Source organism: Schistocerca piceifrons, chromosome 8, assembly GCF_021461385.2.
Source record: "Schistocerca piceifrons isolate TAMUIC-IGC-003096 chromosome 8, iqSchPice1.1, whole genome shotgun sequence".
Taxonomy (NCBI): domain Eukaryota; kingdom Metazoa; phylum Arthropoda; class Insecta; order Orthoptera; family Acrididae; genus Schistocerca; species Schistocerca piceifrons.
Window position 1 is genome coordinate 207,839,473 of NC_060145.1, and position 144,179 is coordinate 207,983,651.

General features: G+C 41.4%; 1 protein-coding gene across 1 annotated transcript; it reads left to right on the forward strand.

Moving 5' to 3' along the window:
- Positions 1–17,863: 17,863 nt before the first annotated feature.
- Positions 17,864–74,867, forward strand: LOC124711927 (rhomboid-related protein 2-like). Its single transcript, XM_047242183.1, has 8 exons — positions 17,864–18,089; positions 18,235–18,309; positions 18,398–18,586; positions 23,945–24,124; positions 42,350–42,486; positions 54,329–54,542; positions 54,667–54,780; positions 74,073–74,867. Exons 2-8 carry the CDS (start codon positions 18,244–18,246, stop codon positions 74,271–74,273), a joined length of 1,101 nt encoding a protein of 366 aa, XP_047098139.1. The 5' UTR covers positions 17,864–18,089; positions 18,235–18,243; the 3' UTR covers positions 74,274–74,867.
- Positions 74,868–144,179: the final 69,312 nt, after the last annotated feature.

The following is a 144,179-nucleotide window of genomic DNA, read 5'->3' on the forward strand; positions in this document are numbered from 1 at the left end:
TTGCCACCAAATCATAACGCTGTTTACCGGTCATTTCTTAGCTTAGGCGTGTTTGAGGTAGATCTCGCAAAAAACTGACTGTATCTGATTTTTAATAAAAGACTAAAACATTATTTCTGTTTAAAAGAAGTAGATCAGCTTTTAGGGCAAAATGTCTGGCTAAATATAACGCCGAGCCAGGCTTCCGTATTTTTGGACGTGGTGACCCTACCTCGAACATCAGTTGTATTTCAGAGTGGTACCATTCCTCGTTTGGAAGCAATTTACGAAGTTCAGTAGCAGTGAATTACAATGCTCCATTCGCTTTAATTATTGATGAGCTATAAACTTCGGTTTCTGTTGTTTGAAAAACTGATACCACCCGAAAATTACTATGCAGGGAAATTATCAACTTGTGACCTTGCGCTGTCGCTGTTGCCGTACCTGTCTCCTTCACCTTCAGAATCTTCGCTGGCGACAGTGAGATCCAACTTCTGCTGCACCCGCAGCCTCATATCGATCGTGATCTCCTACTCCTTCACCTTCATTAGATTTTTTCAATATATGTCCGAAATAGACGTATATTATTGAAGGCAATAGCAATAAAAAAAACGAAAATCGGCGGTTTCAGAAACCGGTTGCCGTGCTGGTTGAAAAGTCAGGTTAAAATGGAGACGAAAAGAACCGAAGTAACCGAAAACTGGTTGTTTCAGCGATAACCGCCGTCCCTGACCCACTCCCCATGAGCATCAGCCAGCCATGTGGGTATGAACCAGGCGCCCGCTGCAGAGCCCTATACGTACCAACGTTCGCTGAGCGGTCGGCGAGAAGGCGCTATCGGTAGCCCCTTGGTTCATCTGGGTGATCAGTTACTCAACAGTTGCACTCCTATTTGCCCACACACATCTCCACAGCCGTCGTTCACCCCTGTCATCTATGGCCCGTAGTGCACTTTAACTGCCTTGGCGCCGGTTTTGTACAGCTCCATTTTCCCATGAACGGTATACCGAACATTAACCACGGTGGTACGCGAGTAGTTTACAAAGCTCGCCGTTTCGCAAATGCTTCTACCCTTGGCCCGAAAACCGATGATCATACGCTTTTTGGTAGATCGCTGCGTATATATATATATATAACTGCAGCGCCAAAGAAACTGCTATTCAAAACTGCGTATTCAAATACAGAGATATGTACACAGGCAGAATACGGCGCTACGGTCGGCAACGCCTGTATGAGTCAACAAGTGTCTGGCGCAGTTGTTAGATCGGTTACAGCTGGTGTAACGGCAGGTTATCAAGATTTAAGTGAGTCTGAATGTGGTATTACAGTCGGGGCACGAGTGATGGGATACATCTCCGAGGTAGCGATGAAGTGGGGATTTTCCCGTACGACCATTTCGCGAGTGTACAATGAACATCCAGAATCCGGTAAAGCATCAAATGTCTGAGATCGCTTCGGCCGGAAAAAAATATCTCAAGAATGGGGCCAACGACGTCTGAAGAGAATCATTCAAAGTGACAGGTATGAATCCTTCCACAAATTGCTGCAGATTCCAATGCTGGGCCATCAACAAGGGCCAGTGTGCGAAACATTCAACGAAACATCATCGATATGGGCCTTCGGAGTCGAAGGCCCACTTGTGTACCCTTGATGACTGCACAACGCAAAGCTTTATGCCTCCCCTAGGCCCATCAACACCGACATTGGTCTGTTGACTGGAAACAAGTTGCCTGGTCCGACGAGTCTCATTTCAAATTGTATCGAGCGGATGGATGTGTACAGGTATGGAGACAACCTGATGAATCGATGGACCCTGCATGTCAGCAGGGGACTGTTCAAGCTGATCTGTAATGGTGTGGAGCGTGTGCAGTTGGAGTGATATAGGACCCCTGATACGTTTAAATACGACAGTGACAGGTGGCACGTACGAAAGCATCCTGTCTGATCACGTGTATCCATTCATGTCTAGTGTGCATTCCGACGGACTTGGGCAATTCCAGCAGGACAATGCGACATCCCACACATCCAGAACTGCTACAGAGTGGCTTCAGGAATCTTCTTCTGAGTTTAAACACTTCCGCTCGCCACCAAATTACTCAGACATGAACATTATTGAGTATATCTGGCATGCCTTGCAACGTGCTGCTCAGAAGAAATCTCCACCCCCTCGTACTCTTACTTATTTATGGTCAGCCCTGCAGGATTCATGGTGTCAGTTCCCACCAGCACTGCTTCAGACATTAGTAGAGTCCATACCACGTCATGTTGCAGTACTTTTATGTGCTTGTGAGGCCCTACACGGTATTAAGCTGGTGTACCAGTTTCTTTGGCTCTTCAGTGCGTATATATATATATATATATATATATATATATATATATATATATATATATATATATATATATATATAGGACGAATCACCTAAAACTTGCACCGCAAATATCGCGGAAATGGAAAGTGCTATTGATGTGCAGTTTCCACAGAATGGATTGGTAGTTATGGGCTCATATTCTTAGGCAATCAACAGAATGCCACAACAATAAAAAAGTTTATTTTTTGGCAAATGTGTGCAAATATACACTTTTTAAATGCAACAGTGCCTATTGACATTAATAAACCATAAGTAGTGTAAATTAGAGTGTCAGTGGTGTGTTTTGCAGGATTGTAGTGTGAGTCGTGTATGAGGTATCGTATTTTGTTAAGTTCACCCAATGACACTTGTACGATACTTGTGGCAGCACACACTAAAGAACAACACAAATGTATACACTTCTTATGTGGATTATGACCAGTAATGAGTCAATTAGCCTTAAGAGGTTGTGTCCAAAATGATCACTGACAGAGACGGTTCACACATCCAATTTGTTATGGAATGACTGCTGCACACATGCTAGCATTTCAGTGGGGATGTCTGACAGGCTGCAGTAATACGTCATTGTATATCATCGGGTGTAGTTGGTATGTCATTGTAGGTAGAGTCTTCCAGTTTTCCCCCATAGAAATAAGTGAAGAGACGTCAAATTCGGGGAACAGGCTGGCCAAAGTGCAGGTCCTCTGTATCTAATCCAACGATTTGGACACAATTGGTGAAGACATGCTGTAGTACTTCAAGCACTATGGTCTGGACAGCCATCAAGTTGGCACCATAGGTTCCTTCTAGTGTGCAGAGGAACTTCTAGCATCTGTGGGAGATGGTCTATTAGGAGGTTGCGATACTTCATGCACGTTCAGTGTTCAATCTTCGAAACACCGGCCTATGAACTGATGGTTCACTATCCCACACCACAGCTTTACACTCGATAGACAATGACGTTCCATCTCATGAAGTCATTGGGGATTGTCAACAGACCAATAGTGCTTGTTTTGGCAGTTTACCTGGCCATGATTAATAAATATGGCTCCATCACTATATGAGATACATGATACATCTGGAGTATCCTGTCTTAATGCCCATGAGCAGAAGTTAACACAATTCTCATAAGCGTTTCCATACGGTTCTAGATGGAGGGAGATTTGGTAGGGATGGAATCTACGTTGACGGAGAATGAGTGGGACACTTGCCTGTCTCATGCCACTTCCTCGTGTGGTAGCACGGCAGCTAATGTGCAGATCAATTGCAACAACAGCAAGAACATTAATTTCCCCCACTGTTGCGTCGTCTAGTTGTTCCACTACCACTTCCATGTAATTGGTTGAAGAGGTTGATAAATAACTGCCGAGATGTTTGACGTCTACTGTGACATTTTGCCGCACAGATCGTACGAGAACGAACTGCATTCTTCCTACACTTAAACATACACCACGAGCATGTCCACTTTTTCTGCATTGGTAAATCACATTTCCAATCACGACCTACTGCTTGGACTGTCGCACACTAACTAAATAACAAGTCACAATGCACTCAAGGAAGCACTGTAAGCAAACATAACAAATGAGTGTAGGTGTGAGAACTTTTCAAAATATGATATCTCTTAAATGATTCGGACTAGAATTCTGCAGCAAACACCACTGCCATTCTAAATTACCCTTTTTTTAGTTTGTTGACATCAGTAGGTATAGTTCCACTTAAAAAGTGTTCGTTTGCACAAAAAATACGCTTTTTAAGTATCACTACAACTGGTTTATAGGCTAGCAATAAGAGCTCCTGACCACCAATCCATCCTGTGAAAACCGCACTTCAGCAGCACTTTCCATTTCCACAATATTTGCAGAGAAAGGTTTGGATGATTCACCAATTCACCCTGTATATATATATATATATATATATATATATATATATATATATATATATATATATATATATATTGCACCCTCTACTGCTAGTGCTGCCACCTGGCGTCTGTGAGGGGTTATTGCATGTTGACGTCGAAAATAGGCAGTCGTCACATTATGGGATTGCATCGTGTGTTACATATATATTTTGGTATTATATACAAGTATATTATAAAAATATAACCTGCTGTAGGTCTGAATGTTCATTAGAGTATTGTGTAAAATTCTATTAAATCAGTCAAGTACGTTTCGAAATTTTTGGTAACAATAGTTCCGCTTTGCGTGTTACATATTTATTTAAAAATAAGTGCATAAAAACATGCATTTATTCACATGAAAAATTGTAACAAAATTTCAAAGCAATCTACCGAGTACTTGCATTTCTGCGAGCACAAACATACGCAGTCCCAACTTCTATATACTCAATATAAAGAAAGATCATGGTCGGGCGGACACGCATCTCACCTGTTATTTCCGGCTCGACGTTTGCAACTCGTGGAATCTCAGAGTAACTGTTTTTGTTATACTGTCAACTTTTTTTCTTTACATTCTCCACCTCAAGTTGTGCAGCGGACTGTTTGAGAACCGACCAATTAATGACTGGCGGTTCCACGCAGCCAACGGCTCATCAACCCTTTCGGTCATGGCTTCCTCATATAAGGACATACTAAATAAATGCTTAGTGTATTGAAATTCGTTAAATTATGATTGTTGTCCTCATATTGTCACACGCAGAGTGTTTATTTGAGAACAGTGTCGACATCTCCTGTTAATCTGTGGTACCACAAAACAAAACTGAATGTGCTCAGTCACATGGGCACTTCCCAGTAATCTTTGTATCTCCAGTCAGCCGGTTAATACCTTCTAAGTTTAGGTAAAAATATTTATATGTGCCTAGAAAGGTGTATTCTTGAACGAGAAAACTAAAGGTGTCTTTCAGAACGAAAGATAAGTGACATATTTATAACTTTATACTTGTCTCCAAATGAGGACATTGTGACTGAAAGGTTGTAATAGCATAGAAATTTAGGACATTATTTCACTGTCTTTTTAGTCATCTTACGGTGATTTCGCAACGCCCCGAGTCCAAGATAGACGAAGGCCACTTACAGAAGAAGTTTTAGAGCTCCTTAATTCATCTGAAACTGACGATCTATTCGATGATGCTGGCGGTAATTTTGAACAAGAGGAAAATGAAGGAGATAATGTTAGACGTTTTATATCATACGGTATATTGTAAGCTGAGTAGCCTAGACGCAAAGCCCTCTAACTAGATGATAAGTAACACTGAGATAATCACGAAACACTCGTCCCATTCAAACGACTATGCATTGTCAGCAAGAATTTTATTGTTGTGTACGAATTTCTTTCAGCGCAGCCAACCTTAGGCTGAATAAGAAAAATATCAAGTATAATCGTAACAGACTGAAAGGTAACTTTGAATGTCCAGACTGGTAAGTCTATTGTCTGTTCACGTGCTTTGCATCCGGATATGGCAGGGCGACATCACGCCTACTGGGCATAGCGGGCTTTGCTCCCGAAGACAGCTGTCAGCTGCTTTTGAAACAGAACACGTTTTTTGACGGTTTATAGCCGGTTTTGCAACCTGAAACATATTCCATCACTTTCGCGCTGAAAAAATTTATACGGCCGTGTGCCCACCTCAAAATAGACGTAAAACGAATTTAGCGTCTTTCTCATCTGCGTTACCCAGATGTAGGTTTTTTATGAATTTTTCTTTTCGTAATAGTATTTTTTACTATAGGTTCTGGAGAAATTGGTGTAATCGACAGGCCAGAAGTTATTCAAGTTTACACTCAGCATATGGGAGGGGTCGACAAGATGGATCTTCCAATCACAATTTATCGCACAGTCATCAGATCGCGAAAGTGGAAGATTTGCATGTTTGCTCATGCAATTGATATTGCATGTGTAAATGCTTGGATTAAGTACAAGATAAACGCATCAGAATCAGGTGTTCCTAAAAATAAGACACTTGATTTGCTTCACTTTAGGTCATGTCTGGCCAAAGTACTGACAAAAATAGATAAGCCAACTGCCAGGAAAAGGGGGCGTCCCACTTGTGAGAGTCCAATGCCATCTCCAAGAGCCAGTGTGGAAGTTCGTCCAGAAACATATGTTCATTTGGACAACGTTGGGCATCTTTCAGTGGTCAGTGGCAAAAAATCATTTGACAGGTGCAGGAAACCGGGCTGCAGAGGCAAAACCACATTTCATTGTGTAACATGTAACATTCACTTATGTCTGGATAGAAAAAAATTGTTTCTTTGATTATCATTCTTCACAATTGTAAAACCATAGTTTATGCATATAATCATTAAATGAGTTTTGTGTAATTTATGCATTTTGGTGAAATAAAATAAAATAACATATTTTGACTTTTCGACTTATAGTGCACCCACTTGAACGCAATGTACTCACTTGGGGACGCGTTGTATCCCCCTTGGGAGGCACCTCGGAATATTTTATACAACTGAAAAATCATAATGTAATTCAAAGCATTGGATAGCAAAGCCACGATTTGTTTCAGCAAAAAAAAAAAAAAAAAAAATAATTCGTGACCGAAAGGGTTGATGAGTCATGGTTCTATTCAGCCAGTTATGAGATAAGCTTATAGTAGAGCAAATGGGGGATTCCAGTTTGGAATAAATGGAAGGGACTTAACAGTTCCGGCATTCAACTTACAACCAAGGGAAACCTCCTGGAATCCTTTGTCGAAACTGGAGCATTGATACCATTATAATTTATTTCTTTCGTTGTGTTGTGTATGCATAAACTGTATTTATGTTGTATGTGTGTGTATACGTTGCTGAACCGTATGATGTGTGAGTTATACACTGATGGAAAAAATTGTAACACCAAGAGAGAGGTGTGCGACATAAACGAAAGTTGGTAAGCATGTTTCTACATCTGAAAGATGATGCCTATTCAAATTTCTCGCCAGTCGCATAACAGTGGCGCCACATTAAGGATGCAAATCAGGTTTTTTTCAGTATATGTTGTAACGGTCGTCAGCGTTAGTTACCTTTGAGATTGGTCGTGGTGAGTTGATGTCAGTCAAGAAATGCCTTTAAGGCGACAAAGATGCCATTATCAACACCTCACTGAGTTTGGACGAGGTCGTGAATAGGGCTATGAGAAGTTGGATGTTCATTCTGCGCTATTGTAGAAAGACTTGGCAGGTATGTAGCCACTGTAAAAGGTTGCCAGCAGCAGTGGTCATGAGAATGTTCGGCTGCTAGCAGATCAGGCCCTAGACAGCCATGTGGCACTACTGAGAGGGAAGACCATCGTGTTCGGAATATGGCTCTGGCACATCGTACTGCATCTGCAGCAGCAATGTGAACAGCATTTGGCACCACAGTGACACAAAGAAGTATCACGAATCGGTTACTTCAAGGTTCAAGGACAGCTCCAAGCCACATGCCCTGTACTGTGCATTCTACTGACTACAAACCACCGCCATTTGCGACTTCAGTGGTGTCAAGCGAGAACTCATTGGGGGGGGGGGGGGGGGGGTAGGGTGGAGGTCTGTTGTATTTCCTGACAAAAGCTGGTTCTGCCTCGATAGCACTCATGGCCATGTGTTGGTTAGAAGGAGGCCAGTTGAGGGCCTGTCTGCATGCTTGACATACTGGACCTACACCTGGAGCTGTCGCCTGGGGTACAATTTCGTACGACAGCAGGTGCACTCTTGTGGTTATCCTATGCATTCTGACTGCAAATTTATACGTCATTCTGGTGATTCGACCTGCTGTACCGCCGTTCATGAACAGCATACCAGGTGGTTTTTCAACAAGATAACGCTCGCCCACATACTGCTCTTGTAACCCAACATGTCCTACTGAATATCGACATTTTGCCTTTGGCCTTGTCAATCACAAAATCTGTCTTCAATCAAGAACATATGGAACATCATTGGACAACAACTCCAATGTCACCCACAGTCAGCCTTAACTGTCCCTGTATTGACTGACCAAGAGCAACAGGCATGAAAGTCCATCCCACAAACTGACATATGGCACCTGTAAAAAACAATGCTTGCAAGTATGCATGCTCGGATTAAAAATTCTGACGGTTACTCAAGATATTAACCCTCCGCTACACGCGCGATTTTTCTACCTCTGCTACACGCGCGCGGACTGAGAGTCCGCATTGCGTTTTATACCATTTTCCTGAACAATTCTGACATTACAGTTGGCAAATATAATATATTCGAGTCTGGATGACATAAATAAAACAATTAATTCGTAAACACAATGTATTTTAGCATCAGTAGTGTACATAAAATATTTTAACTCATAATTTACCCGTAAACCAAACAGAAAAATGGTGGATTCCAAAGGACGATGTTTTGCTACTGTCATAAATGGAGGAATTTCACGTTTATTTTTTCGAATTGTTCCAACCATTGTCAGCTTGTCATTTTCCAACAAGTCAGCCGCAAGTGGAATTGATGTGAACCAATTATCGCATGTTATATTTCTGCCAAATTTGGATATGCATTTCACCATTCTTTTGACAATAGCATGAGGTATGTTATCACAGAGATAAGGCTCATCCACTTGTTTTCCACAGTATATTTCTATATGGCTGGTATAGAACATCCTTGCATCTGTAAGTGCAAACATTTTTATACCATATTCTGCCGGTTTTGATGAAATTTATTGTATAAATCCACATCTGCCTCTGAATGCATCCAACATTTCATCTACTGTAACTAGTTCTGATAAACTATAATGTTTCTTGCAGTTTTCATTGAACTGATCTATCAAGAATCGGACAGCAGCTAATTTGTCTGTCTCCTTCCGATGAGCTCTGTTTCTGATGTTATCAAATCTCAGACATGTCAGCATGAGACGAAAACGATTTATACCCATTGAGAGTCTGATGTACTCCACTCCAGTACCATCTGCAGCCCAGAGATCTAGTAAATTTGTGTGTGATGTTCGTAGCACACCCGCCAAGAAAAGGAGTCCTAAACAAGCTTTGATTTATGTAATGTTTCTGTCTGCAGCATCTCTTTCTCTGGAATATTTAGAACGGATGGTAGCAATGTAAATATTAGTGCAGCGAACAATTTCTTCTAAAATGTCATATGTGAAGAAAAGTTGTAAACAATCAATTGGACCCTTGGCATTTTTTGCTTCGCCTATGACTCCAGGTAAATGCTTGACAATATTATATTGAGATCTTCTTACTCTTCTGTTTTGGATTAGAGGTCATGGCTCCATTGCATACCGTCTTTCCCAAAATACAAGTCAATTTTTTTCGATAGAATCACTTTCGTCCAGCGACTGTTCACTATCTGAATAGTGATCACTTTCGAATATTGACTCCAGATCACTACTACATTCTTCATTACCAAGCTCTTCGTCCAACCACTGCAAACCTCATCGTCATCCACCGTTCTTCTGAAAAAAAAGTGTATAACTTGTTTCACTAATCGGTGTTGGTCAATGAAAAGGCTCATAATTGTATGACAGTTTGGATAATAAATAAATAAATAAAGTTTCTAAATCTGTCTATGTTTTGTAATATTGTAAAGGATGAAACCTCCTTACTTGCAATACATCGTAAAAGAACTGATGATAGAACCGCGCCACACGAATGCACACACGCGGACTAACACTCCGCACCTCACGAGACTGCTGCTTCTGGCAACAATGACTAACTTCAATTGTTGCCAATAATTCTTTACGGAAGGAGGGTAAGGTAGAAAAAGCCGCTAATGGAAATCTTGAATTTATAAGTGATTGTTGATGAGAAGATAAAACTGCGGACTCAACAGTCCGCGGTGCGTGTAACGGAGGGTTAATGTGCCAGCATGTCACATTTGCATGGCTTATCTCTCTGTTACGCTAACCTATGGTTTTACACTATTAACGAGAGGGACTTGCCAGATCCAGCATTCGCCTTGTATCCTAGGGAAACGTCCCAAAATCCTTTGTCGAAATCAGGGGATTGGAACCATATGCGAGGGTTGGAACTTTAATAGTGGCAACTATTTATTTACAGCTCGTACAAAACAGATACGTGTTTCAAAGTTTTACTGACCTCCAAAGTAATCACCAGCATTGTTATAACCCATGGCCAGCGATGTGGAAGTCGTAGGGCACTCTTAGCAGTGCCAGTTGTGTTGACGGTTCTAGCAGCGCAGTCTGTTGCCTGACGAATATGTAGTAGTTCTGAAGCGAATGACGTGAAGTGTTCCCTTCAGATTAGAAATCGAGTTGAACTCGCCAGAGCTTAAGTCAGGGGACTGCAGTAGGTGGTATAGCACTTAGCAGTCCCATCAGTCAATGAATCAGTAACAGCTTGCACTGTATGTGCATGAGCATTGTCCTGCAAAATAATGGTCAGGTCCTGCAGAAAGTGTCATCACTTCTGTCTCTATGCTGTTCATTTTTGGAACACAACCTAAGGCCAGCTTAGAGACAGAAGTATTGACATTATCTGAAGGACCTGACCACCATTTTGCACGACAGTGCTCAAGCACGTACAGTGCAGGCTGTTACTGATTTGTCTGACTAATGTGGCTGCTAAGTGCTATACCACCTACTGCAACTCGACTTCTAAACTGAAGGGAACGCTTCATGGCATTCGCATCAGAACTGCTACAAATTCATCGGACAACAGATCACGCCGCTCGGGCTGTCAACACAATTGGCACTGCTAAGAGTATCCTACGACTTCCACATCTCTGGCAACAGGTTATACACAAAGCTGGTGACTACTTTGAAGGTCAGTGAACTTTGAAACACGTATCTATTTTGTACGAGCTGTAAATAAATAGTTGCCACTGTTAAAGTTCCAACCCTCGTATGTTACCTAGACAAATGTACTCCTGAAATTTCATTGCTCTACATTATTTATTTTTTGGTGTCACGATTTTTGTCCTTCAATATATGTATGCGCCCATAAAAGTCCGCTTCTTGCATCACACACTGGTTATGCATAAGATTTTCTGACGCTGAACAAATAGGATTAATTGAGATTAATTATGACTAATTAAGATTAATCATAAGATATTTTGTAAAGAGCATGGCATTATTTGTTTTACTAATTACGCTGATCGCCGAATTGTGCTCGAAAACAATTCGCATCTGGTGTCCTCATGCTTGCTTTGGTACACTGCTTTCAGAAGCAAATCTCGTGGTCGTGTTCTCGCTTCCCGAGCACAGGGTTCTGGGTTCGATTCCCGGCGGGGACAGGGATTTTCACCTGCCTCGAGGTGACTGGGTGTTTGTGTTGTCCTCATCATTTCATCATCATTCATGAAAGTGGTGAGATTGGACTGAGCAAAGGTTGGGAATTTGTATGGGTGCTGATAACCGAGCAGTTGAGCGTCCCACAAACCACACATCATCACATCCAGCAGCAAAACATAAAATAAAAGCTGTTTCTTCTTTACAGGTAAGGCCTATAGTAAAATTCCAACCACATTTTGTTTTAATCACTGCTTCAATTCATTATTAGAATTTTTAGATCTTTTCGAAAAACTTACAAGAAATAAGGGCAACATCAGCTAATCCAGTTAGACTAAGTTCTATTATTATTTGTAATATTATTATTAAATTTTCTATGCTTTATGTAATTTTAATTATGTGTATGCTCAATAGTTATAAAGAAACGATACATCCCATAAGCTGTAGATTTTTTGAACCAATAAAGAAATTAAACACATTGTGGAGAGTAGTGGTGTAGCAGTATACATCTCTCTTGTACACTGAGGTGAAGAAAGCTTTGGGATACCTCAGAATATCATATCGGACATGCTTTTGACTGATGTAGTGCAGCAGTGCGACGTAGCATGGACCCAATAGGTCGTTGGAAGTCCCCTGTAGATATAATGACCCATGCTGCCTCTATAGCTGTCTATAATTGTGAAAGTAATGCCGGTGCAGGATTTTGTGCACGAACTAGCTCCTCGGTTATGTCCCATAACTGTGCAGTGGGATTCATGTTAGGCAGCGATCTCGGTGGCCAAGTAATTCTCTCGTATTATCCAGAATGTTCTTCAAACTGGCCGTGAACAATAATGGCCCAGCGACATGGCGCATTGTCATCCATAAAAATTCCATTGTTGTTTGGGAATATGAAGTCCATGAATGGTTGAAAATGGTCTCCAATACGACGAAAGTAAATATTTCCAGTCAATGATCGGTTCAGTTGGCCCAGAGAACCCAGTCAATTCCACGTAAACAGGGCGTTAGCATTATGGAGACGCCACCAGCTCGCAAAGTGCCTTGTTGACAACTTGGGTCAACGGCTTCATGGGTCTGCATCACACTAGAACCTTACCATTAGCTCTTACCAACTGAAATCAGGACTCAACTGATCAGGTCACGGTTTTCCAGTCGTCTTAGTTCCAATCGATATGATCAAAAGTCCAGGAAGAGGCACTGCAGGTGATGTAGCGCTGTTAGCAAAAACACTCGTGTCGATTTTCTGCTGCCATAGCCCATTAACGCCAAATTTCGCTGCTCTGTGCTAATGGATACGTTCGTCATACGTCCCACATTGATTTCTGCAGTTATTTCACGAACTGTTGCTTGTCTATTACCACTGACAACTCTATGCAAATGTCGCTGCTCTCAGTCGGGTTCAAACATGCATCTAATGTGGCACCACTGCATGTGGCCTTTTGTGGTGGCATCTTGAGCTACCATTCACACAGGACAACACAAATTCTATGTTGACAGCTTTCAATATGGCGTCAATTTTATCATTTGGTGGCATGATTGTTATAGTTCAGGTTACGGCATTGGAGCTGTGACAAGAGTTAAATACAAGGAAGACAAAACCCAAATGTAGTATCTGAAAACAGATTTTACACGAGGATAAATCAGAGGCTACAAGCACATTTATAAAAAAAAGTAAAACATGGAGACAAAAATGCCATCTGCAATTGCAAACTACCAACAGATGGCATGTAAATATCATCTACAGACATGTCACTCTTCCAAGACTTTAGACTCTCATTGTATTCGCTGATTAGAGGCATTTTGAATAAATAATTTTTAGTTTAACAGCACCCACATCACACTCAGGAGCTCTTTCCTGCATATAATACACAATTTATACAATGTTTGGTCTCACAAATCATGAAGTTTATACAACTTGCCTTTCTGATTATGGGTATTAAGTTGATTAATTTATTCATCCAAAAATCTTTCAAGGGTGTATGATAAGTCATTGATTTGCAAATATTGCACCTCCCTCCACCCCCCCCCCCCCCCCCACCACCACCCACCTACCCACACTGCTGGAGAAAACCAACGTAAGTTGCTATTCTTGTGATTCTAGAAGCTGCAAAAGTGTACATGCCAATCATTGTTTTCACTTTTTTCAGTAATAAAATGAAAACACATCGAAATCGAGTGGAGTACAGCAGCAATTACTACTCCATGATAACTGCGACAGAATGCCTGTGTTTTGAAATACTGCCACCATGGAACAGTGGTAGAAGGAAAGTGGCATAACCAAATAGAGTCTGTGGAGGATACAGTGGCTAATATTTAGTGACCAAATTTCGTCCAAAGCACTGGGTGAGTTCCAGGGCCGGCGCAAGAAGGCACGTGCGAAGCGTGTGGCCGCACGGGGCGGCGATTCTGCCGCTCCCCCCCCCCCCCCCCCTTTTTTTAGGACAAACTCAACATCCATGCCCAAGAGGGGACTCGAAACCAAACCTCGGAGGGAGCGGCTTCGGGAACTGTGGCATGGCGCCTCGACTACCTACCGACCGCCCCTGTTGAACAAGGGCAGCGCCGTCGTGTTTACGCCGGAGGAACGGAGAGGGGAAGCAGTCTGGCGTAAACGCCAGTACTCTTATGAGTGGAGCGCTGCCAACCTGTTACGCGCCGTGCGTTTACTCACAACTAATTTTGCTGAAGACGAAATCTAATTTGGAAATTCGAATGCACTGTTCGATACTGCGGTTACATGTTAAGCCTGAAGCAATTTTGCTAAGCCCTTCATTGGCAGTTTCCGAGTGTTTTATTCTTCCCGCATTATGGAAAAAAATGGTTGAACATTACTACGGTCAAACATGTCCAACACCTACAATGGCTAGAAGTATTCCGAATGGGTAAATACGCTGCGAGTAATTACAAGGGATAAAGACGTTGCTAATAAGCCTGGCAAAAGTTGGGTTTCGATTTATTTTTGAAAAATTTGCTATCTGTTCCTGAGTGATAGTCGGACGTTTTGGTTTTTGAGCCATGAAACACCTGTCTCCGCTTGCATGAACAACAATTAAACTCTGAAAGGCACTTTTGTTTGACAAAAAAACTCGCACACTATCACTTTGTCAACATTTATTTACTGTATAATGCGTGTGAAGCCATGTTTCATCTTAGTCTTAGTAAACTACTGGTCGCTTTGATTCTGATGAAAACCTGAGAAAGTATGGTCTTTTAGCAACAATGTCCTCTCGTCCGCACAAAAAAACGTTAATTTTGACACCTTCTAAAATGAAAATCCATTGACAGAGCATTGCTTCTAAGGGTTTCCTTGCTATCTTTGAATCTCTTTTCTGTTTGACAAAAGTTGTGCAGGTTTCGCAAATTTCGTATTTCTTTCTATTGTTCGTAATGCCATAGAAATTGCTGCCTGATAATACATTTATCCATATCATCGGTCACATACTTATTGTGAACTTCTTGCTTCTTCTTCCTGGGCGCTAGTTTAACCGTAGCCTCGCTGTACCTCGTCAAGTGACCTAGTTCTTGGCACTGCCGCGTCACCACTTCGCCTTTCCAGGCAATAGGTATTGTTGCGTTCTCTACAACGAAAACTACAGAATTCGTTTCGGTAGTTGGCCGAGGGAGTCAAGATTGATCAGAAGCACTTGCATTGCGTTTCGTAAGAAAAATTGCGACTGATTGCCGACATTTCCTACAGATTTGTTTAAATAAAAATCCACAAACGTTTTGTAAAAAGAATAAATAAATAAAAGTATAAATAAAGACGGGGGGGGGGGGCAATTTTGCAACTCGCACGGGGCGGCACTTAGGCTTGCGCCGGCCCTGGTGAGTTCATTGATTTGTTCTGAAGAAGAGGCCGCAGTGTTTGCCACCTTTCGGCAGGACCGTGATGACGGAATCGAGGTGCACACCCTACTATCAAACGCTTTTACGGGAACTATTTGCTGCAAAAATTTTGTTTTTGTGTTTCTGATAGCTTTATACATCAGGTTCATGATGTGGCCATCATTTCGTTAATGGCCATAGTTATAGTGATGTATTCACATGGAAGTAAGAGCCTGCGAGAAATTCGAAAAAGTTTGCAATGAAAAATAGGGGTCGCTATGATTTTGTGTTTGGTGCATAATACATAATATATTGCTGCATATGTAATTTAGCTAACATACTTGATTTTTCTTTAGACTTGGGTGGAGGTCTCAACCTGTCACCAATCTCAAGAAAATTGATCTAATGTAGCACACTCATTTGCGATCGAGCCACGTCAGCAATAAAACCAGTGTGAAATATCCACAACATTCCTCATATTTCATAAACAATTTGAGATATCGAAAAGAGATTTTGGCAAATGATAGCACACAAAGAAGCGAGTATTTTGCCGAATGTTTAGTATGCAAAGCTTCATTATCTGGCATGTTATTCCACTAATTAAAGACTTTTTTAATGAAAGATTTAATTTTTAAAGGGGCACCGAAAGCAGGTGAAACGAGAAATACTTTGGATTTGGGAACAACGTTTATTTTATGTGCCTTTTCTTAAGCTACTGACCTAACTTTTCCTCAGTTCCTCACTTAGTACACTGAATAAACTGCTGTTTCAGAATTCTCTCATAACTGTGTCTGCACAGACACTTCTGTGAAATCTACAAATGATTGACAAACCAGGCGAAAATAATCGCTGAATTTCCAACGAAATTCTTCTTAGATACTAATCAAAGTAGAGGTCATCATGCAAGTGTGGCCGTGGAAGGGCTGAATTACATATTTACAAAAAAATGTGAGCTTTACTTTAGAACGGCATTTCCCCTACAACGCCTGCCCGTACCTGTCACCACTGCCGCTCACCCCACATGTGCCCTGCCGACTGCGCATCTACTAGCCACGGTATTTTGCGCGGGCTCTACAATGTTGCTGAACTGTTTGTGGCATGACAAAAGTCGTGTCTCGTAAGTTAAGCCACTGAAAACTGGGAGTTCACATATGCAACTGCTCTACAACTGCGGTATGCCTCTATTGTGGCGACACTTTTATTGCGTGTGTGAACCCGGCTAGAAGGGCGTCGGCCACTACATTGTCTGTGGTGAAAGGTAATGCATGAATTTTGGCATTCTCGGCACACGCTTGACTTTGTGGACCTCGGAATATTGAATTCTCCAAAGATTTCTGAAATGGAACGTCGCGTGCGCCTAGCTCCAGCTACCGTTCCACGTGCCAGGTCTGTTAATTCCCGCCATGCAGATATAATCGCGGAGGAAACTTTTTCCGTGAACCACTTGAGTACAAACGACAGCTTCGCCAGTGCACTACCCTTTCATGCCTCGTGTACGCGATATTACCGCCTTTTGTATATGTGCATATCGCTATCCCATGACTTTTGTCATCTTATTGTAAATAACGTGTACAAGCTATCAGGTGCAACGACTTTGCATCCTGTATAATTCTGTGAACGGATTGTTGTAAGCTAATGCAAGCGTTGACCCTGGTTCTCGTCACTGTGTACAGTTGCTATTGACTTAAATTGTTGCTATAAAATCTGATTTCTTTACGTCAATAAAAAACTTGTTCTTTTGATGATTAATTTCTTATGTCAAAGTACTCAACTTACAATCCTGTACCTAAGAGGTGGAATACTAGAATCGAACTGTGACCAATAATATCCACACGACATTTCTCTCAAAATAGCAGTTTGCCAAATGGGACTAAAGCTCAGAATTTTGTAGTCAGTATATTGGCCTAACTCAAATAATAGCTAGTATAGACTTATACAAGAATAGTTATATACATAACAGGTGCAACAACTGCTCACTTGCAGTATTATAAATCTGATGCAAATGACGAGAACCTTAATAGGCTTTCCCCTCTTTACGGAATATACAAACACTGCGCACGGAAATTAGAAGACAAAATTGATTTTTTCACATAAATGAAGTAATTTAACTGCTGGATACTTCTGCAAACGCTTTCGTTTATTGATATTATTTTTACTGTAGTTCGTTTGTTTATTGTGTACTACTTCACTTAGCATTGCAAAAATCCCTTGCCTTTAGCCGCTTTATGAACATAACGACGATACTCACGAAAAAGCGTGTAAGGCAAGTTTTACTGTGTGCAAGATCACCTACTAAAAGAAAAACCTACACACGCAAGTTGATATTCGTTGCGATGGCTGTTGGGAGCGACCGTAAAGGCATTTCCCATTAGCAGTCGCTCCCTTCAACCACTGCGACAGCCGCCGAATGTCAGCTTTGCGACATACAGTTCTCAAATCCTTGATTTCAAATAGGACGCGTGCGCAGCGCTGTCTGTAGGCGTATGTCAGTTTGTTTACTCAGCTGTTGGCGTCCTATACAGTGAAGAGAAGACTGAGAGTGAGCAGTGAATGAAGAAGTGAGTCATCGGCTGAGTAGCGGTATTTCAGGGAATCGTGGTTACATTTTGTGACTGAGTAACGTGTAGTGGTCGCAGTAGTCAGTCATTATTTTCTTGGCTTTCAAGAGCAATCAGACCTACCGAGTAAGCGAATAATTTATCGTGCTTTGTTTCCTCCAAACGAAGGACTTTAAAGTAAAGTACGGGACTCGAACGATTCCCCAAAGCATCATACTTCTTGTGCAGGTGAGTGGCAACAATCTCTCGTTACTGTCGGTTGTCTCGATATACACAGAAATACTTCGTACATCCGCAGTGCAGAGCTAGTGTCAACACAACAGGTAGCTTACACGGTAGCTTTCAGAAATAATGGATACATTTTCTCTTTCAGTAAGCTGAAATGGCAGCTCTGCAAGGACATGAACATAGACAGCATCCAGAACAGACAGTAGTTCCACTGTACCCGGTAAATATCCTTGTTAGTGTGTTCATGAGACGGCTTACTGCCGACGATTCACAAGGAAATGCTCACGCCCACAACGTTTCATTTCCAGCACTGGCGGGCAGTCTTCAACAAGTACGATCTGGATAACGATGGACGAATATCATTTTCAGAACTCAAGAATATCATCAATAGTGAATCATACGAGAAAGATATACCAGACTCTGCAGTCAGGGAAATCATGAGACGAGCGGATCAGGACCAGAGTGGATATCTGGAATGGAATGAATTTGAGAAGCTGGTAACACTGCTTACATTTGTTTCATATTGTGTTGTGTGTACGAAAGTGACTTTTTGTGGCAATTTAATTGACTAGAATTGAAAGACGAAAACTCGAAATTATTAAGTAACCGTTGTACAGGTGACAATATATTCAAAAACATTATTGAGGGCATTGGTATATGATGGATGGTAGGAAGAAATGGAGAAACTTGTGAATGTGCCATTCCCTCCTTTAGTTTATATACAGTTTACTGCTGTATATATCTGAGGAAAGGTTTTTGTTTTCATAAGTTCAGGAATCTGAATATATTTTCATTTTTTTGATAAAAATGCCTATTTCTCTTAACACCAGACTGTTTTGTGTGGGGTGTGCACTGTAGTGGTGCTTTTTTACATTCATGTTTTCCTCTTTCTTCATCTGGCTTTTCCATCACTTTTCCAAGCATAGTGTGGCTACAGTGTCTGGCTATACTTGAGGATGTAGTGTTTTCTCATGTCTTCATAGGTATTATTGCAAGAAAATGATTTACAGTTCCACTACATAAGAATTGTGAGGACAATAAGTTGTATTACGGCAATATATACATAGTGGTAGTGATAATCAGGCGTGATTGTTAATATTAGTTTATTTATTCAAGGATCATTTTACAGTGCTATAGGTTCTGTCAGATTAATACAATAAAATGTACAAGTCATATTTAGAGACATATGAATATTCAGACATCTTCAGTGAGTAGAGGGCATATGTTCAACTAGGACCTTTTTGAAGGATCCATCCTGTCATTTGCCTGATGTGATTTAGGAAAACCTAAATCACAATGGCTGGTCACAGCATAAGCCTCTAGTCTTCCGAATCTAAGGTTGATGTCTGAACGAATGCACTACCTCATTTGGTTATGCCTAAAAAAGATTTTTCATGTTTGTACATATGTGTAAAAGGTTTCTTAATGACAGGAAGTAATTATACACTGTTCGTTTAGTCTCTGCACAATTTTGGCTGTACACAACCAACACATTAGCAGATGACTTAATGACCATGCATGCCATTCCTCTCTTACATTTCAATATCTTCCCCTGCATCTCTGAAAAACTGACTGATAATCCTTTCATGACGAGTGAGATATTGAACTCGGAAAAATGGCAGGACATTACTGTAATCACCTAGTGATTACCTTTTTTTATATTGTTTTTAATAATCGCAGTTGTAAGCAATCTTTAACTATATTGTATGCAATATTTAAGAGGTACACATTGACTATCAGTACCTTTTAAATAAATGTCTTTTAGTTATCTCTTTCATCTTATTTGGCAAATTATTATAAAATTTTAGTAATTGTAGAAATTGCTGTTTAGAGTTTTTAGTTTGTTTTTCTGTACTAAGTGTAAGACCTAACTGGCTCTTTGCCTGTAAGCATGTGTAGAGCTCTTGAGCCCTACTTCTTTCTAATTTGGTAAGACTTTTATTTTAAATGAAGGTTGTTTTGAATAAATGATCTGTAGTACAGCCCAAGGTGTTACATGCGAGTTCGTAAAGCCAATGAATGTGTAAAGACAATCTGCAGTGTAGTGTGTGCTGATATGAAACTTCCTGGCAGATTAAAGCTGTGTGCCAGACTGAGACTCGAACTCGGGGCCTCTCTTTCTATCTAAGCAGATTTCCATTCCACAATTATGTGTCCTTAGAAAATTCATATTTTCCCATTGTGTTAAGATACTGCTCAAGTTTTTAACATCTCTATAAGATAACACAGTCACTGTAGGGCTTATATACTGCTGAGAAACAGCGTTGTTGATAGTATTAATAGTTAAAGCTGTTGTTTTCTTTATTACTACCTCGTACAGAGCTCCTGTTAGTGTGGCAAGGCTGTGTATTACAACAATGTTAGCTGTGTGTGCAGCAAGGATATACCTTAGTTAAGGTTGTAGTCCATACTTTACGGTGGATAATGACATTTCATCTGTACTCATTACAACCTTTAACTGTACTTGCCCGAACCTTCTGGGTGCTGAACAACTAGTTACAAATGTTCTTCTGAACCTGTGAACAACAGAAGGATGAACTTTTAACTGCTTGCCCAATCTACCAAGTTTCTCGGCCATGTCATACCGCTGTTATATTAGCAGTTTTGTATGTTGGACCATAACTTGCATTCTTCTCTCAAGCATGTAGTTTTCTGCTATTTACGTTGACACAACCAGAATGTGGCTGTGTGTGTTATTGAGAGGAAAGAACATTATAATTTAATTTAATGTGCCATTGACAGTGGTGTCATGAGCGGCGGAACACAAATTCAGATAAGAAAAAGGTAGAGAAAAAATTAGTGGTCCTCTTTATTCAGGTGTCACCTTAGCATTTGCAATAATTGATTTAGGGAAACCACAGAGAACCTAACTCTGAATTATCTGAACAGGATTTGAGCTCCTGAACATCTGTAGTCTTACATGTTGTACCACATCACTCAGCTGACTGTTTAAATTGTGATAGTGCAAAATTATTGTATTAATAACCTATACATTTAAATCTGTTCTTCACAAGCCAACTACCAGTGTGTGTGTGTGTGTGTGTGTGTGTGTGTGTGTGTGTGTGTGTGTGTGTGTGTGTGTGTGCGCGCGCCACTGCTGCCCCCCCCCCCCCCCCCCCCCCCCCATTCCCCCCTTCCTGGTCCATTCATGAATGTTGCATGTGAAGGACAACTGTGAGATGCCTCTGTATGAGCTCAAATTTTTGTAATTTTCACCTTCTTGTTATTTTTAAGGAGCATGTAGAAGGAACTAACATGATGCCTAACTATCCTAGGGACGTATGTTCTCAGAATTTTAACAGTGAACCACATTGTGTTACACGATGCTTCTTTTTGCAGCATATGCCCCTGCACTTGGATGAACATCTCCATTACATTTTCAGACTTTCTACCTGAACCTGTGGTGAAAAGTGCTGCTTGTAATTGGACTGTATCTACCACTCAACTTTTTTGTCAGTTGCTTTTGGTTTCCAAAGTTATTGCTACTTTTGTTTTGTGAATACTAATTTACAGAACTCAGTTTATAAGTGTACTGAATAATCCCTGTGATTTTTCTGCTTTTGGCTTCAATACTGTTCGCCCGATGGTTCAAAGTAACTGGTGCTGCTACAAAGCAGTATCATATATCTGCAGCTACTACAGATAAATGACACATTGTAATATTTATTTGTAGATATACATAGCGGTGGAAGCAGCCTGTATAAACAGGTTTATGTGTAAACTCTACAGTTACCTATTCTGTACATAATCACTGTAATGTGCATGGCAGCAATAACTTTTTTGCTAAAAGTTTAGAATAGGGCCAGTGACATATTTACGTGTTTCGTGCAGGAATGTTGTTTGCTGTCAAGTTTGATGGGAACAATATAGGTGTCAGCTGTTCATGTTAACCAGCCAATGAGAGAGCAGTCAGCAGACAACGTGTATTGAAGTAATACATTTGGAAGAAAGGCTGCAACATTCCTATAAATGAGGATTGTAAATATAATTGTTCCTTGTTTGATTCACAGCTATTTAAACTGCGCTAATATCTGCAAACGTAGGACAGTGTCACAATCCATTGTATATTCAAAAACACAGTGAAATATTTCTCTGCTCTATGTTGCTACCCAGTCGATCTGCGTGAACACACTAAGTAAGTGGATCAGTGTTTTTTAATTAAATCATGGGAGGAGGTCAGTGGATCAGTGTTTATTAATACATTGCGTGTGTGACTGCATTGTGCATAAACATTGATCCACCTGTCTTCTCCCACAATTTAATTAAAAAACATTGACCCACTTACGCAGTGTGCCCATGCAGATCGATTGCGTATTCATTTCACCACCACATTTGATACATTTTCGTGTTTCTGCAATTATTCCATGAGACATGGAGCAACGTCAGTCCACTTTATAGCACTTGCTGCAATAATCACAAAATATTTCTCTTGAGACTCACTAGTACACTGGAAAACAGAAAAGACAGTGGTTTCAATTTCGGCACTAGAAATATGTTGCCTCTCTTCTTGCCTATCATTGATTATGTCAAAGAATCATCCCATTGGCTACACAAAACTGACACATTGCCAATGTGAGAGCAATAGATAAGCACAGCAATGACTGCCGCTGGCCCTGATCTAGACTTCAGCCAACTAAATTTATCTTATTTGATTTTTTCTTCATTGTAACTACAGATGGGACACAGGTAGAATTATTGAACATATTCCTTTTTGCTTGATACTATTAGTGTAAGATCTTCATGGACTATAGGGCTGTTACATGCGGGGCTGTGATATGTTCACATTCCTTCCTGGAAAGAAGTTTGTATTATTTCCCAAGTGAGTTTTCATAAGAATATTTTTTTAATGATTTATTAAATTTATTGTATTGATCCACCTTAAGTAGTTTAATCATCCTCTGATATTGCTGCATGTATCACATGCTTAGCTGGGCACTACTTTAGACAACTGTTTTTGACTTGGTTTCACAGTCCTGTTGAGTTTTTTGAAGACAATATTTTTGCTATTTATTATGATTTCCACATTTACAGTTTGAACTTAGTCATTTTCAAGTGGTTAAGGCATTGAAAATAAATGCAGCTCTCCCCCAACCTCTCCACATTCGGTCATTGGTTAATAGAGGAGTGTGCGTGTGTGTTCTTTATTTTTTTTCATTTTATTTTTTTTTTTTTTTAAAAGAAAGAAAAAACCACTTATCTTCAGGAGGTGAAGTTCCTAATACCACTGACAGGTGTCAAAATCCAAGAAACTATCCTAGCTGTCAGAGCTGTTAATTTCTTCTTCGGGGAAGAAATAAAAGGTCAGGAAAGACTAGAAAGGAAAAACATATCACTTGGCTCCCAGGTTAAGAAAGATAAATGTGCTCAAAACAGTAGTTACTAAGGTATGTGGCTTTGGGAAAGAGGGAAACACAGCAAGAGGAAAACAGGTAGTTCTAGATGCTAGCATAGTGTCTTGTGATTTTGTATATGCGTATTAGCAGTACTAAGAATTTTGCCTCCTCCTTGCCAGCAATTTCATCTTAGAATTCTGTAGTTTTCTCCAGTGAACTTCTCCATTGGTGCAATTAAAATTACTGTGAAGAAAATGCATAAAACTAATGTAACAAAATGGGAAGCAAGATGATTTCGCTAATGAAGTGTAAATACTAAGAAAACTTTATTCTTATGGTTTATTGTGAGGGGTTATACTATTAGTGAACTTGTCTAATTTTGTATGCTTATTGTGCTATAATAATTTTAACTTAGGTGGATTTCCTGTGCATGCTGTTAGCTAGGCCTTATGTGCAAAATAGGTTGAGTTTTCTGGTACCATAAATTTGCAATGTCTGCAGCAGCATTATTTTTGTTTATAGGTGCACATGAAAGAGTTTCACAGCCTATTTGGTGTAGCCATTAACAAGTACATACATGCAACAGTGGTGCCACGATCCAGGCTATCTCAGGTGGATCAGGTGGATGGGACAGGGGAGTATGAGGAGCAGTACAGCTGCTGGCCCCCTGCTGTCTGCATGATCATCATCAGCATTGTAGAGGTTTGCAACAGTATATTTCCAAACTAGAACGTGTTATTGAAGAATGTTTGCTGACAATGAAAGTGAAGTAATTTGACACAGCATGCAGTGTTAAGCATTCAGGTTTGTGTACGAATATGTATAGGATGATTAAGATGGTTGTGAACTGTATGAACCAGACATTATAGATATTATAGATAGCTACTCACCATATAGTGGAGATGTTGAGTCACAGACAGGCACAAGAAAAAGACTGGTAAACAAGTGAGCTTGTGGCCAAAAGTAATTCTTCTAAACACACACACACACACACACACACACACACACACGCCACCAATGCCTCTGGCTGCTGAGGACGGACTGGGAGCAACTGCACAAGATAGCAATCTGGGCAATGCGGGTAAGGAGGAGGTAGAGCGAGGAATGGGAGGAACACACACACACACACACACACACACACACACACACACACACACACACACACACACACACACACGTGCGACCAATGCCTCTGGCTGCTGAGGACGGACTGTGAGCAACTGCACAAGATAGCAATCTGGGCAATGCGTGTAAGGAGGGGGTAGAGCGAGGAATGGGAGGAAGAGCGAATAGCACAGTGGGGCTGGGGGTTGTAAAGTGTTGCTTCTGGGAACATACAGAGACGTATTGAGGATAGGGTAGGGTAGTTGAGTGCAGTCAGGAGGTTTGATGTTGGATGGGAAGGGGTGGGGAGGGTGAGGAAAGGGAACAGAAAAGAAGTAAGTCTGTGGTTGCATTTCTGGACTAGAAGGCTGTGTAGTGCTGGAATGGGAGCAGGGAAGGGGATAGGTGAGTGAACGGCAGAGACTAACAAAGGTTGAGGTCAGGGTGTTTACAGGAACACAAGATATATTGCAGGGAGAGTTCCCACCTGTACAATTCAGAAAAGCTGGTGTTGGTAGGAAGGATCCAGATGTTGCAGGCTGTGAAGGAGTCATTGAAATGGAAAACATTGTATTGGGCAACGTCCCCAGCAGCTGGATGGTCCAGCTGTCTCTTGGCCACAGTTTGTTGGTGGTCATTCATGTGGACAGGTGGACTGTTTGATGTCATGCCCACATAGAATGCAGCACAATGACTGCAGTATAGTTTGTAGATTATAAGACTGCTTTCACAGGTGACAGGATGGGTGATGTTTGTGACCAGACTGGAGTAGGTGGTAGTGGAGGGAGAATGTATGGGACCGGTCTTTCATCTAGGTCTTTTACAGGGATATGAACCATGAGGCAGGGGGATTGGAAGCAAGGATTGAGTAGGTACAGACAAGAATCATAATATTACTTGCAGACAAAGGCTCCACCACTGCAGTTTTGAAGACAGGGATTACCTGGTGGAAGAATTCCACCAGCTCTCAGATATGTCCACCTACAAACTACACCATAGTGACCCCATTCCAGGAATCCAACAAGATGTCCAGTCTCTTCTCAAATCATTAGGCCCAGCTCAGAATCTCTCCCTGATCCTGGCTGTCTCCTCACCTGTAACACTCTCCGCACTCCTATCTTCTACATTGTTCCTAAATTCCATAAACCCAACCGCCCACTATACCCCCTTGTGGGTTGTTACTGGCCCCCACGGTGAGAATCTCTGCTTTCATAGGCCAACACCTTCAGGCTTTTCTTTTGCTTTACTACTTGGTGCCCCACTTCTCTTTATACCAATTTCCCTAATGCCCATGGCCTTGTTGCTATTGAACACTACTTTTACCAATGTCTGATGGATTCTGAGCCTACAACTTCCTTCCTGGTCACCATGACCAACTATGTCCTCACTAAAATGCCACTCTTTTATGTGTGAGAAGAGGGAAGCATTTTTAAATACCACTGATGCTGAGTGTGAATAAAATATACAGTTTTTAGTTCTATCTAATTAGACAGTGGTAATAGTAAATTCTCCATCACACCATCGGAGCAACTTAATAGTTTGAGCCTCCACCATTAACAAGTACGAACTTGAGTGAAAACTAGAAAATTTCAAGCACAGTTAAGAAAACTACACATAATACAGTAAAACTTCATTTATATGTTTTTCTCACTTATAATTTTTTTTCCCCTTCCCCTTTCATGTCCCGGCAAAATATCCACACTGTGCACAAGTTATGATGCAGTATTTCAGAGTGGGTTGCCAGGAAGTGGATTGGTAAGGCTGATATTAGACTATAATAAAATTTGATAGTGTAATAAGGAATTCTGTCAAAGTTAGGCATTGATCAAATTTTTTTGATCAAATCTAGCACCTCGCCTTAGACTTGATCAAAGAAAGCGTTCGTCTTATGTTTACTGCGTGGATAAATAAACTGCTTGGAGTGCTAGCATTGCTGCAGCTGTCTGACACATAATGTTTATCAATATGACTCCCAGATTTACATGGTGCATCACATATATAACAAAATTGATAGAAATATTCGAGGTAGATGAAGCACTGTGTAGCTTACATCATCTCGAATACAAAAAAAGAATTTACTTTCCATTTATTTCATGTGCTACTGGAGCCAAAGAACACTTCAAGAAATTATTAATTAATTTGTTTCTTCCGGTAGGCTGCCTTGCAGCTTCATGGCACAGTGTTTCAGACAAACCATTTGGATCTGTTTCCGAAAAGCCGTATTTGGAAGTGAAGTCCATGATCATGGTGGAAATGATCATACTGATGATATTTCACCTAATGATGATGAATGGAATCGACTTGAAGAGCAGGCATCATTTGAGGATTACGTGAATGTTGATAAAAATCTCGTCACTACAGAACCCATGACTATCGCTGAGATAGTTCAATGTGCATTGTGAGACATGGACGAGGAAGAAACTGACATTGAGGATGATACAGAAGAGCCTCAGAATTCCTCCATGGTGTTTAACGATGGAGTAAATGCAATAGAAATAATAAAACAATTTGTGATGTGCCACATTGTTTCTGACAAAATAATGATGAGTTATCCCATTTTGAGGATACAGTATACGCTATTGCTGCATCAAAGAAGAAATAAGCAAGAATTATGAACCTTTTTGCAAAATGATGTTTTCTTCTGTGTAGAGGTTTACATTTTTCTTTATATCTTTGTTAAATATGGTACCCACCATATAGCGAAGATGCTGAATCGCGACTCAGCATCTCCGCTATATGGTGAGTAGCAGCTTTCCTTCTCTGGTATTGTTATATTCCATCCTGGATTTTCCATTGTTTGATTAAACAAATGAATACATTGTTAAATGTAAGATTTACAAGATAACAATTAGGGAAAAGTCATTAGATGATTTTCGTTAGTTGCACCAAAAAGTGGGCCACATATTGCCCTACATGTTCTGATATGCAGTTTGGAAGAGTGTACTTAATTTCATATACACTTTCAGTGAGTGTTACAGTACAGAAATTTAAATTGCATTTTAGTTAATTATGAGCAAATTACTTTGAATAAGATATTGTTACATTAGATTAGATTCATACTAGTTCCATGGATCATGAATACGATATTTCGTAATGATGTGGAACGAGTCGAATTTTCCAATACATGACATAATTAGGTTAATTTAACAAAATACTTAAGTTAATATAACAACTTTATTTTTTTGTGTTTTTTGTTTTTCTTTATTTTTTATTTTTATTTTTTAAATTTTTTATTTTTTTAATATTTTTTTTCCTTAATTTATATCTAAAAATTCCTCTATGGAGTAGGAGGAGTTGTCATTCAGAAATTCTTTTAATTTCTTCTTAAATACTTGTTGGTTATCTGTCAGACTTTTGATACTACACTCCTGGAAATTGAAATAAGAACACCGTGAATTCATTGTCCCAGGAAGGGGAAACTTTATTGACACATTCCTGGGGTCAGATACATCACATGATCACACTGACAGAACCACAGCCACATAGACACAGGCAACAGAGCATGCACAATGTCGGCACTAGTACAGTGTATATCCACCTTTCGCAGCAATGCAGGCTGCTATTCTCCCATGGAGACGATCGTAGAGATGCTGGATGTAGTCCTGTGGAACGGCTTGCCATGCCATTTCCACCTGGCGCCTCAGTTGGACCAGCGTTCGTGCTGGACGTGCAGACCGCGTGAGACGACGCTTCATCCAGTCCCAAACATGCTCAATGGGGGACAGATCCGGAGATCTTGCTGGCCAGGGTAGTTGACTTACACCTTCTAGAGCACGTTGGGTGGCACGGGATACATGCGGACGTGCATTGTCCTGTTGGAACAGCAAGTTCCCTTGCCGGTCTAGGAATGGTAGAACGATGGGTTCGATGACGGTTTGGATGTACCGTGCACTATTCAGTGTCCCCTCGACGATCGCCAGTGGTGTACGGCCAGTGTAGGAAATCGCTACCCACACCATGATGCCGGGTGTTGGCCCTGTGTGCCTCGGTCGTATGCAGTTCTGATTGTGGCGCTCACCTGCACGGCACCAAACACGCATACGACCATAATTGGCACCAAGGCAGAAGTGACTCTCATCGCTGAAGACGACACGTCTCCATTCGTCCCTCCATTCATGCCTGTCGCGACACCACTGGAGGCGGGTTGCACGATGTTGGGGCGTGAGCGGAAGACGGCCTAACGGCGTGCGGGACTGTAGCCCAGCTTCATGGAGACGGTTGTGAATGGTCCTCGCCGATACCCCAGGAGCAACAGTGTCCCTAATTTGCTGGGAAGTGGCAGTGCGGTCCCCTACGGCACTGCGTAGGATCCTACGGTCTTGGCGTGCATCCGTGCGTCGCTGCGGTCCGGTCCCAGGTCGATGGGCACGTGCACCTTCCGCCGACCACTGGCGACAACATCGATGTACTGTGGAGACCTCACGCCCCACGTGTTGAGCAATTCGGCGGTACGTCCACCCGGCCTCCCGCATGCCCACTATACGCCCTCGCTCAAAGTCCGTCAACTGCACATACGGTTCACGTCCACGCTGTCGCGGCATGCTACCAGTGTTAAAGTCTGCGATGGAGCTCCGTATGCCACGGCAAACTGGCTGACACTAACGGCAGCGGTGCACAAATGCTGCGCAGCTAGCGCCATTCGACGGCAAACACCGCAGTTCCTGGTGTGTCCGCTGTGCCGTGCGTGTGATCATTGCTTGTACAGCCCTCTCGCAGTGTCCGGAGCAAGTATGGTGGGTCTGACACACCGGTGTCAATGTGTTCTTTTTTCCATTTCCAGGAGTGTATTTGGTAAGTGACCAAAGACTTTAGTGCCAGTATAATTCACCCCTTTCTGTGCCAAAGTTAGATTTAATCTTGAATAGTGAAGATCGTCCTTTCTCCTAGTATTGTAGTTATGCACACTGCTATTACTTTTGAATTGAGTTTGGTTGTTAATAACAAATTTCATAAGAGAGTATATATACTGAGAAGCTACTGTGAATATCCCTAGATCCTTAAATAAATGTCTGCAGGATGATCTTGGGTGGACTCCAGCTATTATTCTGATTACACGCTTTTGTGCAATAAATACTTTATTCCTCAGTGATGAATTACCCCAAAATATGATGCCATATGAAAGCAATGAGTGAAAATAGGTGTAGTAAGCTAATTTACTAAGATGTTTATCACCAAAATTTGCAATGACCCTTATTGCATAAGTAGCTGAACTCAAACGTTTCAGCAGATCATCAATGTGTTTCTTCCAATTTAATCTCTCATCAATGGACATACCTAAAAATTTGGAATATTCTACCTTAGCTATATGCTTCTGATTAAGGTCTATATTTATTAATGGCATCATACCATTCACTGTACGGAACTGTATGTACTGTGTCTTATCAAAATTCAGTGAGAGTCCGTTTACAAGGAACCACTTAGTAATTTTCTGAAAGACCGTACTGACAATTTCATCAGTTAATTCTTGTTTCTCAGGTGTGATTACTATACTTGTATCATCAGCAAAGAGAACTAACTTTGCCTCTTCATGAATATAGAATGGCAAGTCATTAATATATAGTAAGAACAACAAAGGACCCAAGATTGACCCTTGTGGAACCCCATTCTTGATAGTTCCCCAGTTTGAGGAATGTGCTGATTTTTGCATGTTACGAGAACTACTTATTTCAACTTTCTGCACTCTTCCAGTTAGGTACGAATTAAACCATTTGTGCACTGTCCCGCTCATGCCACAATACTTGAGCCTGTCTAGCAGAATTTCATGATTTACACAATCAAAAGCCTTTGAGAGATCACAAAAAATCCCAATGGGTGGTGCTCGGTTATTCAGATCATTCAAAATTTGACTGGTGAAAGCATATATGGCATTTTCTGTTGAAAAACCTTTCTGGAAACCAAACTGACATTTTGTTAGTACTTCATTTTTACAGATATGTGAAGCTACTCTTGAATACATTACTTTCTCAAAAATTTTGGATAAAGCTGTTAGAAGGGAGATTGGACGGTAATTGTTGACATCAGATCTATCCCCCTTTTTATGCAAAGGTATAACAATAGCATATTTCAGTCTATCAGGGAAAATGCCCTGTTCCAGAGAGCTATTACACAGGTGACTGAGAATCTTACTTATCTGTTGAGAACAAGCTTTTAGTATTTTGCTGGAAATGCCATCAATTCCATGTGAGTTTTTGCTTTTAAGCAAGTTTATTATTTTCCTAATTTCAGAGGGAGATGTGGGTGAGATTTCAATTGTATCAAATTGCATAGGTATGGCCTCTTCCATTAACAGCCTAGCATCTTCTAATGAACACCTGGATCCTACTATATCCACAACATTTAGAAAATGATTATTAAAAATATTTTCAACTTCTGGCTTTTTGTTCGTAAAGCATTCATTCAATTTGATGGTAATACTGTCTTCCTCTGCTCTTGGTTGACCTGTTTCTCTTTTAATAATATTACAAATTGTTTTAATTTTATTATCAGAGTTGCTGATTTCAGACATGATACACATACTCCTGGATTTTTTAATAACTTTTCTTAATATAACACAGTAGTTTTTATAATTTTTGATAGTTTCTGGGTCACTACTCTTTCTTGCTGTCAGATACATTTCCCTTTTCCGGTTACAAGATATTTTTATACCCTTAGTAAGCCATGGTTTGTTACAAGGTTTCTTACGAGTATATTTAACTATTTTCTTGGGGAAGCAGTTTTCAAATGCATTTACAAAAATGTCATGAAATAAATTATATTTTAAATTGGCATCAGGTTCACGGTACACCTCATCCCAGTCTAACTGCTGTAGGCTTTCCCTGAAATTTGCAATTGTTAAATCGTTGACTGAACATACTACTTTGGAAGACTGTTTAGTATTGCTGAATGGAGCTATGTCATATATTGTAACTAGCTGTGCACCATGATCAGAAAGACCATTCTCAACAGGCTGAGCATTTATCTGGTTAAACTTATCTTGGTCTATAAAGAAGTTATCTATCAGTGAGCTGCTATCCTTTACCACCCGAGTAGGAAAATCAATAACGAGTGTCAAATTGAAAGAACCGAGTAATACTTCAAGGTCATTTTTCCTATTACCGTCTTTCAGAGAATCTACATTGAAGTCCCCACAAATAATAATTTGCTTCCCCCGTCTGACAGATAGCACAACAAGGAGTCCAAATTTTTCAGAAATAGATGAAAATTTCCTGATGGGGACCTATATACAGTTACAATTATAAATGTGCCTTTATTTAATTTAAGCTCACAGGCACATGCTTCTATATGTTTCTCTACACAAAACTTTTTTGTTTCTATACTTTTTGCACAATGATAACTTTTGACATATATGGCAACTCCTCCTTTCTCCATATTTTCTCTCATTACATGTGCAGAGAGCTTATAACCACTTACATTTACCTTATCCATATCAGTAACAATGTGATGCTCAGACAGGCATAGTATATCTATTTCATTCTCAGCTTCTAAATCTTCTAAACAAACCAGAAGCTCATCTACTTTATTCTTTAAACTCCCAATATTTTGATGAAATATACTTACATTATTTTTAATTATACTTTTATGAGAACCTTTCCTTATTCTAACATTTGCAGTACTCTCCTGTCTGAGTTTCTCATTGTGCTTAGGCCTAGTTCCTATACCAGTGGTCACATGGTGTTCAGAGAGGCAGATTATGTCAACTGGGTTGGGTGACTTTAATTCATCAGTGCAATTACCTAGGACTGAGATACAACTTGGTGGAGATAAAATTTCTGGTGATTGGTGAAAATTTATAATTGGTAGCTGTGATTGGTCATCCAATGTGCTAGAATTGTGCTGTTCAATTTCTTTCCTAAACTGAAGATTTGTTTCAATCCTGACCTCTCGTAGAACTTGACATCTTTCTGTCTTACCTATCCTAAAAAAGGTGCTGCTCCAACACCTGTAACCACTGGTATTTTACCATTCATGGCAGTGCCTCCCCCCCCTGGTGTCTGTGATAGCTCTCAAGGAGAGCTATCATTTTAAATAATCATAATGAATAAATATAGTAGCTTTTCAGAAATAGGAAAGGAGAAAATAGTCTAGAATTTGTGGTGCTACATGACTCCACAGTTCATATAACAAAATTTCGAAGCTGAATTACTAAGAAATGGCTTACTCCCCTTAGTTGCTAATATAAATCAGGTAACAAACAGTAAACTCATTTGTAAAGGGCAGTTTACTACTACTAATATAAATCAGGTAATGTATTAATGTGAAATTTAATCTGAAATAGTAAACTCAATTGTACTAATTTTTTAAAGGGCAGTTTACTACTGGAACTAGGTATAGACATAACAGTATAAAGTCCAGAAAGTTAGAAGTTCAATCTAAAATGAGCTCTTCAGAGAATGTTGACATGAGGAAGGAATTTCAGATACGAATGGGAAGGTAGTCCCATTTCACCACCAATATCACCTTACCTTTGAAGGCATCACCTACAAAGAAATACGGGGTACAGCAATGGGTACCCGCATGGTACTATCCTCTGCCAACATGTTCATTGGCCGTCTAGAGAAATCCTTCCTAACCACCTCAACCTTTGTTATTCATTGTCCTTCACCCACCTATCCCCTTCCCTGCTCCCACTCCAGCCCTATACAGTGTCCTGTTCCTCAAATACACACATAATCTCTGAACTTCTCTTCTTTTCTACTCCCTTCTCCCATCCTCCCCACCCTCTCCCACCCAAAATCTAACCTTCTGACTGCACCTAGTTGCCCTATCCTGTCTGCACTATGTCTCTTGCTCCAACAAGCAGCACTCTACTGTCCCTACCCCCAGTGCCCTACCCTGTCCCCACTATGTCTCTGTATGTTCCCGCAAGTAGCACTTTACTGTCCTCCACCCCTACCCTACCATCCCTCCCCCTCTCCATCCCAGCGTCTTCCTTATCCCAACCACTGAGATTGCTTCTCTGATCTTGTGCAGCTGCTTGCTTGCAATCTGGCCTTGGCGGCCAGGGACAGGTGTGTGTGTGTGTGTGTGTGTGTGTGTGTGTGTGTGTGTGTGTACGTACTTGTTTAGCTGTATTTTTGTTGTTCCTGTCTATGGCTCAAATCCACTATATGTTGAGTAACAATCTATCCTATTCATAATGTTGCACCACATATTAGAGTTTCTTCCTGTTCCATTCACATATGGAACACAAGAAGAAAGATTGCTTATAAATGCCTCTCCACTCACTCTAATCAGTCAGTTGTGTATGCCTGGTCCCTATGGGAACGATCGTAGGAGCTTCGGGATCTTCCTCATTCAATTACTGGTTCTCAAAACTTTGTAAGTAGCTCTTGCAAGACAGTTGATAGTTATCTTCAAGCATTTGCCAGTCCTTGCTTTTCAGCATTTTGTGGAAGCTTTTCCATGAGGCAAAAAGCCTGTTACTGCTTGGTCTGGCCTTGGTGGTTATGTTTATATCTACTGTTAGTCGCATTTGACATGGGTCTGTCACACTTGAGAGTTTTGCAGATAGTCTTCTTTGTAGACTCACTGACTGACTATTTTATGACTTTCCTACCACGGAACTTAAGTCTGACACTTATTTCACCTATGACTGATCATATAGGATCATTCCATTCCATATCCAAACAAACTGTTTCAACCAGTTATTTTTACGAGTTGACTAATTCCAGTTTTGAGTAATTGATATTGTATTCATAGGGTAGCATGTTTGAGTGTTTTGTAACATTTTGAACATTTAGAGCAAGTTGCCAACTATAGCACTTTGAAACCTTACGAAGTTCTGATAGAATATTTGCATAGTTTTCTTTTTTCTCTCTTCAGATAGTACTTCATTATAGATAACTTCAGCACATGCAAAAAAAGGCTGAGCTTAGTATTAATATTGTATGCCAGCCCATTAATTTACAGAGCATTGATTGTACACACTAGGATCAGCTACAATTTGATTTTGATTTACTTTATTAAAATAGCTGTGTTCCCATATTTGGATTGGTATGTTCATCTTCTGATGGCTTACATGCTTTTATCAAAACATGTAGAAGGTGGTTTAAAGATTAACTGTCATGAAAAGATGACCAGGAACATACTTCTTAATTGTTCTAACATCATTGGTTATAATTAACATCATTTACAAATTTAATGTTAGCAGTACTCATCAACACTGTAAAATTCCTTTTCACCAGATAGTCTTTTAGGTTCTTTGAAAAATTAGTGTCATGTATGTTGGCATGCAGTTTTTCAGGCAAACTTCTTAGTAATTTGATACCTGAGACTGGGGTCCTTTTTCAAGCATTGTCAGTCGGTGGGGTATGCTTTGTATGTCATTCTTCCTCCATGTGTTGTGGGTGTGTACACTAGCATTTGTAGTCCACTCTGCACTCTCTTTTGTGACATATAGTGTAGTTTTATATATGTACAAGGAGGTAAAAGTTGAGATGCCTAATCTTTTGAAGCAGTTTCTGCATGTTCAGAAGTCTTTCTTCTTAATATGATTCTGACTGTTTTTTTTTTAATTTTTTATTTTTTTATTTTTTTTTAAATGTGAACGTCCTTTTTATTTCTTGAATGTTTGAGTTTCTTCACACTATCACTCCATTCTGCAGGTATGGTTTGAAGAGTCCAAGGTGTACTGTGCACAGAAGTTGTTTGTCTGCATACTGTGCTAGCTGCCTCATTATAAATATGGTGGAGCAGAGTGAAGCAAAGCAAAGCTGAAATCCTTAACTCTGTTTTCAAATGGTCCTTTAGAAAGGAAAATACAGGAGAACTATCCCTGTTTATACCTCGTATCTTTGAAAAGATGAACAGTATAAGAATTAGTATCTGTCGTGTTGAGAAAGCTGATGTCATTAAAATTGAAAAAAGCTCCAGCACCCGATGGGATCCGTATCAGATTATATACTGAATTTGCGGCTGAGCTTGCCCCTCTTCTATCTATAATTTACCGTAGATCCCTTGAACAGAAAACCATACCCAGTTCTCAGAAAAAAGCACAGTTCACACCTATCTACAAGAACGGTAGTAGAAGTGATCCACAAAACAACTGCCCAGTATCCTTGATGTCAATTTGTTGTAGAATCTTAGTGCATATTCTGAGTTCAAACATAATAAGGTATCTGGGACAGAATGACTACCACAAAGCCAACCAGTATGGATTTCAAAAACATCAGTTATGTAATATTCAACATGCCCACTCAGTGCCACACCTACGCTTAGTGTCAAAAGTACATCATATGGAGTATCAAGTGAAATTTGTGACTGGACTGAGAACCTTTTGGTAGGCAGGATGTAGCCTGTTATCTTGAATAGAGTGTCGTCATCAGATGTAGGAGCAGCTACGGGAGTACCCCAGCGAAGTGTGTGTTCACTTCACAAAATGATAAAAGACATAGTATCCTATGACTATGATATCAATGTCACTGTTGGAATCGGCCAACTTGTACAAATACCTGGGTGTAACACTTTGTAGGGGCATGAAATGGAATGAACACACAGGCCCAGTCATGGGTAAAGCGGGTGATAGAATTCAGTTTATTGGTTGAATACTGGAGAAGTGCAATCCGTCTGGGAAGGAGATTGTGTAAAAATCACTTGTGTGACCGGTTTTAGAATACTGCGCAAGTGTGTGAGGAGCATATTGAATGTATACATAGAAGAGCAGCATGAATGGTCACAGGTTTGTTTGATTTGTTGGAGAATGTCATAGAGGTATGGAAGAAACTGAACTGGGAAACCATTGAAGACAGACATAAACTATTCTGAGAAAGTCTGTTAACAAAGTTTCAAGAACCGGCTTTAAATGATGACTCTGGGAATATACTACAGACCCTTACGTATAGCTCACATAGGTTCAAATGGCTGCTCTGAGCACTATGCGACTTAACTTCTGAGGTCATCAGTCGCCTGCTCACATAGGGATCATGGGGATAAGATTAGAATAATTACTGCATGCCAGAGGCATTCAGTCAGTCATTCTTCTCCTGCTCCATATGTGAATGGAACAGAAAGAAACCCTAATAACTAGTTCAATGAGAAATACCCTTTGCCAACTCCTCACAGTGGTTTGCAGAGTGTAGATGTAGATGCAGAAATGAAAACCAATAGGTTTCACTCGCTACGAGACTGTACATGATGGTGCAATGTGGTAATAAAATAGAAATATACAGTGTTTTAGAAAAAGAGCCCTTGTATTACTAGTAAGTCAAATTCAGACTGGTATTTCAGATTAAATATGGGGCATTAAACAGAGAAAAAGTGGCGTACAGAGATTTTCTATGTTAGTAATGTTTTTATTTGAACAGTGCTGTTGACAGTTTATACCAAATGTATTATATATTTAGTGCCAAAGAGTTAATTGAGTAGACAGAAAAGTTGCTCTGCAGGTTAGCCAACCAAGGGGCTAACAATTGTTTTGAGGGTGTGTGCATGCGAGGATGGGACCATGATCACTTTCAGTACTTCTTTCTTTTCTGTGCTGCTATCTTTACCTCAGACCATATGTTTTCTCAGACTTGGTCTGGATGATAGATTCCTTCACAGCCAGGCTTGTCTACCAGGACACCAATTATGGATTCAGTCACTTTATTTATTTTTCTCAAAACTTCACAACATTTGTTTTGTTTAACTCTTGTTTGGTCCCCACAAAGTTGAGCCCTCCATCTTTTCAAAAAAATTTCAGGCATGTGGGCTGCGTGGGGCAGGCTGCCCAACGCCCTGTGTGGTAGTCAGTCCATGTGGTAGGGTGTAAAGTACTTTCATGGTGGTAACCCCTCTCTACATAGGGATCTCAGTGTTGATGTCAAAGCTGTTACCTCTCCACGCCTGCCAAGGATTAGGTATCTGTCTTTTCTGGGGCACTGTAATTTTGAAGCAGTGGCACCAAGCCAGATGGTCTCTGCTGTGGCTCAGTGGTGCCAATGGGGAGAGTCCTTGGCCAGAGTAGGTGGAATCGTGGTGGTTATCTCTGTCAGTAAAAAAATCCAAGTCACCAGTCAGTGACCATGATGGCAAGCATTGTTTCTTACCCCCAATGCAATGCTTTAAATGCCAATACTTTGGGTATATTTTCCTCATTGTATGAATAACCCACTTTGTGGTGGCTGTTTGGTTACGTCGTGAAAACTCATCATGTGAGCAATGATAATTCAGTGTCAGTTGTGGATTCTGGTGACAGCCCCACTCCCTCCCACATATTTCCAATCCCTGAAATGTGCTACCTTAGTATGGAATGGAAAGCCCACAAACTTAGTGTTTCTGATCACCTTTCACATTTTGAAGCCCAGGAAAACTAAGATCAGTTTTATACTTTCCCAGTGGGTCTGAATTTTGTCACTACCTTGGACAAGGCATTAACAGTTCCTCTTGTACTTAAATACTGCTTCTCTCCATTCATTAAGTGTTGCTCTCTGTTAGGTGTGTAACTAAATTGTGTGCTTCCTCAGCACTGTACCTGGGGACCTCGACTCCCCGCATCCTGGCCAGAGAAGAACATCAACCTCTAGCATCAAATGGTGACAGGGATCCCTTCTGAGTAGCACAGTTACTGATGTGGAAATGGCCATCTTCATTGATATCTTCATCAACAAGTCTCTGCCCCCTGCCTTTTTCATCTTTGGGATTTCAGTGCGCTGACCACCTGTGGTGAAGTACCCTGTTGTTTTGTAGGGACCTTATGTGTGCCTAACTTCTTTCTGATCCTGATCTTCGTAGATACCCCAATTCCCTTTAGTACAGCCCGTTGCAGCTTTTCAGCTGTTGATCTTTTCCTTGAATCCTGTGGCCTCACTGCAATGAGTGCTAAACAGTAGTTTTTGTAACTGTGCAACATCTTAAGCCACATCCTTTGCAGACTGCCCTCGTCACTCTTAAGTGGGCCACTGGACAGGCTCACTGCCCAGCAAATGCAGTAAGAAGTGTTGCAGTGAGTGTTGCGTCCCCTCGTGTTTACCGTGCACCTCTTCATCCCAGGTGTGGGGCCAGCTCTGGGATCTACTGGGCTGCCTAAGATAAATAACTGTTCTGAGCCTCCTCCTTCATTGTGTTATTTCTGCTGATGCATGGATTCTTGCTGAACACCTTGTGGCCCACTTCCTAGTGCATCACTTGCTACTATTCTTCTGGCCTTCTCACTTCAGTCAGTGTGCATGCTATTCAGTGAACATCTTGAAGTTACTACATTGGGCGCTGTGGTGCTAATAGTGTGCAGTATACCCACACTGGATGCACTATAGAAACAACGTACAAATGGGGGGTAACACTGTCCTTTATCGCTTTTTTTCTGTCTAGATTTGTGAGAATATATTTAGGTGTGATAAAGGAATTACTGTAGATTTGTTTCATTATGAGAAGGTATGTAATTGTATCAGTTTACTATAGGAAACCATCACAAGGCCTGCATAAACCTGATATTAGTTTGTGTTTCACACTCCATTTTTAATTTTGTACTCTAATTATTTATTTCTTACGGTCTTGCCATACATTATGTTAACGCAGTAACATCATGTTATAGGTTTCAGTTTACCAATAGCAGTGGCATGTTGCTGTTTGTCTCTTTGCACGAGCCTAAGTGTTAAATTGAAAAGAGCTTCATTTTAAAAATTTCGCAGCCAAACATGTCTCAAGAACAATATCTTAAAGCAGTATCAAGAACAGATTTCACACCCAATGTAAACTCTAAATTGTATGTTGTGTGTAGGCTTTGTTTTCGAGAGTCCAACTGTCAGTCCGGATTAAAAAAATAAGAAATTGCAGGACGTGTAGTTCCCTCTGTTTCCCAGTTTTATTCAACTGACAAAGTTGAACAAGTAAAACAAGAGTGTAGACCTGTTACAAACATTCAGTGAATGTGAAATAAAAAATTAAAATGTAAAAATACTGAGCAAACCTATGATATAAAAGCCAATACTTCAAGTGTCTCCTTGCATGACTATCATGACAGCAATAATTGTCTTTCTGATTGTTCGTCTGCTCCAAGAAAATGCTTTTTATTCTTGGATCTAATATTTTAAGCTGCAATCAGGATGCAGTAGTTGTGTCTGGGGTGCTTCCCACTGCATGCTGAGTTAAGGTGGCCCTATACCCTACCTCGTCTGCCAGCCGCCTTAGTCATCCCCCTTCCACTCTGTTTTTAATTACATGTAGACTTGTTTATTTTTCTACTGTACCCTTTTTTACAATAAGAGTACCCCTTCATATGGCACTCTGATGAATGCAAGACCTGAGCGATTTCATTTACTTCATACTAGTTGATGGGAAAAGAACAGTTGAACAGGCATTTATGCTTGCTTTGAGAGAGTGAGAATTCTATTCCCATCTTTAGAGCAGTGTGACAGTACCAGACTGAGGGCAGAATTGTAGGGGGAGGAATGCCTCCTGTTTCATACTGAGCCATACTGCATAACATTATTGGAGAACCGCAGCTGTTATTTCACACTATACCATATTATTCAGCATGAACACTTAGCATCCCTGCGGCAGGTCTGAATCTTTGACGACACCTACTTTGACGACCAACCCATATCCTTAGTACCAAGAAATCCTCATATCAGTCACAGCATTCCATGTGAGAACTATGTAGCCCAACATTAATGCTTTTGGATGAACTGTAACTGTTCCAATATGTTAGATTTTGGGCAATCTTTCACCAACACGCTTTTCACTCCATGAATGTTCTTAAGAAGGCAACATTTTCTTTATCACTTGTGAAAATTATTATCACAAACACTGGACTTTAGAATAATAGTGTATTGCAACATTACAGATAGCGCTGAAAATCATATAAATTTAAATACTGCTACCTACATCATCATTAAAGTGTATCACAGATTTGACATATTTATTAGTGACAGGTTTTAAAGAAATATCAGTCTTTGGAGTAACGTGCCAACAAATACAGTGAACTTCCTGTAGATAGTGTGTGAACATAGTGGAAATTTCTGTAGTATCTTGCTGTTTACGATGTAAAACTTTGAGGGCAATTGATGGATGTAACTAAAAGTAAATATTGATAACTGCTGTGACCTATGATGGGGTTTTAAGATGGTGGGGCAGCTGCAACAACAGCTGATTCCCAGTAACCAATAATGTAACAATAACATGATATGCATTCAATAATGGGTACAAATAAGTCTATGTTCGTAATGTAAATCAGTAGTTTTCAGAGCATTGCAAATAAAATTATCATGTCTTGGTGATGTGTTACATATTTGTTTGTCACATCAGCCAAGATTTAGTACTTCATACTAAATCATTAATAATTATTTCAGCTGAGTGAACGTCGATACACAGCACACATAGAAAGTCATGTAATGGTCATCCAGAAAATGTGAGCAGTTTTCAGTTGTATAGATGATATCAGTTTGTTTGTCATTGTCTACCCCCTCTTACATTGGCTATCTCCAACTTAAAATGATTATATATTGCCAACATTTGCTTTGTACTGCACATGAGTACCATATGTACCACAGATGTATTCAGCTACTTACTGCACCCAGTTGTTTTCATACTACAGGTGTTGAAGTTAATTCGAAAACCAAATGTGTTGAATTTTGCAATGAGGGAGTTGGCAAGTGTGTGTGTGTGTGTGTGTGTGTGTGTGTGTGTGTGTGTGTGTGTTTTAGAGAGAGAGAGAGAAAGAGAGAGAGAGAAATTTCTGTAAACTGATAAAATGATTATAAACTTTTTGGATGGCTAAAAATAATTTAAATTGATGACTACAATAATTAAACATAATGAACACCTACAGCTTGTATAGGGCATACATTCAACAAGCTTGTGTGTGTGTGTGTGTGTGTGTGTGTGGGGGGGGGGGGGGGGGCAGGAGGACTGGACTGGAAAATAGGGAAGAGGAGCTGGCAGAAGTGAAGCTGTGATGGTGGGTCATGAGTTATGCTTTGATAGCTTGGTGGGTGTGAGGATTGCATATAAAAGGCATTCTTTCAGACTCGAGTGCCAGGCTTTTGCACAGTTTCAGTCTGTCAGGAAGTTGTAATACTAGGCTAATACTAACATCCATCATACAATCAGTTAAGCTGTTTCAGATTAGTGAAATTTTTCTATAAAAGTAAATATTTTGTGATGGTGTAAAATTGTGCGAAGCAAATGCCTGTGTGAAAGTGGGAACTATGCCCATCACATGTGGGATAGTGCATTAAATCTGTCTTGTTTTTAAGGACACACACGCACGGCATGCACGCGCATCCCATTTCGCCAAGTCATGTTGGGTGTGGTGTCCACTGCTTATGGCCTAGTGGCTAGCGTTGCTGCCTCTGGGTTCGATTTCCAGCCAGGTTGGGGATTTTCTCTGCTGAGGGAACGGAGTGTTTATATTGTCCTCATCATTTCATCATAATCATGTGTGACAGTGGCTAGATTGGGCTGTGTAAAATATTGGACTGTATAAAAACTGGGACTTTGTGCAGGCACTGATGACCTCGCAGTTGAGTGCCCCACAAACCAAACATCAATTCTATGTTAGGTGTGGCATTGGCATCTTAGTTGAAATGTATGTCCTGTGGTAATTCTCATTTGGTCATAGAAATTGCTCTTTCTTGTTGTTGTTTGTTTCATAGTATTCAGTATATAGCAGTCTTTTTGTTGATGCCCAAAGATTTCAGTTGTTTGAGAAATACAAATGATGGAGGTGTATATGCCTAGGGAAAAGAACAATTTGTGGGAGATCAAATAAAATAAGTAGATACTCTTTTTTCTCTTCTTTCTTTTTTTCTTTATCCCTTTACCCTAAGAAAAGGCAAACATTAGTAGGAGAGATGTTGAATATGAAGACTTTCCTACACAGTAATTTTATGTTTTATCTGTCTTCAGGTGATTACATTCCTGTTTGATGTTGTTACTATGGGAACAACAGCAGCAGACGGTCCTGCTGCAGTGGCACTTATGTATGATCCACATAAACGATACGAAGCCTGGCGCTACCTGACTTACATGTTTGTTCATGTTCGGTAAGTATTCCCAGAAGTAATAGTTATCTTAGTACTTCTTTTTCAGTTCCATTTTTAACATTTAGTGCTATTTAGTTATTTGCTGGATTCAATACTTGTATTGCTATGCTTTTCAGAATATAGGGTCATTACAAATGATTTAAGTAGTTTTGTGTATGTATCCTAATTGTGTTTTTGGACAATACATTAAGCTTTGCAGTCATCCAGAGAAACTCTGTTTCTTTTCACAAATGCTCATTTCTGTCCCTTAAGTGCCAATTTTGCAAATATGACACTCAACCAATGACCCTCCCCTCTCCCATGTCTTGCCTGCACGCACACACAGTCACGTGGGACTAAGTTTAGTTAATGTGAAGAATGTGACAATAATTGTTGAACTCTTACTTCCAGCATAAGACTGATGCAACAGTATTTTAGTGCAGAGTTTCAGATCTCATGAATGTAGGCAGAAGAGGGATAGAATCCATCCTGTTGATGGACGAAGTTGGTAATGTCTGCCCGCCTCTATCTCCAGCAGTAGTCAATTGTAGCAGCTTGCCTGGGTACCCATGTCATGGAATCTTTTCCATTAATAAAATGGCACTGCAAACTTTAAGCTGTGATGCTTGTAGATAGAAGTTTGTGCAGATAAAAGAAATGGAATTTACATCTCCAAGTCACTTCTCCACATCCACAACTCTTTTATTTGCATTGAAAGATATTAAAGTCACCAGCAAAGTCTAAATATTTCACATTTATTTTGCATTCAGAATCTCTAGTGTTTATTCTTTTGATTCCGTCTTTGTAGGAGTTTGGTAGATGTGTTGTCTGGTCTTTCTGTCCACTTTGAGCTCTTTTGGAGTGTCAGAACACTGTCTGTTGAGTGATAGATCATCTTAAAGATCACAAGGGTGACAATTGTGCGAGGACATTGGAAGATCTTAAATATTCTCTTCAGATCCCACATCTGTTGTGTGTTCAGTTGGACCTTTCCTGAGACCTGCTCCTAACTTTCACATCTCAGTGGCAGTGCTACCTTCAGCACAACTGTTTTTGTTTTTAAATGATCTGATATTTGCTGTTTCCAGTATTGTTCGAGGTTCTGAAACTGGATTTGTTAAGTGTTTTCAATGTGCAGTCTTCCTTTTGGTGATTCACAGTTGAATATATGTAGGAAATGGTTAGCCAGTATTGTGCAGTTCTCTTTGATATTCATCTCTAATGTGCCATTTACTCAGTGGAAACATATTGTTCATGGCTGGAAATGAGATGGGTTTGAAGGTTTTGTAAAAACATATCTTTATTTTTTAATTTTTAAAGCCACATAGGCTACTTGATTTTAAATAAAAATTCATATGTGGAATAGATGATGTTGACAAAAGAAAGGATTTATGACTAAATTTAAAATTACTTTAACATCTTTAAGACTTTTGTGTTATTGTGAAAGTTATTAATCGGTTTTTTGTGGCCATTTGTTGAACTACTTACTTTCAGTGCTATTCCATCCACTCAAAAACTCTATGGAAAAATTGCTAAGAATGTTTTTCGTTACTTTCTCCCAATTGGATTAGTTATAAAGCTTGTATCCTTCGCGAAAAAGTTCTAATATGCATCATATATTTAAAGTGGTTGGTTATTCACATATATTAGGAATGGGACAGGACCTAAAATTGATGCTTGTGGATTTCCCTTTGTAATTTCTCCCCAGTCACTAAAATTGCCTCACTCCGGCATTGTAACAGTTATTCAGTGTAAATGTTTTTGTTCTTTTGTTAAGTGTGATTCAAAACATTTGTTTTTACAGTGATAAATTCTATAAGTCTTGATGTTGAACAGATTACAGATTGAGTAGGCATTTAATATTTGGTGGTTAAATATAGAAATTGAATTAAATCATAACAGTTGTTACAGAATCCCGGTTGTGATGCACAAAGTAAATTGCTTCTATTTTATTTTGACACTACTCTATAATATCTTCTCTTATATTTTGGTAAAAGCAGCTTGCAAATTATTGGTCACACCATAGTCTTTCAGTTTGTGATAGTATCTTGTGCACTGACTGATTGTCCTTTGTCTCATTTCACTGTATGTCATGTTTTATTTGTTACCTTTATTATTAATTTATGTAATGATGTATACATTCTTGGAAAGTAATACATTTAAATAGTTTTGGAAAGTAATACATTACATTTTGTAGAGTAGAAATAATGCAGGATATTTACTTTTTAAAGCCTTTATACAAATTTCCATTTTCTTTTATGTGATATTTTAATCACTTTAGTTGTGTGGCTGACATCATTCTTTCTTTTTTTGTTTAATGGACACCCCCCCCGCCCGCTTTTTTTTAGGAGAGCTACTTCAAAATACCAGGTGTCAAAATACTTTGAATTTCACATTAGTACCTAATATACACCTATTTTATCTAATCCCTAAAACACTGTATCCTGAAATCATTAATATATTTGCATTATGTGAATATGTTTAATAACTGTGTGGTTCTACATTGTCCTTTTCACTAGTTGTATGCTGTGGTCAGATAGTGCATCAACAATAGGTGAATCCCTAATTATGCAGCCTGAGTGCTGTGTATGTAAATGTTCTCAATCAGGTTCCTGCTGCATATATCTTGGAAAGTTAACTACTGAATGCAAATTGTGACATCAAAATAATATTTACAGCCAATTTTCCTGACAGCATCTCTTGAGAAATTCGTATTGATCTCAATAAGCTGTACACCATATAAATACCTGAGATTTTTGTAATGGATCTCTCTGGACTGTAATAATTATGAGAGAAGTATACTAAAGTGACAGCTCACAAACTCGTTCTCTGATCCTCCCATAAACTGTTTGTTTCAATATTTTTGACTTCATGTTTAACTTGTAATACCACTGATCTGCATTGCTTTGATCAGAATTTAAAGTGGAAGTTTTTAAAAACAGTAATTTAACTAAGCAGAAAATAACATTTAGTCACTATGAAAACCAGTGTAATAATACAGTTAATGACCATGTTAAACCTAAACACCAAAACATCCTACAGTGACTGGCTTAGGTATTTCTTTGCCCTCACCAATTCAGAATCAAATACAGTCAAGTTTAATTATAGGTAACAGTAACTGTAATATGTGATAGTGGGTGTAATTAGTAATAGTCAATAATTTTGCAACTCAGTGAATAGTTGTAAAAGCGTCAAAACCAAAACTAGTAAAATATTATCAAATCCCATGTTCTTCAATTCCAAACAGGCCATTACCAAATTTATTTGGCTGTCAGCGAGTGCTGGTTGTTATTGTGATCGACAGCGTCTGTTGTGAAAACAGTTCTCCTCCTCCAGCACACAAACAAGTGGAGAGAAGTGTCTGGTCTTTGCATAATCCAACTATTGGTTGGTATTCTGACCCAACCTGGTAGTTTTCAAAGGCGAGTGTTTAACACATTTTCAGTTCGAATTTATTAAAACTTTCTTGAGACTGAGAAGCTTTTATTCGTGAATCAGCATGGTTTTAGAAAGCATCACTTGGGCGAAACTCAGGTTGCCCTTTTCTCACATGACACACTGCGAACTATGAATGAATGGCAACAGGCAGATTCCAATTTCTAAATTTCTGGAAAGCATTTGACACAGTGCCCCATTGCAGGCTGTTAATGAAGGAATAAGTTCATAGATATGTGAGTGGCATGAAGACTTCTTAAGTAATAGAACACAGTATGTTGTCTTCAACAGTGAGTGTTCATCAGAGACGAGGGCATCCTCAGGAGTGCCCAGAGAAAGTGTGATAGGACCACTGTTGTTCTCTGTATACATAACGGATTTGGCAGTGGGGTGCACAGCAATCTGCACTTGTTTGCTGATGGTGCTGTAATGTGTGGTAAGGTGTTGAAGTTGACTGGCTGTGGGAAGATACAAGATGACTTGGAGAAAATTCCTAGTTGGTGTGATGAATGTAAGCTAGTTGTGAATGTGGAAAGATGTAAGTTAATGCAGATGAGTAGTAAGAACAAACTTGTAGTGTTTGAATAGAATATTACTAGTGTCCTGCATAACACAGTCAAGTTGTGTGAACATCTGGGCGTAATGTTGCAGAGTAATGTGGAATGGAATGGGCATGTGACAATTGTGGTAGGGAAGGCTAATAGTCAATTTCGACTTACTGGGAGAATTTTAAGAAAGAATGGTTCACCTGTAAAGGAGACTACATATAGTACACTGGTGCAACCTATTCTTGAATACTGCTCGAATGTTTGGGATCCATATCGGGTTGTATTGAAGGAAGACATGGAAGCAATTCAGAGGCAGGCTACTAGATTTGTTACCAGTAGGTCTGAACAACACGTGTTACGGAAATGCTTCTGGAGCCCAAATGGGAATCCCTGGAGGTAAGGCAAAGTTCTTTTTTGAGAAAGACTATTAAGAAAATTTAAAGATCCAGCATTTGAAGCTGACTGCAGAAAGATTCTACTGCCACCAACTTACATTGCATGCAAGCGGAAAGGGAATGATCAGTAGTGGTATAGAATACAACCCCCCCCCCCCCCTCCCCCCTGCCACCCCCTGTGGGTCGGGGGGTTAGAATAGGCTCGAGGTATTCCTGCCTGTCGTAAGAGGCCTTTATGTGATGGTCCCCTGTAGGATTTAATCTCCATTTTCAAAATTTACCTGAGGAATGAGCCAATTGAGGTAGGGCACCTTACACGGTGCATAGTGTCAGTCATGTGCTGAGACCTCTTATGTCCTGCGTCGATGTGGATCTGCACTTCCGCTCGTCCTCCAGCTGTTGGACGAGGTCACCCTCCTGGGTGCATTTTCCTCCATCCTCTGTGCATTATCGCTTTATGCACTGTCAACGATAATGGAGCTCTTAGCTCGTTTGCGCCTGATATCCAGCATGGTAGCCAGTCCATCGTGGTGGGGCTGCCGTGTACCCTGTTGGATGTAGCCCCTTGACCACTCAGGGATTGCTCTGCTGATGCCTGCACCGTTAACTCCCCAGGTATGCCTGTCACCCTGGGGCATTGGGACTCCCAGCAATGGCCATACTGCCAGGTGGCCTTTGCTGTGGCTGGGTGGCACCCTTGGGGAGGGCCCCTGGCCAGAGTTGGTGGCATCAGGGTGAATGACACGTCTTGAAGTGTAGTACGTCATCTCTTGCTGGTGATCAAACACCAGCAGTCTCTAAGCAGTCAAAGTCTGACTTCAATGCTAAAAAACACGACCCTAAATCGCCCCCCCCCCTCCCCCCCTCAGGCCACAGCATGGGAGGGATGCCAGGCTAAGGATGGCAGCAAATCTTATTCACCCCGGTACCTTTTATGTACGAGAGTTGATGGGGAATCTTTCTTGTCAATGAAACCTCAGTTTTTTGTGGAGCATTTAGAGGACAAGTTTGGGAAGGTGGAGGGCTTGTCCAAAATGCGGTCAGGGTCGGTCTTGATCAAAACAGCATCTTCTGCCCAGCCACGGGCACTACTCACCTGTGACAAGCTGGGGGATTTTTCTGTTCCCATCATGCCCCATAAGATCTTAAATACAGTCCAGGGTTTCATATTTCACAACGGCCTTCTTTTGCAGTCTGATGATGAGCTGCACACCAATTTAGAGTGGTGAGGTGTCCATTTTGTCTTGTGCGCCCACTGGGGTCTGAGGGATAATCAGGTTGCCACTGGTGCCTTCATTTACACATTACCCAAGAAGGTCAAGGTGATGATCTAGCACTGTGATGTAAAGCCATATATCCCTCCCCCAATTCGGTGTTTTAAGTGTTGGAAGCTCGATCAATGTCTTCCCGCTGTTCTTCCAGAGTCACCTGTCAGGATTGTGGACGTCCTTCACATCCCAATACTCCTTGTGCCCCGCCTCCCATCTGTGTCAACTGCGGAGAGCACCATTCACCTTGCTCGCCAGACTGCAGGATTCTCCAGAAAGAAAGGAAAATACTGGAATACAAGACCCTGGACCGACTAACCTACACTGAGGCGAAGAGAAAATATGAGAGGCTACATCCTATGCATATGACGTCAACCTACACCACTGCTACAACAATGGTTCTACCATCTTCCGTTTCCCCGTGTACAGTTGCCTCTCTGAGCTGTCAGACTCCACCTGTCCCCTTGATGGTGGGGGGCACCTCCCTCCCTGTTGCTTCTGCACAACCTACTTCAGGAGCAACGCCCTCCCCCCTCCCCCCCCCCCCCCTTCCAACTATCCAGGACTTTGGTCCCCACTTCTCAGCTGGAGTAGCGTAAGTCTTTTTTGGCTCCTCTTGCCCGGAAGGGATCCCTTGTGTCACTCCCTTCCCAGGTTCCTACCAGTGGCAAAGCTGAAACCCGCCAGTGGCTGAAGTAACCATGATTAGATGGTTGTAGGGCTTCATGGTCCTCCTCAGTTCCTGAGATAGAATCGGTGAAGCCCTCGTAGCCGGACAAACCTAAACATCAGTGAGAGAAACCTAAAAAAGAAAAAGACCCCCAAGAACCAAGGCACTGCGGTGGCACCCACACCACCAATACCTACAAGCTCTGTGTCTGAGGATGAGGTGCAGATTCTGGCATCTGCTGAGGACCTAGATCTCACTGGACCCTCAGGCACAATGGATGTCGATCGCACGGGTACTTATCTGGTGGCAGCAGGTGACCCTGAGGTGTAGACTGCCTCAATGAGAGTTTCATGCCTTTCCAGTCTCAAGATCATAATCCTCCAGTGGAACTGTGGTGGTTTTTTCCACCACCTGGCTGAGCTACGGCAACTGTTAAGCTTTACACTTGCTTTCTGTATTGCCGTCCAGGAAACCTGGTTCCCGGAAATTCGGACCCCTGCCCTCCGCAGCTATAAGGGATATTACAGGAACTGTGCTGACTACAATAGTGTGTCAGGTGGAGTTCGCGTCTATGTCCTGAACTCAGTTTGTAGTGAACTTGTGCCCCTTCAAACCCCTCTTGAAGCTGTGGCTGTCAGGATAAGGACGACACAGGAAATAGCTGTCTGCAATGTATATTTTCCTCTGGATGGTGCAGAACCCCTGAACATATTGGCTGCACTGATTAATCAACTTCCTAAACCTTTCACCCCTTGTGGGGTGGCACCGTGCTTACTGGCCGAGGTAGGGAGGTCGAAAATTTACTGTCACAACTCGACCTCTGCCTGTTAAATACAGGTGCCCCCATGGCACTTATTCGGCCATTGAGCTATTGGTTTGCAGTCTTGGCCTTTTCCCATCTATCCACTGGAGAGCACATGACAACCTGTGTTGTAGTGACCATTTCCCCATCTTCCTGTCACTCCCTGGTGTCATGCCCACAGATGCCTACCCAGATGGGGTTTAAACAAGACAGAGTGGGAAGCCTTCACCTTTGCTGTCACCACTGAAACTCCCCCACATCGTGCCATCGATGTTGTCATTGGGCAAGTCACTACAACGATCGTTTCTGCAGCGGAAAAAGTGATCCCTCGTTCTTTAGGGTGCCCCCGGCGAAAGACAGTCCCTTGGTGGTCACCAGAAGACACTGAGGGAATTAAAGAGCATCGGCGAGCTCTACAGTGATATAAGTGGCACCCTTCCCTACAGCACGTAATAGCCTTTAAGCAGCACTGTGTCCACATTTGCCAGCTTGTAACACAATGGAAACAGGAGTGTTGCGAGAAGTATGTGTCAACCATTGAGTGCCATACATCACCTTCCAAAGTCTGTACGAAGATCAGACATCTTTATGGGTACCAGATCTCAACAGGTGTCCCTGGCATTAACATCAATAACGTGTTCTCTACCGACGCAAACGCGATTGCCGAGCACATTGCTGAGCACTATGCTGGAGCCTCTGCATCGGAGAACTCTCCCCCAGCCAATCGTGTCCTCAAACAGCGGATGGAAAGGAAAGTCCTCTTGTTCACAACACGCCACAGTGAACCCTATAACGCCCCATTTATAGAATGGCTGCTCCTCAGCGCCCTTGCACATTGTCCCGACACAGCTTCTGGGCCAGATCGGATCCACAATCAGATGATCAAACATCTCTCGTCTGACTACAAGCGACATCACCTCATCATCTTCAACCGGATCTGGTGCGATGGCGTCTTTCTGTCACAATGGCTCAAACCCAGTCAAGACCCACTTGATGTGGATAGCTACTGGCCCATCAGCCTCACCAATTTTCTTTGCAAGCTGCTGGAACGTATGGTGTGTCAGCGATTGGGTTGGGTCCTGGAGTTGTGTGACTTACTGGCTCCATGTCAGAGTGGCTTCTGCCAGGGTCGCTCTACCACTGATAATCTTGTGTTCCTCGAGTCTGCCATCCAAACAGCCTTTTCCAGACGCCAGCATCTGATTGCCGTTTTCTTAGACTTATGTAAAGTGTACAACATGGCCTGGCAACATCATATCCTTGCCACATTGTTTGAATCGGGTCTCTGGGACCTGCTCCTAATTATTATCCAAAATTTCCTGTCACTCTGTACTTTCCATGTCCAAGTCGGTGCCTTCCATAGTTCCCTTGACATTCAGGTGAATAGCATTCCACAGGGCTCCGTATTGAATGTGTCTCTATTTTTGGTTGGTATTCACGGCCTAGCAGTAGCTGTAGGGCTGTTGGTCTCTTCTTCTCTGTATGCGGATGACTTCTGCATATCCTGCTGCTCCTCCAGGAATAGTGTTGCTGAGTGGCGCCTACAGGGAGCCAGTCACAAGGCGCAGTCACAGGCTCTAGCCCACAGCTTTCAGTTTTCAGCCGTGGATTCTCGTGTCATGCATTTCTTTCGGCATCGCACCGTTCATCCAGAACCAGAACTTTACCTTAATGATGATCCACTTTGTAGTGGAGACATATCAATTCTTAGGACTGGTTTTTGAAGCCCAGTTGACTTGGCTACCTCACCTTCATCAGCTTAAGTGGAAGTGCTGGCAGCACCTCAATGTCCTCCGCTGCCTCAGCGTCACCAACTGGGTTGCAGATCGCTCCATGCTGCCGCAGCTCTGCAGAGCCCTTGTTCAATGCCGCCTTGACTATGGGAGTCTGGTTTACAGTTCGGCAGTGCCCTCAGCATTGCGTGTACTTGACCCAGTGCACCACTGTGGTGTTTGCCTAGTGACTGAAGCTTTTAGAATGAGTCCGGTGACCAGTGTCCTGGTGGAGGCCGGAGTCCCTCCATTGAAGGTTAGGTGTGCACGACTGCTCGCCAGTTACATTTCACATGTTCATAGTTCTCCTGCGCATCCGAATTACCATCTCCTTTTCCCACCCACGGCGGTTCATCTCTCGCATTTGTGGCCCAGGTCAGGGCTTACGATTGTGGTTCACTTCCAGTTCCTTCTGTCTGAACTGGAGTCCTTCACGTTACCACTTCTCCTCGAGGTCCCTTCACATACACTTCCATGGTGTACATCTATGCTGAATATTCTTCTGTACCTTTCGCATGGCCCTAAGGACTCCATTAACCCTGCAGCTCTTCACTATCACTTCCTATCGATTCTCAACATGTACCGGGGCCATGAAGTGGTTTACACATAGACTTTGTGTATATTCATGGCAGACATACTGAACAGCCCTCCTTGTCACATGACTCCAGTGTTTTCACTGCAGAGCTGGTGGCCATATCTCATGCTCTTTAGCACATCTGCTCATGCCATGGCGAGTCATTTTTCCTGTGTACTGACTCCTTGAGCAGCCCCCAAGCTATTGACCAGTGCTATCCTCGCCATCCTTTGGTAGCATCCATTCAGGAGTCCATCTATACCCTGGAATGGCCCCATTGTTCAGTGGTGTTTGTGTGGACCACAGGACACGTCAGAATCCCAGGCTACGAACTTGCCAACGGGCTGTCCAAACATGCTATGTGGGAACCGTTTCTGGAGATGGGCATCTCCAAAACTGACCTGCGTTCTGTCTTACGCCGCAGGGTTTTTCGGCTTTGGGAGACGGAATGGTATAACAGTATGCACAACAAACTGCGTGTCATTAAGGAGACTAAAGATTTATGGAAGTCTTCCATGCACTCCTCTCGCAGGAAATCAGTTGTTCTAACTTTCTCAGCACCCTACCTTTGGTGTTGGGTGACAATGCCTCAACATCAGCTTTAGTTTTACGTTTTATTTGTGAGGTGGGTATTACCATTTGATCCAAGTTTTAGCACATGTCCTTTGTCCCTCTGTGTCCTCCACCCTAGTGCTTATAGGGTGGAGGTTTTAATGCATTGCAGAGTGGCTGGCTTCTCTGTTTCATTCGCATGGTCAGCCAGCCATGGTAATCCGCTCTCTTGTTTTGAACTCTTCTACATGTTTATTGCATCTCTCTGTGTTTTTCTTGCCCAGTATTGTCCATTTTTGTGTTTGTTACCCCTGTATCATTCTTGTGGTTTTCTGCTTTCTTCCAGCTGTGCTTTGTATATCTCAATTATTTTACTCCCACCCTTGTGGAATTATTTTAATCGGAACAAGGGACCAATGACCTAGCAGTGTGGTCCCTCCCCCTCTTTTAAACCAACCAACCAACCAACCAACCAAATCCCTCCCTCACCACACAACATTCGGTGACTTGCGGAGTATTTTTGTAGATGTGAATGTGGATGTGTTATCCTCTTGATTGTGGAATGTGATCCTATGGTTTCCTGAGAATACAGTGGAAACCAATTGATGACAAAGTGGCTGACTATGGAGTTCATTGTCCAATCCAGTGTTTGAAGTTGGGAGCTTTTGGACAGGATCAGATGACTACAGGACATTGATTAGTGGGATAGAGGAAGTAGTTGTTTTAACTCTGTCTCGCATAAGAAAACAAGGATGGTGACCATTATTTAGATTGGTGGCATACTTGTAGCAGAGTATAAAAATTATCCAGGTCTCCCAACAAACATTTCAGTGGAAGTCTGTGGAGCAATACATTGTGTGATTTACCTCACCCATTGCACGATGCGATGGGACTTCACTGGTGCAACAGAAAATCAGAGACAATGGACGAAAAGGCATGTTTCAAAAGTTCTTGCAAATGGAATAAATGCTGCATTAGCAAAAGAACATTTCTGTCTTGGAAGAAAATTCTTTACAGTAAGAAGTGTACCTTCTTTCAAATCAGACTGATGCTTCTGTGATGCAATGACATCAATAAACTCTTCAGCAGTAAACAACACTCTCAGCAAAGCAAATTAACATATCAACAACTTGGAAAGCAAGGTTGTGAAGTTCAAATGTATTTCACCAGCACTAACATGATCAAATATTCTATGTTCACAACTATGATGTACTATTCACTTCAAAGTCCGCAGCTCGTGGTCTCACGGTCGAGTTCTCGCTTCCCGAGCCATGGGGTCCCAGGTTCGATTCCCAGCAGGGTCAGGAATTTTCACCTGCCTCGAGATGACTGGGTTTTTGTGTTGTCCTCATCATTTCATCATCAGTCATGAAAGTGGTGAGATTGGTCTGAGAAAAGGCTGGGAATTTGTACGGGCACTGATACTGCACAGTTGAGTGCCCCACAAACCAAACATCATCATTATCATCTAATCACTTCAACTTTAAACTCCCTGGTATCTTAGAACGTTATTCATGCAGTAACAGCTTCACTGTAATTATGTGAAGGTTGCTTTAAGGTTGCATGGAACCTGTTTATGCTTCTCTCTCTCTCTCTCTCTCTCTCTCTCTCTCTCTCTCTCTCTCTCTCTCTGACTCTACGTGTCTGTATGCACCCCCCCCTCCACCCCCCCCACCCCCCACCCCCACATACACCCACCTGTGTTGGCAACGGTTATTATTTCCAGCACACACATACACTATTATACACTATTCGCATGTTAAAATCAGCCTAGAAAGTACTCCTTTTTTTTTTAAAATTACCTCATATGTGCTGGTTGCTCTAATGGATAATTGTCTTCTTTTCAGTCCATTCCACTTGATTGCAAATCTTCTAGTCCAGATACTTCTTGGGATACCATTAGAAATGGTGCATCATGGATGGAGAGTTCTGATAGTTTATTTTGCTGGAGTAATTGCTGGTTCATTGGGGACCTCTGTGTCTGATCCAAGTGTTTACTTAGCAGGTGCATCAGGTGGTGTATACGCTCTAATTACAGCACATGTGGCCACAATAATAATGGTTAGTAAACTTGTCTCAGAAACCTTCAGTAGTATTTATACACCAGTTAATGTGAATATATTGCTTTGTGAGTTTGTATGTTTGAAAATAGATAGATTAATTGTATGTCTTGTATTTTTGCCAGAACTGGAATGAGATGAAGTTTGCGATTCTGCAGGCTCTTGTATTTTTTATCCTTGCTGGTAGTGATATTGGATCTGCTGTCTACAATCGTTATGTCCTTAAGGAAAAAACACAGGTAAGTAGTAATTTTTTAGTACAATACAGACATTAATTTTTCTGTTATTACATCCTAATGATGTCTGATTATCAATTTTTTTTATTTCTTGTGTGTTAGGTTTGTTGAATGGGCAATAAAATATATAAAGACATATGTTACATGCTAGCATACTTTTACAGTATCACTAAAAACAATACGGCACATAAGTACAGGCAGTTGCTTAAGTAGACAGTGATAATGTCTTCGTGTATTACTTCAGATTTTCTGTTCTTGTGGATGAACCTTGTACTAACTGCAGGGATTTCCCTTTTGCTTGAATTTATGGTGTACATTTCTTTAGTCTTCATAGCCGGGAATGATCTTGGATCCAGTACATACTATAAATTGTCAGAGATGCTCAGTTGGATTGAGATTAGTGGTCTTTACCAACCATTAGGTTTATTTAACTTCTGATATTGAAAACACATGGGTGTACTGTTGTGTGATTTACAGCAGCCTAATGATGTTAAAGAAAAGAATTAATCATAAAATTACTGTCCTTGAGCCTGGAGAACTGCCATATTATATAATGTCGACCAACACAAGCAGTATGTTCTGCTACTGGTTTTCAGTCCACTCATGAAATTATGTCAACCACTGCAACTAATGTGTTAATCTAGGGGTCTCCAAAATACACACTGCATCAAGCTCACAAAGAGATTTAATCTGGCCTGTGCTACAGTGAAAGTCTTTTTAAAGCAGTGCATGATTCTTCCTGCTTGTTTGACTCTTGAGAGAAGTCACTAACTGTAGATGTATTTCACCTTTGGCCTCTTGCTCATAGTTCTTGTGTCAGATCATTTTTATGGCAATGAAACTTCAGGGTGAAAAAACAACAAAAGCTTAGGAAAGCCACTCTGTCAACTGCAGCTAATTAATAGGTGACACATACATACTTAACACCCCAGAAAATTGCACTATAGTTCAAATAAAATGACTTTCCAGTTGACAAATGAATGTGGCAAGGGCAGTGATGCTGGCTAGTATGCAACATTCCATGAACTCATGAGGGATCAACAAAAAGCACTGTATAGCTTGACTGCCTCCCCCCTCCCCCCCCCCCCCCCCCCTGCTCCTCCTTGCCGCTTCCCCACTTCCCCACATAACCCACTTCATGTAGCAAGGCTCTGCATCTGCCTATAGAAAAAGCAATACAGTGAGCATGTGAAGTTCAAGAAAGTGCTACAGTTTGCAGAAACCTTGTCCCTTCCGTTCAGCTTGTTAAATCAATCACATAGATTTTTAAATAAAAATATAGGTAGCTTTCTAGGAATAATTTTTCCTTAGTCTAAGTTATCTTTCTCCATTGCAATCTCTTGTGCAGTAACTTGTGTGTAACATCTTTTAGAACTGTTACTGTTCTATTGCACAGTCTTATCGCAAACTGCTTCTTGTAATGGCATATCATGCAGCACAATGCCTACATTGTTTGTTCACCCTCTTTTCCAAAAACTCCCTCCCCCCATCCCCCCCCCCCACCTCTCTCTCTCTCTCTCTCTCTCTCTCTCTCTCTCTCTCTCTCTCTGTTCTCTTCTCCCCCTCCCCAAGCCTGACTTCTCTGTTCCAGAGATGTTTATTTCTATGTTATATCTTCCAAGAGCCTTTCTTAAACTGTGTGTCTGCTTGCAGCAATCCCATCAGTGTTTTAAAGTGTTTTTACCTTGCCCAAACTCAGTTTATCTGTATCCAATGTAATTTGTCAACTTGTTTCCACACATTATAGCCTCTGCCTGTAAGTAATATGGTAATAATGTTCTTCACCTCTGCATGGCACTGTTCTTAAGTTCATTCAATATTGTAGTAACAGAACAAATGTTTTAAAAAATAATAGTCCTTAACTTAATCATCTTGACTGTAACATTCCACTCCCTGTTGTCCTCCAATCCTTCATGTTCTTTCTAGCAGTCGCCATACCTCTCCTGCCTTTCAAACAGTGTTAAATGTCCCTTCATTTACTTGCAACATAACAACTGATAACTGTACAATTTTGAATATCTGTTTTCACAAATTTATTGCTTTATTTTTCTGTATTGTCCTAGATATCACTTTCAGACCTAATATAAACTGACCTTGAAACTTCAGGGTGAAAACAACAATAAAAGATTAGGAAAGCCACTCTCTCAATTGCAGTTGATTAATAGGTGGTACATACACACTTACCACCCTGTGTCTGATTTTCATCATACCGGAAGTGGAAGTCCCACTTTGTGGACCATTCATGGAATTGTACTAATAAATTCTATACAAGGCAATGTCTCTATAAATGAGAGACAAGTGGTTTACTTTCTTAACAGATCCTGGCAGATTGGACTAAAATGATCTTTTTCCGTTATGCTTTCCCTACTAGTTTCACATGAATGGAACTAAAATTCTTAAAACTGTTGGATTACTCACATCTTTTAAGAAACTTAGCCTTCATGAGGATGCTAGTTTAAGGGAGAACTTTTTAGTACTACTAATTAGTTTAAATATGGTACCTACTCTCAGTTACACATTGGTTGTGGACCAAACATCCTTCCAAGTAGTAGAAAACAGATATCTCATGCTTTTCACAGTTATGTATGGCACTGTAATCAATGGACATGACATAAGTATCCACAAACTAGGCATACACAGCTAGCTAGTGGTGCTTAATAAAGTAGTCATTTAAACTAACAGGGTCAGGAAGTTGAAGCTGGGGTGCCTACTAAAAAGAGAAACTTACACCTTTGTATAAAGATTGTCACTTTTAGTTCTTTTGAACTGTCAGGATGCCCAGTGCCCTGGAAAACAAGAAAAATTTATGGAATTTTTTACTTTTCCTGAAAACCTGGGAAAAGGCATGGGCCCAATTTGCTTTTGGGCCGAGGCTTAGCACGGTTCAACACCTTGATTATCATTCTCCGTTAACTCAGTGCTTTGCAAATGCCTGCTATTGGTGTTTTGATATGCCCTCAGTCCAGTGCAACAGAGGACATTGTAGTATGTTGAGAAATCAAAAGTGTGACATCATTATGACATCTACACAGTGTACTGAAGATGACACAATCTGTGTATATACTTTTTTAAATATGGTAGCCACTTTAGAGATGAATTAAAGGAGCAGCTCGTTATATCTTCAATGACTGTATTCATTGCAATTTTGAGAGCTACTGTTGTCTCTTCTTTCGTTGGAAGTGAGAAGCTGTGAACTTTATGGAAAGGATGTAAGAATACGGCTTGTTAATGATGATGTAACAGTTTCAGGTGTTACGTCATTGAGTCTCAGTTGGTAAAATGATGTTGTATGACGGTCAATGTTCTATGTTAGAAACTACTGAGAATCTGATTTTTTAAAAATTTTTATTTATAACATGCCATGCATTTGCACTGTGGTAGGGAGTCTACGTTAAAGTTGATGAGGATCAAATATAGGTTCCAGGCTCCAGAGCAAGTATGTGCACTAGTGCCTTCTTCTCAAGTATCTGCAGCTGCATTACCTAAGACAACTGAAAGCACATGTGGCGGTTGAGATTAATATTTCCTACTTTATGATAACTATTATAGATTAGTTTCTTTTCTTTTTTTTTGTTATAGTTGAAGCACAGGTAAATTAAAACATTCCTACATTTTATGACCAATGTATACTCTGTGCTGACAGCTCAATGGTAACCATGGAATGTTGCTATTCGAAGTGTGTGATAATATTTTATCCTTGTAAGCACTCTGCCTACCTACTGCAATGCGTACTGTAATGAAATCAAAATCATGAAAGTTTGTAAATTGCATATGATGTGTAAAATGACTTATATGCAGTATTGATGATAGTCTTATCCTAGAGGTGATAAAAAAATAAACAAAAGCTACTTATCTTGATTCTGACAGCAGCAGATAGAAGATACATGTGCAGAATAACTTTGAAATAATCAGGTCTGGGTTGTACTTTCATGATTGAAGCACCATTTCATTATTCCACTTTAAATTTTATTTCGACAACATTCCTTCATCACTACATTAAAAAATTAGTTTTTGCAGTCACAGAGCAAAATTTATGTAATCTTGTAACTGGATTTTTAAAACTGTTATATGTAGCTCTTAATATGACACAACAGCCTTCTTCCAGAAGAGAAAACCAACCCTGTTACAAACCTGTCATAGTCAGTTTTTGAAAATGTAGTGTAATTGGAGGGATAAAAAATTACTAATTAAGCAGTGTTAGGAGATCACACATATAAAGGCAGTGAAATTTGGAAGCTTTCAGAGCCAGTGACTCCTTCTGGTGGAAAGGTTGAAGGGGAAGGAAGGAAGTGAAAGAAAAGGGCTAACAAGGTTTAGGAAATGAGGAGAGTTTGGAAAAGTCATCCAGAACCTAGGATCATGGGATACACCCTGACCTGAGCTTTTGGGCAACTTCCCCGAGCTCCCTTCATTTTCTAAACCTTGCCAGTCCCTCTTTTTTGTCATCCAGTTCCTTCCCCTTCAACCCTTCTGCCAGAAGGAGCCACCATTGACTGAAAAATTTCAAAAATTGATTTCCACTCACAGAATGTTGTATGAGATATATGCATCACATTTTGTGACCCTAAGACACGTATTATCTCCAGAAAATATGGTCACCCTGTATAGTTGTGAAAGAACGTATTTTATGAGAAGAATTGTTTCACAATGTAGATTTTTGCATACAATCAGTCATGGTACTGTGATATGTGAAAAAAGACAAATGTTTTAATTAACAAACCATATTATAAACTGAGCATTTATTTCCTTGTGTAACTTGTTACGTATGCAAAGTAACAAATGTTGTAAAATTTTTTATTGTTTGTGTCTACAATAGAAGCAAAATACAAAACAACCAACTACATAAAATTTTGAATTTTTGATCATTTGAAATGCACAAAGTCACCTCTGTTTAGTAAATTACAAATGTGTGAATATATACAAGATATGATTAGAATTTATCTCCGAATGAATATGCAAAATATTAATAATCCAGGATGACCCTACAGGTGATCTATAAGTGATAATTTTGTTTCTTTGTTTAGCCAAGTGAAGTTTCAAAATTGGTGTTGTATTTTAATTAACTTGAACCTAAAAAGGTTGAAAACTAAAATGAAGTGCTGAAAACTTTTCACAAGTAACTTGACTATTTGCTAATTAACATTTAAGTACCAAAAGAATAAAGACAGTATGGTAAAATTATAAGTGTAATCCAACATAGTACAGAATGATACATACGTGATGAGAGAAAACATCAGATAATAGCTGTTGATTTAAAACTTAAGCCATTTTTGTATGTTGACTATATTAACACACAGTCTTGAGATAACAGTCATATAAACAATAAATAGTCTCTGCATGCACTTTCTTACATCAGTTCACTTAAGAAACATCTCTAAGAATACACAAATGAAAATGCTGAAATGTCTTGCAGGTCGTTCCACAACAAGGTTAGTAGTAACAGTTTGTTTATAGTCCATGGGGCATTTTATATAAAAGTACATTCCTGTTTTTATTACATAGATTTTGTTTGAAAAATATTAAGCAGTTTCTCTTTTGTCTACATACTTTTCCACTGTTTTAATTATTAGCTCTTTTATCAGTCATCTTTTGGTTTAGTGTTGCTCTCATTCTCAAATCAAAATCTGTCTTGCAATGTCCTCTAGTTTACATTGCCATACATCTTATACACCATTATCTCTGTAATACTAGTTGAGCATGGCTTACATAAAAACTGGTTAAAGGGGATTCATAAAATTAACGTGTAGAAAGTAAATGTAGCTTCTACAGTGAGAATATATAAATGTGGTGTTATAAAAGTACTCTAAGCAAAAATAATGATTTGGAAATAGAGCTAAAAATTAATATTTATATAAAATCCCAATTAATACATTGATTATACACCTCATTTTGTCATTGAAACAGAGGAATTATCAAACCATGGAAAATCCAGAGTGGAATAATGGACAGTATTATGAGAAGGATAGAGTGCTGCTCACCATATAGAAGAGACACTGAGGCACAGACAGGGAGAACAAAGAGACTGCTATACATATGAGCTTTTGGATAAAAGGTCTTACTTACAAAGAGACTGCTATACATATGAGCTTTTGGATAAAAGGTCTTACTTACACATGCGCGCGCGCGCTCTCTCTAGCCACTAAGATTGGATTGCTAGCAACTGCGTCTAAAGGAAGAAGCAATCTGTGGGTGGTGGTGTGGAGGAAGTTGGGTTGGGGAGGGGAAGGGTTACTGGGTAGGCAAAGGGGGGTGGTGTAGTGCTGCTTGTAGGGGCATGCAAGGCCCCTTGATGGGGAATGGGGAAAGGGTAGAGTAGCTGAGTTTAGTTGAAAGGTTATTTCCCCTTTTTTTGGGGGGGGGGGGGGGTGAAAAGGAGAGAATTAGAGGGGGGGAAAAAGACCAGTGGGTGCATTGGTGTAATAGAAGACTGCGTAGTGCTGGAGTGGGAGCGGGGAAAGGGATTAGTTGGGTGAAGCATAGGGACTTGTGAAGGTTGAAGCCAGGGAGGTTATGGGAATGTAGGATTTATTGCAGTGTGTTCATACCTGCACAATTCAGAAAAGCTGGAATTTACGATATTGATATTCCTCAGTGCAAATCTGTTAGAATAATTAATGACTCCAGAACAAATGTTTTTAAGAATAGTTTATGAGGGATGGTCTAGGATGAAATATATAATGAACCAGACAGTGTCATTTAATCTGTTTCATGATAAATTCATATCATTATTTGAAAGTAGCTTTCCACATAAGGTAATCATAGAAGACATTAAACAGCCATGTAAAAAATCACTAGAGGGATTAAAGTATGTTAGGAAGGGAAATGCATCTGCTGGCAAGAACAAGTCAAGAGCCTGCAGTAGTTGCACATTACAAAAACTACTCAAAATTACTAAGAAAAGTTAGTAAAAAATCAAGGAACATGCACATCATCAGAAATCAGTAATTTCAACAACAGATTTATTGCTGTACGGAATGCAGTGAAACAAGAGGCAGGACAACCAGCCAGAGAACAGGGTAACATCAGTATTGAATTGAGTGGAAGGGCCATAAATGATCAGTCACAGGCGGCAAATAGTAGAAAGCATAGGGACAAACACTTAAAGCGAAAAATCACAGAAGTACATTGAAAAAGCAACTCTTGTAAATGCAGCCATATGAATGTATCACGAATTTCTCCATCTGAAATTAAGAAAATTACATATTCTCTCAAAAATAAATGCTCTTTTGGATTTGATGGTGTATGGTGTTTTCAACAGAGTGCTAAAGCTTTGTTACTGAATCATAAGTCTTATCTTAAATATATAATGCATCATAAATAAATGCATTTTTCCAATGAGATTCAAATATTCCATTGGTAAACCCCTCTATAACAAAGATGGTGGGAAAGGTGATGATAAACACTGACCCATTTCACTACGGACATAATTTTTCAAAATTTTTGAGGTGATGTATTCTAAAGTTGTATCCTGCCTAGGAACAATAATATCCTCAGTAAATCACAATTTGGGTTTCAGAAGAGATGCTGTACTGAGAATGACATTTACATCATCACTCACTAAATTTTACAAGCACCAAAAAACAAAACCGCTTTGGTTGGTATTTTCTGTGATGTCTCTAAAGCATATGACTGTGTGAACACAACATTCTTCTTGGATAAACTGAGGTTTTTATGGAATTGATGGTATAGACAAAATGGACAATGTCATATCTAACCAAAAAAATGCAGAAAGTTGAACCTAGTAATTCAACTAATGTAATCATGGGAGTTTCTTCTGACTGTGGAAAAATCACATACATGGTTCCCCAAAGCTCAATCTCAGTTCCTACATTGTTCCTCATATATGTAAACTATCTTCTTTCTAATATGCAACAAGCAAAATTGGTTGTTTTTGTGGATAAAGGCTGGCCTGAGTGGCCGAGCGGTTCTAGGCGCTTCAGTCTGGAACCACGCGACTGCTACGGTTGCAGGTTCGAATCCTGCCTTGGGCATGGATGTGTGTGATGTCCTTGGGGACTGATGACCTCAGAAGTTAAGTCCCATATAGTGCTCAGAGCCATTTGAACCATTTGTGGATAAAGCTAGTATTGTAATCAGTCCAAGCATATGTGCAGCAACAGAAGAAATAGTAAACAATGTCTGAAATGTATCATTGACTGTTTTTCTGTGAATGTTCACATTCTGGTTTAAGACGACACAATATGTTCAGTTCAAATCAAACAATGGAAAATCCAGGATGGAATGTAACAATATTATGAAAAGGAAAGTTGCCACTCACCGTATAGTGGAGATGCTGAGTCGCAGATCATTTCTCAAAAATGTGCTGTAAGAATAACTGTGGTGCTCACCCACTGTCTGAAATCTGTTTAAAGAGTTAGGCGTTTTGATTACAGAATCACAGTATATTCTTTCTCCCCCATGAAGTTCATTGTAAATAATCTGCTACTGTTAAAAAAGAACAGTTATGTACATAATTACAATACCTGAAGGGAAAATGACATTGATTAGTACACATTAGGGTTGTGTTCAGCATGAAAGAGGGGCACAATGGCTGTGTCCTAAATATATGATCATGCAATCGGTGATACAAAATGTCTGGAAGAAAGCAAAGTAAAATTTGAAAACAAACTGAAAAAGTTACTTCTTGACAACTACTTCAATTCTGTAGAAGAATGTCTGTTGTTGTAATGTGTAAAAAGGGGTGGGTACTAATTGCTAACTCACATCTATAAAATAAAATAAAATGCTTACGAATATTCAGTGTGAGACCACATTTTCAAATTAATTTGTGACGTGAATGTAAAATGACTCACTCCACATCATTATGATTTATTATGCGAATGATCCATCAAACTTGTAACTATCCAACTCTGATTAACCGTAAAACTTGAAGGGGAGTTTTCACTCTGAGAAATAAAAGCAATGCAAAGTAGAAAATAATGATGACATTTCCTTATATGTACAGGCAGGAAAAGCAATGTGTTATTCAAAATTACTCTCACAGTACTCTCAGAAATTTGCTTTTAATTTATGTTTACCAGAACTAGGTATGCTTTGTTCATCTAAATTACAATGTTCTAATATCAAAAATCTCTCATTTTATTTGATCTATTTTTCTAATTTTTAATTTCCCCCTTTACCTTTTATGCTCAGTTGTACTTCCATTTTATCTCAAATATGTCAAACAATTATTTTGAGAAACTAAATCAGTTACAATATTAATTTATTCAACATTAGCTGTCATCCTTCACTTCCTTGCCATTTAGGTTAAGCATAGCTCGTGATGTCTGACCCTCCCTGTGGATGGGTGTGGGTAACAGCGTGCATCTTTGCATTGTGCTACTGAAGTATTGTACGTTATACTGTATATAAATTATACAACAAATTCAGTAACTTTTAACATGGTTTATGTTCGGGGATGTATAAAAATTGTGTGATCACACGCAGTACTTCCAAAATAGCAGTCATCGATGTTTTGTTTCAACAGTGCACTATCGTTGAATTCCTTGTTAAAGAGGGAAAATCTGCTGATGGAACTTACTCAGATTTCAGTGTGTCTATAGAGATGCCTGCATGGGTGCTAGCGGTGTTAGATGGGTGAAGCATTCCCAAGTTGGGAAAACGAGTATCCAAGATGAGTCTCGTAGCAGTTGTTTGCGAACTGCCTTCAAGGAATTCAACAAGGAAAGCTCATTAGAGAAGACAGATGTGTTGCAGTAGATGAAATCGCCACAGTGGAAAGCTCTGTCATGCATTGTGCAATAAGCACCCTGAAAAAGATCGTTCTGCAACAGGATAATGTACATCCTGTCCTCACACTGCCTGTGTCACAATGAGGGAGATCGGAACATTTAGGTGGGGAAACTTTTCCGCATTGTCCCTACAGTCATGATTTGACACCCTCTGACTACCATCTTTTTGATTTCGTAACAGGGCAGTTGTGAGGCCAACAATACAAAACTGTGGAGGATATTCACAAAGAAGTGCATCCATGTATTCATACAGCAGAATGTTCTATCAGAAGGCTGTTTTTAAACTTGCAGAATGATGGGGAAAATGTGTGCAAAGAAATGAGACTGGGTTGAAAAGTGTGAGAAAAGTCTGTAGATTATGATGATGTACTTGGCTTCTCTAAAAAGTAAGAGATCTGAAAATTGATTGTCATTACTTTGTTTGACCTCCTACAGTCTTATTACTGCCTACATTGTTAAGATGCCAGTTGATGCAAAAGCATTGCTGAGTTAGTTGAACATCACGCATCCAGCTGTTTCGAGAAGATGCTGGCAAGGATCCAATGAAATGAATATAAGAATTAAACTGTTGTTGTTGTTGTTGTTGTGGTGGTGGTCTTCAGTCCTGAGACTGGTTTGATGCAGCTCTCCATGCTACTCTATCCTGTGCAAGCTTCATCATCTCCCAGTACCTACCGCAACCTACATCCTTCTGAATTTGCTTAGTGTATTCATCTCTTGAGCTCCCTCTACGATTTTTACCCTCCACACTGCCCTCCAATACTAAATTGGTGATCCCTTGATGCCTCAGAACATGTCCTACCAACCGATCCCTTCTTCTAGTCAAGTTGTGCCACAAACTTCTCTTCTCCCCAATCCTATTCAATACTCCCTCATTAGTTATGTGATCTACCCATCTAATCTTCAGCATTCTTCTGTAGCACCACATTTAAAAAGCTTCTATTCTCTTCTCGTCCAAATTATTTATCGTCCATGTTTCACTTCATACAAATACTTTCAGAAATGACGTCCTGACACGTAAATCTATACTCGATGTTAACAAATTTCTCTTCTTCAGAAACGCTTTCCTTGCCATTGCCAGTCTACATTTTATATCCTCTCTACGTCGACCATCATCAGTTATTTTGCTCCCCAAATAGCAAAACTCCTTTACTAATTTAAGGGTCTCATTTCCTAATCTAATTCCCTCAGCATCACCCGACTTAATTCGACTACATTCCATTATCCTCGTTTTGCTTTTGTTGATGTTCATCTTATATCCTCCTTTCAAGACACTGTCCATTCTGTTCAACTGCTCTTCCAAGTCCTTTGCCATCTCTGACAGAATTACAATGTCATAGGCGAACCTCAAAGTTTTTATTTCTTCTCCATTGATTTTAATACCTACTCCGAATTTTGCTTTTGTTTCCTTCACTGCTTGCTCAATATACAGATTGAATAGCATCGGGGAGAGACTACAACCATGTCTCACTCCCTTCCCAACCACTGCTTCCATTTCATGTCCTTCGACTCTTATAACTGCCATCTGGTTTCTGTACAAATTGTAAATAGCCTTTCGCTCCCTGTATTTTACCCCTGCCACCTTCAGAATTTGAAAGAGATTATTCCAGTCAACATTGTCAAAAGCTTTCTCCAAGTCTACAAATGCTAGAAACTTAGGTTTGCCCTTCCTTAATCTAGCTTCTAAGATAAGTCACAGGGTCCGTATTGCCTCACGTGTTCCAACATTTCTACGGAATCCAAACTGATCTTCCCTGAGGTCGGCTTCTACTAATTTTTCCATTCATCTGTAAAGAATTCGCATTAGTATTTTGCAGCTGTGACTTATTAAACTGATAGTTCGGTTATTTTCACATCTGTCAACACCTGCTTTCTTTGTGATTGGAATTATTATATTCTTCTTGAAGTCTGAGGGTATTTCGCCTGTTTCATACAACTTGCTCACCAGATGGTAGAGTTTTGTCAGGACTGGCTCTCCCAAGGCCGTCAGTAGTTCTAATGGAATGTTGTCGCCTCCGGGGGCCTTGTTTCGACTCAGGTCTTTCAGTCCTCTGTCAAACTCTTCATGCAGTATCGTATCTCCCATTTCATCTTCATCTACATCCTCTTCCATTTCCATAATATTGTCCTCAAGTACATCGCCCTTCTGTAGACCCTCTATATACTCCTTCCACCTTTCTGCTTTCCCTTCTTTGATTAGAACTGGGTTTCCGTCTGAGCTCTTGATGTTCATGCAAGTGGTTCTCTTATCTGCAAAGGTCTCTTTAATTTTCCTGTAGGCAGTAACTATCTTACCCCTAGTGAGATAAGCCTCTACATCCTTACATTTGTCCTCTAGCCATCCGTGCTTAGCCATTTTGCACTTCTTGTCAATCTCATTTTTGAGACGTCTGTATTCCTTTTTGCCTGCTTCATTTACTGCATTTTTATATTTTCTCCTTTCATCAATTAAATTCAGTATCTCTTCTGTTACCCAAGGATTTCTATTAGCCCTCGTCTTTTTACCTACTTGATCCCCTGCTGCCTTCACTACTTCATCCCTCAAAGCTACCCATTCTTCTTCTACTGTATTTCTTTCCCCCATTCCTGTCAATTGTTCCCTTATGCTCTCCCAGAAACTCTGTACAACCTCTGGTTCTTTCAGTTTATCCAGGTCCCATCTCCTTAAATTCCCACCTTTTTTGCAGTTTCTTCAGTTTTAATCTACAGGTCATAACCAATAGATTGTGGTCAGAGTCCACATCTGCCCCTGGAAATGTCTTACAATTTAAAACCTGGTTCCGAAATCTCTGTCTTACCATTATATAATGTATCTGAAACCTGTCAGTATCTCCAGGCTCCTTCCATGTATACAGCCTTCTTTTATGATTCTTGAACCAAGTGTTAGCTATGATTAAGTTGTGCTCTGTGCAAAACTCTACCAGGCGGCTTCCTCTTTCATTTCTTAGCCCCAATCCATATTCACCTACTACGTTCCCTTCTCTCCCTTTTCCTACTACCGAATTCCAGTCACCCATGACTATTAAATTTTCGTCACCCTTCACTATCTGAATAATTTCTTTTATTTCATCTTACATTTCTTCAATTTCTTCGTCATCTGCAGAGCTAGTTGGCATATAAACTTGTACTACTGCAGTAGGCGTGGGCTTCGTGTCTATCTTGGCCACAATAATGCATTCACTACGCTGTTTGTAGTAACTTACCCGCATTCATATTTTCCTATTCATTATTAAACCTACTCCTGCATTACACCTATTTGATTTTGTGTTTATAATCCAGTAGTCACCTGACCAGAAGTCTTGTTCCTCTTGCCACCGAACTTCACTAATTCCCACTATATCTAACTTTAACATATCCATTTCCCTTTTTAAATTTTCTAACTTATGTGCCCGATTAAGGGATCTGACATTCCACACTCCGATCCGTAGAACGCCAGTGTGTGTGTGCCAGTGTATACCTGTCCTTTTTTCCCCCTAAGGTAAGTCTTTCCGCTCCCGGGATTGGAATGACTACTTACCCTCTCCCTTAAAACCCACATCCTTTCGTCCATCCACACATACAGACACAAGCAGACATATATAATATGTCTGCTTGTGTCTGTATGTGTGGATGGATATGTGTGTGTGTGCGAGTGTATACCTGTCCTTTTTTCCCCCTAAGGTAAGTCTTTCCGCTCCCGGGATTGGAATGACTCCTTACCCTCTCCCTTAAAACCCACATCCTTTCATCTTTCCCTCTCCTTCCCTCTTTCCTGATGAGGCAACTGTTGGTTGCGAAAGCTAGAATTTTGTGTGTATGTTTGTGTTTGTTTGTGTGTCTATCGACCTGCCAGCGCTTTCGTTCGGTAAGCCACCTCATCTTTGTTTTTATATATAAAATTATTTAATTGGATAGATAAAAAATCTATTTACTAAGCAGCAGCAGAATACACACATAAGACTGTTGTGATTGGCAAGCTTTCTTGGCCAATGACTCCTTCAGGCAGAAGGGATGAAGGGCAAGGAAGAAGGGTGAAGGAAAAGAACTGGAGAGGTCTAGGAAAAGTGGAGATTTTGGGAAAGTCACCCAGAACCGCGGGTCAGGGGAGACTTACCATATGGGATGAGAAGGAAAGTCTTTCCTTCTCATTCCATATGGTAAGTGTCCCCTGACCCACTTCCCCTCCAGCCCTTCTGCCTGAAGAAGGAGCCACTGGCTCCAAAAACTTGCCAATCACAACAGTTGTTTATGTGTTCTGCTGCCACTTGCTGAGTAGATTTTTTTATCTATGCAATTAAATAATTTCATCAGTAATTGATTGTTTTTGTTGTTATACTAGAAATTAATATAAAAATGTCCAGTGTTTGATTGAAAATTCCTGCCAGTCTTAAAAATGTCCATATATTCGATGCTGCGGGAAACCTATCTCTATATAGTAATTTTGGATTCAACTGGTAGCAGCAGTGCACAGATGTGATGAACATGAGCTGCGGTGATTCACAAGCTTGCTAACACTGTCTCCCTCCTGCCCCACCTTCAGACATGGAACGCTGTCTAGCCTATGATGTGTTGCTGCAGTCTACGGTGCCAGTGAACTTGAATTGAAAGTGATTTGTATTATCGGTAACAATACAATATTTTTATTAAGAGCTAGTTTCATAATCGAAAAAAAAATGAAGGGTATTAATATGATACGGGCTATAAATTGAAAGTAATAGAAGACTAAATGTTCAAATAGAGAATTGAATGTAAAATGGCCAAAACTAGGTGATGAGGTATTGAAATGGATTCAAGGACACTGTCAAAATGGCATCGGAGTTAATACAAAAATGATTCAAAAACACGATCATTAAGCCAGTGCTATAGTGGAGGGTGGAGTTGGTTGGTGCTACAATTTATCAAGCATCATGGACTTAGCGTGCAAACCAAAACCAAAATATCTTAGAAAATGCCACAAAAGTACGAAGAAAAAATATCACCTTTCCATCACTTTACTATTCAGCAATGAAAGAAAACCAGCGTGGAACTAAGCCAAATAGCAATTATGGATGAAACTCCTCTGACATTTGGTGTGGCGAATAACGGAACTGTTGCCATGAAAGGTGCTAAAACAGTAACTATAAAAACAAGTGGACATGGGAGAAAAAGAAAAAAAAAAAACCACTGCTGCTGTTCTTTCCTGTTGTGCTGGTGGTACTAAACTTAATCCAGTGATCATTTTCAAGCCCAAAACAGTGCCAAAACTTCTGTAATTCTGCCAGGTGTTGTTCATGTACATGACAAGGGTCGGATGGACAAAGCTGGTATGAAAGCATTGATTAACAGAGTGTGGGAGATAAGGAAAGGTGATTTATTGAAGGAGAGTTCTCTTCCTTTGATAGATCAGTTTAGTAGTCACTTGAAAAATTCTGTGAAAGAGAAATTGAGACAGTGAAATACAGAGCCTGCTGGGAGGACTTACTCCACAATTGCAACATTCTGGTGTATCAATAAATACACCATTTGAGTATATACAAGAGAGGAATGTAACAAATGGCTGATGAGTGAAACTCAACATTAATTCACACTGAAGAGAGCTTTAAAATGACCTACACACAAACAAATATGTCAGTGGATAAAACAGTCATGCTGTAGAGTGAGAGAAGACTTTGTTGAATCTTTCAAGAAAAGTGGCATAAGTAATGGTCTCTATGGCAGTGAAGACCATCTTATATATATACAAAGAGGACAACGATGATGAATAGGAGGAAGAAGAAAGTTCGAATGAAAATTTTCAGGGAATATGAAGGTCAGTTTGGTTTTGTAAACTAAGGATTTTTGTAGTCTAGCTTTGCAGTCTAATAATAAAAATAGTAAAAAGTCATTTTAAAAAATTGTTTAAAAATTAAGGTCCATAAAATACTGTAGTCATGTATGTGAAGTGTTTTTGGCACTGTCATAGTGAACCTAAAAATCACGAAAGCCAACAAAGTTTCTCAGAGAATGAAAGGTGTGCCAGAGAACATCTATCAATGTGTCATTCTGAAGTATGTTAACATGGGCTAGCAACATGGACAGAATGCGTTTTTGCTCATTGTGACCACTGACAGCGAGATAGGCTGCTGACATTGTCAAACAAGAAACGTCCAGTCAACTGGCACTTAATTGAGCCACATTGACAACAGCGAACAGTTCATGTGTGATGCTGCAATCTCTGACTGGGGGAACATAAGTTTGTGGGCATGAAATGTCAAGTAATTTTAATCAAACCGTAACAGCTGGTAGATGAGAGGCATGCATAATAGCACACAAAATTTCATTAGCTTTTAGGCTACATTTATTTTTCCAATTCATTTGCTTTAAGCACAAATAAAGCAGTTTAATGATAGTTTATTCTTAGTGCAGTGTATATAACTGATAGTAATTTCTAACAATGGAAAATCCAGGATGGAATGTAACAATATTGTGAAAAGGAAAGTTGCTACTCACCATATAGTGGAGATGCTGAGTCGCAGATAGGCACAACAAAGAGACTGTCACAAATTAGCTTTCAGCCAGTAAGGCCTTCATCAGAATTGGAAGGCAAACACATACATAAACACTCACGCAAATGCAACTCACACACATATGAGTACTGTCTCAGTCAACAGAGGCCACACTGTGAGCAGCAGCACCGTTGCATGATGGGAGTGGTGAATGGGTGGGGGTAAGGAGGAGGCTGGGATGGGAAGGGGGAGGGATAATAGGATAGGCATGACGGACAGTGACATGATGTTGGGGAGCACAGAGGGACGAGGTGGAAAGAGGGTAGGGCAGCTGTGTGCAGTTGGGAGGTTAGATGACTGCACACAACTGCTCTACCCTCTTTCCACCTCGACCCTCTGCCCTCCCCAACATCACGTCACTGTCCACCATGCCTACCCTACTATCCCTCCTCCACCCCACCCCAGCCTCCTCCTCTCCTTACCCCCTCCCAGTTGCCATTCCCACCATGCACCAGTGCTGCTGCTCGCAGTGTGGCCACAGTTGCCTAAAATTGCAGCCGTGTGTGTGAGTTGCGTTTGCTTGAGTGTGTATTTGTGTGTTTGCTGTATAATTCTAACGAACGTCTTACTGGCTGAAAGCTAATTTGTGACAGACCTTTTGTTGTGCCTAGCTGTGACTCAGCGTCTCCACTATATGGTGAGTAGCATCTTTCCTTTTCATAATATTGATGGTAATTTCTATCTTTTAATGGATGTTGTCAATGGCTCTTTCTCCATCCATCAAGGTTCTCCATCATGTTGGGTTCTGCAGAACATGATTGATTGAATGAAATACCAACCAGCCATCCTGATTTAGGTTTCCTCTGGTCTTTCATAAATCACTTTGAGCTGAATCATTCCCTGAACAAGTCCATAACTAATTTCCTTCACCACTCATCTCCAATTTGAACTTTGTTCCCATCTCTGATCCATTCTGTGAGTTGTTTAAACTTTGTTCTTGCTTAAGTAGAATTTTTCATTCAGAATTGTACTTTATTACACAGTGCATCTTTCACCTTTTTGTGTTAATTATCAGAGATAAAATATTTTAAATACGTAGTAATTTTGACCCTAGTCTGGTAGAAGTGTGTGTGGATGTGTGGGTCAGTTCACATTAGTGTCATACAAGATATACAACTTTGCTTCCGCCATTTTTCCCCCAACATTTGAGGCTTTAACGAAACAAATTGGTTGCACGTGTATCATTAAAAATATTTTTCATCACTGGCCACTACTTTTTCCCATCTTTTGGGCAGTGTATGAATCCCGCGTCGAAAAAATTGTTCATCTTTTGAAGCGATCCACGAACCGATTGAACTTGTGACTTCTTCATGAGATCAGGAGTGTTGGTCACCCAGGCCATGCACCATTGATCTAAACAGGTCATAGTCAGAGGGAGCAATGTCTGGAGAATACGGCGGGTGGGGTAGAACTTCCCATTTTAATGTTTCCAAGTACGTTTTGACCTCTTTTGCAATGTGGGGTCGAGCATTGTCTTGCTGCAGAATCACTTTATCGTACCTCTCGCTGTATTGCGGTTATTTGTCTTTTAATGGTCTGCTCAAATGCATTAATTGTGTTCGATAACGAGCACGTGTGATTGTTTCTCTTGGTTTTAACACGTCATAGTATACGACGCCAAGCTGGTCCCACCAAATGCAGAGCTTGATCTTGGAGCTGTGAAGATTCAGGCCGTCGATGTGAAAGCATGGCCGGGATATCCCCATGATTTTTTGCGTTTAGGGTTATCGTAATGAACTTATTTTTCGTACCCGGTCACAATGCTATGCAGAAATCCCTTCTGTTTTTGCCTCTGAAGCAACACAAATGTCATTCAATGTCTCTTGGTTTCAGCTCACACAGGACCCAAGTTCCTTGTTTCTTTAACATGCCCATAGCCCATAGCCTTGAGACATTTTGAAAAGGTTTGCTGTGTCACTCCCACTAATCGTGCTAATTCTTCTTGTGTTTGACGCGAGTCTTCACTCAGCAATGTCTCCAATTCTGCATCTTCAAAAACGTTCTCTGTTCCACCACTATGCCAGTGTACAATGTTAAAATCACTGTCTTGAAGCATTGAAACAACACATTCTTTCACTAATAGTGTCCTTATCATATGTACTTGAGAGTATTTGATGAGACTCGTCCTTTGTTTTCTTCATATTGAAATGAGAATTAGGCTCGTAAACTGACATTTTCAATCAAGAACAACTTTATGATGCAGACACAAATTGACTAATGTTTGAATGAGGTTACGTTGACCGTAGTCCAAGCTAACTGCCTGATGTCTGCGATCAGTTTCTTTCGACTGCTACTAACCGTTGTCGCCACCTATTGGCAAATGGCGGAAGCAAAGTTGTACACCTTTTATTTATTGTTTGGTGCTATCCATGTATTATATTTTGAAAATAGGCTGACCACTTTACCCTCATCAACTTCAAAAGACTTTAAAATATGAAGGTTTGACTCTCCATAATACCTAATGGCCATTATCTTTAAAACTTTGTGCTTCGCTTATTCAGTTTTAATTGCTTTCTACAAATATAGTGCTCTTAGTTTTTCATGTGTGTTAGTACTCTGTCACTGCTAGGTTTCCCAATTTTAAAACTGTTTGTGTGTTGATCTGCCAGTCTCACAGGCACAGCAGGGAGGGGGGGGGGGGGGGGGGGGTGGAGGAGATAAGATATTTACAAAAATTTTCTGTATTAACATCCCACTTCCATCCATTTGTCATTTTCTCCCTCAGAATGCACTCTCATTTTTATTCATTCTCTGCTTAAGTGTCAGTTCCATTGCCTACCCTGTGTGTCTTTAACCAAGTTTTCCTTCATATGGTTAATCAATACCCAGGTTCTTAATTTGAATGTATGTCTGTGGGCATGCGAAAGATGGTGAAAAATAAAAGTATATTCAGAATCTTTCACGCACTATACGTGATATAATGTATTTGAGTTGTTTTTTAGTAAGGAAATCTCGCAAATACAATAAAATATTTTTTTCTTTCTGTATTTAATGTGAAGGGATGTACCAATTTTAATATTCTCATTTTCTTTTTCACCAGATTGGGTATGCTGCCCACCTTGCTGGTGCTGTCGCTGGATTGCTTGTCGGAATCAATGTTCTGCGCAATCTACAGGTGAAATACTGGGAGAAAGTGTTGCGTTGGACTTGCATAATCCTATATGTTGCACTGATGCTTGCTGCCATAATCTGGAATGTAGGATTCCCTGAATATTTTCCAGAGTCTGCGTACAGCACATAGTGCTTTATAGCTGCGACTGAGACAGAAACATCAGCTGATGCAAACAGTAAGTCAGAAGCGTAAAGTTTTTTCCTTTCAGACAGTGCACAAGACGACTGTCCACCCTGGTTTCTCTCATTATGCCTAGCTTTTTAGGTGATGTTCTGGCCAATTGGCAGACATTTTGATTAAAAATATATTGGACATAATTTCTAATTGTTGGTGATTATGATTAACTCATGTTGGTTGTGAAAATAGTGCCCATTGGAATTTGTGTGAAAGAACTCAAGTTAGGAAGAAAAGAAGAAGAAAAGCTGGATGCAAGTATGGTGAAGAGACCCTGTGGTGATAAAATCATGGGGATGGGTACTTTGGGTGAGTCTAAGATGCATCAGAGAACTAGGCGATCAAAACCACTGCCTATAGAAGTTGGTATTCACAGTTAAAGGTGTATAAGATATACCCATTGTTTAGAATACAGATTTAAAATTTTTTACATGTCCAGCACAGATAGTCGTCAGTGAAACTACCCACCAAAGAATATAATAGTCAGCACACACACACAACAATAGTAACATGTTTAATTTTGTGTGCTGAATCTATAATTCAGATTAGTTGTCCATTTTTTCCAATTTTGCAGACTCAATTTTAATAGCTGCCTAATGTTTCTTGTTCTAGATTGTGTAATCAGTGTTGCTATATTTTTACTCTTATATATTTTTGATACTGTTATTTGTATACAAGCTAACAAATGTTATGTAATTTATGAGGAAAACATTGAATATGTGCACTTAACAGTTGATGCGTGTTATTTACAATGTTTGTAATGCGTATATACACAATAGCACTTAAATGAAACTGCTTACTTTTTTATGAATCTCTTCTTTATTTATATATTCTTTTTTACATATGTATATTCTTCTACATAGCATTGAATCTATTTACAGTATTAACTGCCTCAGACATCAAAGATGTTTGAAAATGTGTGAAGCATGTATTGTAATGTAACTTCAAATTTTTGTGTGCGCTTCATGTTGTATTGAGTTGTACCTACAGTCTTTGCTGAAATGTCAGTGCCTTGTCTTAATACTTGTCTGTATAAATCTGTTTTACATAAAAGATTGTAGTATTTTAAGTACTGAACAGAAATATGCAATGTAAAGAAATGTATTTCCCCAGCTGCATAATTTGGGCTACTATTTCTTTTAAAATTTTGTATTGAATGTGCCTTCTTAAAGTACCATTCTGTGATAAAAGTCTTTGCAGTATTGTCAACAATATTCTTATGTGTTGCAATCTTAAAGATTTAAGAATATTTTTCAAACTATAAAATAAGTACAAACTATAAACAATGGATAAATGTATTTTTATTGTATGTAAGTTATGGCTTAGCTTTTTCAGGCCTTTCAAGACACGAAATATTTTTATATATGATGATCCATCGCTAACATTGTATATGAGAGTCTTGTTGGAAACACACACACACACACACACACACACACACACACACACACACACACACACACACACACCATGTGACACCCTTTATTGTGCTATCCCAGTTCCAGTCTAAAATATCATCATCAGGACACAAAACATAACTGTAACATATTTGTGTACAATCCGTGGTGATTTTGATAAGCATTCTGTTTCGAGTTTACAATCTGTAAAGTCTAATTGGTGTCTAAGTTTGAATCTGTGTCTAAGTTTGAATCTTCGAAATGTCAGATATGAACAAAACTACATGTAACTAAAAAGCTTGATTTTAGAAGGCATCACCTACTGATACATTTCTTTGTTGTTGTCAGATATTATTTGCATATATTACTGTCTAAGAGCAAGATCTACATGTCACCTGTGCCGTTATGTGGAATGTATTATGCTCAAATCTAATTATAAGTGCAACTGTTCTCAGTATTAGATTTTCTCACATCATGTGATAGGAATTTAGAAGCAGATCTGACCATACACATTTCACACTTTAAACAGAATGGTAGTCTTCAAAATCATGTTATGTGTACATGTAGTTAAGTGATGATGTTTTGTTACCTGGTGATGTTACAGATTGAAACTGATAGCACCAAAGAGAGATTTATTTAGCAGATGTCAGTAAGTTTTCCAACAGGATTTTCTTTTCAAACCTGTTATAAGGCTATAACAGTTATAAGGCTATGATGACAGTCTAAGCAAGTTGTTTGTTTGTTGTTGTTGTTGTTTTATTATTATTATTATTATTATTATTATTATTTCTGTATATGTTTATTATTATGTTATAAATTCTTACTTTTTGTTCATGTTTATACCTATTTTATTACAAATGTTGGAATTATCATCCAGAAACTTAGTTTTTATGAACACTTAGAGAGATTGTTGCCAAGTCTTTAAAATACTTTGTGCTCTCTTAGTTTTGATTGTAGAGTTTACTGTACTAGTACTTGCAATGCTTGGAACAGTGCAGTGATTACTGGTCTTATTTTGCTTTTCTTCCTGAGAGTGGTTAGTTACTTTCTTGTTCCCTTTTATTAAGAGAATTGTAGTTAGTGTGCATGAAGCTCAACCCTCATTTTTAGGTTTGTATAGGTATATATGTTAATTGTCACACTGGCTTGATTGGAGTACCTTCTCCCAAACCCTTCTTTGTCATGATAGAGTGTACTCAAAAGAAGCCTGTTTGAAGATTTCTTGTATTGGATGACTAATAATTGCAGTGTTGAAGGACATATTGTAATAGTTATTGTGTCAGAAGGCAAGATGCATTTTGTCATCTTCAGGTGCCCACATTTAGGGAAGGTGTGTTTTTTCTATTGCGTTGAGTGTATGGTGTCTTTTGATGCAAGATTTTTCAAAAACCTATGATGTACACAAATACCCAGGACAGCGTGTGTTATATTTACTTGTCATTATTGCTTTCCCCTCTTCCTGTGGTTGTGTGACTTGACGTTTGTGTATTAAAGTTTAATTATTAGGTCAAAAATAGTAGGAAATATGTGATGCAGTTTTACAATCTAATGCAGTAAGATATATTTTTATGGTCATTATAGAATATTTGTGTTGAAGCTAATGTGCACTTTCATTTTTCAACACTCATCTCATGAAGAGCAAAAGCTATCCTTAAAATATTTCTCATAATGCTAAACAGTCCATTCAAAATACAGGCTCTCTTATCAAACTTATATTCATTTTGTATCATATGTACAAGCTGCCACACCCCCCCCCCCCCCCCCCCCCACCCACCCTCTTACACCACGTACACACACACACATGTGCAGAGAGAGATAGAGAGTGAATTTTGGTGAATTGGTTTCAACCAAACAATTTCTAACTCAATATGGTTCTTTAATTAGATTGAATTTTGTTGTGCGGGTAAGTGAGGTAAAAGATCTGAAGATGATTTTTTAAGAGAACCAAAAGTAGTCATAACAAAAAAATGTGCTTTGTGATTCAAATGGAGAAGAACTGTTATATCTTTATTTTGAGTAACATAGAAATTGAAAGCAGACTGAAGTACTCTACTGATTTTACAACATTTTGTTGTGATGAAAGCTTAATAAAGAGTTCTTTCTATCTTCTGCAGAGTACAGTATTTAATGTAAGTGTTTAGAATATATGACTGTGTTTAAATTTTCTGTCTCCTCTAGAATTCTATTCTGAGATGTATCACTTGACCTTTGACCAGGAAATACGGCGATGAACACTTAAAATTTAGTGAGTCATCCTGTTTCTGTGGCATCATAGTAGAATCGGGAAAGACGAGGGTGAAGTATTCCCCATTTATTACTGTGGGAGCATTGACTGTTCTCCTTGGGGCTTGAATTTTATTTGCACACTGTTTATTTGAGTGTTTGATCTGTCATATTGGTATTGTTCAGTTGAATTTATTCTACTTTTGCTTCCTCTTGCTTGTACACACTAGTTTTTGTTAAGGGGAAGCAAAACTATCTCTCTTACTTGCACTGTTAGCTATCTCTTCTGTCACTTACATATCATAAAAATGCATTCATTGTGTTCTTATTGTTAGTGCTCTGTCCCTCACATATCCAACACATGGCAAAGGCTGACAGATTTTGACTTTTAGTCTGAGGCTTGCATGAAAATATGAGCATCTGACTAAATAGATGGCACTGATCACAAGCTGAAGCTTGTTTTTCTGCAGCACATTGGGTTTTGGCACCACCATCATCATCATCAAAATCTGTGCCCAGTGTAAATCAGGAATCAATTACAGGAAGCTGTAGGCAAAATGGAACACAAAAATGGTAATAAAGTAACGTGAGAGACGTGTGTCCTTTAAGAAGCAAATATGATGATTTGGACTCTCACTGGATGGAGGTTTTGCTTCTGTTAATCCTTGATGACCTTCCTTGTGGATGTCGCTTCTTCTTCATGTGTGATACACCATCGGTAGTCAGACATGTTTATTCTGCAACAACCTTGGTAACAACATTCCAGAGTTTTAAGTTCCCAATGGAACCATTTACCATGTTCCTATGATGTGTCGGCCAATTTGGCCTGAAATTTCTAGTTGTGACATTCAAAAATTATTTTCGGGAGACCTTGTGTCCTACCTGTTTAAATGACTAGCATATCTTCCATCATTTCCTTTTAATCAAGCTGCTTATTCTGGCCAAGGAAATGATCCACAAAATTTTTTAAACTTCTACAAAGTTGCTATTCTATTTCCAACATTATACCGTCAACGTGTTCATCAGACATCAACTTGCATGTATCTGGTCCAATAGATATCCTTTCTTTCACATACTACTTCATCAGTCCTAATTTGATGTGTAGCTTAGGCAATAAAATTTGATCTGGATTAACTAGATGCTTGTTAACAATATTCTTCGATCCCATTCTCAAGTTTTTCCTTTTAAGTCACTCTCTCATACTCCAATGGTTACGATATCCTTTCCAGCCCCATTCACACATATAGTGGGCATCTTGGTGAAGCCTGTTCACTGGCTGAGAAGAATGCCAATCACTTTAAAGTCACTGCATACAACCCACTAGTGTTCTTCATACTTCAGATTTTGAAGGAGTACGTGTATAGTAATGTATGGCCCTCTTCCGTGTACTGAATACACAATCGAAATTGAAGTTAACTCATTTCCAGTATGTAGAAATACTGCTTTCAAACTTTTTAAAAATCTGTACATAACCTCCATTGCTTACTGCCATACATTTGAGCCCCCACTTTCATCAGTAATCGGGTGATGTCTGCAGAATACAATTAAACCATTTAAAACAAAAGATTCTCTAAAGTCTTTATCACAATTTATGTACACAGAATATGACATATTGTGTGCAAGTGAATTATTTTCACTGAGACGTGATCCTAGAAGTTGTGTTGTGTCTTTTCAAGAGTCCCAAGACTTACACCAAATTGTTAATTTCTGTTTGAGTAAGAGATTTTGGATTACTATCAGTACCATCCTCAGAACAGTTAGATTCATTACTTTCTTGACTTGCCCTCAGTTTAGATAATTTTCAAATGATGATGGTGGAGAGAGGATCGGTAGCCCTGGACCGAAAGGTGTAATCACTGAAAATGCATCCGGGCTATTCACACATTCTCTTTCTGACATATTAGACACTGCACTGATGAAATAATGCAACTCAGTGCACATAATCACCTTTTAGCTCTCACACTCGCTCAACTGTTGATTTCTGCAGTGACAACAGAACATCTGCTTCAAATTTCATTCTCCCCCCTACTTTTACTTCACCATATTGTAGTACAGATATACAATGATGGCACATTTATATAAATTACACTACACGACATAGATTTAGCAACCAGTAGTAAATAATAAATAACCCACAGTAGCTTGGGAGGAGGGGCAGCTGTGCAGAGAAAACTGAGAGTGATGGGGAAAAAACTGATATCATTTTCATGTTGTTCAGGGGTGCCAGATTAGTGCAGAACACCACTTATGTTCTAGGCTCCAGTAGCCTTGTCGACCTCTGATGATTGTCCCACAATTATTTCTGCTGCTGTTTCAGTTTGGTGCTCATTGCAGTGGTGTCTTACTGCAATCATCTCACTGTGCGGTGTATTCATCAGCAGTTGCTGTAACTTACTTGACACATTCTTTAATTATTGAATTTATCTTTCTTTAGTTTATATTTAATTATAATATTCTGTTGTGGCAATGGCCTCATCTAGTCAATTAAATGCTGAATGGTGTGTAGTTTTCTTGCAGCATGTTACAATTGGTCTGAAATTATTTGAATTTAATTCTCTTCTGGAACAGCATGTGTAGGAGAAACCAAGTGGCAACATGAAATACTGAGATGTGTTTCTTAAAACTTTTTACACTTTTAGATTTTATTGTCCTTTAAATTGTAGTTTTTTTGTTATGTGAATAGTCAACATTTTCATATAGGTCGTACTCTCATGCACTGAGATGTTCCACAGTATGTTACAAATCACATAGTTGCGTTTTACACTAAGTTGATTTTTGTTTCTATGTGAATGATGGGGTAATAGTAACAGTTGGGTGCCACTAAATTTTATGTATTATTGTGTGTGGTGGCACTATGTGCAATAAACATGGATGAGGATGATTGTGAACAAATTTGGAACAATTTGTGAATGAATGATACAATGAATCATAACTGTCTTTTTTGTTTTATGGCCTCTTTCCTGCAGTCACAATTATACAGTTTATATAGATTAACACCATCTTTTCAACTATAATAAAAGCCTTTTTAGACCAAACCCGTTTTGCATTATTTTAAAGCAGCTTCAGTGGTCAGGCTTTTTTGTTTCTTAATTTATTCTTAATGTTCTTGTACATATAAGTGTTAGATTTTTGTGTGCAGCACTTTCACTGTCATGAAACATATTTGTCCCTTTTATTGTGTAGGTCAACTGGCATCTTGCCATTTGTGTACTTCGTTTTGTAGTACATGAAATGGTGAGAAGGCTATGTTCCTACACAACATACAATTTTAATTATATTTCATATTAATTTCGTATTAGTGAAAGTGCAGTGTATAAAAAATCTTACCCATTTGTGTAGAAGATCATTAAAACAAATCTTACCATTGAAGATGCTTTAAAATAAAGCGAAATATTTTTAGTCTTAATAAGACTTTTATTACAGTTCCAAAAGACGGTATTAACCTACATGAATTGAATCATAATTGTTCCTTAAACACCTCTCAATTAAAATGTGCCCCTCATTGTATTCTAGTATCAGAGTGGAAAGTGCTCCTATCGTAGCACAAAAAAATGTGAATATGTCCTGCACAGATTTAGGGATGTAAAAAAATGGAACTAACTTTTTGACTAATCTGGCAGCTTTAAAGACATATAAATGAAAACATCTTGACGTATTACCACTTTTTAGAGTTAGTACCTACGTCATTTAATGCAATGCTCTGTGTCAATTAAAGTAACATGATACACGATATCATGTCGTATAACATGACACGTGCCATCATGTCACCCAGCATGGCATTTGTCATGTCGTGCAATATGATACATGTTGTTAAAGTTTAGGAATACTTCCTATTACAGTTGCACCGCACATTCATATATGTTCTCTTGTAGATGCAGCCCACTCTCTAGATGCACATAAGTTTGTGTCTATTCATTCTTACTCCCCTCACCATACATGGAACAAGATGTGGGTCTAAGAGAACTCACTGGCTGGGGAAGTAGGTTTAACTCATAAACAAGCATGAATATGTCACAGTGTTTTGATTTAAATGTCTTTAAACCTGCCTGGTAAGTCGAAAAGCTAGTTCTCTTCTCTTACATTCCTAACTTTGCCCAGGACATATTCGCCCTTTTTTGTGCTTGGACAGGAGCATTTTTTAGTTTGGTATTCAACTTTTACGCTACCATAATTTTGAGATTAGAAGCCATAGCTTGGCAACCAAGGTAGATTTTTTTTTTTATGACTCATGCGGTGACTGATCCAGTATAGGTTTTTTAATTGTCATTCAAACCACGTTGCTTAAAATTGTGGCAACTGATAAAGCTTTTACAAAACAACAGGATTACAATTAATTACTTGTATTTGTCCATTTTCTTACAAAATTTGAACAGAATGAGATTTTCACTCTGCAGCAGAGTGTGCGCTGATATGAAACTTCCTGGCAGATTAAAACTGTGTGCCAGACTGAGACTCGAACTTGGGACCTTTGCTTTCGCGGGCAAGTGCTCTACCAACTGAGCTACCCAAGCACGACTCACGCCCCGTCCTCACAGCTTTACTTCTGCCAGTACCTCGTCTCCTACCTTCCAAACTTTACTTCTGCCAGTACCTCGTCTCCTACCTTCCAAACTTTACTTCTGCCAGTACCTCGTCTCCTACCTTCCAAACTTTACAAAAGCTCTCCTGCGAACCTTGCAGAACTAGCACTCCTGAAAGAAAGGATATTGCGGAGACATGGCTTATCCACAGCCTGGGGGGTGTTTCCAGAATGAGATTTTCAGTCTGCAGCGGAGTGTGTGCTTATATGAAACTTCCTGGCAGAATAAAACTGTGTGTCAGACCGAGATTCGAACTCTGGACCTTTGCCTTTTGCGGGAAAGTGCTCTACCAACTGAGCTACCCAAGCACAGGAAGGTAGGAGATGTACTGGCAGAAGTAAAGCTGTGAGGACGGGGCATGAGCTGTGCTTGGGTAGCTCTGTTGGTAGAGCACTTGCCCGCGAAAGGCAAAGGTCCCGAGTTCGAGTCTTGGTCTGGCACACAGTTTTAATCTGCCAGGAAGTTTCAAAATTTGAACAGATTCACACAAGTTTGAAAAACAGGAATGGCACATGTAAAAAAACTAAAAAAAAGAAATTTTTTTGCACATAAAATCCAAATAAAGCTAGATTTTTGAAAGTGAGTTTTCAGTTTTATTGTAAGAATGCATTTTTTATTTATTTGATTCACTTTAAACTGTTCTGCAAATTCAGTTAATGTAAGAACGAATCTTATGTGCTACATTTAGCTCGACTTTAAACCACCATGTCTTGACAATGGATAAAGATTATTGGATTAAAAAATTTGTCTTAACCTTTGTGCAAAGCTTCAACCAGTACGTACAAGTTTAAAGTATAGAAGTGATGTGCTTCAAAAACCTCCCAGAAAAATGTATTTTTTGTGTATAAAATCCAAATGCAGGAAAATTTTTGTTAACAGTTGGAACTTACTTTAGATCAAGATCCAATACACTGGTGACTCAAATCTGAACCATCTGTCTTGCTTCAGTATGGAGTTATTTAAAGGTGTCTGTTTTTGCACACAAAATCTGAATGAGGGTGACTGTTTTTGCACGTAAAATCTGAATGGTGCGCGTAAAATCTTTTGCAAAACGAATTAATCAGTTCGCATAATTTGCCGCATGCCATCTCTGGTTCATCGTTCAAACCTTGCTTGGTGTACTATAACATAGCTACAGTAAGAAAGACATATTCAAATGGCTATATTAATGGCTGCTGGTTCAGGCTAAATAAAAAAGTTTTCACTCCATGTTCCTAGCTCAAATTTGAACCAAGTACTAGGAACACCTCCCCCAAATCACGATTCTGTGCACAGACTTTTCAGATGTACTCGTATTTGTTACAGTGCTTGTAGATGCGACACAGGTCATTTTCAAAGTTTATATTAGACATGTGAATGCAGTTTGTTTAAAAATTTTGTCTAATTACCTGGCAGTGTAGTGTTTGTCTCTTTTTCCCTACTTTATAGCAATTAATCTGACTGCATGGGAGATTAACTTGCCAATGTACAGAAGTAAAAGTTTTCAGTAAGATTATTTCATCCAGTGTGTGGTGTGGTGTGCCACCTTTATACGAGTAGTATACACTGTGCAGGTAATGTTCCACATGTCTCATATCTCTAAAAAATGACATCTTTATTGATAACTAGGTCTAATCAGTCCTCATCTGTTTACTCTAATATTATTAGTGTTTGATAATATTAGGTCAAACAAAGATACTCCCGGAGATAGAGACTATTTGTCAGTGAAGAATGTTGTGAATATTTCTTATTTGTAGAAATTTTGTTGACCATATTGTGTAAAGAAATGAAAAGAGAGAGTGTGTGTGTGTGTGTGTGTGTGTGTGTGTGTGTGTGTGTGTGCGCGCGCGCTGAAACTATTCTTCAGGCATCTATTACTTTTATGTGGAAAGTGGGTTATTTTTTATATTAGATGAACACTCTTTTGTGTTCATTGTCCTTTTGTACGATTCAAAATATTGCATTAAAATAAATTTTGTGAATAAATTGTTCATAACTTTTATACACTGTGTTCATTTTGTACAAATGTATACTGTATGTATTTTACCTTTTTCCAGTGTAATGCTTTTGCACAAATTATATTTATATCATAGTTTATGTATTGTGTGGTGCACTGTACTTTCATCATTCTCCATCCATGTACGCTTTAATAGTCTGAATAAAACCTTGCATTTCTTTAAAGATTTGTAATTTTTTAATGTTCTAATGGTACCCTTGACTACATGCAGAAATTAAAATCAAAGTTGTTGTTGTTGTTGTTGTTGTTGTGGTCTTCAGTCCTGAGACTGGTTTGATGCAGCTCTCCATGCTACCCTATCCTGTGCAAGTTTCTTCATCTCCCAGTAAGTACTGCAACCTACATCCTTTTGAATCAAAATTATTACAGTCTGTTAAATAAATGAAATGTTTATAATGCTGGAAAAATAATTCTCACTTTCAAGTGAAATGTTTGTGATAATAGTATCAAACTCCTTCTATTAAATGAAATCTATTACAATATTTCAACTGTTGGTCTTCTGGCTGAATATGCTTTTCAGTTACTTTGACTTCAATGTGCATACTAAGTTATCTTTACATGTCGCTGGCATCTCCCAAGCAGAAAAATAATCATCTAATCAAAATTTTTAACATCTCATTCGCTAGAGTTCAAAATGAAACACATTTCCCAATGACTTTTGGATTTTGCAGTAGTGTGTATCCTGTTATAAAATCATCGACAAATTAAATTTGATTGGTATACTGGATTCTTTGAAGTAGGAAAGAGGTGTTCTTAAAAATGTTTGTTGTGAATGTGATTTTGAGCTCAGTCAGTAGAAAGCATTGATAATGAAAGGAAATGGTTCAGGTTTGAGTCCCAAACCCCTCACAATTTGGTCAGAAAGCTTTAGAAACTTATGATTTTCACAGAGGTTGAAGGAGATACAATCTACTTCTCAGTTTAAGAACTGAAATCTCTAGCTTTTCAACAGTTCTACACTTGCCAAAATTGTCTACTATTAACTGCATTTGATGATGAAAAGCGTGCTGTTACTGAAAAAAAGCAGCCAATGAACTGCCGTGATTGGCTTTATGTTCATACTTTTTGTAGTGTAATACTGTAATTACTAGAAAGACAGTGCTGTATGTGAGCATGTAAGTATATTAACTTGTTCATTGATACACTTTATTGAAACAGCTCCCAATAGTAGTTTTTTGTCATCAATTACTTTTGAGACATAAGGCTACTATTGAAATGGATTCGTTGGGTCCACAATGAAAATTTATTGTTGTTTGTGGGTTTAAGACACTGAATAGCACCGTCAATTGTGCTCTTACTAAAACGCTATGAAACAAAAATGGTTAAAATCTTTAAAACACTTAAATTGGGGGTAAAATTCATTAAAAAAAAGGCCATTCCTCAGCTCCCATCCAGTATAAAACGGATACACACATAAATTTACATTCTTGAACACTAACATTAAAACTATTCCCATGAATTTTTCTTGCTCTGTACTGGTAAAATGCAAATTAACTAACAGAAGAGATAATAATTCAGGATATTGTGGCTGGCTGGTAAAGTCTTAAAAAAGTAAGCCAGCAACACTGAGAACACACTAAAATCTGTCCAACAGTTTGGTTAATCTGACAAGACAAAACCTTATAACGTCATTGTCACCTAAAATAGAGGGTAGATCAAATGATTTTTTTCCTGTCTTGTCATAAAACACATGTAGGGGCATGGGTACCTATAGATGAGTCAGTGCTTCTGCTTTTCAGTGATTGGTCTCCTTTGCTCCTAAAGCATATTCAGCTAAAATATGTCAGATCAGAATATAAAATACCACGAGCTTTTTGCTCTGGTGGTCATCTTGCCAGAGATGGGATTCATGCGTCATAATTCAGTCTGGATCACTTAATCATCCTGTCACTGGATAATAAGTTTTGCTGCATATGCTGGTTCCAAACTTAGTCACTCTTCTCTCTCAACACTTGGCACTGTGTCTCAACATTAAGATGACTGCACACAGGAGAGCTGCAACTGTAAATACTATGAATGCCCACTTGGCTGCTTTATCTTCATCATCATCATCATCATCATCATCATCATCATCATCATAGTTATCAGTGCCCCAAATTTCCATGTGTTTCTGTGTGTGTGCCTAGCATCTACATTTATACTCCATGAGCACCCTATGGTGCATGGCAGAGAGTACTTTCTGTACCACTGTCACTTTCCCCTAATGGTTCATGGGAAGAACGATTAATAGTGAGCCTCTGTGTGGGCTCAAATCTCCCTCATTTTATCTCTGTTGTCTTGTCTTGAGGTATATGTAGGAGGACCAGACAGTTGGTGGGATAGGTTGTATGCGTCAGCGATACAGATAGCTGTACCGTAGGCACAACCACAACCAAGGGGTATCTGTTGAGAGGCCCCAAGGTTCCTGAAGAGGAGCAGCAGCCTTTTCGGCAGTTGCAGCGGCCACAGTCTGGATGATTGAGTGACCTGGTATTGTAACACCAACCAAAACAGCTTTGCAGTGCTGGTACTGTGAACAGCTGAAAGTGAGGTGAAAACACAGCCGTAATTTTTTTGGTCATTCGGCTGTACTGTATGGCTAAATGATGATCTCCCCTAGGGTGAAACATTCTGGAGGTCAAATAGTCCGCCATTGGATCAGGGTGAGGAAGACTAACTTTCTACAGACCAGAGTGTAGAATGTTGGGTCTCTTAATCAGGCAGGCAGGTAGGTTAGAAAATTTAAAAAGTGAAATGGATAGGCTGAAGTTCGATATAGTGGGAATTAATGAAGTTCGGTGGCAGGCGGAACAGGATCTCTGGTCAGGTGAATGTGGGGTTATAAATACAAAATAAATAGGGGTAATGCAGGAATGGGTTTAATAAAGAATAAGAAAATGGGAATGCGGGTAACCCACTACGAGCAGCATAGCGAGTGCATTGTCATAGCCAAGATAAGACATAAAACCCACACCTAATGCAGTAACACAAGTTTATATATAACAACTAGCTCTGCAGATTATGAAAAAATTGAAGAAATGTATGATGAGATAAAAGAAATTAAGATGTTAAGGGAGACAGAGAATTTAGTTGTGATGGGGGACTGGAATTCAATAGTAGAAAAAGGAAGAGAAGGGAATGTAAGTTTTGTTTGTTTTTTGTTTGTTTGTTTGTTTGTTTGGGGGAGGGGACCAAACAGCGAGGTTGTCGGTCCCGTCAGATTAGGGAAGGATGATGAAGGAAATCAGCTGCGCCCTTTCAAAGGAACCATTCTGGCATTTGCGTGAAGTCATTTATGAAAGTCACAGAAAACATAAATCAGGATGGCTGGACATGGGTTTGAACCCTTGTCGTCCCAAATGCGAGCCCGGTGTGTTAACCACTGTGCCACCTCGCTCAGTGAAAAATAGATGAATATAGAGTGGGGGAAAGGAATGCAAGAGGAAGCCACTTGGTAGAATTTTGCACAGAGCATAATTTAATTATTGCTAACACTTAGTTTAAGAACTGTGAAAGAAGATTGATTCTTGGAAGAGATCTGGAGACAATGGAAAGTTTCAGATTGATTATACAAGGGTTGTCCATAAAATAATACACCACATTTTTTTCCCTCAGCCTAAAACAATGCTACGAATGCAAAACATTATGTATGTATTATTTGAAGTGTCCTGAGTGAGCGCTCTAAGTTTCCGTCTCTTCTGATAGATAGCATAGCTGTGGAACACTTTCAAAAAGTTGTCTGTAGATGATGTATTTTACAAGCAACATGCCGTCATTGAATTTCTCACTGCAAAGAAAGAAACTGTGTGGAATATTCACAAATGCTTGTGCAATGTCTATGGAGCATCTGCTGTCGACAGAAGTACAGTTAGTCGCTAGGCATGGAGGGTGAGGTCATCAGAAGGTGGTTCAGCAGAGCTCCACAATTTGCAGCAGTCAGGGAGACCATCCATGGCTGTCACACGTGACATGTTGCAGCGCGCTGATGTCATTTGCGAGAACAGATGCATTCGAGCTGGCAGTTGGCACTGCATCTGTCAATCAGCAAAGGAAGTGTGGATGCAATTATCTGCACTCTTGGATATTCAAAAGTGTGTGCAAGATGGGTCCCACAGTATCTAACAGTGGGTGACAAATCGCACAGAAAAACCATTTGTCTTGATTTGTTGCTACGTTTTGAAGCTAAAGGGGAGGCCTTCTCCTTCTGGTTTGTGACAGGTGATGAAACTTGGTTCACCATTCTGACCCCAGAACAAAAGGACAGTTAATGGACTGGCACCATTCCCATTCACCACAGAAGAATAAATTCAAAGCAACTGGTAACATTGTGATCACAGTCTTCTGTGACTTTGAAGGTGTGATTCTCATTGATGTGATGCCAAAAAGTGGTACCATTAATTCAGAAGGATATGTCAACACATTAACAAAACTCAAGATGTGATTCCAGTAACTTCAGCACCACAGCAACCCCCAGGAGATGTTTTGCTGCAACACAATAATTCTCCGCCCCACAAGAGTCTGAGGACTGCTGCATACATTGCAAAACAGGGTTGGACAGTGTTACCCCAACCACCCTACAGACCTGACCTAAGCCCCTCAGGCTTCCACTTGTTTGTGCCATTAAAGGACACCATTCATGGAAGACATTTTGAGGATAATGAGGTGGTGATTCACAAAGTGAAACACTTGCTCCGCCACAAGGACAATTATTGGTACCGACTGGGCATACATGCCCTTGCTTTGCGCTGGAGGAAGACCATAGAACGGGATGGAGATTACGTCTAAAAATATGGCGTGCAGATAAAATACCATTCTTTCATGTGTTTAATTCTCATTATGTTCAATAAAGAGTTGCTGAAGAAAAAAAATGTGATGTATTATTTTCTGGGTAACCCTTGTATGATAAGACAGAGATTTGGGAACACTCTTGTATGATGATAAGACAGAGATTTAGGAACCAGATTTGAAATTGCTAGACATTTGAAGAGGCAGATGTGGACTTTGCCTGCAATTTATTGGTTATGAACTGTAGATCAAAACTAAAGAAACTGCAAAAAGATATGAAATTAAGGAATGGGATATGGATAAATTGAAAGAACCAGAGGCTGCTGAGAGTTTCAGAGGGAGCATTAGGCAGCAGTTGACTAGACGAGGGGAAAGGAATAAAGCAGAAGAGAAATGGGTGGTTTTGAGAGATGAAATAGTGAAGTAAGCAGGTGATCAAATAGGGAAAAAGACAATGCCTAGTAGAAATCTACTGGGTGGATATTCCATTAATTGTCTTCATTGAATACATGATATGGCCGGTGCTTGTTAAGGCTTTTGTCGCGCATCAATGCGTTTAACTGTACTGTACTATTACTGTTAACCTGCACTGCACCCTCATGATAGCATGTACAGTTTCCGAATTCGGCCTATGTTGTGGCGTAACCTGTTGCAATACAACACTTTGGCTGCCGTAACTCCGTTCCCTAGGTGTCTCTGAATAGCTCGTAGGTGAATTTGATACATTGCGTGGATTCTCAATTCGTGTTGTTTCATTACATCGCATTGCTGGCCTTTTGATATCCTGGTTTTCTAAACATAACGCTTGAGCTTCTTCCTTACGAAATTGGGATTCGATATCTTTTTGCATATTGCCCTGTATAGAATACACAGTAATGCCCAAGCTCTTAAACTGCTTACGGTATCTAAGTTATTAATTTCCTGTTGCATAGTATCAAACCGAATTGGAACATCTTCCAGAGGTTTAATAGTCCTTTTGACAATATCAATTTCTTTGTTAAACTGTTCGACAGTAGCCTTGTCCCGTTCAACCAAGATTTGACTGAATTTGTTTACTAGATCTTTGTCTCTCTCAACAAATGTTTTATTTATTAAATCCAGAAATTTTCTTTCTCGTTCTTGCTCTTTGAACTCACGTTGTTGTTCCCTTAATATCTCTTCCTCCTTTCGCTTTTGCTCTGTTAGAGTCCTAGCTTCCCTACGTTCTTGTTCCATAACATTAAGTCTTCGGAACAGAAATTTTATTAAGTTACTGTCAGACGGGGTTGTAGTTGGCAAAGTAACAAGGTCCACCCCCTGCTCTGCTACATTACCCTCAATAATATCGGCAACTTTTGTCTGAGGATTGTCTGTTATTTCAGACCGATCCTCAACTTCATTTTCGTTTGGTAATTTTGTTAAAATTTTGTCATTATTTCCTGACGTATGTCCTAATAATTGCACTGAAGTGTGTTCTATTTGTTCGCTTTGACTCTCTGATACTGCATCAGTATCTACATTAACATCAGTAAATTCAGTGGCCTTAATCTGTTTCTTTGGCCTAACCATTTCAAAAAATTTCTTTACTCACAATGGCAATGAGATAAGCACTACTTTATGATATTGGCAGTTCTAGTTTAATTATCATTTTAACTCGCAGCACATATGTAATGGTAGCTACTCATAAGGCTGCAGCACATGCTGAATGAAGTTAAGATTTATTTGTACATCCCTGTTTGTGGTCTCTCTTCTAGATAACTGGTTTTATCATTTGCCCTCCAATCAGTATACATGAAATAAAGTAAGACAATCCATTAATATATTTCAGTGGTATGATACACCTGAAAACATTTAATACATATATTAATTCAATATGGTGATGTTACATATTCTTTATACATATATTTTTACATCGCACTACGCGTTGCTCGCCAGTGTGCTGTCTTTTAAACCATGTTCTGAATGCGTAAATTTAGCAGCGTCCAACACAAATATTTAAATATGTCTACAGTTCTAAATTGTCATTTAGTTACTGCATTACCCGGCTAGAATATGACATGAGCATGAATGTGAACTAAGCTGAAAAACACAACCGTTTTCATATGTTGTCTGTAAAGAAATCTATCTGTTTAAAATTATTCAATTAGGTTCGTTGACTACTTTCACACAAACCCAGTTCACTCTTGAATATCACTTCACTTTTATAACTCAGAGACACACAACAATGGAATCGGCGAATTTTACTGAAAAGATTTCCGAGCTTTAGCTGAGAAAATTTTTTATGGTCCGACACCAGCAAATAATGGTAGAAGTTAAAATAGTTTCTCATAGCATAGATTTTGATTTACAATCAAGCTACCTTTACGCAGATTCTTTTTACAATGGCAAATATATATGTCTGAATTATTCGGTAATTTAAACTCGCCGCGTAAAGCTTTCCTGATATGGCGGTAGATAAATGAACATCGATCTGTTCCGATAACACGAAAATAGCTTCAGAATTCGATTTGGAAAAAAAAAGAAAAGAAATTAATCAGCATTAAATAGTCCACCCCCGGTAGCTGGGTGGTCCGCGCGACAGAATGTCAATATGTCAATCCTAAGGACCTGGGTTCGATTCCCGACTGTTTTGGAGATTTTCTCGGCTAAGGACTGAGTGTTGTGTTGTCCTGATCATCATCATTTCATCCCCACTGACGAGCAAGTTGCCAAAGTGGCGTCAAATCGAAAGACTTGCACCCGGCGTACAGTCTACCCGACCGGAGGCCCTATTCACACATTTACATTTAGCGTTAAATAATTGTTCTCAGCATTTGCAGTCTGAAATAAAACTGTAACTCTTGCCAATAAGATCATATAAATATATTACCGCTAACGGCGGCGTTGCAGCTTGTCCGCAGTGAAGCAAAGACAGAATGCAAAGTATGAAGATAAGTAGTATTCTTACAGAAAATATGAGACAAACTTGAATAACATTATTGTCTATTTTTCTCCAATAATTTACAACAGGTAGTTTACATAACAGTAATAATACCGGACCTTATCATGGGCAGCAGATTAAAGTGCGTCTTGCTAGCGTCATGGCTACTCGAACAAGAATAAAGAATGCAACAAAAAGTCAGTGATGATAATAACTGTTCCTATAATTAAATGATATCATTGTTTTCAGTCTATTTTCTGTGGCTTGTGAAGATACTGTTACACCGTCTCTGCACTAGCGAAACCAAACCGTTCCTCTGACAACACACTTGTCTCTCATGATATCACATATTTAAAAAATAATAATAAATGTTTTCATCAACTATAAAATAGGGGCATGGCTGCTATAGGGGCCACCATATAATGTTGTGTTACTTCAGAACAGTTAAGCTGAGTCTTGTGAACAACAAAATGATGCACAGTATCAGTCCAAACTGACTGTTGCATCCTTTGTGGAGTGAACATGTATGAGCAGATGCTCGTTGTATGTGTTCCATTAACAAAAAGACAGGATGGCACTGGGCAAAATAGTGAAAAAATGCATTGTGTAGGGGGTTCATTTACAATGACAGTGTTTGTTTATGTGACAAATGCAATTCAGTGTTAATTATGCTAACTGATGTGTTTGTATTTAGAGAAAATGCAAAACTGTCCTACTGTTGACACAAAAGTCTCCATACTATGTTGACAGATTGATGTTGTGAGAAGGAATCAACACTGATGAAAGTACAAATGTACTCATCACCTGTAAACAATTCTCTGCAGATAGAGAGATAAGAACACCCAACCTTTAATTCTTCGCTAACCTACTACCACTCACAACTCTTTTCAACAGACAGCTGTACCCATTCAGACAACATGCTACAAAAAGAAGAGTTGGGGTCTTTGATGAGGCCATTGGGGGTTGAGAACAAGGTTAGAATGGGGAATGAAATAGGCTGTCTCGTTTAATAGAAACCATCCCGACATTTTCCTTAATTGATAAAGGTTAAATATAGGCCAGACAGGTATCTGGATCTCACTTCTCTGAATGTGAATCCAGGTTGTGAGGGTATCACTCGTTTGCTAAAACCAGCATGCTCCCCAGACTTGAATGCTGTTGCATTTTCCAACACCTCCGATGACTGTTTCATAGTTGGGGATTTCTCTACTTGTTGACTGATAAATGTTCGTTTGGGACTAACAAATAATGTCATTCAGTTTGTGCCGACCATGTGGAAACCAGGGTTGTTGACTTTTTCTAGTGGAGTCACACCACGTTAGGAGACAACAATTGTGGTTGCTTTATTTTTCTTCTAGTGCTGTGAAAATTGAGTCACATATACACAACAGTTACATTAGGCACTGTAGTCGAAGTCATGATATGTCATAACACAATCAAGTCTTAATACGATTGTACAGTCATCAATGGAACACAACACTTAGCACTGAAAGCACATTTATTATGGACACTAATATAGAGCAGAGTAGAACTGTCTCCTGGACAGAGAGTGCTGCTATTTATACAAACGTCAAATATTCCACAATTTACAAACATTACTAAAATAATAAATTTCGATAATCTTTAAAAATGGTAAACACTAAATAGGGTAATAAATAGTTATTGGTGATCAAATCTGAGCTGGTGCCAGATTGCAATGCTTACTGCAGCACAGCTCGTGGCATTGCTCCCTCTCCCAGAGAAGTTCTTATTGGAACTAAGACAGTATCTTGACAGTGATTCTCTCTATGGAAGTGCTAGGGGATCCTTGCATTTGGCTTGTGTTGTCACATCCTAGTCGGCCGGTGTGGCCGAGTAGCTCTAGGTGCTTCAGTCTGGAATGGCGCGACCACCACGGTCACAGGTTTGAATCCTGCTTCAGGCATGGATGTGTGTGATGTCCTTTGGTTAGTTAGGTTTAAATAGTTCTAAATTCTAGGGGACTGATGACCTCAGATGTTAAGTCCCATAGGGCTCAGAGCCATTTTTTGTCATTTAGTGTGCATCATAGGCAGCCCCTTCTGTCATACCTTTGTGATCATCGAGTGGGGCTTCAGTTTTCTCGAACGAGGAGGTCCTGTCATCGATAGGTCTTCATATGGAAGACGTGGACGACGTCTTTGCGCTTTTGTCTTCTTGATGTAGGGTCATAACAGTCGACTTCGTATGTGATGTTAGACAACAATGAAGGAAATATTACGACCAAAATAGTGTTTTAGTAATTTCTCTGATAGTCCTGCTTTCTGCACTGGCTTAAAAATCCAAACCAAGCTTCAACCTGTATCTTACAGGTCAACATTTGGCGTTGTAGCGCTATTGGTCCATCTTCTGGGCGTCTAGGGACTGTATGCGAGCCAGCTCTTTGCTCTTGGCGAAAAGATGTTTCACATAACCATCCTTAGTATAGTCCACTTGCAACGGGAACAGTGCATCCATTGTCGTTTTGGCCATGTGACTGTGGAGCAGAAGGAACAGTGTGAAATCTGTAGAGCCTTGCTTCGTTGGGATGTGTATAAACATCACAACAGGTAGTATTGTATCCCAATCTCTCTGTTTGACATCAATGTATATCGAGAGCATATCTGAAAATGCCTTATTAAAGCGTTCTGTGAGGCCATTAGTTTGTAGGTGGTAGGCACTGTCACCCTGTGGGCGATGTTGCAACATGAAACTACCTCTGACACTAGTCTTGACTGGGAAACTTTTCCATAGTAATCACACACGGTGCTCTCTGCTTCAAAATGACGTATTCTACAAGAAACCTTGCAGTTTTCAGAGCTTCAGCTTTGTGACAGTATAGCAGATGAAGTAGGCTGTGCAGACTATTATCCATCGATTCTCGTTTGTTGACGCCCCAAGGAGTCGATTTCAATCCAGTGGAATAACGCTGCTGCAGAAGAATCGGTATAAGATACCCCGAAGGTAGGCTAACTGCGGCATGGGCTTCGCCATTGCCATTCCTTACAGTGGCTCACATAGTCTCAAACTGATCGCTAGAGACCTCGCCAGCAGTGTGCGACTTGTGCTTTTACCAGTGGGTGTGTGTGTGTGGGGGGGGGGATGTCCTAGGAGGTTAGTATAATTATATATGTTACTAGCTTGGACCGTGGCGTTACCCATGGTTAAACAGTTATTTATAAATAGATGTTAATGCCGAAACTCACTATTCACGCGTATGCACTATCAGAAAAGCCATCCCTTGTTATATCTTTAAAAGTACATTATAGGTAAAGCTTATTTACAAAATCATCTACATACAGGTATACGAGGGGAATTCAAAAAGTAAATGTACATTTGTGAATAGCTGTACTAATTCTGATGATAGAAAACTGAAACATGCGTTATTTTTCTACGTAACATCCCTCGACTTCAATGCAGTTTTCCCGACGCTTTACGAGTTTTTTTTATTTCATCAGAAAATACGTTTATCGGTTGCATCTGTAACCAATTTTGCACCGCAGCAATGACGTCTTCATCACTTTTAAATTTTCTTCCCTGTAGTGCTTCCGTTAATGGTCCAAACATGTGAAAATCGCTTGGAGCCAGGTCTGGACTGTATGCTGGATGTTCCAGCACCTCGAATCTCAACTCCTTTATTGCTTCCGCTGTCCGTTTGGCAGAATGCGGGCGAACGTTATCTTGCTGCAGGATGACACCTCTTCACAGTTTTCCACGACGTTTGGATTTGATTACAGGTTTTACTTTCGCACGCAACACATCACATCCACCATACGATTCAGACCTGGCTCTAAAGCCTCGTTTACGCTGGGTTGACGTCTTGCAACATTGTGGCATGCTACGGAAATGTGGCGTGCGTCGTCTTGTCATTTAGTTCTAAATGTTTTGAAATGCTTACTTACTACATAACACTTTTTCAAAATTAATAAGCAAATATATTAATAGTATTAATAGTAAGACTGTATTAAAAACTTTCAGTGTTCGGCTCGACAAATTTAATTATATGTAAAGTTTTACTCCAGTGCGTGGGAAATAAACATCCCAGGGTGGGATGCATAAACTAAAACCAGAGGAGGGGATGGTCTGATGCAGAGGGGGGGGGGGAATCCCCCCCATCCCCCCTGCAAATCGCACACTGCTCGCCAGTGATGTCTGCGTCTGATTCTCTCTAGAATCTTCATGAATCCAATGTGACCATGTGTTGGAACACCGTGCAAATAGCTGCCCATAGATGAACTGGGATGAGGAACAATCATTTATGACCCGTCAGATGATAGTTCCTCTTATACAGTATTTTTGTTTATTAATTTGAACTCTCCTTTGATTGGTTCGTCCTCCTTCAAGGTCTCTAGGGTTTTCATCAGTGCTGGATCTTCTCATTGTTCAGCACCAACGTCATTTAATGCAGTTGTGACTGAAATTTCATGCACTGTGCTATGTTCTGCTAAAAGATTTCTTTAAAGACAGTAGGCGTCCTTGTGTTTTCGTCCGATTTTGTAAACCACTGTTGCCTCATCCCGCCAATCGGTCGACCTAGCGGATCCTTCAGGCTAGTCAGCCAGCTTAGAGAATGATACTCCGTAACAAGTGTGAATGCTTCGCTAAATTAGTATAGATTGAATATGTTGGTGGCCAAACCAGGTGCAAGGCAATCTTTACTGATTGTAGAGTAGTTCATCTCTGACTTGGAAAGTACTCTGGAAGCATAAGCTTAAGCACCTCCCTGAATTTGTGCTAGGAAAGCACCTATCCCAAAAATACTAGCGCCGATGTGAAGTTCTGTCTTGGAATTCTCGTTGTACAATGCTAAGACTGGAGAAATTAGGACCCTCTTAAGGACAAGAAAAGATCTTTCTTGCGCCTCGTTCCGGGAAAATTTGGTATCTCTCTGCAGTAGTTTTTGCGCGGAACATTTATTGGTACAAAAGCCCTTTATGAATAGCTGGCAATACGAGTACATTTCGAATTTGCTATGAGTCGGAAAGTCAGTGACTTCTTTTTTCGGGATCGAGGCAGAAACCACCGCTATTATCGAGGTTTACCGAGATTTTTATTACTGGGTGACGAAGGGTCATTTTTTGGGACTGAAGCAGTGGTATGCGGCCTGAACACACTCCAGCATGCTTGTCAGGCGACTTCGATGTTCTTTAAGCGTCTAAAGACAATATCATCCCGGCAGCAAAGATACGTCTTCCATTTGTGTCGAAATAGGATGTCCAACGTATGCTCGAAGGAGACTGGAGCTAACTTTGAACTCATAATGGCTGTCAACTGTTAAGAATGCAGTCTTTTTCCCAGGTAGCCTAATCAACCTTAGCTGCAACACCTATGATCGTCACTGGAATGTAAATTTCTTTTGTGAGGCAGAGTAGCTGTTACAACCGACAAAAGATTCACAGTTTATCGAAGCGCCAGGTCGATGACTGTAACTTGTATCATTGATGACAGCGGGATGATGACGTCCTCAACGGTAAACAACAAGTCACAGCCATCTTTGTTATGTGTGCTTTTTGGAATAGCTTCTGCAGTCTGGAGCAGTGTATGACTGCTTGCGATTTGCGATGCCTGCAAGAAGTTCCATCCGAGAATAAAATGACATTATGAAATATAACAACATAATGACTGCATACTGTTCAAACGTCAAGTTAAAAGGGCTGTTTTCTGTCATTGACAGTTACTTTTGGAATGCATGCTGCTGTCAGCTGGATGTATTTCCCATTTTTGACCTCTATCAAAATCGCTTTCATATCATTGAACACAGTCTTCTGTAGGAGGTGTTTGATAAACATTTGACATTACAGGAAAAGAAGCCTCTGAATTGACTAGTGTCGGGACAGGGTGGCCTTTGATGATGACATCGATGATATTCCCTGGCATATTGATAACAGTCGTCAATGGAGGATTCACTTCTGTGGTGGCACCACCTCCATTGACGATCGTCTGGCTTAGTTTTTCTGAATTCGGCGGGTATGTGAGTGGCTAGTACCTCTGCACAGCGACGGAGAATGGCTTCAGCGTATTGGAGAGGAAACTCGTCCAGGGTATCATGATGGGCTTCGTCCCACAGCTCAAATATAAACGTCTGCAGTTGATTGGCATGAGCAGAATTGCAATGATGTTTGACGTATGGTGGCATAGTAGTCGCCGAAAAGTCGCCTTCTTTCTCTGCAGTAGCATACAAAGTGTCCAGGGCGTTCGTGGTGGAAACATACAGGCATATTGTCCTCCGTCCTCTAAATGTTGGTTCTTCCGGTGGGTGTTGCACTCGGCGGAGGAGTTGGTTATGCCTCTGTTGGTCGGACGCTGGGTTGTCATCTGACACCTGCGGCATAACCGGAGTTGACCACGTCCATTCTTCTTGATATATCTGACTGGTAGCAGAGATTGGTGCTAACTCGCGATACACCTCTTCTTGCACATTCTCTGTTATCTCCTGACAGAGCCGGGGTGGCCGAGCGGTTCTAGGCTCTACAGTCTGGAACCGCGCGACCGCTGCGGTCGCCGGTTATAATCCTGCCTCGGGCATGGATGTGTGTGTTGCCCTTAGATTAGTTAGGTTTAAGAAGTTCTAAGTTCTAGGGGACTGATGACCTCAGAAGTTAAGTCCCATAGTGCTCAGAGCCCTTTGAACCATCTCCTGACATATGGGGGTCGACATTCATGACTGCTGTCTCTTGTGTACTCGGTCCGACATTTCTGGCTATTATAAACTGCGGTGTCTCTTCTTTTACCTATTGTATGAGAGAAGTGATGTCATTGTGGTCTTCCAAAACTGTCATAGGGACCACTTTGCGTTGCATTTCCTCTCTGTACTAACATCACTTGATGAATTTCTTTGTTGTGATATCCTTTACCAGAAGAGCTTGTATTTGTGCCATGATGCGGGATTCTGTTTTTCAATTGTTCATGTGCTGTGTGGACTTGCTGCTGATTTTCACCAAATATTTTCTTCAGTTTTGCCTGAAATTTGTCCCATCTATAGGTAAAATTATAAAAGCCAGCCAAGAGAATGAACATGGGACAACATATGACATTAGGTTTCTAAGACAGAGTCATAAAATTCTATTGAAAAGTTACTGGCCTAAAGTAGCTGTTGAAAGAACTGTTACTAAAAAAAGGTACTGTGAGGTCACTGAGTGGTCAAGTAAGGCTAGGAGAGCATTTCCAATATTTGTCGAGAAGGAGCTAAAACGTATTAGAAGAATCGCTAATAGAAACAACATTTCTGGTGCATGCTGTTCTGTAGCCTCAACAAATTGTATGAAATGCATAATATCGTAATAATAATCCACCAGAGCTGCGTTTTTATATTTTATTTGGAACAAGAAATGTTTATTATAAATTTCCAAAGAGTTTAAATTAATTGTTAAACTGTTTTGTTGTTATTATATATTTGTGCACGTGCATGTTTAATTTATTGTGTGTATTTTTGTATCTAAAATGTCACTAATATATGTAGTTACCCATTTCCTTTGCAACTTTGAACATCAGTATGTTCAAAGGTACCATTATCACAGAAAAAGACTGAACAGTACGTTTTTATTATTTTAACATAAACAATTGTTACATGAGATCTATTGACCCTTATTATCATTTCACCTCCATAGAGCCTACCACCCCTCCCCCTCCCCCCATCCCCTCAGATGCCAGTACTTTGATGAAATAAGGGAGATGAATGCACACATAATGAGCTTCAAATTGTTGTTAAGAGTCTAAAAATGTCCAAAGGCCTCCTTATTTACGGAACGTTATCCCACCTGTGACATCTTGTTACTCGGTCGAATCCTCTGAGCCATTTCATTGTGACCTGATGAGCGTCTTCGAGGAATGCTAATGAATGCCTGTTGTGCAACTGACTACTGTTTTGGAATCCACTGGCCTCCTGAATCAGACCTTAGGAACGATGTACTGCCTATGTTCTGGTTCCTGTCCGTCTAGCCGACAGCTTTTACTTCGCCTAGCTGGAGCTACGGTGATGTGTATGCTCCGAATCACCCGGCGTCGCCGCGCGGGATTAGCTGAGTGGTCTGATGCGCTGCAGTCATGGACTGTGCGGCTGGTCCCGGCGAAGGTTCAAGTCCTCCCTCGGGCATGGGTGTGTGCGTTTGTCCTTAGGATAATTTAGGTTAAGTAGTGTGTAAGCTTAGGGACTGATGACCTTAGCAGTTAAGTCCCATAAGATTTCACACACATTTGAACGTTTGAACACCCGGCGTCTTCACCAAACAATGTCACACTGTAACCGTAATGAAGTCCAAAACAAAACCAACGTTTGATTTAAACTGGGTGACATTGCCACAGACACTTTTGAAGTGATACAAACTGTTTGAGGTAGTGAAGCAATGCGTTTTTAAGTGATATGCAAGGTTTCCTGATAGTAGATGATCCACGTTCGATCGTCGACAGTTCGAGTCTATGAAATTTTTCAAAAAATGTAGAAAATTCTTCTAAATTATAGTTGAGCATTTAACTGGTTAATGGAGAAGCTAAGTCTAATTTCTAAAACAATTATGCTTCGCATTTTAACTGGCGATTGGAGAAAAGAAAATCTGCTGTCGCTTTGTGCTCCACTTAAAAGATTGTAGAGTGGAACACTGTAGAGACGTGAAAAGATCAGTCGCTAGAGAATCAGACTTCATGAACAGGTGATAAACACTGTTTTTTTATATTTTTTATGGTGTTTGTTGGATGACAATATGCATGCGCACAAAAGCAGATTGCACGTATTTCTTGGCTCAAAAATGTGTCATGGTGCTTGAACACTCTCCTTATTCGCCTGATTTGTCTCCGTGCGGCTTCCAGTTATTTCCAAAACTGAAAATGGTAATGAAAGAAAAGCGTTTCGGTCTGATTTCAGGTAACCAGAACGCTACAACGATGGAAGTAAATAAATCAGTACGACCTTCGAACGTAGGAACTGTAATGTAATCTTCGAAGAAGCAGTTTCGGGAGACAGAATTTAGAACTTCAGCCTTCATTTTAGCATATTTAGTTATGGCACCATCATGACTAGCCAGCATTTAGACAACGTCTTCCATGCCTTTAGCCACTCGTGTATCGCCATGTACCTTACCTATAGTACATCGCTAGCATTCAGTTTAGCCTCTCCCAACTTATTCTCGCTAGTGATGATGTAGTTTTGTCAAATACTAGTGGTCTACGAGCACGTCGGTTCAGATAGTGGCGGCGTTAATGTTGCCAACTGTGTGTAGTGTAGGACTATAGACAACGTGGAGGTTAAGCATCTGCTGTCTGGTACCGTGCGGCCTGGGACATCAGCCGAACGAATTAATCGGCTTATTTATTTCCCACCATAACAATGAGAGTGTGCCGTGCAAATGACAAGTGAAATGTGTGAACTATTACGTCTGATGCTGAGTTTTACGATCTTTATTGGCCGACGATCGGAAAAGCATTATAGATTATGTGGCAAGCAGTTAGAGGCAGGCTGTAGAATTGTCGCCTGCAGAAGAGACTATAATTTCGGGAAAAGTTAGCGCCAGAAATTCTGAGAATATGTTTTGTTTAGAATGAACGAAGAGTAATAAGTCGGTTTCTAGCAAATCCTTTCCCGTCCTTCTAGTTATGAAATGTAAACTACTCGAACATGTAATGGTGGAGAGGACACCTCACAAATAAAGTAAGCACATTTTTTAAATATAATAATGGCATATCTCATCTTCAGATCCAAATCTAACAAAAAATGTAGAAAGGGAGAATCTAGTACAAAGTACGTAGGCAATTTCAAAGGTTAATATTTATATAGGCCCCTGTTCTAGAGTCAGTTTACCACTGAAACAAGGGAGCAGGTCAATGCAGTTTACAAGAAATGTTGCAAGACGGACGCGCTAAAGTATCTCTCTCACTGGCGTCATGAACGTCACGTAATTCCCGTAAATGAACGAAGATATTATTTGACTACGCATTGTGCGATGAGCCGCTAGAACCAATCACAACCTTCAAGTAAATAAAGTTTCTGTCTGGAGCCGTAAATATCGCCATCGAGAAAGAAGATTTCAGACTCAGTCAGATTCATTGAAGGCATCCCACAGAAAGTTAATTCACGCATGAAAGACATCGGTTACAAAACACTCATTCAACCAATTCTGAAGTATTGATGGTCGATTTGAGATCATTACGAAGTTAGAGTAATGGAATTGAAAGTAAAAAAGAAGGGTTGCGCAATTCGTCATTAGACTGCTTAGTCAGTATGTTAATGTCACAGAGACATTCAACACACAGTAAACACGTGATCAAAAAATACGGTGAATTAATTTTTTAGCAACAACTGCTGACATTACGACCATTTTATATAATTTATCCGACAGTCTGATCTGTTGAGGCAGGGAGCGTCATGATGGAACGCTTTCTGACTTGTCTGTGAGTGTCCAGAGACGTTAGAGTGAGGTTGCGTTTAACGTGTCTCACCCGAATTAATGGATTTCGAGCAACATGTGAACATTAAGTTCTGATTCAAGTTACAAAAAAGTGCCAAAGACACTTATGAAATGTTGAAACTGGTCTATTGCGATAATTCTGTAGCTATGGAGACTGTTTACAGGTTGTATTATCGATTTAAAAGCGGAAATGAGTCGGTAGAAGGCGAGCAACGTTCAGGAGTCCCTTAACCTCAAAAACAAAAGAATACGTGCAAAGAGTGGCAAAAATTGTTCATTAGTATCTCACATAGTCAATGCAAAGCATTTTAACCGATAATTTGCAAATGAATGATTGAGTGCGTTGTTCCCAGACTTTTGATTGTTGAACAGAAAGAAAATCGTGTGTCAGTTTGCACATAGTTGAAGGACAAATCCGGACTTCATGTCCAAAATTGTAACTGTAGATGAAAATGGGGTCTGTGGGTATGACTGCGAGACGAACATTTAGAGTTTCCAATGAAAAACCAGTGAATCTCTTAGCCCTGAAACAGCACATCAGTCAAAATCGAATATCAAACTCATGCTTATTGGTTTTTTAAATATTGAGGGATTGATTTGTGCGATCAGAGTTTGTTCCAAGGGAAACAAATTTAAACGCCGAATTTTACAAGGGCGTACTGCAACACTTGTGGAACGATGTACGAAGAATGAGACAAGAAAAATGAGCCAATGGCTCCCTTCTTCATTATGACAATGCGTCGTCCCAGACCTCGCTTTTGGTTTGCGAGATTTTGGCCGGAAAAAGCCTTCCTGTCTGTCCACAACTGCCTTATTACTACATTTAGCATCACGGGGTATCTGGCGCTTGACAAAAATTAAAATTGTGCTTAGAGGATACAGTTTTGACACCATTTCTGCCACTGAAAGGGTCACGACAGAGCAGCTGAATGCCCTTCCAAAAGAAGCCTCTAAGAAATACTTCCAGTTATGGATTCAACACTTAGGATAAGTGCATTGCTAGCAAAGGACAGTGCGTTGAAGGACATTAAATCAAATTCCATGTAAGCTTGTCATTTTGTTTCTAAGAAAATTGTTGACCGTATTTTTGTATCACAACTCGTAAATGTCTATGGCATTATTGGTTGGAATATCTCAAAGCGCTGGTTCAGCTGTGTAACGAAAAGAGTGTTATTCCTCCACGCTCATTGGCCCCTTTCCTTGCTGATGTGTGAGTGGTGTCTTACATGTATTTGTGAAATGCAGGTGGGCATAATGGATAAGTGTGTAGTGTTATGTATGTGTTGTATGATGGGAGAAAGGAGATGGTGTAACCTGGTGCCGACAAACACCCAACTTCTCTCGAATAGCACCAAGGGGGCTAATGACCCCAACTGACAGTCGTGTCACCATCAACCGTGTCGTAGTCCATCACCTCATGAGACACTGTGGAGATTTTTGGAATTTAATCCAGGACGTTGCCACAAAGACTTATGATCAGGAACTTTACACCATCACTTCTCTTCCCCTTGCTGCCCAAATACTGGCAGTCCAAATTTCATCCGAATCGGCTTACTTCAGAGTCAAGTGCCATCTCGGATAAGAAGTTGACAGGAAGTAGCGGAAGACGTTACAAGAAAGACGTTGTGTGTCTCGGAGAGCCTTATTCACACCATCCCAAGGGCCTACATTCAAGACGTGGGCATGAAACCTACTGTTTCCTCCGAAATGTAATGACCACGACAAATGGGAGAAAATCAGACCGATACGAGGGGGATGGGGCGGGGTAGCAACAGTTTTTCTTTCCTTACACTACTCACGAATGGAACAAGAAGGAGGGAAAGTTATACAGGTAAACATGAACACTGCGCTATACAACTTACTGTGGTTTATGGAGAACACACGTAAATATTATTTCTGACTTTGACAATTCAATAAAATGAGGAGTCCATAGAGCATACGGATGTGGTGGCATGAGATCAGAAGGGATCTGGGTATGTCAAAGGGATGTCTCCATGGGTGGTTTTTGTATGCGATATCGCAAAGCTCAGCAGTGATTACCAGAGGCCCTGGAGACAACTTACCAACCAACCACATCCCACAAATGCGTGACGGGCGATGTGTCAGGCAGACATGCAGGCCAGGGAAGCAGAGGCGCTTGTCATTAATTCAGGAAGGTTTTACCATTGCACACGTTGGAGATGGTCCACCTGAAAAATAGAGCATAAAGTAGCCAGGGTCAGAGGCAATATCTTACGCCAAAAGACCGTCCTGTTGTAGAGGCTGCGTGTCTGATTGCTTTCAAAATGGTGCAATCGAGATTGGATGTTGTATCACACTGCGCTCCGAGCCTTTACAGTTGGCATTTGCGCACTAGATCTTCAGCAACGCATGCTGCCAGATTGTGTCCACCACGCTAGTGAGTAACACGTGTGCAACATATGTTCAAGCACAACTCGTCCCAGTACTCGGCATTTTGTGACTCAGCACGTTCCGTCGAATTTCATGTGTGCCCATTGCGATCGGAGGAATCTGTTAATTCTGAACACCAGGGCTGGCACGTTGGTGAGACTGCACTTATCGCCTGTCTATAATACAACAGATAATGTCGAACCATCAACACATGTTCGCTCAAACCTGTTTTAGTGCTCTGCATGCTCGGTCTGATTTGGAGTGTCTCAGTATGAAAAAGTCATTTCTTGACGAACAGAGTCGTTAGATTGTAGATCGGCAGAAGTACAGCCGAAATCGCCACCTGACTATTCAGTTTTAGGTTTCTTATGGTCAATACCAGGATGGTTTCGTTGAAAGGGACATAACCAGTTTCCTTCCCTAGTCTTACCTAATCCAAGCTTGTTCTCTCTCTCTCTCTGATGGCAATGTCGTCTTCCGAACGTTAAAATATAAAATCCCTCCATTTCTTACAGTAACCGATTAATTAGCTTTTGTTAGCTGCCTCAAGTGGAAGACGTGATATGCTTTTCGCTGTTTTTAGTGAGATAAACTGGTGCTATGTGGTCCTTCCTTGGCATGCTATAATAGTCGGTATCACAAAAGCAGATATTGGCAAAATCTGCTCATTTCGAATGTTGATTGACATACGAGGGTTGGTCAAATGCAAACCTTAAATATTTAAAAAAAAAATATTATTTATTGTGCAGAAGTGGTACAAAGCTGTATCACTTTTCAACATAATCTCTCCCACGCTCAATGCAAGTCCTCCAGCGCTTACAAAGTGCATAAATTCCTTTAGAAAAAAATTCTTTTGGTAGTCCGTGTAACCACTCATGCACCGCGTGGCGTACCTCTTCATCAGAACGGAACTTCTATCCTCCCGTTGCGTCATTGAGTGGTCCAAACATATGGAAATCACTTGGGGCAAGGTCTGGTGAGTATGGTGGATGAGGAAGACACTCAAAATGCAGGTCTGTGATTGTTACAACTGTTGTACGGGCAGTGTGGGGCCTTGCATTGTCATGTTGCAAAAGGATACCTGTTGACAGCAATCCACGTCGCTTTGATTTGATTGCAGGCCGCAGATGATTTTTTAGGAGATCTGTGTATGATGCACTGGTGACAGTGGTCCCTCTAGGCACGTAATGCTCCAAAATGACGCCTTTTTCGCCCCAAAAGAGAGTCAGCATAACGTTCCCTGCTAATGGTCCTGTTCGAAACTTCTTTGGTTTTGGTGAAGAGGAATGGCGCCATTCCTCGCTCGCTCTCTTCGTTTCCGGTTGGTGGAAGTGAACCCAGGTTTCGTCCCAGTAATGATTCTTGCAAGGAAGCCATCACCTTCTCGTTCAAAGCGCCATAGAAGTTCTTCACAAACATCAACACGTCGTTCTCTTATTTCAGGAGTCAGCTGCCGTGGCACCCATCTTGCAGACATTTTGTGAAACTGGAGCACATCATGCACAATGTGGTGTGCTGACCCATTACTAATCTGTAAACATGCTGCAATGTCATTCAGTGTCACTAGGCGGTTTTCCTTCACTATGGCTTCAACTGCTGCAATGTTCTGTGGAGTCACAACTCATTGTGCCTGACCTGGACGAGGAGCATCTTTCACTGAAGTCACACCATTTGCGAACTTCCTACTCCATTCGTAGACTTGCTGCTGTAACAAACATACATCACCGTTCTGAACCTTCATTTGTCGATGAATTTCAATAGGTTTCACACTTTTACTACGCAAAAACCGAATAACAGAACGCTGTTCTTCCCTGGTGCAAGTCGCAAGTGGGGCGGCCATCTTTATACTGATACTGCGACGGTACGTGTGCATCTGCACTATGTTGCCACCTACAGGCCATTCTGCACTCTGTTTGTAGCACGCTTACCAACTTACAGGATAACGGCGTGAACTTTCGATTTGTTATTACAAATTTAAGGTTTTCATTTAACTCTCCCTCGTACATCAGTTGAGTGTGCGTGGGAGAGAGGACACGTGCATCAGAGAAATTCGCGTCGAAATTTCGGATTTTTAACATTTCACTTACGTAATGCACATGATTTTCATGCTATTTACCGACGATCTTTCACTGATTGTATCAACAGCTGTGCATTTGTCGTAATATGTAAGGTGTTTTCGAAGTGCCACAAGAAACGTAATTCGTACTACAGTGATGAGCCAAAACATTGTGACCACTGCCTACTGCGAGACGGAATGCCGCCTGGAGGTGTTTCGAACAGGTGACACGGTAATGAAAATACATAAGCAGAGCAAGACGGATGGGGAAATCCACTGACATAAGCGACAGTCATAAAAGGCAGACTTTTATGGCCTTGCGCCTGGAAACGAGCATCTCGGAAACGGCGAAGTTGCTCATCTGTTCGTGAGCATCTGTGGAAAGTGGTTGAAGTATTATCCAGAACACGAGTAGGCGACAAGGTGCTGGACGACCACGGGGCACCACAGAAATATAGTCTGTAGGCTTGCCTGTTCTGTAAAGCAGGCTAGGTCGTGATCTGACAACTGAGTGCAAAGCTGATGCAGGCACATGTGTTTCGAAGCATGCCGTTCAGTGCATGGGGCTCCACAGTAGACGACCCCAACGTGTTCCCATTTTGAACCAGTGACATCCACAATTACGACTGCAGTAGCCACAGGATCATAGCGACTGGACCGAGGATCAGTGGAAACTTGTCGCCTGGTCGAGTGAATTACGTTCCTTGTTACACCAGGTCGGTGGCAGTGTCCAGATACACCATTGTCCAGGCGAGTGGCTCCTAGAAATATGCTTTACACCACAGATGCAGGCTAATGGGGACAGTTTCATGCTATGGGGGATATTCGTTTGAGCTTTCATGAGACATGTGGTGGTAATCGAAGGCACCATGACTTCTGTGGAACACATGAACAGTTTTGCGGACTACCTACGTCCTGGCATGCTTGATGACTTACCTGATGGTGATGCCATCTTCCACGGGATAGCTCTCTGCTTCACAAGGCCAGAATCGTGTTAGTGTGGTTTGAGGAGCGTGATAATGAAGGCACATTGACGTCTTGGCCACCAAATTGGCCCGATCTTAATACGGTGGAATACATCAGGAACGCTGTCAGGAGACACTTCCGCTCCCACAAACCACCGGCCAGTAATTTAGTGAAATTGTGTGACCTGTGCAGAGATATCTGGTGACGCCAGCCTCCATAAATCTACTAAGGGCCTGTCAAATCCATGCCACGCAGATTCGCTGCTTAATTGCGTTCCAAAGGTGGATCAACACGGCGTTAAGCAGCTGGTCATAACAGTTTGGCTTATCTCTGTATATCGTCAGTTCTAAACTACATTGTGCTTTCAGCAAATTTTGTTTCGTAACGCTGTGGCATCTACGTTTCTGGTTTCCTTGCTCGAAGGTTATGTGGCAGTGCTCGCCTTGTGCCTCACCGTTCGCTACGGTTTTGCTCTGCTGTCAGCCTGGAATCACTAGGGACTGTTAAAAACCATTCGACGAAATCCGAAGTGATCCCAATCAGGAAAGGTTTCACACTCTTTTTCATCCCTCCTTTACGCGCCGTTCTATGGCGTGATGACGATGAGGTGGAGGGGGGGGGGGGGGTTGTAACATTACGATCTACGTACGGCAAAAGGTCCCTCTGAGACATCCCCCCCCCCCCTCCCCCCCAGTTCGGCCATTCACGCACCTTAGTTGCAGATATACCTGTTACAAAATTCGGCACACATTCAGCATCGTAGCTGCTCTAGCGCCTGAGGGTCAGGCAAGCCTTTCAACATCCCTCAGCTACTGTTTGCCTGCCTCAGGGGCTAGAGTAGCCACGAAGCTGAATGTGTGTCAAAGTTGCAGACAGGTACATTCGCAATAACTAAAGTGCGTGGGTGAGATCGAGGGTGTTGCCGAACTGGTGGATTTTCGAGGGAACCTTTGCCGTTCTATTCACACAAATCTTGATGTTGCACCCCTCCCCCATCTCCGTAATCACGGCATAGGAGGGTGCGAAAAGGGGGGAATGTAAAAAGCATTTGAGTCCTTCCCTCCTTCGGATGAAGTTCCGATTTCGTCAAATGGTTTTTAAGAGTCCCTAGTGACTCCAAGCTCTACAGTATGGCAAAAATTGCGGTCGCGTTATTTTCCAAAGGGGTCATATCACGTTGAATGGGGTTACTGCTCACGATGCCCTTAGAGTAGGGTTGAAACGCCTGGGAGGGGGGGAGGCGGGGGGGGGGGGGAGGCAGCATTGTTGAACGTTGTCAAGAAAGTCATTCTGTTGCTCATTGCACTGCAAATAGCCATTGTGTGTCTGAAATTATCTCTTCAGCCACCCATAAAAAACCGTTTGATTTCAACGCTGGGCGTCGAGTTTCTGACCTGCATCGCTGAGACGTCAGAAGAAGGGGAAAATACGAGTAAGAGGGGCTGTAATGTCCTTCCCATCGTGTGATATGTGCACGGAGGCGTTTGTCAGGATTGTGGTGAAGTTTAGTGCCAATGTGGCATCATTAACCCGCATTTCACTTCACATAAACTTCTGAGCTGTGGCCTTTTTTTCTGCCTGTGTCGAAACCTTTCTATTTGAAGCGCCGCCGAGCTCTAGAGTGCCGTTGCTGAGCTCCACGTTTTTGCATCATTACAGAGGAAGGTTGCAGGAATATTTGAGACAAATATCAAACTTATGCGTTGTAATGGGAGACAATTACGGCGTTTCGAAAAAGTGATCCTTTAATTTCGTTGCGCAGTGTAGATACAGATTTTCATCTTTACCAGTACGTCATAAGACGTACACAAAAACACCAAAAACACTTCAGATATGAATAGAAAGATAGTCCACATCACTGAGACCCCCACCACCCCCCTGGTCCTAGACCCCCATTAAATTTGATTGGGTTTCAACCTTAGGTTATCGATTTCCTTTGTCAGACAGTCAGCAACATTCTTCTCGCTTGCAATACTATTCATGCCTTGATTATCGGCGAAAATCTTCATTGGCTGTGACAAAAAAACAATCTTCACCATTCTGAGAAAGCTGTTCATCCACTTCGCTTCTGTTACAGATTCACTAATAGCAGCAAACTGCGCTTCAACAGCACTTAGCGCCACAGTTCGTTGCTCCAGTTCATAGCCACATTCCCAAAAACTGTCAAATGAGGAGCTTAGTACCAAAGGTGGCCAAGTCCCCAGTTTCATTTTAGTGTCTAGGTCTTGTTCTTGTTCCAGCTTTGACTTTGTGGCAGCATCTTCTCAGCCCATTAAGAAGTGCCTGTTTATGCTCTTCGGTCAAAGGTCCTCTCCGTCTTTTGGACGTTGATGCCATTTTAAAACCTTGGTAGTTGTTCACCAATTTCTAAATTTGTTCCATTCAGGATACCAATCCGCCTAAGATCTTTTTCACATTCTTCGAACCATCTCGGCCTTGTTTTCTTAGATTGGATGAAACTCCATATTCTTTTTGTTAGTCGATCACCGTCCATCCTCATGAGATGACCATGAAATAACAATCGTCTTAATGGATGCTGTGGTAGGTTCTGTCTTGCTGTACAAGTCCTCATTTGCTCTCATTCGCCATTGTCTATCAACCCATCTTTTACCTAGGATTTTCCTTAATATCCTACGCTCTCGCTTTTCCAGGCGCTCAGCTTGACCTTGTCCATTCATGGTCAAAGTTTCAGACGCATATAAGACCTCAGGCTTTACAACTGTATTATAATGTCGGAACTTGGCCCCTATATTCATACACTTTTTGTTTTAGGCATTCTGCGTCAGTTGGTATGCCTGGTCTGACTTCCTCATCCTGACATTAACTGCTTCTTCTTCTAATCCAGTCTCCTAGATGACTTCACCGAGATACCTGAAATTCTTAACTCGTCCGATATAGACGTTTTCTTATAGCATTTTCCTCGCTGAATCGGATGGTAGCCTCACTGAGTGTGAAAAACGGATGAAGATGGTTTAAAAAGCCGTTAAAAGTGTGACTTTGCTTCAAACACGGCCAAGCGCAAGCAAGTGTTGCTTCAGAGGTGGCCAGATACATTAGTAGCCAATAATAACACAGGACTCGGTACGCGGTATCCATCCTGCTCTGTTTTCTTGCGTGCTGTTTGTTTTTTAGCGTTGTTTATTATTGTGTTTTTGTTCAATTTCGAATAGGGTTTTTCTTGTGGAAATTGACATGAATGTGTCAGAAACCCCTCCAAATTAGGCACGCGAAAGAATGATAAACGAAGCTGAATGCCAATGCTCCAAAGAAAAAGTTAGCAAGGTCAAAGAGACGACCTAACTTTTTCATGTGGTGTCTATTCAGATTCTCTGAGTGTTTAGTTCTAACAATCATAATTAAGTTATTTTATGGTAATATTTTACTAGTAATTAAATATTGAAGATCTGGGATCCTGTTTACTCCAGATTCTCGCCTAAATCTCCCCCTACCTTTCCAAGTTACAGCCACTGAGGACGTAAAGATCTGTGCCGACTTCTAACAGTGGAGGACGTTCAGAGTTTTCGTACAGCTTTCTACAGCACAAAAGATAAACGTTTCAAGTAAAAGTTGATCTAAGAAGCACGTGGATACTCTTTGGTTTAGTTTCAGAATCGGTCAAATCCATTAGTTAGTATCATAGCCGGCAAAGTCCAGCATTTAACCCATTTGTAACTGAGTTTTACGTAAAAAGTCATTTGTTCGCCAAAAAGGGAACAGACAAATATTTTACAAGCCTGGGTATTTCGCTAATACGGTTTTCAGTTTACTGCCTCTCCTGTAAACAACTTCTAAAGCAGGCACGGCCGTCTTTAACATTAGGCTCCTCAGTTTTCCGTGAAGGGGTTTACGTTGATTTGGAACAGATTTCAAGTATGCATGGAAACACATTTCAATCTTCTTGCCAGGTAAGCGAGCGGGCGCGTCATTTCTTGTGCCTCGCAAATAAAATAGAGTGTGATTGACGGCAAGCAGTTGCTCCTCGCTTGGACTGCTACTGAACTGGCTTAAATAAGTCGCTGGGTATGCTTAGAGTGGACTTGCACTCGTTACCAAGGATGGAAGACTTGCAACTGCAGTCGTATGTTTTGATACATAGTGTTCGCTAAGTCGTATTCTTCCGTCGCATTTTGTATCTTAACATTTATGACGAGAGGTGTTTTCACAGGTTTGCAGTTCCCCTTTCGGAATTCTTTTAAGATTTCTTTTATATGTCCTGTGTGGTCTAAAAGCAGTGCTCGATATTCTCTCGTAACTTGAATTGACTGTAAATGTCGTGCTAATCCCAGGTCCTTAACTTCAAATCTAGTGTTTAAAATATTATTCATTTTCATTATTTCGCTTTTCTCTCCATACAGTGTTACATCGTCCACATATACAGCTACTATGAGTTCACACTCTTGATTAGCTATTACACGGGTCTGCTACTGACCGCAGCATCCCTTGGTTGCTCAGGAACTTGTCGAGTGTTTCATTCAATATTCTGCCGGAATGATGCAACCTACAAGTGCACTTTTCAAGTCTGCAGATCCACTCGTCATTGCTCAATTGACCTTGCTCTGGTATTCCACTCAAGCGTCTTTGTAGGTTGTCAGTATCATCTATTCCAAATCTCGTTCAGCTGCTGTTCCCATAAGTAGTCATAGTTTTCATTTATCGAAATCAATTTCTGGTTCTTTGATCATTAGCTAGAGCCACCACTCGTGTGCTGTGTCTGGCATTTCTTTCATGCTCATCATATTTCCGCCTGAAAGCTCATTTTGTTCGGATCGTCTTTGTGTTGTTAGTACGTGGCACAAACCTCCAGGTTCAGTTTTTCATTTCTTCTGTCATTGTTTCTGTTCATTTCTGACACAGCTTCTAGTACACTTCCTGGATCTTCTTCTCTTGGTGTATTCTCCTTTTCGACTGCACAAGCCTTCTCCTTCCATTTGTCTTGTAGTCCATCAGCCATTTCAATGGTTTGACTTGTCGCCCAGAAAGTGTTTTCTAGTTTTCATTTATTGTGGGTACTTGTATTTCATAGTTGTTATCATTCGTTGTGGAGTATGCATTCTCAACAATCTCAGTCTCTCCTTCAGTCTCCTTTTCTACGTTGATGATTTCAGAAGGCACGCATGTTTCCAGATCTTCATTTTGTTCAACATCAGTTGTTTTCTATTCTGGTTATGATCTTCAAATCGATCACTTTGGTAAAATCTCTGTTCAATTTTGCAGGAAAGATTATTTCATGAAACGCATTGTCTCTGGCAACTGTTACATTTCTTATTCCAGGATGCGACAGTCTGCAATCTTCCATGATTTCCGAATATCCGATCATTACATGATGTTGTCCTTTCGGTTTAAATTTTCCACATGGGCTTTTCCATTTTTGCCCATCTAAGACATCAGCATAATCGCAGATGATCAATGATTTGTTCTCTCTTTTTCTACAACTTGTTTTATGTTGTCACTACACTTTGAGAAGTTCCGGATTGTTACTACCAGATATTTCACAGTCTTCGAGATGTGGTGCTACCGCAGAATTCTCAAGATTTGATGGAAATGCCGTGTGGCTAGGGCATCCCGTCGGATAGACCGTTCTCTTGGTGCAAGTATTTCGAGTTGACGCCACTTCGGCGACTTTCGTGTCGATGTTATGTGACTGGATTTGTGATTTCCTGTCAGAGAGGTCACAGTTCGTGGTAATTGACGGAAAGTCATCGAATAAAACAGAAGTGATTTCTGGGGTTCCCCAAGGTAGTGTTATAGGCCCTTTGCTGTTCCTTATCTATATAAACGATTTGGGAGACAATCTGAGCAGCCGTCTTCGTTTGTTTGCAGGTGACACAGTCGTTTATCGACTAATAAAGTCATCAGAAGATCAAAACAAACAGCAAAACGATTTAGAAAAGATATCTGAATGGTGCGAAAAGTGGCATTTGACCCTAAGTAACTAAAAGTGTGAGGTCATCCACCTGAGTACTAAAAGGAACTCATTAAACTTCGGCTACACGATAAATCAGTCTAACTTAAAAGCCGTAAATTCAACTAAATACCTAGGTATTAAAATTACGAACAACTTAAATTGGAAGGAACACATAGAAAATATTGTGGAGAAGGCTAACCAAAGACTGCGTTTTATTGGCAGGACACTTAGAAAATGTAATAGACCTACCAAGGAGACTGCCTACACTACGCTTGTCCGTCCTCCTTTAGAATACTGCCCCGCGTTGTGGGATCCTTACCAGATAGGACTGGCGGAGTATATCGAAAATGTTCAAAGAAAGGCAGCACGTTTTGTATTATCGCGAAATATGGGAGAGAGTGTCACAGAAATGTTACAAGATTTGGGCTGGACATCATTAAAAGAAAGGCGTTTTTCGTTGCGACGGAATCTTCTCTCGAAATTTCAATCACCAACTTTCTCCTCCGAATGCGAAAATATTTTTTTGACACCGACCTACATAGAGAGAAACGATCACCACGAAAAAATAAGAGAAATCAGAGCTCGTACGGAAAGATATACGTGTTCGTTCTTTCCGCGAGCTATACGAGATTGGAATAATAGAGAATTGTGAAGGTGTTTCGGTGATCCCTCTGCCAGGAACTTAAATGTGATTTGCAGAGCATCCATGTAGATGGAGATGAAATGATGATGATAAGGACAGCACAACATTCAGTCCCTGAGCGGAGAAAATCTCCGACCCAGCCGGGAATCGAACCCGGGCCGTTAGGTACGACATTCCGTCGCGCTGACCACTCAGCTACCAGGGGCGGACCTCAAGATTTGATAGGTAGGCAAAATATCAAACAAAGAGGTGCTCCACAGAGTGGAGGAAGAGAAGCCTTGTCTCCTGCAGGTAGTCGAATACAGAAGGGACACATGGGTCGCCCATCTCCTGAGACATGATGGTATCATTAAAAGTATCACTGGAGGGACGATAGAGCGGAAAAACAGAGGTAGACAGAGACTAGAATACATCAACCAAACTATGGAGCATGTCAGCTGCACTATCTACACCGCTCTCAAAAGGAAGACCGAAGACAGAAATATGTGGCATACTGCTGCTAACCAACCTGTTGGCTGAAGACCTAAGAAGAAGAAGTGTTTCTAGTGATTTATTAATCGAATAGCAACGGCTCTCTTCGCCTGTTTATGCAAAAATTTTACATATACGTACATTCAGTGTCAACTGCCAGTTGCTGCACCAGTAGTTGATCCTATGCCGGTCTTCCTGCATTTCGCTTCAGTCTTCCATCGTTGTAGCCTTCCTATTGCCAACAGCGTCGTCCGCGGATAGCCTCTCGGAACTTCTCGCGTTATCCACTTGATCATCCATGTACATGGAGTACCAGACACGTTTCGACAAACTTCAAGGCGAGTTAGTGCACATCGTAAGGACTGAGAATTGCAGGGCAGTCCATGGCCGCAAACGTCAGGAGTAAGTAATAGCAGAGGTCCAAGATCGAAAAGGAAACGAGAGAGTGATTCACCTGAAACATTTATTGGACATAACGGTGTGCGATATGAATACAGCTCTAACGTTGCAACAGATGTTCGAAGTTAGCACCATCAGACACCGTGCGTATCTAACACCGACAGAGCATTGACTGCCGGACTCCGTCGAACACACGGTGAGTGTTTTCGATTGTAGCAGCTGCACAGACGATTCTTGCGACCAGATCTGTTTCAGACTCCACGGGATCGCTATACGTGAAAGATTTCATGGCTCACCACAGAAGGAAAACGAGGCTCGGTAAATCTGGTGAGTGGGTGGCCACGGAACCGGTCCACCACGCCCAATCGATTGATGGGCTAATGAACTGTTCAAATGCCTACAAACAGCCACTCCAAAATGAGCAGGGGTCCCGCCATGTTGGAACCACATACTGCGCCTCACATTTTCTGGAAGCACCACCTAGCGGCTTTCCCCTCTAGTACTCTCGTGTACAGGACTACCCAGCGGCGTGCGACGACGTTTGCGGCAATGTGTTGCTGTACAATTCTCAACCCTTATGATGAGCCCGACCTCCAACTGAAATTTGTCAGCACATTTCTGGGGCATCACGTATACTGTAAACAGCAATGGCCCTATGCTTCTACCGACCGAGGTGACCCGGTGGTTAGCGCTCTGGACTCGCATTCGGAAGGATGACGGTGCAAACCCACGTCCGGCCATCCTGATTTAGTTTTTCCGTGATTTTCCAAAATCTCTTCCGGCAAATGCCGGGACGGTTCCTTCTTTCCCCATCCTTCCCTAATCCGATGGGGCCGATGACCAGGCTGTTTGGTTCCCTCCCCCAAAATCAATCAACCAACTCTATACTTCTCCCTTGGCGAACTCTGTAGTTACTTTCACATCTGTCGATTTTATCCCATTAAGAACAACTTGTTCAGTCTGTCAGGCAGCCCTGGATCCCGTCACAAACCCGGGTACTTGGTAAGCTCCTGTTTCGTTTATTAAAAATCAGTATGAGACTGTTTCGAATGTGTTCGGGAAGTCAATGAAAACGGCATCAAGCAAGGTGCTGTTGTATGCGGCACTATAGATGTAGTTGATGAACAGTTGAAACTAGCTTCACAAGGTATCTGTTTGCTGAATTCGTACTGATTTTTCTTCAACAGTCTGACGTCAGCACAAAGGCCTATAAGTACGTACGTATGTCTGTCCAACAATCCTTGCTGAAAATAGGAATCAATTGCGCTTCTTTCCTATGGTTTAATACCTTCGTTCCTCCAGTGACAGCCACTAGAAGGGCAACAAGTTGTTTCACGTAATCTCTGTAGGAACGCACAGGTTTCTCGTCCTGCCCACACTGTTCATCCTGGTGCTGTGACTGGATTCACATGTTACTACAAAGGCAATTCTGCCTACGGCTATGATGCAGTATCTAGACTGAATTTGCTTTAACCAGGAAATAATAAGTATACAATTCAAAATAGCATTTTCCACCAAAAACTAATAGAGTGTAATAAATAGTTCAAGGATTGAAGGCATTTAAAAGTACATGTTACACATCACATACTATACAGTGAAAGGTCACTTCGATAGCACATTGTTGACATTTGGTAACTAATGTAAAAGTAAATAATAATAATAAATCATCTCTTTCGTTTCATAACACACTTCAGCTTTGCAATGTTCATTTTTTTTATTTATTTATTTATTTTTTTTTTTTACCTTACACTCAGATACTGCTGTGGATAACAGTGAAATGTTATCCTCTTTCTGCGCTCAACGTTTCATTTTTTTATAATTGGGTGTTGTTACTATTTTTCAGGCAAAATGGAAACCAACGTCTTCATTCTGGTCTTGATGTCGGCTGATATTGCGTATGGTGATACATTGTGAAATAATTTGTGTGTAGTGTGTGCAGTGAAAATGAAATGATCGTATGGCATAGTTGGCCGGGAGGCCCCATGTGGGGGAGCTCGGCCGCTGTAGTGCAAGTCCTCTTTAGTTGACGCCACATCGGCGACTGGCGAGTCAATGATGATGAAGGACACACAACATCCAGTCCCCTGCTTGGAGTCGAACCCGGGCCCCCTGTGTGGTTGGCAGTAACGCTACCGCTACGCTACGGAGGCGGACAGTGTGTGCAGTGATCCTTACTGAGAAAATGAATGAACTGTGTAGCACTACCTTTTTGCACATGAAACAATTTATTTGCGAGATTTTATAAACAACGCAGTGTTAAACACTAGGATAAAACAAATGAGTACGTGCTGTTTTACCCAGAAGGAAGACTAAACTGTAACATCCCCTCAGCAGTGCGATCATTAGATACTGAGGACAAACTCGGATAACAAAAGGATGGGAAAGGAAATCCGCTGTGCTCTTTTCAAAGGAATCATTTCGGCATCTGCCTGGAGCGATAAAGGGAAATCACGGAAAACCTAAATTTGGATGGCCAGACAGGGGTTTTTAAGAGGAAATTTCGGATAATTTTTCAGTTTTGTAAGTACTACAGCTCAAAAAATAATAGACATAGGCTCATGTCCTGCTTACCATTTTGTACCAGAACTTTTGCAGATATTTTGATGCATGAACTATAACTTTTCACCACACACATTTTTCTGAATTGCATTTTGTGTTGAAATGAAGTGTACGTACAGCATAGGCACACATAACTGGAAGTAAGTACAATTAGAGGCTTGATTTTTTTGGTAGTTCTCAACACTATTATCTCTAAAATAGACCTGTAGAAAGATGTTGTGGTCATTAATTAAGTTTCAGATTTTAAAAAATTACATTTATAAAAAATTTCAGTTATTAACTCGAAGTTTTTCTTTAAAAATCCCTAATTTTTCGAATTTAAGTCATAAGAATGGTCTACTTTTTAGTTAAATATGCTTTAAGACAGTATACCAATTTTCAGCTCTCTACCTTTAATAGTTTTTAACCAATACATACCAGAACAAAAAAATTGAACTATGGAAAATTCAAGTTAAAAATAAAGAAAATTTCTCTATCAAACCTGCACAACACTAATACATCCCAAGTCCATATTCATCTTGTTCTTCACGTTGTTCTCATCTCTTTTATTTTTCAGTATTCTTATTCTTATTATTGCCGCTCTGGTGGCTTTCACTTCTGATTTATCTGCTTCAAATATTCCCCTGTGGTGAATAGCAATTAAAGCTCTCTGCGTATTTAGTCTACCAGGCACTCCCACGAATTAAAAACTTATACCTTGACATTGTACCTTATACACTGACACTGCACCATCAGTGAGAGGTGGGGCCCCTCCACGCCCGCACCAACGTGGTGACCAAACCAAACGTTCTACTGTCACCTCCGTAAACATGTTAGTTATCTAGTAAGTGGATCACAGGATGCTGGGCTGTGATGTTATCCGTGCGTCTGGGTAAGACCACACATTAACACGGTCCATCAGGTGATAAATAGTGGAAGAAATGCGAGTGAGGGTAGCGATTTGAAGAGCAGAGGGAAAAAAGTGCCATGGCTCGTGCCGTGGGAAAAAAAACCTCTGCGACAGTGGGATGGGTGGTAAGAGCAGTAGTGGCTTACTAGTTGCGATAGCTCATGCAAGGTTGGATTTGTTAGTATGGGTATCATGCATCATTACCGTGGTAAGCGATGGCGATGTATCCCAGTAGCTGCAGCCGCTACATTCCTGGAACAATCAAGATCGTTATACAGTAGTGGGAGATCGGCCACAGATCATCTCACTGTGTGGGGGATGTGTGGAGCTTGTCTGCATACAGTGTACGGTACGGCTTCCCTGCGTGTTGCCAGTTATTCGGCAGTGTATTCCAGCTGGATATCCAGTAATGGCGTCTGATTAACAGGGGCTCACCTGTACCGTTGTGTTTGCGTGTGCTTGGCCATAGATGTTAGGTCCTTACAAGTATATCTTTTGGTCTTTTATGTTTCCATCTATGGTTGTGGTCGTAGTTCCCCAGATTCAGAATAAACGGGTTCTGCGAATGTCTGGAGTTTCTGTATAGTCTTGTGGTGAGTTTGTTGTGGATTACCTCCGTGAGAGTCTCAAGTCGGTATTCCCGGTGAAGGTCCGCGATGCGTGTGTATCATGGAGCATTGCTTATGACTTTGAGTACTTTGTTTTGTATGAGCTGCAGACGGTGCAGGCGTGTAGGCGCAGCGTATCCCCAGACAGGAGCTGCGTACGTCATCAGGGGTCGGATAAGTGTCATGTACATGGACCTCGACACCCTTCTGTTCAGTGTGCTACGCCTGTTGAGCATAGGGTAGAGCTGTTTGAGCCTCGCGCTAGCTCGGTTGGTCATGTGTTGTATGTGGTCCCCCCAGAGTAATTTCCAGTCCAGCCAGACACCGAGGTATTTGACTTTCTCACGGAAACGTATTGGGCGTGCATGTAGAGTTATTGGTCTGCTGTATCGGTGTTTGCGCAGTTGCTTCGGTCTTCTAGTGAACAGAACGGCTTCGCACTTGTCGACGTTTACTCTAACACGCCATTTCTCCAACCAAGGCTCAGCCACTCTGAGTGCAGTCTGCAGGCGAGACGTAATGTTTGATGGTTTCCAATCTTGCGCGAGGATGGCTGTGTCATCCGCGTAGATTGCCATCGTTGTGTTGTGTGTGGCTGGGAGATCGTTTATGTAGAGGTTAAACAGTAGGGGCCCTAGGATGCTTCCCTGGGGTACTCCCGCGTGTATACCGTGTCGTGTTGATTGTTTTCCCTGCACGTCAGTGTTGAAACTCCTGTCTGTGAGGTATGAGTGTATTAGACGCACCAGCCCATCGGGGAATCCCGCGTCGCTGAGTTTGCGAATGAGGCCGTTGTGCCATAGACGGTCGAAAGCCTTTTCGATGTCCAGGAACACCGCCCCTGTACCTTTGTTTATGTTGAAGCCATGTGTTATATGTTCAACGGCTCGTAAGAGTTGTTGCGTTGTGGAGTGGTGGTTCCTGAAGCCGAATTGCTCCGGTCTCAGGATGTCATTTGTTATGCAGTGCCTAATGATGCGTTTGAGAATCACCTTCTCAACAATCTTACTGAGCGAGCTCAGAAGGCTGCTGGGTCGGTAATTTTGTGGGTGGCTGTGGTATTTCCCCGGCTTCCTGAACATCAGGACCTTGGCCGCCTCCCAAAAGGCGGGGAAGTGTTGGTGTTTTAGTATGGCATTCGTTATGTGTGTTAGGTACTCAGTTGCTTTATCCGTGAACTCCTGGAGGGCACGGTTTTGAATGCCATCATGACCAGGGACTTTCCTAGCAGCGGAATGCATTATAGCCCAGGAGACTTCGGCTGTGTTAGCATGTCGAATGTCGTCGCGCGATGATTGGGCTAGAATACGTGTAACCTCTTGGTCAGTAGCATGTGTGAACACTGGATCTGATGGTACCAGGTTCGGTGTGAATGACGCTGCGAGTGTGCGGGCCATTAGTTCTGCTTTCTCTTCCGCTGAGTATGCAGGTCCGTCAGGCCCTTGAAGCGTTGGGGTGTATATTTTCTCCCTGGTGAAGTGTCGGTCTAGTTGCCACACGCAAGGTCGTGCGGTGTCCAGCCCTTCGAGTTTTTGGTTCCACTGTTGTGTTCTATGTGTTTGTATTTTATCGTGTATGATGCCCTGTAGCCTGTTAATGTGCCGTTTGAAGTACTGACGCCTGGTGCGCTGCCATTGTCTTCTGAGGCGATTCCTCATTGAGATTAGGCCCAGGATTTCCTGGGGCAGGGCCGCACTGTGTTGTTGTGAGGTGCGATCAGGTATGGTGCCTGCCATTGCGTCCTGGACAGCGTTAGTGACGGTTTCTACTGCCTCGTCAATTTGTGCTGTTTCATTAATTTCGTGTATGGGTGGGATGTGGCTATCGAGTGTTTCCTTGAACAATGTCCAATTCACACGCCCGTAGTCCAACATCTTGCGTTGTTCCATGTGCTGCAGTGTTTCCTGAATGTATAGTATTACAGGTTAGTGGTTTGAGGGCAGATCGTTTTCAACGGCAACGTTGAGTGTCGATGTAATGCCCTTGATGAAGGCTATGTCTATCACGTCTGGCCTGTGTCCCCTCTGATAGGGAATGTGCGTCGGTTCAGTCGGCGCTAGTATAATGTAGTTTCTGCCTAGTGAATGTTCATACAGCCATCAGTGAAACGTAGCAGAGCATCCAGCACACCTATTTTCCAAGTATTTAGTCCTACTAGAACAGTTTTGGTATCCATCCCCATATACAATTGTTAAAATCTGTGTTTTGAGTCCTACTATGTACACACTTCTCTAATAATCTTGTGTCATTGAGATCACTACATGTAAGTTTTACAACTTTCAATATGGCAAACAGCAAAGAATGTTTATGGCTGTAGGTCCCTCTGATAGCCGCACCTGACTCACAGTCACATGGACGGCATGCACGACACAGGTTGTTATCTGTGGATTTTTATGGAAGAATATATAAAATTTGATGAAGTTTTGGTAAGGGCTCGGCTCATACACAACTACTGGAAATAATACGATTATTTCACTGTAAACACAAATGTAAGTGACAAAAAATAACTAAACACTCTTCTATAAACAAAAACGAAGCAACCACGGTGCTTTTAAGGTTAGCCAACGTTAGAGACAAAAAATGCATAAAAAAAATCAAGTGAGAACCAGATACTGTTTTCAACAGAGCTGTCTGCATGACATGAGGGCGTTGTCATGTCTGTAGCAACTATTAAATTCCTTTAATTTTGGGGCTTCCTTCTGTCAAAATTCCTCGAAGTAAACATTTTCCTTATTCAGAAAACTGCGGAGAAATTTTGACAAAAATATTTAAAAATCGCTTTCAGGCACTTTTACACATACTAGTCCCTTTAACCAGACTGACATTGTTTTTGGGAGGATGGGGCTGCAAACTCCATCTTGCTATTCTGATTTATATTTTCCATGGTTTCGCTAAATTACTTCAGACTAAGAATGGGATGGTTACTACTATAAGGTCACATCTAAAAACGTACCCCATTCTTATCTAACTAGTCCTGTAAATGTCTAAATGTCTGTAGATATGACCTACGATTTTTATTCTTAAACTGTAATGTCATTTCATGTCCAGTCTCCTTGTAAAAGTTGCCTACAGATGAATAAAGCTACTACTAACAAGCGCACCATACAAAGATAATTTTTCTCCATGACAAATCATGCTAATGTCATGGAACGTCGGCTGTAACCTTGAAAATGGTCCCAATTCGGCAAAGAAGGGAGTTCAAAATTTGCTCATCTGAAGCCAATCATCAATGATTAGAGCCTATAGGTCTATTAAATTGTCGAGAAGTTGATTGCTACGTTCCACCAGCTGTTACAAATCGCTGATTTGTTGATTTAGCGGACCAGTCGAAGCGTGATGCGGTGTCTGAGTGTTCGTCAAACCAACAACGTATACGCGCACTCTATGACCACGGCTGTTGTCTTGGGAATGTCCACAGCATCTTCATCGTGAGGATGTAGAAAAAAGGCCAACACTTGGTTAATACATCCTCGTTCATGTTCATGGTAACGTGGATAAGTGGGCCTAAGTTTTGTTACAAGATACTCCTCTCCCCTCCCTCCCCCTCCCCCCCTCCCCATCACGAAAAACCATTGTACAGTCACGGCTGACCTGAACCTCATCCCTCACTCACTGCCAGATCAACGCCTCACTGGCGTGTCAGTGCACTCGACGCTTACTTCATTTGGAAAAATGAAAAAAAAACCGCAAATTCGCAGCTCGTTGGACCACAGTACACACCTTCTGCCTACTACAGTCCGTTTCCTGTGTTGCTTTGTTCAGGGACTCCAGATGTCCACTGAATCCAATTGCCTTTGCAATGGTCACTCGGAAACTCAGATTGGCCTGCATTAATTGACAGCAGCAATTCATGTCAGGCTAGAAACGGATCGCTACTGAAACAGCGTGACGCTAGCCTCTGACCCATGTGGGGTAGGATCTTTGTACGATCACTGTCACCACAGTTAGATGACTGCGATTGGTACACCATTCCTTGGAGACAAACTGGAAAGTCTACACTGATACACCAGCGAATGACAATACCGTCATGGGCACGCCAAGAAGGAGTTGTGCGACATAAAAGTTTGTAGGCGTATTTCTACATCTGAAAGACGATGTCTATTCAAATTTCTCTCCAGTTGCATAATAATGGGGCTAGTGGCACCGCTACGAGGATGCAAATCAGGTTCGCTTTAAATACACGCTGTAACGGTCGTGAGCGTTAGTTACGCTTTGAGACTGGAAGTTGGGAGCCAATGTTAGTGAAGAAAGCCTTTAAGGCGACAAAGACGCCATTATCAATACCTCACCGTATTTGAACGAGGTCGTGTAAAAGGGCTAGGAGAAGCTGGATGTTCCTTGTGCGATACTGCAGAAAGACTCGGCAGAAATGTAGCCACTGCACAGGATTGCTGGCATCGGTGCTCTCGAAAAGCTAAGCTCGCAAGGAGACCGGGTCAAGATGGGCACGTGGTACTACCGAGAGGGAAGACCGTCGTGTTCGGCATATGGCTCTGGCGCATCGTAATGTATTTGCAGCAGCAATTTGAGCAGTAGTTGGCACTACTGTGACACAACGAATTGTTATATATCGGCTACTTCAGGGACAGCTCCGAGCCAGACATCCTATACCGCGCATTCAACTGACCCCAGATCACCGGCATTGGTCACTTTAAGGATGTCAAGCGATAGTTCATTGGAGGACAGGGTGCAGGTCTGTTGTGTTTTCCTATGAAAACCGGGTCTGTCTCAGTGCCAGTGATGACTGTGCGTTGGTTAGGAGGGGGCCAGTTGAGGCCCGCAACCAGTCTGTCAGCGTGCTAGGCACACTGGACCTACACCTGCAGATACTGTCTGGGGTGAGATTTCGTACGACAACAGGAGCACTTCCGTGGTTATCCCAAGCACCCTGATTGCAGATTTGTATGTCAGTCTGGTGATTCGACCTGTTGTGATGCCATTCATGAACAGCATTCCAGCAGGTGTTTTCCTGCAGGATAACACTCGCTCACGTACCGTTGTTGTAATCCAACATGTTGTACGAAGTGTCTACATGTTGCCTTGACCTGCTCGATCAACAGATATCTTTCCAGTCGGGCACATAGGTGACATCATCGGATGACAATACCAACGTCATCCACAACCAGCATTAACCGCTCCTGTATTGACCGACCAAGTGGAACAGGTATGAAACACCGTCCCAGAAACTGACATCCGGTATCCATATGACACAATACATGAACGTCCCGTGACCTTGCAATGCTAATCACTTAAATATGTTACCTAGACAAATGTATTCTGGCAATTGAATTACTCTATATTGATGATTTTTTGGTTTTTCGATTTTTCCCCCGTCAGTGTAGTTAACTGGCAGATGCACAACACTTTAAAACCATGACGTACGTCACAGATGGAAGGCCACATGACCATCTGGTACCAGATCTAAAGAGATCACTTTGTTCTTTTAAGAGAATGACTAATATCTGAACTTCCATATTGTCCCAGAATTAAATTAAAAATAATATCCTTCCCCGTTCTGACGGGGTTTTCGAGAGGTTTCTCTTGGTTGTAAGGCAAGTGCCGGAACTGGAAATGCCCACTCATATATTCCCAATTCTGACTCCCTTTTCCCCTCTTACAGATTCCAGCTCATCCGAAAGCTGCTTGACTCTAAAATGGGTCATCGGCCGAACAGCTCACTCTACCTAGTCAAGTAAAAGCGTATAAAAGACGCTAGCAGTGTCTGAAGCAGGTAACAATACTACAGTGCTTCAGTGAACGACTCTCTCAAGGATGGGTAACTTATATTTTCACATAAGTTAGAATTTTGCAATAATGATTTTGTCCCTGCAAAGCATAAGCGGAAATTATTTCTAACACACTAAATTAAAAATTAAAAATATTTCTAATTCTAATGTGAAGGCGCATACTGTGTTGTGTCCTGTGGAAACTGTCAATCGTTTACAAAACTGTTTCCAAAATCCATTACCTTCTGGTACTTCACTCCTTTTCTCTTTCGTCAGAATTCAGCAGAAAAAATCTTTGAGTGCTTTAACGTCTACTGAATAAATGACTGGGGTAAGGAGTGGACCCTTATTCTATGACAGAGCACAACGGTGTTTAAGCTGTAAACAAATGGGTTTTTAATGCTAATTTTTTCTCCGAAATACATGAATTTACACAGTTTGCAAAGTGACAATGTTAGGACAGTTGTCAAACGAACGAATCTCGTCCTCACAAAGTAAAATAATCCTAAACACAACAATGATAAATTTTAGCTAGAATTTTGTTTACAAAATTACTTTTACGACAACGTCATGAAGTTGGCGAATATTACGATAAATAATCCTATTCCGGTTCTAAGTTCGGTACTACTTAGGATGACAATGAAGTCTATGGAGGATGGTTAGTTTTGTGACAAGCTGAGCAAAAGATTACCCAAGGTTGCTTGAGTTTACAGTGGTTGCAAGCTGGTGAACCAACAAGTTACGCCTCTGCTCGCGGTATTTACCTTAGATGCGATGAGCTGTCGTCTGCATGGCTGCTCTCGTCCTCTGAAATTCCTGTAAAAGCTATTCAAAACCGTTGCTGATTTTATCAAGAGAAACTCTCCAATGTTTCTTGTGAGGCGAGAAAGCATGCACTCGTCCCTAGTCTTGGAATATGGCGGTATGCACGCACATGGCTGGAGCAGCATGCACATTACATTGCCTTCTCAGTTCTCGCAAGAACAATTAACTAAGCGGCTGGTTCGTTTCTCCGCAGTTGCAGCTCAACAACGCTACAGCTAATATCTAGATGAATGTCAGCCATAGTGAACGCAGTGTTCACACAAGTTTCTCCTCTGCGTCGTACAGAGCGGTATGCACCCCGTTCTGCAATTTACGCCAGTTCAGAGGAGACTGCCCTCCAAATTATCCGTCTTGTCTTTCTCGTAGCAAAACTGTCCCCCACCTGGGTCCTTTCGTCCTCCACGTCACGGCTTCTTCCGACCAATAGGAGCATTCCTCTTATTTTGTGGAAACTTTCTCTGCCAATCGCAAAGGCCCTACCATTAAACTGCATCGAAATCTTGGCATTTTATTCCTTCCTAGTTCGTTTCCGCCAATCGGACATTTTGTGCTCGCTCCAGACGCCTAAAAGTTACATACATCCAGCATGAGGGTACCACTCGCTGTTCACATGATCAACTGCGTCATTGGTTTGTTCGTATCCATTTGGAAATTTCGAAACACAGTTTTCTAAAGCTTCTTTCTGTCCCACTCCAGTGGCCCGTTACTTGTTCTCCTGCATGAGTCACCTGGTGCCCGTTCGTTGACTCGCACCATGGGATGACCCCCAAGAACTTTCCATTTTACTGCCCGTGGTATGCTCCTCGCGTCCACTCGTGCCTGCTTCCAAACAAAACGTTTCCTCTAGCTGCTTGTTTCACCTCTTGCTCACTGACATACAGTGTGTTAATACCGTCGATTGAGTATCATCCCTTTGCATTACATACTTCAGGCAAATCTGCTCATTTTCGCCGAAGTAAGTTAGGTGTCATATTCATTTTCCAGTTACGATGTATAAAAACTCCCATGTAAGATGCGAAATTGACCTTCATTTAATCTGCCACCTTACAACCTGTCAAATTGTACTCATCTCTCTGTTGTTAAAATAGATACATCTATGACTCAAAAATACAGAATATATTCCCGAAAGTCTAAATTTACTGTACTACTGAGAAAAAGACATTACCACATTTACACTACATGTCTGTACGACATTGAATGTCAATATAAATTTAGATACACAGTACAACAATTCAGACACCAAGTATGTAAAGATGTGTTTAATTTGAGATGTATTTACCACGTACATGTTAATGTAAGAATCAGTTTAAGAAGTACTTACTTAGTTCTTAAGTTTTGTCTATCATCGTATTCGAGAAAGTGTTGCCTACTTGGCTGAAGATATGCTGGCATTGTTTAGGACATTTTGTTTCACGAATTACTTATTGTTCAAATTTTGACTAGCAAATCATCTGACCTGTCAACTGCATCTCGCGTCGTTGTTTCGCACAGCAGTGGAACGAATGAGTAATGAACAAGTAAGAATAAACCTGAAATATTTTTCTGATCAGTCTTCCAATGTTTGTGTCACATTCAAGTTTTGAAATGATACAGCAGAACTGTTTTTGCACCAGTTTTGAAACATCACGCTTTGTTGTTCCCTGGAAATATGGAAAACCGATGTAAAAGCATTTTGTTCTGCATTCTAGTGAGACTTCGTAAGCGCTAAGTTGCAGACAGGCGTGAAGGGAGGTACAAGGAACTTTGGTCGACACGCTGAAACAACTGCAGTTCTATCGATGAAGCAAGATTACACAGGGTGGCTGAAACAAGAAAGGTATCGGATGTAGACTGGTACAGGCGAAGAAAGCCTTCTTCAATAATAAAAGTCTATTGGTATCAATATTGATATGAAACTGAAGAAGTCTCTGAAAGAGTATATCTGGAACACAGCTTTAAGTGGGAGTGAAATGTAGATCAGCAGAAATTTGGGGAAGAAAAAACTCGAAGCATTTGAAATGTTCTCATATTGAAAAAAGTTCAAAATTAAGTGGACAGATAAAGTACCAAATGATAAAGTACTAACAAGAATAGAAGTACAAAGAAATATTTCGAAGATCCTGACCATCAGAAGGGATGCGTTAGTGAGACATCTGCTAAGCCATCCAGGAAAATTTTACTTGGCGATAGAATGAGGAAAACAATAGGGCACACAAAGACTAAAACATGAAAAAGAGATTGCAGAGGATGTTGGAAGTAATAGCTACGTAGACAAGAAACACACTGACTCAAAAAGAGAGTGAAGCACACATAACGGGAGGAGGGAACGAAATGAAACTTCACCGGTAGAGAGGGTATGTGATGGTATTTCAGTGATTATAATATCGTGTCAAATTTAAAAAGAACTTGGCAGTATGAGCCTGCCTACCAGTATGACACCTTCTGAGCTGATGAATATGCTGGCTCGTTTGGGAAGGTTATCATAAAGCTGTTGTATCTTCTCTTGAAACAAGCTGACCCAAAGCTGTTGTAACTGGTCTATGATACCCTGGACACCGACACTGGGATGGAGTTGACATCCAGACTGATTCCACACATGTTCTGTCGGGAACAGATCTCGGGATTTTGTTGTCCACGGGAGTACCTCAACATCACACACACACTTCATAGACACAAATGCCTTGTATGGAAAAGCGCTATCCTGTTGAAAAATGGCACCACAATACTATTGTATGAGAAATAACATGGGAGGATGCAGGATGCCTGTGACGTATCATTGGACCAATAGAGTCCCCTCAATCACTACCAGTCATGACCTGAAGTCATGCCTGATGACTCCCTATATTAAAACGCCAGGAGTAACACTTCTGTGCCTCTCCACAACATTGAGAGAATGGGACCTCTCCCAAGGCTGCCCTAATACTTTCCAATGATGGTCATCCATGGTAGTGTAGAATCGCGATTCATCACTGAACACAATGCTATGCCATTCGTTGGATGTCAATGCTTCCCAGTCATAGCACACTCCAAACACTGCCGTTTGTTTTATGGTGTTAACGGTAGTCTACACATGGGATGGTAATTCTATAGTTCAGTTGCTTGTAGTCTCTGATCAATTGTGTGGGATCACAGAGTCCACTACTTGTTCTTGGGTAGCAGACACAGATGTCAAAAGGTTATGATGTACTTGGTGCACAATTCAGCGATTGGTGGTAGTCACATGTAAACAACTAGAAAATTGACAATGAGTTTGCTTGCCCTCGAGTTTACATGCCGTCCAAAAGCGGATCACTGAATGCATCGCAATTCTGGATATTGTATGATTTGACCAGTTGGTCAAGTAGAGACCCACAATGTGGCCCTTTTCACATTGAAGTCAAGTGCCTTCTCTATCGAGTAAGCCGCATTTGCGTGTCCTTCACGGTGATCATCCAGCTTCTGACACTTTGGTTTGGTTTGGTTTGGGGGATTTAAAGGGACCAGACTGCTACCGTCATCGGTCCCTTTTTCCAAAATTTTAAACACCCACGCAGAATAAAAACGAACAATGGAAAAGACGACAGACGACACAGGACAAGAAAGACTTAGACAGAGACCAAACAGAAGGAATTAAAATCACACAAAGTGTGACAGTGGTTGACCGACCATAGAGACAAAAAGGAAAAGACAACCACCGAGAAACATACTAAAAACTCAGTCTAAAATCGTAGGCCAAAGGCCAGACTCAACACAAAAAAGACAAACACTTAGATTAAGTGATAAAAGCCCCCTGCCCGAATAAAATGAAAAACTAAGCCTGCCATGGCAGTGTCATCTGTTAAAAGGGCAGGGAGCGTATCAGGCAGCGCAAATGTCTGACTGAGGACAGCTAAAAGAGGTCAGGCCAACAAAATGTGGACCACCATCAAAGCCGCCCCACAGCGATATAGAGGCGGGTCCTCACGGTGCAGTAAATATCTGTGCGTCAGCCGGGTGTGGCGAATGCAGAGCCAACAAAGGACAACTGAGTCCCCGCGAGTGGCTCACATGGATGACAGCCACACAGTCATCGTCTCCCTGATAGCATGGAGTTTATTGGGTGTGGTCAGATCGCGCCATTCAGCGTCTCAAAGCATTAAAACTTTGATGCGTATTACTGCTCACAAATCAGTCTCTGGGAGGTCAATGTCCAGAGTTGGTTCACTGTTGGCCTGTTTGGCCAGGCAGTCAACAGGTTCATTGCCCAGGATGCCGACATGACCAGGGGTCCACACAAAGACGACAGAGCGGCCACAACAGGCAAGAGTATGGAGGGACTCCTGGACAGCCATCACCAGACGAGAGCAAGGGAAACACTGGTCGATAGCTCGTAAACTGCTCAGGGAGTCGCTACAGATAACAAATGACTCACCTGAGCAAGAGCGGATATACTCTAGAGCACGAAAACTGGCGACCAGCTCAGCAGTGAAAACGCTGCAGCCAGCCAGCAATGAGCGTTGTTCCTAATAGCCCCCTAGAGTGAGAGCATAGCCAACACGACTAGCGACCATCGAACTGTCAGTGTAAACAACCCCAGAGCCCTGATACCTGGCAAGGATGGAAAGAAAGCAGCGGCAGAAGGCCTCCAGAGGGAGTCCTTCAGGCCCTGTACCAAATCGAACTGAAGGCAAGGGCGGGGCACACACCACGGAGGGGTACGCAGGGGGGCCCAGAAAGGAGGTGGAAGAGGGAAAACCCCAAGCTTGGAGAGAAGCTCTCTGATGCGGACTGCGATCGTACAACTCGACCGGGGCCGACATTCTGAGAGATGGACAATCGACTGAGGGAACAGGAGACGATAATTAGGATGCCCGGGCAAGCTACAAACATGTGTAGCATAAGCGGCCAGTAAACATTGGCACCATAACCGCAGTGGAGGGACACCTGCCGCCACAAGTATGCTGTTCACAGGGCTGGTCCAGAAAGCCCCAGTGGCAAGTCAGATCCCGCTGTGAAGGATTGGGTCCAGCATCTGCAACGCAGAAGGGGATGCTAACCCATAAGCCAGGCTCCCATAATCCAGATGGGACTGGATTAACGCATGGTAGAGCCGTAAGAGGGTAGATTGGTCGGCACCCCAGCTGGTGTGGCTCAAGCATCGCAGAGCATTAAGATACCGCCAACACATCTGTTTAAGCTGCCAAATATGTGGGAGCCAAGTCAACCAGGCATCAAAAACCACCCCCAAAAACTGATGTGTCTCCACCACAGCAAGAAGTTCACTGGCAAGATAAAGCCACGGCTCAGGGTGAACTGTGCTTCGTTGGCAGAAATGCATAACGCAGGTCTTGGCAGCCGAAAACTGGAAGCCATGCACTACAGCCCAAGACTGCGCCTTGCGAATAGCGCCCTGCAGCTGACATTCTGCAGCTGCAATGCCAACGGAGCTATAGTAGAGGCATACAAGGAAGCTGAGACAGATGTTCCCACCGCTGCAGCGAGCCCGTTAATTGCAATTAAAAACAGGCAGACACTTAAGACAGATCCCTGTGGTACCCTGTTCTCCTGAAGCCGGGGCGAACTATGGGAAGCCGCGACTTTCACGCGTAAGGTACTATGTGAGAGAAAATTTCGTATGAAAATCAGCGGCAGACCCCAAAGACCCTAACTATGAAGCGTAGAGAGGATGTGATGGCGCCATGTCCAATCGTACACCTTCCGCATGTCAAAAAAGACAGCGACGAGATGCTGATGGCGGGCAAAGGCCGTACGGATGGCTGACTGCAGGCTCACCAAATTGTCGGCGGCAGAGCGGCCTTTACGGAACCCACCCTGAGACTGAGCCAGAAGGCCCCGAGACTCGAGGACCAAACTCAACCGCTGGCTCACCATGCATTTGAGCGACTTGCAAAGAACGTTGGTGAGGCTGATGGGGCGGTAGCTATCCACCTCCGAAGGGTTCTTGCCAGGTTTCAAAACGGGGATAACAATGCTTTCCCGCCATTGCGACGGAAACTCAACCTCGACCCAGATATGGTTATAAAGGTCGAGGAGGCGTCGCTGGCAGTCCACTGAGAGGTGTTTCAGCATCTGACAGTGGATGCGATCTGGCCCAGGAGCTGTATCAGGGCAAGCGGCTAGGGCACTGGGGAATTCCCACTCACTGCATGGAACATTGTAGGATTCATGATGGCAGGCGTGAAATGAAAGGCTCCGATGCTCCAACTGCTCTTTGATGGAAGGCCAGTGGGTAATTCACAGAAGCGGAACTGAGAACAAAATGGCCTGCTAAGCGGTTTGCAATTATGTCAGAGTCAGTACAAACTGCTCCATTCAGTGACAGCGCAGGGACGCTGACAGGGGTCCGATAGCCATAGAGGCGCCTAATCTTGGTCCAAACGTACAATGGAGTGATATGGAGGCCAATGGTGGAGACATACCGTTCCCAGCACTTCTGCTTGTGTTGGCGAATGATGCGGTGGGCCCACGCATGGAGCCGTTTAAAGGTGATGAGGTTTTCTAATGAGGGATGTCGCTTGTGATGCTGCAGCGCCCACCTGCGATCTGTAATCCCCTCAGCGATCGCGGATGACCACCAAGGCACAGTCCTCCGCCGAGGAGACCCAGTAGAACGGGTAATGGCAGATTCTGTGGCAGTAATGATGCCAGTGGTGACGGACTGAACCACCGCATCAATGGCGTCATTAGAAACAGGCTCAAAAGAGACAATGGAAGAGAACAAGTCCCGGTGAGCCTTATTCATAGACCATCTGCAGGTGTGCCCAGAAGAGGGATGCTGGGACAGTGACAGAAAGATCGGAAAGTGGTCACTACCGCACAAGTCGTCGTGCACTCTCCACTGGACAGACGGTAAGAGGCTAGGGCTGCAGATCAGAAGGTCGATTGCTGAGTACGTGCCATGCGCCACACTGAAATGTGTGAAGGCACCATCATTTAAAAGGGGAAGGTCGAGCTGTGCCAATACATGCTCAACGGTGGCGCCTTGGCCTGTTGCCACTGATCCATTGAAGTCGCCCAATAACAGAAAAAGGGGCTGCAATTGGGCTATCAACGCAGCCAGGACATGCTGTGGGACATCACCATCGGCTGGAAGGTACAGACTACAGACAGTAACAGCCTATGGCGTTCACACCCAAACAGCGACAGCCTCTAAAGGTGTTTGTAGAGGGACATACTCGCAGTGAAGGGAATGAAGGACGTAGATGCAGACGTCACCAGATACCCTTTCATAAACTGCCTGGTTCCTATAATAACCCCAATAGACACAGAGGGCAGGGGTTTGCATTGCCAGAAGCCAAGTTTCTTGAAGAGCAATGCAGAGGAAAGAGTGATGGCTGAGAAGTTGTCTGAGCTCAGCAAGATGGTGGAAGAAACGGCTGCAGTTCCACTGGAGGATGATATTGTCCATGGCTGAGAAAGGCGTGAAAGGACTGAAGAGGCAAATTACGTCGCTGGGTCACCTGCCGCCACCGATCGAGTACCGACAGGAGCGACATCCATCACATCCGAGGGACCGGCGAGATCGAGGTCCTCAGCAGATGCAATAATCTCCACTTCATCCTCAGACGCAGAGCTTGTGGGTAGTGGTGGAGTAGGTGCCACCACAGGTGCCTTGGTCTTAGGGGTCTTCAATTTTGCTTTCGCTCAGTGTTCCTTTGGTTGCCTGTGCTGGGAGGGCTTTTTTGAGTCAGTCTCCGGGACCGAAGTTGATTGCGAAGCTAGACGACCAGCAACCTGTGGCTTCTTCAGCCACTGGTGGGTATCTGCTTTGCCGCTGGTAGGAACCTGGGAAGGGAGTGACCCAAGGGATCCCTTCCGAGCAAGAGAAGCCAAAGAGGACTGACGCTTCTCCGATTTAGAAGTGGGGACCGGTGTCCCTGGCGGTTGAGGGGGTGCTGCTCCTGAGGTAGGTTGTGTGGGAGCAACAGAGAGAGAAGTGGCTGCCACTGTCAAGGGCGCAGGTGTGGTCCTCTGGCTCTGAGAGCTGACGGTATGTGGTGCAGCTATGGGAACTGTAGCAGGAGTGACAGTGGCGGCATAAGAGGATGTCATGCATACTGGATGAAGTCGTTCAAATTTCCACTTAGCCTCTGTGTGGGTCAGTCGATCCAGGGTCTTGTATTCCATTATTTTCCGTTCTTTCTGTAGAATCTTACAGTCCGGCGAGCAAGGGGGATGGTGCTCTCTGCAGTTGACACAGATGTCAGGTGGGGCACATGGAGTATCAGGATGGGATGGTCGACCACAATCGCGACATATGAGGCTGGAAGCACAGTGGGAAAACGTATGGCCAAACTTCCAACACTTGAAGCACCGTGTCGGGAGAGGGATGTATGGCTTGACATCACAATGGTAAACCATCACCTTGACCTTCTCAGGTAATGTGTCACCCTTGAAGGCCAAGATGAAGGCACCAGTGGCAACTTGATGGTCCCTTGGACCCCGGTGGACGCCCCGGACGAAATGGACACCTCGTCACTCTAAGTTGGTGCGCAGCTCGTCATCGGACTGTAAAAAAAGATCTCTGTGGAAAATAATGCTCTGGACCATATTTAAGCTTTTATGTGGGGTGATAGTAACAGAAACATCCCCCAACTTCGTAAAAGCGAGCGAGGCTCGTGACTAGGCAGAGGATGCTGTTTTTATCAAGACCGACCCTGATCGCATTTTGGACAAGCCCTCCACTTCCCCGAATTTATCCTCTAAATGCTCTACAAAGAACTGAGGCTTCACGGACACAAAAGATTCCCCGTCAGCTCTGGTACAGACGAGATACTGGGGCGAATACGTTTTACTGTCATTCACAGCCTTTCGTTCCTCCCATGGTGTGGCCAGGGAGGGGAACGATTTGGGGTCATACACATTAGCTTTAAAGTGACCCCTCGAACGCCTAGAGACTGCTGGTGGCTGGCCATCAGCGAGAGATGATGTACCATGCTTCATTGCTGGTCATCCGCCCTGATGCCACCCACTCTGACCAAGGGCCCTCCCCACGGGCGCCACCCAGCCTCAGCAAGGGCCACCTGGCAGGATGGCTATTTCTGGGAGTCCCGATATCCCAGGGAGATAGCATCTACTCCTTGGCATACATGGGGAGTTAACGGCGCAGGCATCAGCAGAGTGATCCCTGTGTGTTCAGGGGGCTACAACCAACAGTGTACATGGCAGCCCCATCACAACAGACTGGCTACCGTGCTGGATCTCAGGTGCAAAAATGTCCAAGGTCGTCGTCTCAGCAAAAAGCAATACTGTACAGTGCATAGTGGTAATCGCACCCAGGAAGGTATCGTCGACCAAGAGATGGAAAAAGAGCAGGACAGCATTGCGACCACGAGAAAGCCGGCTAAAGGTCTCAACGCACGATGGATACAGTGCACTATGTAAGGCGCCCTTCCCCAATTGGCTCGCTCGTCGGAAGAATTTAGAAATATGGAGGTCAAACCCGAGAGGGGACCATCACATAAGACCGAAGGTTTTGAGACTCCTTTTAGTCGCCTCTTACGACAGCAGGGAATACCGCGGGCCTATTCTAACCCCTGAACCCGCAGGGGGGGCTTCAGACACTGTTCACGTCCCTTATATGAAAGGCTTATTTCAATAATGGTACAAGTCTATTTTTGTTCATATTGAGATACAGAGTCCTAAAGTTAAATGAGCACCGAAAAATATGCAATTGAGATACCAGAAATATTGAAGCATATGGCTTCTTGCTACAGATGAACCTTTGTTTCTCTTTGTTTGGCTCATTAATTTCAGAAGCATTATAGACAGAAAAGTGGAGGTAATGGACTTGTACCACTATTGAAATAAGGCCTTCATGTAATGTACCAGGCCTGGCAACGACACTGAACACGAACAATATAAATTCAGAATGAGATTTTCACTCCGCAGCGGAGTGTGCGCTGATATGAAACTTCCTGGCAGATTAAAAATGTGTGCCCGACCGAGACTCGAACTCGGGACCTTTGCCTTTCGCGGGCGAGAGGTCTACCAACTGAGCTACCCAAGCACAGGAAGGTAGGAGACGAGGTCAGCACCTCGTCTCCTACCTTTCTGTGCTTGGGTAGCTCAGTTGGTAGAGCTCTTGCCCGCGAAAGGCAAAGGTAAAGCTGTGACGACAGGGCGTGAGCTGCGCTTGGGTAGCTCTGTTGGTAGAGCACTTTCCCGCGAAAGGCAAAGGTCCCGAGTTCGAGTCTTGGTCGGGCACACGGTTTCAATCTGCCAGGAAGTTTCATATCAGCGCACACTCCGCTGCAGAGTGAAAATCTCATTCTGGAAACATCCCCCAGGCTGTGGCTAAGCCATGTCTTCGCTATATCCTTTCTTTCAGGAGTGCTACTTCTACAAGGTTCGCAGGAGAGCTTCTGTAAAGTTTGGAGGGTAGGAGACGAGATACTGGCAGACGTAAAGCTGTGAGTACCGGCCGTGAGTCGTGCTTCGGTAGCTCAGATGGTAGAGCACTTGCCCGCGAAAGGCAAAGGTGCCGAGTTCGAGTCTCGGTCGGGCACACAGTTTTAATCTGCCAGGAAGTTTCAAAATTTGAACAGATTCACATAAGTTTGAAAAACAGGAATGGCACATGTAAAAAGACTAAAAAAAAGAAATTTAATTTGCCAGGAAGTTTCATATCAGCGCACACTCCGCTGCAGAGTGAAAATCTCATTCTGGAAACATCCCGCAGGCTGTGGCTAAGCCATGTCTCCGCTATATCCTTTCTTTCAGGAGTGCTAGTTCTGCAAGGTTCGCAGGAGAGCTTCTGTAAAGTTTGGAAGGTAGGAGACGAGATACTGGCAGAAGTAAAGGTGTGAGGACGGGCCGTGAGTCGTGCTTCGGTAGCTCAGATGGTAGAGCACTTGCCCGCGAAAGGCAAAGGTCCCGAGTTAGAGTCTCGGTCGGGCACACAGTTTTAATCTACCAGGAAGTTTCATATCAGCGCACACTCCGCTGCAGAGTGAAAATCTCATTCTGGAAACATCCCCCAGGCTGTGGCTAAGCCATGTCTCCGCTATATCCTTTCTTTCAGGAGTGCTAATTCTGCAAGGTTCGCAGGAGAGCTTCCGTAAAGTTTGAAACGTGGGAGACGAGATACTGGCAGAAGTAAAGCTGTGAGTACCGGCCGTGAGTCGTGCTTCGGTAGCTCGGATGGTAGAGCACTTGCCCGCGAATGGCAAAGGTCCTGAGTTCGAGTCTCGGTCGGGCACACAGTTTTAATCTGCCAGGGAGTTTAATATAAATTCACCATGTTGGCCTTCCGTTCTATCTATCAATGAGAATTGCAACACTTATACACATGCTGGTGGTTAGTAAGTTAGTTTCAGAGATTATTTCAACGATTCTTTTAAGTAGTAACCAGCATTGTGTATAACCCGTTGCCAGCGATGAGGAAGTCGTAGAATACTCTTAGCAGTGCCAGTTGGGTTGACATTTCGACCGGCTCTGTCTATTGCCCGATGAATTTGTAGCATTTCTGAAGCGAAAGCCGTGAAGTGTTTCCTTCAGTTTAGAAATCGAGTTGAACTTACGAGGGCTTAAGTCAGGGGAGTGCAGAAGATGGTATAGCACTTAGCAGCCCCATCAGTCAAAAAAATCAGTAACAGCCTGCACTGTAGGTGTTTGAGTATTGTCCTGCAAAATGATGGTCAGGTCTTGCAGAAAGTGTCATCACCTCTGTCTCGACGCTATTCATTTTTGTAACACAACCTACGACCAGCTTAGAGACAGAAGTGATGGACCTGACCATCATTTTTCAGGACAATGCTCAAGTACCTACAGCGCAAGCTGTTATTCTACACTACTGTCATACGTGGTAAACAATGACAATAAACAACAAAGAAAATGAATAACAATGTACGTTAAATGTATTCATCTCGGAAACCATTCGGAATAGGACATATGAATTTTTCTGTTCAGAATCACTAATACTGCTACCCCTTTTCTTCTGACTTACCCAGTATTCTCTTCGATATTCAACATTTTTCATCTTTTGCACCGTGCCTTCTGGTGTCTTCCAATCCACGGTGGTATGCATTATATTTGTTTTTCTCGTAGGCGATCGTAAGTTCCACCCACCTGGCTTCGTGCTTAGGCTGTCGTGTTGTTTCTTTGAATCTTCTTCTGTCTCACTACCTCTATCTTAGAACACTTAGTCCACTCCCCTCAACAATTACTCAGTGACTGTCGGTGTTCTATGTGACCCAATACGCGGAGAAAAAATTATCGTCACTTTACCTTGAGATTTTTTGTTTTTTCGTTTCTTTTCTGCCTGAAGGCCACAGAGGCATGCTTTGTTCTTTAAACGCTAAAATAGTTGTTCCACAAATTTAAGACTCTTCTGTTTATCACAAGCCACCCGTCTAATAACAGAAGAAACGTGTCCACTGCCAGAGAACCACAGAAAAGCGTAGATGCAAAGCGAATCGGTGTTCACAAGAAACTGGTCCGTAAAATGGAAGCGCGAGTTTTGACCCGTGACATTCGTCCTCTGAGGCCGACACGCCACCGCCCAGTAATGGCGCTGTGACTTGTGAATGGTTTATTCAGCCTTTACGAACACGCAACGAAAACGCCCAGCGACTTGAAAAGGCAGTCTGTGGAAGAAATAGGCGGACGAGTTGCTGGGAGACTTTTCGTCCCAGGCTGGCAGTAACGGCGCTTTTAGTAGGCTCTCTAATAGCGCTGCAATAGCAACAACATTTTGCTGGAGCAACCGAAAACGAACTGCGAGAATCGAAAATAAACTCATACAGACTAAATGAAAGCACTTTTATTTCTATTCGTGAACTTCAAAAGAATGACGCAATAATAAAAAATCTCTCACAGTATGATTTATGGGTTTAGTAATTCCGAATGGAAGGTTTGAAGCTAATCATATAAAAATGGGTACAGGAATAAGAGTGGAAAGGATGTTGGTAATGGACAAAGGAAGGTACGTAACGAGGTAAAGTTCCGTATGTTTGTCGGATGCGAAGACGGAGTCGCTTTCCATAAAATGTTTCAGGGTCGTAGACTGCTACATAAATTAAAATGATGAACCGACCTTTAGGTCACTACAGACAGCGACCTAAATCAATGCATGTAATGCTAGTGGGGCATTTCGCCTTTCATTACACTCCCTCCTGGTGCAACGGTCAACTCGGAAGTGTACCGCGCTACCCTCAGAAAACCAAAGAGGGGATGTCAGCGTGTTCGTCACCAACAAAATACAAACGAACTTCTCCTTCTCCACGACATCATGGCAACACACAAGTCTGCACACATGAGAGGAGCTCACAAAGCTTCATTGGGCTGTTCCTCTTCATCCACCCTCCAGCCTGGATCCCGCACCTTCTGGCTCCCATCTGTTGTCCCAATGAAGGATGCACTCCGCGGGAAGCAGGACTTGGATGTGGATGATGGGGAGGTTACTGATGCACAAGACGTTGGCTCCGACGTCGACCAGCAGAGTGGCGCCATGTGGGCATACAGGCCCCCACAGTGCGGTGGCGTAAGGCCGTCGCATTGAACAGCGATTATATTGAAAAATAGGGTTTTGTAGGCAAAAGAGTGGGGAATAATATAGTGTATTGGAATTACGAATAAAACCAACCTTCTTGAAGGAAAAATGTGTTACATTACCTATCGTATGCCCCTCGTAAGTAAACCGTGTATTATTTCAAATGTAATCGCCGTAACTGTTAGTGCATTTATCCCACTGTGAGACTAGACGATCAATGCTTTAATGGAAATATGTTTCTGGTTGCCTACTGTAAGACGTTTCGCATAGTACCAGTCCTATCACTTTATAATTAGATCAGTGGCCGAGTACCAGAACTCGACAGACTACGAATCAAGAAGTACAGTTGATACTTTTTGGCTTTGACTTAAAGAATAACTGCAGTAATGGGAATAACAGCTTCCTCTAATGTTCACATGTACATACTGACATAAGAGACGAATTAATCTTCTTCAATTAGTGACATTTGATGGCAAGTCAGAATTCCTACCCTGATTAGAACAAAGTAATAAAACAATACTAATTCTTTCTTTCACAACTGCCTTTATCCCGCATTCGGCGCAGGGTCGGTAGGGTTAACTACGAATTTTGCATGGTTGACTTAAGGGCTGGCCGGATGCCGTTCCTGCCGCCACCTCATACCCCAGCTGTCTGCGTCTATTGGAAAAGCGTGAAATAGTGTGAATGTGTTTCAAATGTCTGCGAGTCGTGGAACTGAGACGGGATGTGGGGACCAGCCCGGTATTCACCGAGTAGGATGTAGGAAACCGCCTAAAAACCACATCCAGGCTGGCCAACACACCGGGCGGATTCGATCCGGGGCCGGCGCGCCTACCCGCGTCCAGGAAGCAGCGCGTTAGCGCTCGCAGCTATCCTGGCGGGTCAAAACAGTACTAATAACGAAGCAATTTAATATGCCATGATCCTCAGTTTAGTGTGTTCCTAGCCAAAACTCGTAAATAATCTCCAATATTACCAAAAGATGCAAGTATCGTTGAAATTCAAGAGACACATAATCTACGAAATTTCGTATTACAGAAATTATTTACCTTTTCTGAAATTTATATCATACTAGAAAGCTCTGGTGCTGAAGAATCTGAGACAACTGACACATTCCATCAACCATGCTGGATTGAAGATTATTTAAAATAAGTAAGAATTATACTGTGTCGTAAATAACATGTTCAAAATACAACGGATTCGTCTAGATGTCAATAACAGAATTTCACTTGTATTTCTATATTGTTAAAATAGCTGAATAGCATCGTAAGCGCCACAGCTTTAAGAAAACTAAATTAAAATCATATTGTGGAGTTTGCGCAAATTACATGTTCAAATGGTTCAAATGGCTCTGAGCACTATGGGACTCAACATCTTAGGTCATAAGTCCCCTAGAACTTAGAACTACTTAAACCTAACTAACCTAAGGACATCACACACACCCATGCCCGGGGCAGGATTCGAACCTGCGACCGTAGCAGCCTCGCGGTTCCGGACTGCAGCGCCAGAGCCGCACGGCCACCGCGGCCGGCTAATTACATGTATGACACTGATAACAAACGAAGCCGTAAAATCATGTTTCCATGATCAAGCACAGATATAGCAACTTTTAATTTATGTAAAAGATCCATTAAATGTGTTCTGTTTTTAACAACAATATTGTTTTTTCTAAACAACGGTTTATGAAAGTAGCATTGTAAGAGATCGTGCTATCAACTTATCAGTGAAAAAAATGAAGATATTTACCAGCAAAAACGGTCTTATTATTTATTAAAAACACAGCAGAGTATGTGGAAGCAAAACTCTTCTCATAATTTTGAACCTGGGAAACACAACGCGACTCCTCAAAGTCAAGAAGAACAGCACAACGAAAAATAAATACTGAAAAGCTTTTATTCTGTACTCACTTAGCTAAACTTGCAAAAACGGAATTTGTTGTGCTAACCTCCTGGCCCATGAGAGCACGTCCGAGTTCCAGTCAAGAAGGCTGAGTGCAGCTTACACACGATAGTACCCAGGCATGCACCTCTTTGTACGAAGCAAATCGATGGCCATGAATGTCTTTCTTTAGGACGCCAAAAATATGGAATTCGCGTGGGGAATAATTGGGACTGTATGGAAGATGCGTATGGGATTCCCAGTGAAACAACTTCTGCAGCATAGTCGTAACGACTTTGGTAACGTGTAACTCGTTTTCATTTGACTGCTCCTTAAACCTGCTCGTTGTGTGAACAGTGGACGCTATGCATCTCTGGAGAGCTGTATTGTGCATGTATCACACAGAGCCACTGTTTTAAGGAAGCAGTTAATTTCGTTTTACAGATTGTTACCATAGTTTATCGTAGATAAACCTTCAAGAAAGATGTATGTCATGTTCTGGAAATATATTTCTTACATTGCAATATTAACAGCGCTGCATTCCACATGACTGATAACTCGGAAACTCAAGCGATCCAACATTATAGCCTGTATTATGTGCAGAACCATGTAGTCTTAGGAGTGCACGTGTTTATGCTCTCTCTTACCAATACCCTCCTGGTAATGATCCCAGACACTAGAACAATACTTTAACATTGATAGCACAGTTGATTTACATAAAATGCTTCGAACTCCAACCGTCGGGAGGTCCATTATGCATAAAAATGAGCTGTTTCTTGTTCTTCTTAACCGTCTGCTATTACATCACAACACTCTCAAATCTGTTACTATACATCAATAAGGAGTGCTGACCTCCTTGGCTGGAGAAATCTTGTGCACTTGGACGAGCGAGGACTCGGCAAGCTCCATTCATCCACGAGACGTGGAATGTAGCGGTCTACTTCTAATCGGCTGCAGATTAAATCGGTAATAGTGCTGCAGGATTGGTTGGTCAAAGACAGTGCTCTGTGACTCCAACTCACATAGAGATAGATCGTAAAATAAGCATTATATTCGAGGTATTAGAAATATGTAGAGCACTGTCTGGTATACTTTGATGATGTAATGCTTTGTTCGAGAATTAACAACGAATGGACACACTGCTCAGTCATCTATCTACATTCACAATGATACTCGAAAAGTAGAGAAGGGGTTGTTTAGCTATGATACTGAAATTGTGAAACATGCTGTCACATCACTGGCTGGTGTTGAAATTACTGTAAAATTGTGATTCTTGAGTTTCTCCCAGCGTATTTGATAATCAAAATATCCACGGGTATGCTGCCGGTCTATAGTGTCCAACGGGCACAATATTTCGGCGATCATACATGTCGCCATCATCAGGTGAACTGACGGACTGAGCTCCTGTGAACGTGCCGGCACGGAGACCCGTACGCTATGGATGCTCAGAGGCAACTGGGTTCGGTCGCGGCGCCGGCCGATTTAAATACCCTCCGCCCGCGGCGCGCTCTCTCCGCCGTCCGCGCCCCGCGCCACGGTCGCGCGGTGGAACAGATTGCGACGGCGTTTGAGATGACGTCGGTGTGATGGCTCTGTCCGCCGTGGTCGTCACAACTATACGTTTGCTCGATTTACTCTTGATTAACCCGATCGCTGGTTCCCAAGCCTTGCTAAGATTATAGCCACAGTCACGGTTTATGAGGTCGTCATTGGTGCGAATTTCGATGGCCTCTCTAACAACGCTGTCCCAGTATCTCGACGTCTGTACCAGAATACTCGTGCGGTCATACTCCATGGCGTGATTTTTCGACAAACAATGTTCAGCGACCGCCGACTTGCTCGGATACATCAGTCGAGTGTGCCTCTGGTGTTCACGACATCGATCCTCGACGGTACGCATCGTCTGACCAATATACGACTTGCCACATTGACACGGAATCTGGTACACGCCGGCCTTCCTCAAACCGAGGTCATCTTTGGCGCTCCTCACCACTGCACGAGTTTTATTTGGAGGACAAAACACAGTTCCGACCCGGTGTTTCTTCAGAATGCGGCCGATTTTCCCCGAAAGTGCGCCTGTGTATGGAATAAATGCAGTGCCTACCTCCTCCCTCGTGACTTCATCCATCTCAACAGGTTGTGATGCAGTGGTTGGGCGGAGAGTACGTTGAATCTGCCACTCTGAGTACCCATTTTTTCGAAATACAGTTCTCAGATGTTCCAATTCCTGGGGTAGACTCTCTGCGTCAGAGATAGTGCGCGCCCTATGTACTAGAGTTTTAAGTACCCCATTCCTCTGTGAAGGGTGGTGGCAGCTGTCTGCGTGCAAATACAGATCAGTGTGCGTTGTCTTCCGATACACCCCATGACCTAGGGTGCCGTCAGCCCTTCTCTTGACCAAGACGTCAAGGAAAGGTAATTTACCCCCCGTTTCAGTCTCCATAGTGAATTGTTTAAATTGTTCTCACTATCAACCGTGATGGTTATTATTAGAGTACATCAACAATGTCCTTTCAGTCCCATCCATCCACTGGTGTGCTGTTTGTTACCAAATAATGACTGACTGACATCGATTGTTTGAGTTGGAGAAAGAGTTTTGATGGAGAGGCAACACCTTCTCGGGATGGCTAGCAGCAAAACAGTGATCGCGTACACTGCAATATGAGGAATCATTCGAAATGGAATGCAGAGCCATCAGCTATTCCGTCACTGTGACAGATGAGTTTAAATGTAGACGTCATCAGTCACCTTCGGACAGCAGTTTGGAAACTCTCCACAACGCTGCCAATCTCATTCAGTGTTCTTGTTGTAACTTTATATTTAAAATCTTTCAGTGTGTGTGGTG

Excerpts from the sequence above, each read along its gene's own strand:
- LOC124711927 (XM_047242183.1), top strand. The coding sequence starts at position 18,244 with ATGGCAGCTCTGCAAGGACATGAACATAGACAGCATCCAGAACAGACA. Across the intron at positions 18,587-23,944 it reads GGAATGAATTTGAGAAGCTG|GTGCACATGAAAGAGTTTCA; the intron begins GTAACACTGCTT and ends TTTTGTTTATAG. Across the intron at positions 24,125-42,349 it reads TCATCATCAGCATTGTAGAG|GTGATTACATTCCTGTTTGA; the intron begins GTTTGCAACAGT and ends ATCTGTCTTCAG.